This window comes from Hibiscus syriacus, unplaced genomic scaffold (genome assembly GCF_006381635.1).
Source record: "Hibiscus syriacus cultivar Baekdansim isolate YM2019G1 unplaced genomic scaffold, ASM638163v2 tig00111298_pilon, whole genome shotgun sequence".
Classification (NCBI taxonomy): Eukaryota; Viridiplantae; Streptophyta; class Magnoliopsida; order Malvales; family Malvaceae; genus Hibiscus; species Hibiscus syriacus.
The window spans coordinates 385,574-529,752 of NW_024063047.1; the positions used below are offsets into that span (position 1 = coordinate 385,574).

Sequence of the window (144,179 nt, forward strand, 5' to 3'; positions counted from 1 at the left end):
GAAAGAGCCTCACGTTATTTCTTATACGTCTCGTACCTTAGATTCCGCACAATGGAATTATTCAACAAAAAAAAAAGAATTATTCGCTATTATTTTTGCATTAGATAAATATAGATTATATCTTCTTGGTACTAAAGTTGTTGTTTTATCTGATCATGCAGCCTTGAAGTACTTGCTCAGCAAAAAAGAAGCAAAACCACGACTAATCCGTTGGATCTTACTCATCCAATAGTTTAATTTGGAAATCAAGGATAAAAAGGATGTGAGAACTTAGTAGCTGATCACTTAAGTCGACTTCCAATCACTATAGTTAATCCTCCCATTCGTGAAGAATTCCCGGAGGAAAGCTTGATGATGTCGTAGAAGTCAATACTTTGGTTCGCAGATATAGTTAATTACTTAGCTACGGGTAAATTACCATGTGATTTGACGAGAGCCGAAATAAACCACATTAAGAGAGAATCTCGTTTCTTCATTTGGGATGATCTGTATCTTTGGAAGCATTGTTCATACCAGGTAATTCAATGATGTGTTCCTGAAAGCGAGGTCAGCTCAATTTTAAATTTTTGTCATTCTTATTCGTGTGGTGTATACTTTGGACCGAAGCGAACTGCTCATAAAATTTTGGAATGCGGATTCTTTTGGCCTCATATTTTCCGTGATGCTTACTTATTTTGCAAGTCTTGTGATAATTATCAACGTGTAGGTAATTTGAGTTGAAGAATGAAATGCCCCTTAATCCTATATATATATGCGAAATATTTGATGTTTGGGGACTTGACTATATGGGTCATTTTGTTTCTTCTTTTGGCAATTATTATATAATTCTTGCGGTTGATTATGTTTCGAAGTGGGTAGAAGCTAAGGCCACTCAAAACAACGATGCTAAAACTACTGTTTAATTTCTAAAGAATTGTATTTTTTCCATGTTTGGTACACCAAGAGCGATAATAAGTGATCGCGGCACATACTTCATCAATCGAGTAATTGATGTACTTATGAAAAAGCATGGAGTGAATCACAGGATTACCACGACTTATCATCCGCAAACGAGCAGACAAACAAAAATTTCAGACCGTGAAGTAAAGACGATTCTTGAGAAAATAGTCAAGCCAAATCGCAAGGATTGGAGCTTGAAGTTAATTGACGCTTTGTGGGCTTATCGAACTGCATATAAAGGACCTATCGGTATGTCGCCATATCGCCTTGTGTTCAGCAAGCCATGCCATTTACATGTCGAGCTGGAACACAAGGCATATTGGGCCCTAAAAAGATGCAATATGGAGTAAGAACCGGTTGGCAAAACACGGAAGTTACATATACAGGAACTTGAGGAAATTCGGAGAGATGCTTACGACAACGTCAAAATATATAAGGACAAAACAAAAGAATTATAGATCGAAAAATTGTTTTTAAATCTTTTTCTATCGGATAAAAAGTTATTCTTTTTAATTCAAAATTAAAACTTTTTTGCAGATAAACTACGATCAAAGTGGAGCGGACCTTATACGATAACTGAAATATTTTCTCACGGCGCAGTCAAACTTGAAGATGATTCGAGTACTCGATTTAAAGTCAGTGGACACATGATTAAACCGTATTATACGAATAGCCAAGCTTGCTTAATTGAAGATCTCGACTTAGAAGAACCTGTAGTCTGAATCAGGTCGTCGAGCTAAGGACATTAAACAAAAGCGCTTCATGGGAGGCAACCCATTGTTTTAAATTCCGTTATATTTTTGTTTTTGTTTTATTTTTTTTCAATCAAACAAGTTTAATTTAATTTTTATTTTTATTTTGCAGGAACTGAATATTTTTATTCAAACTTAAACGAAGAAGAATTGCAAAATTATGAATAGAACAGTACCAATTTTGAGAAATGAACAGTCGAACAAAGCAGAAAAAAAGGAGAGGCCCAGCTGTGCGCACCGTTTCATTAATGGTGCACGTTAACAAAACCCAAGGGAGGCTCGGCGTACGTTAGCCAAGCCCAAAAATATTTCCCCCCTTTTTTTGATTCATATGCATCCCCATCTCTCAATACCTTCTTCCCTTTCCCTTTTTACTATGTCGTGGACTCTATCTTATCCCCATCAAACCACTCTTTTTTTCAATTTTCAACACCCATTATTCTAAAAAAAATAACACCCACTTTGACACAAATTCAAACACCCCACCCCACCCCTCCCACGCACAGCACTACCAAACTAAACCAATTAAACCAAACTTCTCTCTTCATCTCTCCATACCCAATCGCTCTTCCCCAAAGCACGAATCGTCGCCCCTCATCCTTCTCACCGCCAACAGCTTCAACAAAGAACTCTTCTCGTTTTATCGTCTTCACGCCACTCGTTCCTCCCTAATCTGTTATGATGCGTACGCGAAACCGACCTAAAAATACCAACGCTCCTCCACCCATCGCCTAGGAGGACGTCGCCGCTCCAATGCGTCAGCGTTTGTCGAGTTTTCAAGTGACTCCAACTCCATTCCACTGCCACCCCCGATTCAACCGATGCAAGGTCGTGGCCAAACTTCAACATCATCGTACCATTCGATGTTTGCACCGATCGCTTCTTTTACCCCGGGCCGAGCACATCTCGTCGTCCGTCACCACGATGCTCTCTATCTCCGTCGTTTCACTCAATGCCGACCGAAGCAATAACATCGTCCCGTTCATGACCAACGATATTCCCATCATATTCGATGTATTCGGTGACATCGGATAACGCTCCCGAGGTAAACTCTAGTCTTGTTTCGATTCAAACATTGCTAATGGATCATCCTATCTATGGTTTTACAGAGGACTTTACCATCGATTTTCTACCCCCGGATCCATCGCCAGCAACGTTGAGCTCTCGGTAGCAACCCGGGCATGATTCTTTGTCGATTCATTCACCTAGCCCGGGTGATGCTCCTGACAGCCCACCGCCCGTCCACAAAAATCTGGAGCGTAACCGAAGGGGTCAGTCATATGATATCCCTCTCGAAGAGACGATGCACAGGTATTTGCAATTTTCCAATGACGAATTGGTACGTTTTGAGTCGGTAAGACATCATCCTTTCCGTGTAGCTAAGTACATCCCGACTCGAACTTTACAAACATTACATTTACGTGAGTCTGTTCACACATATTTCACTGCCATTAGTTGGAATTTATATCCGATGATTAACTGTGGAACATTTTATGAACTTGTGTTTGAATTCTATGCCACTTTTAATTTTTTGCCTCAACATCTTCTAAATGTTAATTCACCTGATGTCATTACATTCTAACTATGTGGAAGTTATTTTTCAATGTCTGAACTTAATCTTACTATAGTCGTGACGGATGTCACGAATCATGTGTATTTAACTATTTTACTTGAGATTCCGCACACTTTCGATGCCGACATGGCCTATGAGGCGTTTACCGGATTAGTCGGCCACACATTCAACGCTCGCTCAAATCGAGCCCATCTTATCCACGACCCGGCCTCGCGCTTCATCCATCGCTTCCTCGCTTACAATTATTCCGGCCGCAACAACTCATCCTCCTCCTTAAGCTGAGTTAAGCTATTTTTTTTATGGTGCATGTCCGTCGGCGAGCATGTGAACTTGGGATTTTGGTTTGCTCGGGCCTTTGAGATCATTATTCGATCCAATTTCCCACTTATCATTGGCCCTTACATTACTCATTTAGCTTCTCTAATCTCTAATTTTGACATTACATGATTTACTTATGCTTTTTCTACAGATACTTTGGATGAGAGATGCTTGGATTCGATGGGCCTACTTGCTAGAACCCCGAGCGCACCATACTTCGTTCCACCGGGTGTCCTTACTCCTCGCAGCGAGCGAGTCTTCATTAGCCGTAATACGTCGGTGCTGCCACCTGCAACACCCCGCCCGGATATGCAATCTTATATGGATGACATACACAATCGCCTTCACTCTATAAAGACGAACATCATTGAAATTCTCTCCTATCTACGTCCCAGCACCTCCCACCGCGACCGAGGTCGTGGTCAACATTAAATCCGGGGAGTACTCTATTCCTTCTACTGCACTTTAATTTTACGTTTTGAGGCAAAAACTTTAAGTGAGAGGGAGTAGAGTGTAGATTGAATTTCCCTTTTGCTTATCTTTATGTTTCGATTTTAGTATGTGTTAGTTAAATTTGTGGAAATTTCATTGAATTTCTTTGTCATGTTGAATATTTTTTGGATGCTATGCTTGTTTGGGAACACATGATTATTTAGGTTAGTATGTTCTTGATAATGGATAGCATGAATTGTAATCAAGTTGGTATCTTTTGTGATATTCCATGACTTTGTTGGTTGAAATGTGATTAGCTCAATGCATCAAAACAATTTGGTGAGATTTGAGCCTTTACGAGCATATCATTTTCGCTCTGATTTTGTTGGATTGAGTGTGTCAAATTTGGCATTGATATTCTAGAACCTTCTTGTTAAATACTTTTGAGATTACACATGAACATGATGCTTAAAAATGATTTGGGCACCTTAGGATTAACCATTTCGTTTCCCCACTAAATAACCTACACATACATTTTCCCCTAGTTAACCACTTTTGAGTTTATTCTCCTTTTTTTGTTTTCACCACATTTATAAACCCGGGCCTTTTTATTTTATCCCTCTTTTCTACCCTTTTCAGGGCAAGTGAACAATTATCCGATGTATGCTCCATGAAAAAAAAGAGAAGAACCTGTAGTAATTCAAAAAAAAAGGAAAAAATAAAAAAAGATGTTGTTCGAAAAGAGAGAGAAAAAAAAGACATGAAAAAATGGAAAACAAAACAACAAAAGTGTGAAAAAAAGAAAAAAATCAAATGCATTTTGTTGTTTGACAATTTGTCTTTTATTCTTGTTGTGCTTAATGTTTTGATGGAGATGAACTTGTTAGTTGTTAGTTCCTTGCCTTGAATATTTAGCCATATATTTAGCCTTTTCCCCACATTTACCTAAGCCCTGTTACAACCAATAAAAGACCATTTGATTTATGCATTTTGTTCTTATTAGTAGTGGAGATTTGATTTACTTGCAGGCCTATGATAATATCGTGTCAATTCTGACGTTAGGCATTTCTTTACCCCAAACATATTGAGTGGTTTTAGTGAATCCCAGTAAGGTTTTGAGTTATAAGCATTAAGATTAATGAATGAATGGATATTACAATTGCACTTGACTTGTTCCAACTGGTGATATTCAATTGATTGATGTATTGACTTGGATATTTCTTGTGGTCTCTACTTTACTTTCCTTGAATGTGAAACTTGACAAAGAACGATAAATTGTGTTTTTGACAAATTTGATTATATCATACTTGAGGACAAGCATGGGATAAGTGAGGGGGAATTTGATTGTCAACACACCTTTTCGTCCTACTAGGATTCAAACTCCTAAAAAGTAGGAATACTAAGCATGTTCGGGTAGATATCATGTGGGGTAGGATTTTTCATTTTATTATTTTGATTTACCTCACTAATTTTTTTTATTTTGTCCTCTTTTATTTTGTTTTCATCATTTGCATCATAACAAGAGGCCATTGATCCCTAAAAATGTGTTTGTTACACAAAATAATCTAAATTAATGGATAAAGGTGTTGTAATACAAGAGATTAAAAACCCCGAGGTACGATTATGGTCCGAGAAGACTCAGAAGGAAAATGGAGACAGTCTTCAAGGAAGCTATGTGTCAGAACTGGTTAGCTACGCCTCTATTAGCCTAAAGCAGAACGACATGCAAGAGCTTCGGGACATCTGGGGCAGTTAAAGAATGATTGGAAACAGAAGTTCAGTCAGCGATATGGTGACATTGCACTTTTTCTTCATGTTAAGACCGATAAGCCCTTAATCAGAGCCTTGGTTCGATTATGGAACCCGGGATACAGTTACTTCACTTTTAACCAGGAGGGAATGGTACCTACCATCGAGGAGTATACTACACTATTGCACTGTGAAAGCATTAAACTGGAGCGAGCCTACATCAAACACATCAAGAGTCAGTCTTTCAAGAACAGACTGCTAAGATTACAGGAGTTGATGAAAAGTGGGTGACTGACCGACTCCGAAACAAAGGTAACGGACAGGGAATTGAGTGGATCCACATAAGGAAACTAATGAATGACCACCCTGATGAATGGAAGATTATAAACCTTTTTTTCACTAGGTATGTATAGCTTGATCATCTTTCTAAAGATTTTGGGATGTATTGACGTAGCCGTGGTGGAACTGTTTGAGCAACTTCCGAAACGGGTCAACCCAGCACCAACCATCTTAGCCGAGACCTTTCGATCTCTCAACCATTGCCGAAGAGCTGGCGGAGGTAGATTCATTGAATGTGTTCAGCTCCTTTAAGTCTGGATTCACAGCCACTTCTGGAAGAATAATGGGGTTGCCTACCGCCGATTTAGCACTACGTATTCACCTTTGAGAAAGTTCATCACCATGAAATGGCACGAAGACGCTTCAAAAGAGAAGTGGATGAAAGTATTCACTCATCTCCAAGATCAGGATATTACCTGGAGAGCCCCCTGGTTGTTCCTTAGTGACGTTCTTTTTCGATGTGGGGACTCCGACACTATGACCTTACTTGGACTTTGGGGTGCAGTTGGGTATGCTCCATTGTTAGCACTTAGACATTATGGGGCACGTCAGTTTGTTCCAGCAATATGCGGACTAGCTAAATCAGAGTTTGAGTATCACGGTGACAGTTATAAGAAGAGGATCAAAGAGATTGTCGATTCATGGAAGAAAGTGTTACGGATGGATATTGTGGCTGCAAAAGACAAGCTTACCCCAGACTATTTAGAGTGGCAAAAATTGCGAAAAAAGACAACACCCCGGTGCCAAACTGTGAGGAAACACGGACCATGGAGGAGCATCTTAGGCATGTCCCTTTTGGACTTGAGATAGCCAAAACAGAATTTGAAACTATGAACAATGAGTTGGGAAAGAGGATAAAGGAACTTGAGGCTGAGCGCTATTAGTGGAATCTAGATGCCGACTCTCAGAAAGATCGAGCAGACAAACTAGAAAGAGAACAAAAAAGAGTCCGTTTAGAGCTCGAAGACTTGAGAAAGGGGTATCAAGATAAAGTCAATGATAACTCCAAGTTGAAAGTGGCTTCTAAATACTGGAATGAGAGAGAGCTTGGAAGGAACAGATGAAGACTGCCCAGAGGCGCTTAGCAGGCAGTCAACATTAAAACCAATGCTTGAGAATACGGATGGCTGATCTGGAGAAACAACATGAGAGAGATGGCAAAACAATAGCTGAGTTAGAAGCTATTGTAGATGGGTTCAAGAAGCAAGCAAGCAAGCTTCAGATAGTGCCCTTCGACGGATGTTTACAGTGGCGTTTCCGTTGGGAGTAAGCACAACAAAGGGTGAAGGCCAGAGATACAGTCATCCGAGACTTCCTGGATCAAGTACAGAAGGTAGCTCGTCATCTACACGGCCTGGCAAGGGAAGCTGGAATGGTCCAACAAGGCATACAACCAGTGATAGATGAAGACAGAAGACTTGTCAACCTACTAGAAGCTGTTCGGGTCTAGAAGATTTAGTCCAAATTTACCTTTGATCGTTTTTATGTCTCTTACAAGATAAAACATTTTTGTCTAAGTAAAGATTATTTATAATAATGGACACTTTTCTGGATCAATGCCTCGAACATTTCATGCATTCTTGCATTTTTGCCTTTTTGCATATTCATCTACATTTTTAAGCATTTTCAAAAACATGAAATTAAGTCATGAAGGACTCGATGAAGAGGATTTAACCACATGGAAGCAAGATTGTAACATTAAAGAGCTTGATCAGCTGATGGTAGGACAAAGCCTGTCAGGATGATCTAAGAAAAGAATCCTCATATTCTAAGGGCTACGATATTGAAGTTGTTAGCTGTTACCACATAAGAAGCCCCAAACATTCCTCTGAAAACTGTAAGGTGCTTGCCGAAGAAGGGGGCATGGCATATACCATTTGCACTTAGAGGATTGTTTTGTTTGAACACGTCTTTGATCTTTCATGTTTGCTTAATCTTTTAAAGGATTGAATTTATGCTACTTTCTAAAGTGGAGCAATTGAACAAATTTTAATCTTTAGTTCTTCGAATATTAAATGAATTAAGGATTCTTTTAATTCTTCAAGAATTACAGATTTTTGACATATGACAAGATTAGACCTTTCTTATCCTGTCTCAAACCCCAAAATAAAATACCTCGATTCTTTACCCAAAATAACTCATGTTCATTACCAAAAAGACCAAATTCTTGAACATTGCCTTTATCTTTTCGATACACCCATACCTTTCTTTGAGTCAATAAAATCACACCACTGTCTTTTTAGACTCAAAATTGACATTTTAATATCATTAAAATCCAAGGCATTGAGTTGTTCATCTGAACATGAGCATTATTATAAAGACACAACTTGGGGCATCTCGCGGGGAGCTTGAACATTGAGACATCTGGGGAAAAAGAAGAAGAATTCATCCGAAATAATTCTATCATGCATTAACTACATTGTTTTCATGTGAATAGAACTAATCCTGAAAATCTATCCCCCTGGGGATAACTCTTCTGTGAAGACTTACATGTATGAAATGATAAATGGTTTTCTTTCTTTATCCCTTCACAACAGGAGAAAATATATATCCATTGTGTCCCATTTTGAGCCTATAGTATTTTTTCTTCTGATTCAACCCTAACCAAGGATCACCATCCACACTGGGGGGTAAGGTGGAAGAAATATGGTCACATGAGTGAAGACATCGATCCAAAGGTAGACCAAATGGCAAGTGCGAAGATCTAATCAAGAACAAAAAAGAAAAGAAGCAAAAAAACAAAGAAAAAAGAGAAACAAAAGAAAAAAGAAAGAACAAAAATCAAAAAGAAAAAAGAACAAAAAGCACATGCAAAGATTCCTAAAGACAAATGGCACATCAAGCTTCAAACTATGAGATTGATCAAGCACAATCATTCCCGAATCACTGAATCACTTCACTCGAAGATCATAGAGCATCAAAGAAAGAGACATTTTGAGCAAGACAAGATTGAAGGCATCAAAATGAATTGATCCTTGGTTCAAAACCCTGTAACACTTGTTTGGGCCTATTTATCCTTTTTTTCATAACCATGAGCCCTGACCTACATTGCGTGCCTTAAAAGTCCCTTCTAATCATACATGGATTTCTAAACAGAAGAGACTATCTTCAGATTTCATCACGCCCATCAGGATTAATCTTTGTTTGCAAAAAAACAATGTAATTAATGCATGGTATAGAAAAATAACAAAAGGGGGTTCAAGACGTAAATCATGAATAACGTCTTGAAACCAAAGGAGGGTTCGAGTTGAAAACCTGAAAAGGTGGCTCGAATATAAAAATTGTGCAATTGAGGCGATCACACAAGTTCCTTGATACGACATCGCACAATCCAAGTGTGACCACTAAGGTTGGGAGTCAGAGAAAACTTCTAGTAGAGGAGCATGTAAGATACCCCATCAAACCTTTGAGCATCAAATGCCAAACCTTTGACCAAACACAATAACCTGAGACTTTTTTATCATTTCCTTACTTAACCACTTCCCAAAAATAGCTTTGATCTTGGCACTTGTCAAATAGCTATAATTCATTGAAGGATTAACAGTATAATTAATTCTTTGATATCCGAAGAACTCTAGTTTATGATTCGTCTCAATTATAAAACCGTGAAAGTGACAATATTTTCAAAACTTTGGATCAAACATTTTTCAAAACTCTTTTAATTGATATTTTCATAACTTTGAAAATAAAATAGAAAGAAAAACATTTTTTTCAAACAAGACAGTCTCTCTAGAGTGGATCTTGGTAAATGACATGTGACTTTTAGACACAAAACTCATGCTCAGAATCAATGTTGAAGCAAGACATGAGGAACATTTGGGGCATCTTTGAAGATTCAACATCAAATATTAGGGCATTTTTGGATATTGGGGCATCATTTGGGGATTCAACATCCTAATGCAAATTATCAGACCTTTTTCAGGAGATAAAATATAACAATTCATGTTACATGCATCTTATGCATACATTTTAGAGCATCATATTTATCATTTTCCACATACATAATTTTTTGCAGCTTTTAGAGTCAAGTTTCAACTTTAAGACGAAGGATACTCGATTCAAAAGAACCTTTAAAGATTCATGTTGGTTGCTTAACTCAGCAGCAAGAAGCTACACTTTGACCAACTCGATAGATTGAAAGTTTCTCTCGAAACAACACAATTTGCTCGAGAGTAGATTTCAACTTCACGACGAAGGATATCTAGCTCGAAGCCAAACTTTACAATAAAGGGGTCTCCACGGTTTCAACTTCACGACGAAGGGAATTGTGTCCACCCGCAACATACAATACTTGGATTTTAACTTCACGATGAAGGATATTCAAGTCAAGGCTCAACTTCACAACGAATGGGCCATCCATGATTTCAACTCCACGACGGAGGATATCTTGCCACTCGAGACAACACAAGTTCAACTTCACAACGAAGGGACGGCTGGTTGTCAACAAACAACTTCCTAATTTCAGAGCCAATTTCAACTTCACAACGAAGGATATTGGACTCCAGACAACGCAAGTTCAACTTCACGACGAAGGGACCGCTGGTTGTCAATAAACAACTTCTCAATTTTAGAGCCAATTTCAACTTCACAGTGAAGGATATTGGACTCCAGACAACGCAAGTTCAACTTCACGACGAAGGGACCGCTGGTTGTCAATAAACAACTTCCCAATTTCAGAGCCAATTTCAACTTCACAGCGAAGGATTTTGGACTCCAGACAATGCAAGTTCAACTTCACGACGAAGGGACCGCTGGTTGTCAACAAACAACTTCTCAATTTCAGAGCCAATTTCAACTTCACAACGAAGGATGTTGGACTCCAGACAATGCAAGTTCAACTTCACGATGAAGGGACCGCTGGTTGTCAATAAACAATTTCCCAATTTCAGAGTCAATTTCAACTTCACAACGAAGGATATTGGACTCAAGACAACAAAAGTTCAACTTCACGACGAAGGGACTACTGGTTGTCAATAAAAAACTTCCCAATTTCAGAGTCAATTTTGACTTCACAGCGAAGGATATTGGACTCAAGACAACGCAAGTTCAACTTCACGACGAAGGGACCGCTGGTTGTCAATAAACAACTTCCCAATTCCAGAGCCAATTTCAACTTCACGACGGAGGATATTGGACTCGGAACAATGCTACTTACTTGGATTTCAACTTCACGACGAAGGATATCCAATTCTAGGCTCAACTTCACGACGAAGGGGCCACCCACGGTTTCAACTTCACGACGAAGGGAATCGTGCACACAAGCATCATCCATCTTTAGATTGAATTTCAACTTCACGACGAAGGATATCCAACTCAAAGAAGGAGTATATGTCAATAAAGACCTTCGAGTTCGACTACGCTTAGCTCCAAGCACATCATTTACATCATAACTCAAGGCTAGAAGGGTTATCTGCCATCAAAATTGTCGAGTTAGATTCCATTCAGCTCGATGACACATCAATCGCACTACTTTTCAGTTGCAGTTGAGGTTTTCAAGTCGAGAAGAGGACCTGGGTTAGTTGTGCTTTAGTGACAAGCAACCATTTTCAAGCAAAAGCTATCTGTCAATGAAGATTTCTGAGTTCGATTCCGATCCAAGGTCTTTAAACCGAGAAGAAGACCGAAGGGCAACGAGAAGCCACGTGCTGATTCAAATTCTGAACTACGGCTTCAATTTCATATCATTTCAAGATGAACTCGGCTTCACGACGGAGGAGTCATCCGTAACTCAATTCGACAGGGAGTTATTGAAACATCAGAGTCAATTTTCAACTCCACCGAACGAAAAGTGTGTCTTTTAATCTTTGCCCTATCCCCGTTACACGACTATGGGCAAAGAGGGGCAGCTGTCAACACACCTTTTCGTCCTACTAGGATTCAAACTCCTAAAAATAGGATAGAATTTTGCTATGATTCAAACTCCTAAAAATAGGATAGAGTTCTACTATGATTTAAACTCCTAAAGATAGGATCCACAAGCACTATAAATAGCCATTGTAACTCACTATTGTAACACACGATTTACAGACAAAATACAGAGGAAAACACGGAAAATACAAAGGCAAAGCTATTGTAAACGATTCGAAAAGGAAATAAAAAGTAGCTTTTTTTTATTCATTCATTTCTCGCATGTGCACGTTATTTTTTGAGATTTGGTTCGAATAACCCAAAACGTGGGTTGCGCCGATGACCAAAAATGGGTGGGGTTTCGAAGTTTCGAACCTAGATCTACCCTGAGGCGTGTTCATTTTTTATCCCCCTAATGCGTAATATCAACGTTAATTGTCTTTCAAATTTGGTCTTAATCTTTATTTTTCTTTATATTAGTCCTTTTATTTATTGTATAGATATTTTTATTTATTTATTATTTACATTATTGTCATTATATATATATACTTATGTTTTTTTAAATGATTTTCAATTGATTTTTTTACACTATATATTATTATTATATATACATATATTTTTTATTTATTTATATTCATTTGGTTATTTTTTAATACTATATTTATTATTTATATATATATATATATACTTTTTTAAAATATTTTACTTATAAGCGTATTATTACTATATATATATATATATTGTAATTATCTTTATTTATTTTTTTTACTTTATCATTATACGTATATATGTATGTTTTTAATAGTTTATTTATAAGCCAATTATCATTATATGTATACTTTTATATTTGGTTTATATATTTATTTATTTATTTGGGTTTTTTTATATTATATTATATTTTCATATTACTATTATTATTGTTATGATTATTATTTTTCTATTTTACTCATTTATATATATATATATATATTAATATTTCATTCATTCATTTATTTATTTATTTATTTTTTATTCTTTTTTTTTTTTTTACTTATTTTTATTCTTCATTTTTTTCATTTATTCATTTTTCCCTCTAACACATCTTATGACTTTTTAAGGGTATTTTCGTCAATTAATTAGAGGTAAGTAATTCATGATCAAATTTTACCTTTTAATTTAAAATTACAATTTTCTTAATTAAGACAACTGGAAATTACGTAGTACCGAAAGGGCGGTTCAAGGGTGCTAATCCTTCCTTGAGCGTAACCGACTCCCGAGCCCGACTTATTTCTGGTAAGACGCAGATCAGGTAAGAAATAGGGTATCCAATCAACCCATTTATTTTTAAATAAATGATCGGTGGCGACTCCAATCCACATTTTTCAAGTCGAAGCTCAATCCTGGGGCACAACCGAAAGACGGTTGCGACATTGATGAGTGTTCAGAATCGTTTATCTTTGCTCGTTATTTCTTCGATTTTGTGGAAATATTACTGTTGATTTGGTCATGTTATGCTTGTTTTCATGCAGATCCTTACTTTTCAGAATTAGTGACAAAACGGGCGCATTCTGTATTTTTTTATTATTTGGTCACGGCTGGAGACATGTGCACGACTCTGGGCATGAAGCGGTCTGACGTGGCAGTTTCTAGAAGGTCCGGTCATCGACGGTTTCTAGAAGACTTCCTCCGCACGCCTTCTGTAAGATGGACGAGAAGAGTTGTATTAGGAGACTAATTTAAAGTTTGAATTTAGAAAAAAAACTATTATCTTTAGAATTATTTTATTTTATTTTCTTGTTTATCCTTAGACTTTGAGAGGCTATAAATACCTATTGGGGTAAGCCTAAACTCATCACTCAAATTACAATCTTCTTTTCTCTTTGGTTTTATTAAAGCTTTCTTTTTTTACTTTTCAAGTTTTTTTATTTTTCTTTTATTTTTAAGTTTTGTTTTTAATATGCTAAGTATGACTTTTGTCATGCTTAGCTAAATTTTTCATAAGCCGAGAGCTGAAGCGATGACTCAATTCCAACGGGAGAATTGAAACAGACCCTTAATATCTTCATAATATCTTTCTCAATCTTTGCGCTTATTTTTCAAAATCAAAACAGTTTTCAAAATCATAGATTGACTTTGGTCAAGAGGTTGTTGCGATTAAATGAGTGGGAGGCAGATTCGGCTTATAGAAAGCACATTCGACTTCCTGGGAACACACTTGGCGAGATGGCTTCGCCAAGAGGGAATTGAGATCGAAATTGACAGTTATTGAAGCAACAATCCGAGTCGGTCGCCACGAACTTAAACTGTAATTGATCTACGACAATTGATGTTGATTAGATCAATTTCGAAGATGGAATCAAAGATTGCCTTGGGTATTCAGTATACAAGATAGAGTAAAGGGAATTGCCCTTGTAGACAAAGTAACCGACGTGAATCCCGAAGAGAAAATCTAATTCGATGATCAAAAGGAAATTGAGTCAAAGCAAGGCTTGATGCTATTTTTACCATATTTATTCACAATCTTTATTCTCTTATTTTTACTTAAATTATTTTTATTTATTTAATTACTTTTATTATTTAAATATCTTTTTACCAAACCCCCATTTACTACTTTCACGCCTGGTGTAAACTAATCAGACATAAATTAAGAATTTTCTAAGTCCTTGTGGATTCAACCCTTACTTTTCTATAATACGAATTTTCTTATTTATTATCCGAGAAGAAAGAATTTATTTGACATAAAAAACGACAGTCGTCAATTTCCCACTACTATTTCCCTTACATTGACCAACATGATTCTAAAACTTGGGATTGTAAAATATGTTACGAAAAAGTGAACATTGAGTATGGGAGTTATTACTGTTCTTAGCCAGGCTGCGATTTTGTTATTCATGTCGAGTGTTCCATTGAGGATAAGAGGTTGTATGGTGTGGTTGAGGTTGAAAATCCGGACGAATTGGAGGAATATGATTCGTTTCATAAACCTATGAGTTCATCATTCGTATTATCAAGGAAATCAAAATTGTCGATGATATAGTAGCTACAGAGATACTACATGTTAGTCATGGCCATAATTTGATACTATCAGATAAGATTAAGGGTAATAAACTTTGCAATGGGTGTGTGCTACCTCTCCTATCCTCATTTTATTATTGTTCACACTGTGATTTCTTTCTTCACAAAACCTGTGCTGAATTGCCTAGAAGATTCCGACCTTGGTTTGTTCCAAATTTCAGTGATCTCTACACAGATGGTATTTTCAAATGTGATTTTTGTGAGTATAATTATAGTGGTTTCTCTCTCCTGCCGTGGTCACTTGAAATTCTGTCTCATATTTGCTTCATTGCCTCATAGTTTTACATATGATGCGGATGGGACACATTTCCTCTTTATAAAAAAATATGAGGGGAATTGTAATGCTTGAGGTAAAATAACTCCTGAACTAGCATACAAATGCAAATATTGCACGTTTGCTTTGGATCGGACATGTGATACATTACCACGGACTATATGGCATAAGTTTGATCAGCATTCTGACACTTGCTTTTCAAGAATGTGATGATTATCCGCTACGATACTACTGTGACATTTGTGAGGAAAGAAGAGATTCACAGAAATGGTTTTATCGCGGTGAAATTTGTGATAATGATATGCATATGGAATGTGTTATGAGAGAATATCCATTTATTAAGGTCGGAACCAAATACACATGCGAAAATCATCCACACCCTCTCATTTTTATCAGGAAGATTTATCAATACCCGAAATGCAGTGACTGTGGGGAGCCCTGGAGTGTGAAGAGAAAGGATGCAAATATATTGTTCATTGGAGTTGCATACAACGTCGTTATCTTATATACCGGTAGTGTTAGTAAAATAGTTTGGTGTTTTCTGTCTTTGTAGTACATTTGGTGGTATATTTGGTTTACAGTATATTTGTTGCTAATAATATCTTTTTTCTGCATCCACCTTTAATTCTAGTGTCGGTGGCAGTTCTGGACTGCACCACCACCATCATCAACAGAAGATGGCGCTGGCAGTGGCGGTGGGTGCAGCCGTAGGGCACCCGCATTTGGTGACTCAGTATCACAGACAAATGGGGCAATTTGGGTCATCACCAAATGGCCAATTGAGCATCCCTAGTTAGGGAAGCAGGCATCGATACCCAGTAGTTGAATAATCATTCAATCATCGTTGATGCTTTGCATTCATGGGAAGTAGCTGAATGCATGTGAAATGGCTGAAAGTTGCAAGATTTGCATCGTCGTATGTGTGGGGATCGGATTTTATAAGTTTTCTTGGTCATATTTTGTTATCAATCCCTATACTATACGTAACTTGTAGCTTCATCCCCTACATTCAAATTTGGTTAATTTTGATTCGTACTTTTCAAAGTCTGAAATATCAATTAGGGGGACAATTCGTAAAGATTAAAAATAATTAAATTAACGAACATGAATCAAATTTTACTTCAATTTCAACAAGTATTATTTGTTTAGGACTGAAATTTTAAAATTTTAAAAAGTGCAAAAAATTATAAGACTAAATATGCAATATATATATATACACGTGTGAATTATGACCCATTTATACAATGTAAACTTTTTTAATTTTACACATATTTAGCACCGCTGGATGAGTGAAAATAAATGGCTGAGATTGACTTCTTTGAATATTTTCTTATTTCCTAATGTTAATCTCAACAATTTACTGTCACTCATCTAACGGTCCTAAATTTGTATATATATAATATACATGAATTAATAACAAATTTTTTAGACTAAATCCGTACTCTACGCTTATAAAATTCATATAATTAGGCAATTATAATGACTTTGAAACCTTTTATATTAATTTTGAGGTAAACTACACTGATAGTCCCTGAACTTGTAAGAAACTTACAATTTGATAACCAAACTTTTAAAACTTGTATTAGTGTCACATCAGTGACCAAAATAAAAAACAAATTAAAAATTCAATGACTACAATACATTTTTAAAAGTTTAGTAATCAAATTGCAAGAACCTTAAAAGTTTAGGTACTACAGTTTTTTGTTTGCCCTTGATTTTTAAATGAATAGGTCATACTAAATTACGCGTAATTACATATTTTACCAGCCAAAATTGAGTATCTATAGAAACATCCCTAATTAACTTGAACCGAAAGTAGATGAGAAAAAGAAGAGGAAAGTATTTGCATATAGATCTGTTTTTCCCTCTGATTTCAGCAAAAGAGAATACACAAAAGCAGTGGTCACATAATCTATAGGCCCTGCCACCAGTGTGGCTTTTGACCTGAAAATGGTGCCACTTGATCGTTACTCGGATATTTCCAGCACGGAAAAACAGCATATATCCAACTGAACACGAGGGCACGCCCTTTGCGTTGCTCTCGTTCCCGAAACTCTAGTTTCGGAATTATACAGTTTGAAAGCGATTGCAACTAGAAAACAGGTTGATACTCTGTTGTTATAAATACAAAATGGTAATAACTAATAGGGGAGAAACCAGCCATTGCATAGTTGGAAGACCTGCAGATGCAGCAAAAGTAACATATTAGCATGCAAGCATGAGTCGATGTGACTGCACGATAATGGCCAAGTAAATTCTCTTCTGATCTGAGAAGAATATATAGAGCTCGGATCTGAATATGAATTACATCGACCGATATAACAATAATCAAGCGTTTAGAGATACTGAGATGAGGCATGGTCTAAAACATGAATTAAACTAACCACTGTAATGATTCTTATATTTCTAAATATGACTAAAATTACCGCATAAGAAAAATATGTTCAGACATCAGTTGCATGTAAGAAATGATCAGATAATTTATGATCGTAACTTTCGGTTTGGCATGCAAGAATAGGCTAAAATGTCAAAATATAATCTTTAGCTATTTAGAAAACATCATTTACTTACGTAAAGTTGCCAATGCTGATGGCGGAACTGAAGGTGTCCTGTCAGGAACCTCTTTATTTGGTTCACTCTTTGATGAAGGTTTGACATGACCAAACGCTACATTTGGCAGTGGACTGGATGTGGGAGTCAAATAGGAAACGGGTCTGAGTTTAAGTTTGGGTGCCGGTGCTGATGGGTGTCCATTTGGTGGGACAGGAGAATGATGAGGAGAAATTTTGGGTGTGGCAACGGGGGCTACATTAGACTCCTCTCGAGTCTTCCCCTTGCTCCTTTTATTCCTATGATGGAAACCTGGCGGGTTTGCCTTGTTACTCAGTTGAGATGCGGGTGAAATTGTTTCGGGGGCAGGTGAATAAACTTCTGGTGCAGAGGCAGCACCTTTCTTGGCTGATGTAGCAGGTGGAACTGCAGGAGCTAGATCATCACCGTGGTGGTGGTGGTGGTGGTGGTGGTGACGGTGATGATGGTGGTTATTGCGGAGGGGATGAGGCGAAGGAGCAGGAGAAGGGGACGATGAGTTTGAGCTGCCATCACCTCCATGAACAGAATGTTTTGGAATGGAAGAAAGGCGAACTTCCTTAACTCTACCAAATACAGTGTTGTTCAGGCCGAGGTTTCTAGAATGAGAACCTGTGATGGTTTGAGCTAGTTGCTTCAATCTCGGAATCGATGGATTATTCCCTACGGCCAGCAGAACAGATGACTGAACAGTAGTGGGGGGAGCAGCTGTTGAGCCTTTGGAATTTGATAAGATAATATACAAGTTCTGAAACTCGTAAAATAAAACCAATCAGATTCAGCATAAGAGATGCTAATAGAACTCTCTAATAGTACATAACAAGCTTTAATCTTACTCCACAAATTCTAAGCACTAAAATGCAACAAAGAAAAAACAAACAAAGCAACAGCAATCGAAAGAGACAGATTGCATAACCTCATATGTGGATAGATGCAGTCCAGCCTTTAGCTGGCTCCTCAAATCATCAAAATTTAACTGTATTTGATAGATAGAAAAGTTCAAGGTAAAGTTGAAGCGGATTTGCACTTTCTGCAGAAGAAACGCGCTTTGCGGGGGAATTACAGTGATTCCTCCCGGGAATTTTAGCACGTCCAAGAAATATGAATCCCCGAACAAGGATTTTGTCAAGCGCAAAGATGATCGGTGTGTAACCAAATATTCAAACGATGACCGAGTCAAGCTTTCAGCTGTCGGAGATATCTTTGAGTATCTTGCATTAGGATCAACCCCAAACACAACCTTTGTTACATTTGGTACATTTAAAGGTTTGAGAGATAAGATAACCACCTGAATCAGAGAAGTAATCGGATTTAGGCAAAAATAATACGAACTACATACGTTGTAACACAAAAAGGATCAAATTATATACTTTGCTTGTGGGAAAGCCTATCTCATCAAAAATGTCATTTTCAAGCTGCACAATATTGTCTCCCAGAAAAGAAACCGGCTTCCCAACTTTAAAACTCGCTACTATATCATGATCTGGACAATAAATATTAGTCAGTAAAATTTTTCAAGCAAATCATGTTAAATCACTTTCATGATCATATATTCAACTGGTCCAACCCTTAGGAAACATGGAATTGTCAATACCATGGGCCAGCCTCAGTCACAAAAACATATAAGCAACTACTGCAATTATTATTCGAATGCAGGGACTTGTAACAAAGTTGATGCATCGACTATAACTCTCAAACCTTAAAAAGAAACTGGAATTTCTTGGCAGTAGGAATTTACGACTAAAACCAATATCAATCACAAGTATTCATATGCAACGTACATGAAGTAGAAACCGATACTAATGATCTATTCTATGTTGTTTAAATTTGATTCTAAACACAAATGTATACATTTAGCAGCTAGCTCGAATTATGAAATTAAAAAAATTGCAGTAAATAACCAAAAGAGATCCAAAATATTGAGTCATGTAATCACACGTGTTAAGAAACTAAATGAAGGAGTAAACTCCATCTTAGTTCTGGAAAATATTCTTCTATTTCCATCTCCAAATTTCCTCTAAATTTTAGGGAAAGAAATGTGAATACTAAATCATACGGAATCATTTTCGATCATATACACCGTCAATAAATTAAATAACGACGTATGTCATCAAAACTTTTTAAGAATAAACTTAAATAACTTCAATTTTTTATAACTTATTATCATTAGAACCACTAACAATATATAATTCTATATATATACGTATTATCGAAATGATTTATCTTATTTTGTTAATTGATGATATAATCATATAACTGATAATTAACACTCTTAAACCCAGTTTCCTCTAATGGAATTTTAATTATTTTTTAATATATATATATATATATAAATCTAAAGAAAATCAAATTGATATGATTCTTTTTTCCTCTACATATCTTCTCTTCAGTTCATACATTCCCAGAAACAATCAGAAATATGAAGCTAAAGAAAGCAAAAACAAAATCCCAGATCCATGCATACACATATATATATTTGATTATATGAAAATAGAGAGAGGGAGGTGGGAAAGTACCTTTGAACCTGGAATCGAGATCCAGATCAGAGCGATCTGAAGAATGAAGAAAAGGGGTCAACCAAAATAAAGCAGAAAGAAAGAGAGCAAGAGCAAACATCACGACGACGAAGCATCGAAGGCCAATGCGAGTGTTTCTGGATCCACAAGCAACGAATCTAAAGCTCAAGCTCGAAATCGAAGCGTTCGATTCCTCGACTGATACTTCATTGCTCACATTCGAACTCAGTCTCTGTTGTTCTTCAGTTTTTCCCATAGCTCATCATCATTTTCCCTCAAGCTCCATTCCCTTGTTGATTACCCTTTGCTTTTGCTTTCACCATTGTTGCTCTCGTTTTTCACCTGTAAAAAAACTCAGCACCGAATGTTTACATATTGATTTGTAGGAGACTGACAAAGCTTGTCTTTGTGCAAGTTTGTTTTTTGTTCTAAATTTTTTTACAGGTAAAGACAAGAAGAAATGTAGGGTTTGAAGATGAAGAAAATAGAATCAAATCTCTATCTTCTTCAAGTGTCTGCTTTTTTTTTAAGATAAAAGCATGGACATCAATTTTGGTGGAATTTCTCTATAAAAAATTATTATTATTTATTGTATAAATTACTTTATTACCATTAAATTTCAGGATTTGTGTGGATTTTACCACTAAACTTTTAAATTGAATGATTTGTACCATTGAACTTAGATTTTTAACTTCAATTTTAGGCATTGGATAATTTTAAATTTTAACTTCCTTCGATTTTTTAACCTTTAGACATATAAATTTGATTTTCTATACATAAATATATTATTATTTATAAAGATTCGATACATGTAATTGTACCACAAAATTTTTGATATTTTCATTTTGCTCTTTGTAATTTTAATTTCTTTTCAATTTGGTTTATGTCATGTGAAAAAATTACAATCAAACTAAAGGTCTCAACAATTATCACTTAGTCTAAAAATATTAATGACAGTTGATGAATAGATTAACATCCACTTATACGATTTAAACTCTTTAGTTTTACACAAATTTATGATTGTTGGATGAGTGAAAATAGATGACTAAGATTGATTCCTCGGTTTTTTCAACGAATATCTTCTCATTTTCTACTGTTAATCTCAGTTATCTATTTTCACTCATCCAATGATCTTAAATATGTGTAAAATTAAAAGAGTTTTACATTATGTAACATGATACTATTCCGTTGACGAATACTTTAGCACAAAATTTCACCCCACAAACATATTATTTTTCTCCCAATTACAGTAGATTTCACATCTAAGACCTTGAATAATTCTCAATAAAGTCACGATATATAAACAAAGTCATTTTTTAAAAACTCTTAAAATATGTGATTAACAAAACATGTATTTCACTTCAAATGATGAAAATTTTTACATTTGATAGGTGTTATTTTCATAAATAATTGTTCAATCTGTTATATTTATAAATAATTATTTAAATAATAAAATCGATATTCTTTATTCAATTAGACATTGTTGTCTTTATTCAAGTCGTTCTTAAGACATATAATGAGTTCTTTACTCGTGTAAGAATAAAGAATTATTTTTCTCTTGATCTTTAAATTTATATATTTTTAATAATTTTTTTGAAGTTTTGTTAAAATATTTAAAGAGTGATATTAGTACCGATAAATAAAGACAGATTATAAATTAGTCGAGCATCGAAACAATGACAAAGTGCAGGAAAGACGCACAAGAAACAAGATCATAGACCAGAAAAGAAAGACAATACAGCTTGCAGGAAAACTACTAATACCACAAAAAGCAACACAAAGACGAAGGAAAACTGACACTAAACTAAGCAGAACCACACACCAAGTTTGCTTCATAGTTCATACATCATTGCCACTATCAGTTTCAATAGACGACGATCGTCTGCTATGCAGCTCCAATGAACAATATATTTGCATCCATGCTCTTCACATTCAAGGGCTAGATCTTGGCGGGGCTCACCACATCTAATGCATCCGGGGTAGTAATAGATCTTCTTGACGAAAGTGAGAGGATGTCGATGACCATCGTATGTGTATTTTCAGCCGGCCTTGATAAATTGGTATTTCCCAAGAGAACATTGAATGTGTAGTATTGTCACAAGTTTCACGGCGATAAAACCATCGTTGTGGATCCCTTTCTTCTTCGCATATGTCGCAATAATGTCGCAACGGATAATCATCGGGATCATGATAAGTATCAAAGAATGTTTGTCACGCATATGCCAAACAGTGCGTGGTATTGTAATGCATCTGTCATCCAAAGCAAATGTGCAATCCTCGCATCTCTGTATAAAAATATCACTTGAATATTTGCCACAAGCACTGCACTTCCCTATATACTTGTGATCAAAGAAGAGGAAACGTGGCTTATCTGCTTGATATGTAAAACTGTGAGGTACTGAAGCACATCTAAGACAAAAGCGCCACGAATTATCTGCTCTGTAGGAGAAACCATTACCCTTATAATGACACTGAACACATGAAAATACCTTCTGTGAGAAGACTGAACGGCTTTGCATAAACCCATAACCAACACATCCTCCGCAATTCTGCACAAGCCTTGTGCAAAAGGAAATCACACTGTGAACAATGGTAAAATGCGGAAAGAATAGGTAGAACACAATCATTGCAATATTTATTTTCCTTAAATCTCATTTGAAAATATCAAATTGTGTTCATGACTAATATGTTCTATCTCTATAGGTACTACATCTCCGACTTTGGTTTCCTTGATGATACAAATGATAGAACTCAGATTCATCAAAAAAATAAATCATATTCCTAAAATTCGTCTGGATTTTCTACCTCAACCACATTATGCAAACCCTTGTTCTCAATGGTACACTTGACATGGATAATAAAATCGCAGTCAGGCCGAGAACAATAATAACTCCCATGCTCGATGTTCACTTTTTCAAAAAAGATTTTTGCAATCCCAGTCTCTAGAATCACGGTGCTCAGTGCAGATGGAAAAGCAATGAGAAATGGGATGGGGATGGAGTGAGTTTGATATGACGTGGCAATGAAATGCAATCTTCATGAACTTGAATGTTACAGATAGAACAGATATAGGAAACATAATTTCCCTGATTGTCACATGCATCACAAAAGAATGGGTTATTTGGTCTTAATAACAAAGTGAAAGGATGATCGTGATGAGATTTGTCTTAAATAATGGGTGGTGGCCAAGCACATCCCAGGTGTACATAAAACTTGCAAGGGATACGACCATAAAATAATCCCAACAGAATACTGCTTTGGCACAGGTTGCATTCAGGGTATTCATCAAAACCATTGGAAACGATAAAAAGATGGTGTGTACAGTGGCAAAGGTGATTAATTGTTGAGGGTAGTTCAAGACAACTTTTATGGAAGAACTCTCTACATTCAAAACATGCGTAAGGAGCATCATCGATTTTTATCGGATCGAGGCAACCATAGCACTCAAAAGATCCAATTACATTAATGGAAAACAAAGGATGAGGGTGACAAGCATGGACGGTTTCAATGAATTTTCCAGTAGAGTCGCATGGAAACAAAGCACAGTTAATATGAAGGTAAAATTCACAAGAAGAACAATGATAAACAAAGCCCTTAAACAAGTAGTTGCTGCAAAAGCTGCAACGAACTTCTCTTTCGATTGGACCTTGAAATGTCCATAAGATTAACATGAAATGATTTTATACAGAGCAATTCTGTTCCTATGAACAACAATTTTATCTCCTTGAGAAGGTTATAAAATCACATTATCTATAAAGCATATGGTAATTAGTTGAGCTTATTTATTGGTTTAATACATAACTAGCAGTTTTAGTTCAGACTAAAGCAGTTTCATGCATCCTGTCATGTCCACTATAATTAGCAACGTCCTGTCATGAACAACAATTCTTCCTTGAGAAGGTTATAAAAATCACATTATCTATAAATCACAATATATTTGCATCCTTGCTCTATACACTCAAGGGCTAGATCTTCGCACGGCTCACGACATCGAACGCATTCGGTATAGTAATAGATTTTCTTGACAAAAGTGAGAGAATGTGGATGACCTTTATATGCATATTTGCTTCCGGCATTGATAAACGGATACTTTCCAAAAACACATTCAATATGCATAGCATTGTCACAAGTTTCACAATGATAAAACCATTTCTGTGGATCTCTTTCTTCTTCACAGATATCACAGTTTCGTCGCAGTGGATAGTCATCGAGATCTTGATAAGCAAGTGTCAAAGTATGTTGATCACTCTTATGCCAAGCAATGCGTCGAAACATAACACATCTCGAATCCAAAGCAAACGTGCAATCCTTGCACCTGTATTTGAAGGTAGACATCACATATTCACAAGAATTGCACTTCATTTCGTACTTGTGATCAAAGAAGAGGAAATGTGGCTCATCTGCTTGATATGTAAAACTGTGAGACACTACAGCACATCTAAGACAGAAACACCAGAAAGCATTCACTCTATAGGAGAAACCACTACCCATATAATGACAGTGAAAACATCTAAAAACACCATCTGTGAAGAGATTGAATGGCTTTGCATTAAACCATAGCTGACACATCCTACGCAATTCAGCACATTCCTTGTGCAAAAAGAAATCACAAAATGAACAATAGAAAATGATGATAGGATAGGTAGCACACAACCATTGCAATATTTCTTATCCTTAATCTCATCTGAGAATATCAAGTTGTGTTCATGACTAACATGTTCTATCTCTGCAGCTATTACATCATCTCCGACTTTAATTTCCTTGATAATACGAATGATGGAACTCATAATTCTTCAGACAATGAATCGGATTCCTCAAATGCGTCCGGATTTTCAACCTCAACCACACAATACAATCTCTTGTTCTTAATAGAGCACTCGGCATGGATAACAAAATCACAACCTGACCGAGAACAATAATAACTCCCATGCTCGATGTCTACTTTTTTGTAACAGATTTTGCAATCCCAAGTTCTAGAATCATTGTGGTCAACACAAAAGAAAAAACAGTGGGAAATGGGATGGGAATGAAGATTGAGTCGAAAGTGGCGTGGCAATGAAATGCAGTCCTTATGAACTAGAATGTTACATGTAGAACAAATATAAGATACATAATTTCCTTGGTTGCCACATGCATTGCAATCGAATGGGTCATTTGGTTTTAACAACAAAGTAAAAGGGTGATCATGATGAGCTTTATCTTCAATGATGGTTGGTGGCCAAGCATGTGCTGCATTTAGAGAATTCTTCAGCGAAATCATTGAAAACCGGAAAAAGTTTGTGTTTACGGTGGCAAGGGTGATACAAGACATTTCTTGAGGAAGAACTTTCTACAGTCAAAACAAGCATACGAAGCATCATCTATTTCTATTGGATCTCTACAACCGTCGCAGTTAAAAGATCCAATTGGGTTAATGGAGATCAAAGGATGAGGGTGGGCAACATGAATGGCCTCAATCAAGTTTCCAGCAGTGTCCCGTGGAAGCAAAGCGCAATTAAAGTCAAGGTGAAATCCACAAGAAGAACAATAATAATTAAACCCCTTAACCTTTTTACGGCAAACGTCACAAGAAACTCCTCTTTTTGGATGATGGTATGTTGGAAGAAGAAGACAGTGGCGGTGAGCAGGGTGATGAATCTCCAAGGGCAATCTCTGCACATTTTTTGTGGAGGTAAAACCCGCACTTCCCGCAGCTATAGCTCGGACCCAACAACTTTTCCGCACAGCCAGCGAAGTCGTGAGTGGCGTCGCTTGGACTGCTGGTGTCTTCGTTGAATACTAACGGATAGGGATGACACCTGTGATGAAGCTCCGTCATGTTTCTTTTTCTTTTTTTTCGGCGTCGTTCCTCTGTTCCAAATTTTTATCACTTACAGTAGCAGCTCTATGCTTGGCTCCATCTCTTGTAATGTCCAGTCGTTTCTAATCAAATCATTATTGTCAGCTGTCCCTTATTTTTTTATTTAATCACCTCTATCCGATGAAACTATAAATTAATTTAAATCAAATTTTATAAAAATTTATGATAGAAGCCACCATTTTAATCTAATTTATTCAATAAGATACTTGAGTTAAAAAAATTGAATTAGTGAAATTGATGAGTCATATTTTATTATTTAAATTTAATTAAAAAATTTTAAATTTAATCGAATTTATAAAATTTGGCAAATTATTTTCGTTTATCTTCAAATTTAATTATAATTAGTTATAATATAATGATATGTATTGATTTCATTTGAATGACTTTCTCTAATCATACAAGATATACATATATATATTTTTCATATCATTTTTTACACTTGTAAATAAAATTATAATTTTATTTAATAAATTAAATATTATCTAAAACCATACAACATATTTATAATCTTTTAATTAAAGAATAAGTTTTGAAAACAACATATTGATAATTGATGTCAGTATAAATAAGACTATGAATTGATTAAAAAAAGAATTTACAAAAAAAATTGTAGTTGAATGATCAAATTAAATAAAGTGCTAATAGATCACGTTATTCAAATTTAATAATAAAATGGCTTAAAACAAAAAAAATGAAAAAGATCATATAAAGTTAAAGGATTAAATCTTTTTTTTTAAAAAGAAAAAAATAAATTTGCTATAGAAAATAGATAATGTAGAAACGTATGTATTATACTGTTGAAATTAAAGGATATTAAATTGTACTCGTGATTAGTATGTTTTGTCTCTGTATTTATTATGAGATTTTGATATTTTTAAAAGAGGATGACTATCTCGTCAAATCCCTCATTCTATCCTTCAACTCCTTGCTTTACACACTCCGAGGTTAGATTTTGACAAAATATATCACATCAAACGCATTGAAGGTAGTAATAGATCTTTATCACAAAAGTGAGAGGATGTGAATGACAGTTATATTCATATTTGCTTCCGGCGTTGATAAGAGGATACCTTTATAAAACACATTCTATATATATAGTATTATCATAAGTTTTACGATGGTAAAGCTATTTTAATCTCTCTCTTCTTTACTTCATATATATCATAATAGCGTTGTAACAGATAATTATCGAGATTTTAATAAGTGTCAAAATATGTTGATCACTATTATGTCAAATATTGCATAGAAATGTGTAAGAAAAGAGACATGACGTTGAATGATGGTCAGGTGAAGAATGACTGAGGAAAGGATGAAAAGTGAGAGACCGCAGTAAATGTTTTTAAAATAAATAAAAGGAAGATCTAAACATTTTATTAAAAATGTAAAGTGTAGTTGACTTTAATCCCTTACAATAGTGGGTTTTTATACCCAAAGATACTTCAATTGTGACTAACAAACTAACAACCAACTAATTAATAAATCATAGTTAATCACAACTAACAAAATGTCACACATCTCTTATGCAAAGCAAATGTACAAAAGCTCATCTGAGGCATAAGTGTTAGAAATGATTTACTTCATGGGATAAACCGCAAGTGAGAAGATTGAGTGACTTTGCACCAAATCATAGCCAGCGTGTACTCTACAATTCAACACATGTCGTGTGAAAAATAATAGAATGAGGATAGGATAGGATACATAACACACAAACATTGTAATATTTATTATCCTAATTAATTTCATATGCACGTTTTATCTCTGCAGCTATTACATCATTTTCGACTTTAATTTTCCTAATAATACGAAGATGAAACTCGAAGATTCGTCAAACAATAAATCATATTCTTCAAAGTTTGCTTGGATTTTCAACCTCAGCAATACCATATTTTCTTAAATAAGTTTAAGAATGCAGTTGACACATGAATAATCCACATTCCACGCAAGCATGAAGCAACCATTAGAAAAACAAAACAATACGATTTACGAGATCACTTCTAATACCACAACAAGCAATACAAAGACAACTGAAACAGAAACTAAACTAAACTAAGCAAAACTTTCCTGTTCTTCGGACCAAGTTTGCTAGACAAAGGGGTTTAGTACATAACCAACATGTCATTATCAGATTTTATGCATCTCCAATGAACAATATACTTGTTGCATCCATGACCTACGCACTCAAGGGCAAGATCTTGACAGGGCTCACCACAGAGAATGCATTCAGGGTAGTAATAGATGTTCTTGACGAATGTGAGGGGATGTTCATGACCTTTATATGTGTATTTGCTTCTGGCCTTGAAAAATGGATACTCTCCAAAAACACATTCAATATGCATAGCCTTGTCACAAGTTTCACAATGATAAAACCATTTATGTGGATCTCCTCCTTCTTCACAAATGTTACAGTAATGTCATAGAGGATAATCATCACGATCTTGATGAGAAAGTGTCAGAGAATGCTAATCACACTTATGCCATGCAGTGCGTGGTAGTATAATACATCTTCAATTCAAAGCAAACGTGCAATCCTTGCATCTGTAGACATTTTCAAAACATGGCTCTTTACCACAAGCATTGCACTTCCCTTTATAGTTGCTGTCCAAGAAGATGAAATGCGGCTCATCCGCATAATATGTAAAACTATGAGATATTGAAGCGCACCTAAGGCGTAGGTATATGTGAAAAGAAGGTTCCTCAACTGTTTTGTACCAGAAACCACTACCCGTATAGCGACACATACTACATTTGAAAATACCATCTGTGACAAAACTGAACGGTTTTGTATTTTGCCATTGCCAACACATTCTTCGGAGTTCAGCACAGGCCTTGTGCAAAAAGAAATCACAATGTGAACAATAGTAAAATGAAGAAAGGATAGGTAGCACACAACCATTGCAATACTTATTATCCTTAATCTCCTCTGAGAATATCGAATTATGCTCGTGACTAATATGTTCTATCTCTGCAGCTATTATATCATCCCCGACTTTGATTTCCTTGATGATACGAATGATAAAGCTCATAGTTTCATCAGACAAAAAGTCAGATTCCTCAAATTCGTCTGGATTGTCTACTTCAACCACACCATACAATCCCTTCTTTTTCTTATCTATGGCACATTTGACATGGATAACGAAATCACATCCTGGCCGAGAACAGTAATAACTTCCATACTCGATGTTCACTTTTTCAAAACAGATTTTGCAATCCCAATCTCAAGAATCATTTGGTCGTGCAGATGAAAAAGCAATGGGAAATGGGATGGGGATGTTGAGTGAGTTTGATGTGTCGTGGCAATGAAGTGCAATCTTTGTGAACTTGAATGTTGCAGGTAGAACAGATATAGGAAACATTATCTCCATGGTTGCCACAAGCATTACAAATGAAGGTTGTATTTGATCTTAATAACAAAGTGAAAGGGTGATCACCATGAAGTTTATCTTCAATAATGGATGTGTGAAAGATAACGTTGCAACGGACACAACGATAAAAAAAATCCAAACCGCTGCCATCTAGACCGTTCATCGGATTGGCACAGGTTGCGTTCAGGGAAGTCTTCATCGGAATAATTGAAAACAAACAAAAGCTGGTGTACGGTGGCAAGGATGATTAATTGTTGAGGGTAGTTCAACACATTTTTTATGGAAGAACTCCATACATTCAAAATAACCATATGAAGCATCATCTCTTTGAAACGATTTCTTACAGCCCTCGCAATTCAAAAATCCGATTGGATTAGAGAAACACAAAGGATGTGGGTGGGCAGCATGGCGGGTCTCAATCAAGTTTCCAGCACTAGAGTAGTGTGGAATCAAAGCGAAATTAAAGTGAAGATAAAATTCACAAGAAGAAGAAGAACAATGATTAAAAAAAATCCATAAGCCTTTCGTTGGCAAAGGCCGCAAAAAAAAACTCTCTTTCCGGATGTTTCGAAGCTGGAAGCGGAAGAAGAAGAAGAGTGTAGTCGCGGTGATTGGGGTAATGAATCTCCGAGGGCATCTCCGCACATCTTTTATGGAGGTAAAACCCGCACTCTCCGCAGCTGTAGCTCGGACCCTGCACCTCTTTTTCACAGCAAGCGCAGCCGTAAGGGGCGTTGCCTTGACTGCCAGTTTCTTCGTTGAATAGCAATGTATGCTCATGACTCTTGTGGTGAAGCTCAGCCATGTTCTTTTCTCTCTGCGTCTCTTCACTAGTCCAGATTTTTCTCACTTACAGGCACCAAGTAAATGCTTGTAGGGCTGTTCATTAGTTTAATTCGGTGGCCGAACAGATCGAATTATCATTAATCGATTTTTTTTTCTTTAATCGTTAACCGAACTAAAAAAATTTTTAAAAATATTAACCGAACTGAATAAATTTCGGTTAATTCGATTAATTTTCGAATTAACCAAAAAATTTTAAATTTTTCTAATTTATATAAAAATTAAATATTTTATAATTCAAAAAAACAGTTTATAATTCATTTAAATAATATAATTATAAAATAAAATTTTATATAAATTTTTTAATTAATTAATATTGATTTAGGTTTAAAAATTATTGGATCTTAAATTATTAATTGGGTTTTAAATGATTTGGGCTGAGCCCATATGTTATATATAATATTTTTAATTCAGAAAAACAGTTTACAATTAATTTAAATAATATATAATTATAAAATAAAAATTTTATATAAAATTTTTAATTAATTAATATTGATTTAAGTTTAAAAGTTATTGGATCTTAAATTATTAATTGGGTTTTAAATAATTTGGGCTGAGCCGATATGTTATATATAATATATTTAAAATTTAAAATTTTATTTCGGTTAATTAACCGATTTCGAACCAAATTAACCGTTAACCAAATATCCAAAAAAATCTTAACCGTACTCTGATCAAACTAATTCGATGACCGACCAAATTAACCAAATTAATTCAGTTCAATAGATTAATTCGGTTAAAACCAAATTTTAAACACTTAGACTCCATCTTTTGTAATCCTACAAGCTCCAGCCGGCCTCCAAATATTATAAAATTGGTTAAAATATTAAACAGTACACTTGGGAGTTGGGAATGAGCTTTCACAGAGGCAAATTGAGCATATTTGTGATTTTTTTTTTATCTCAAGTGGACTGATGTTGAAGAATATTTAATGTCGCATTCGTTTCCAATCAAATTTGGCCATTCAACAAATTTTGATTTTTTTTTCTCTTTTGACACCCAATTTGGTTAAAAGTTAAAATGGCAATTAGGACTTTAAGAAAATGAGATTGATATCAGTAACAAACAGAAGAGTTAAGCAGACGAGGATTTAAATATTCTTCACCACAGTCTATGCCATGTTCAACGTTCAGTTGGCTGCCCAATAAAGATATGCTTCTTCTGGTTGGAGTTGGAATACAGAAGTTGGAGCATGCATTGAGTTGATGCTATATGTCTTCTTGTTGCCGATACCATTACTATTAGGGTAAATTACAAATTTCATCCCTAGACTTTCTTCTCGTTCTTATTTTGATCATTAAAGTTCATTGAATTTTTTATTTGCTGTTGTTTTACTTACTACTTCGTTAAATATTTAATGGTGTTATGATTGAACATTTTCTTTGAAAAATTATAAAATGACCCTAAAACTTTCTTTATCTTTTGTGAGAAAAATCTATTTTCGATTTCCCTTTGATTTTCGATGATAAAATATCTTCTTCCAAATATCAATAGTTGAGAGGTGTAGAAAGGGGAAGCGAACTATATATCTTGATTACACAGTGATTGGATGGCAGATATTATACATCAGAATGGTTTGAGATTTCATGAGTTTTTGGTCTAGGGTTTAGTTTTATGAGCCATAAAGTGATTTAGGTAAAATCTAAATTGATAGAGTAATAGGAGACAATGAGAGGACTTCGTCTATATCTTGAGTGGTTGGAGAAGACGTTGGAGAATGGTAATTACAACGCCGAAGTAACACATAGATGAAATTATGAAATTTCATATTTGGAGGAAGAACATATAATTAAAAAGAAGAAGAAATGGCGTGAATGACATAGATTCCATGTCAATAAAAAGCAATACACATTAACAAACGTGATTGTCATGTCACCCTTTTATTTTATGATTTAATGCTCGAGTAACCAAAATAAGAGTAAACCAAAAGTTTAATAAGTAAATTGATTTTTTTAAACTTGAATTACCAAAGTAGGAGTGAGAAGAAAATTAAGTGATTACATTTCTAACTTACCCTTACTATTATACAATTATTATTGATATTGATATTGATATATAAATATTATTCACATCAGTCTAATTAAAATATTAATCACCTTGACCCATTGGGTTTTCAATTTGATGTTAATGTGAATGATATTCCAACTTGATTATTCCTTCATTCCTAGTGAGTTAGATAACTCTCCCTTCATTCCTTCTACAAAATTAATTATTGCTTTAGAAATTAGAAATATTTTCTTAAACAAATAAAAAAAGAAAAGTGCCTCATTCTCATATAGTTCTCTATTAACCTTTAATAAACTAAAAGTTAAAGAGTAAAAATAATAATTGAAAAATTAAAAAAAAATCAATGACTAACAAGAACTAAGTTTACTTATTTAGTGGTTTAATACAACACAAACAGTTTTAATTCAGATTAAAGTTGCTTCAAACACGTTAGGGATGGCTCATATACCGGTTGAAGGGCAAATGCTACAGCGGAGTTGAGCGGAATAAGCGATGATCATTTGCAAATAATAAGAAAACAGCCACTCAATGCTCCCGAGGACGAATGCCAACACATGAAACAATAAGTACATTGATAATCAAACCAAGGGTTTTTTTTCCTCGGCAAATATGATTTTATTAATAATCACAAACCATGATCAAATTGAATGCCTCGTTAAAAACTTCCTAGACCTAAACTTTAACGGAGGAAAAGAGTACATTCAATCCAGAAAAACAAGAACAAAACTGAAGCTAAAGAACCCTTAACCGAAACAAAACCAAGGGGGTTTTGTTCATAACACAGTTTTAGTTTAGACTAAAGCGGCTTCATTTCACACATCATTCACTATCACTACCACTATCAGATTTTATATAAGATTTCATTCATTTCCAATGAACAATACACCTGCATTCATCGTCTACACACTCAAGGGCCAGATCTTGACAGGGTTCCTCACAGAGAACGCATTCAGAGTAGTAATAGGTGGATGACCTTCGTATGTGTATTTGCTTCCCACCTTGATAAATGGATACTTTCCAAGAACACATTCGATATGCATAGCATTGTCACAAGTTCCGCAATGATAAAACCATTTCTGTGGATCTCTTCCTTCTTCACAGATGTCACAGTAATGTCGTAGAGGATAATCATCACGATCTTGATGAGCAAGTGTCAGAGAATGCTGATCACACTTGTGCCATGCATTGCGTGGTAGAGTAACACATCTCCAATTCAAAGCAAACGTGCAATCCTTACATCTGTATACTTTTTCATAACTTAACGCTTTACCACAAGCATTGCATTTCCCTTTATAGATGTTGTCAAAAAAGAGAAAATGCGACTCATCCGCATGATATGTAAAACTATGAGATATTGAAGTACACCTAAAGCATATGTATATTCGAAAAAAACCATCATCAAATTTGTAGTAGAAACCGTTACCCGTATAACGACACAAACTACAATTGAAAATACCATTGTGATGAGATTGAACGGCTCTGTAAGATGCCATTGTCGACACATTTTCCGTAATTCAGCACAAGCCTTGTGCAAAAAGAAATCACAATGTGGACAATAGTAAAATGAGGAAAGGATGGGTAGCACACAACCATTGCAACATGTATTATCCATGGTCTCATCTGAGAATATCAAGTTGTGCTCATGACTAATATGTTCTATCTCTGCAGCTATTGCTTCATCTCCAACTTCGATTTCCTTGATGATACGAATGATGGAACTCGTAGATTCATCTAACAGCAAATCAGATTCCTCAAATTCATCTGGATTTTCTACCTCAACCACACCATATAAGTCCTTCTTTTCCACATCTGAGGCACAATTGACATGGATAACAAAATCGCAACCTAGCCGAGAACAATAGTAACTCCCATACTCAATGTTCACTTTTTCAAAACAGATTTTGCAATCCCAATCTCCAGAATCATGATCGTCAGTGCAGATGAAAAAGCAATGGGAAATGGGATGGGGATGGAGAGTGAGTCTGATGTGGCGTGGCAATGAAATGCAGTCTCTGTGGACTTGAATGTTGCATGTAGAACAAATATAAGAAACATGATTTCCTTGGTTGCCACATGCATCACAAAAGGAGTTGTTTGGTCTTAATAACAAAGTGAAAGGGTGGTCATGATGAGATTTGTCTTCAATAACGAGTGGTGGCCAAGCACATCTGGTGTGAATGTTAACGTTGCAAGGGACACAACGATAATAAAATCCCAACAGAATAGTGCTTTGGCAGAGGTTGCATGAGGGGAGTATTCAACTTTTTCTTTGTAAGCAAGCAAAAGCTGGTGTGTACGGTGGCAAGGGTGATTAATTGTTGAGGGTAGTTCAAGGCATTTTTTGTGGAAGTACTTGCATAATTCATAACAATAGTATGAAGCATCATCTATTTTTATTGTTCCGTTACAGCCGGAGCAGTGAAAATCGTCAATTGGATTAATGGAAACCAAAGGATGTGGGTGGGCAGTATGGAGAGTCTCAATGAAATTTCCAGCACTAGTGTAGCGTGGAAGCAAAGCGCAAAAGAAGTCGAGGTAAAATTTACAAGAAGAACAATGATAAATGAATCCCCAAACCTTATCTTCGCAAAAGCTGCAACGAACTTCTCTTTCCTCATACTCCGAAGCCGGAAGGAAAAGAAGAGGATGGTCGCGGTGAGCAGGGTGATGAATCTTCAAGGGCGCCTCTGCACATTTTTTATGGAGGTAAAACTCGCACTCCCCGCAGCTATAGCTAGGACCCTTCACCCCTTCCGTACAGCCAGCACAGAGGTAAGTGGTGTGTCTTGGACATCCGGAGTCTTCGTTGAATAGCAATGGATGGTTATGATTCATGTGATGAAGCTCAGCCATGTTCCCTTTTCTCCGCGTCTCTTCACTGTCCCAGATTTTTCTCACTTACAGGCACCGAGTCAATGCTTGGCTCCAACTTTTGTAATCCTACAAACTCCAGCCGGGCTCAAAATATTAATATTAATCGGTGCACTTGGAAATGGAGTCTCACACACGTAACTTGAACATATTTATGCATTATTTTATCTTAATTGGACTGATGTTCTAGAATATTTAATTAAATAATAAGTCTTTACAGCTCTCCTCTGCCTTTCTTTTTAATTAAGTACTTTATTTTATTTAGGCTGTCCTGCCTTTAGCCATACAACAAATTTTGTATTTTTTTTATCTCTTTTGGCTTAATATATGTTTTGGTCTAAATGAAAGTATGAGGATCAAAGTAACAAAAAGTAACGGAAGGGCCAAAATGACAACTTCACTAAAGTGAAATAGAAAATTCAATGAGTAAATTTACTACCAAAGTGACCAAAATAAGAGTAAATTGTAAATTGAAATTTGAATGATTTTAGTGATCAAAATAAGAGTGAGAAGAGAGTTAAGTGATAAAATTTGGAATTTACCCATAATTAAGTAGTCATTTAAGTAGTTTGGTTCGGTTCAATAGGATATTTTGAATCATCTATTTTGAGGCTGGTTAGAGTAGAGATACAGAAGTTGGAGCCATGCATTGAGTTGATGCTATATGCCTTCTTGTTGCACTTTGACCATTAAACTTTATTAAATTTTCTATTTATTTTTATTTTGGTCATTCTTCCGTTAAATACTTAACAACATTATGACCGGATATTTTCTTTTAAAAAACAAATATGAAATGATCCTAAAACTCTCTTATTTTTGTGAAAAAACTCTATTTTCAAATTCCATTTGTTTTTTTTTTCTATGATGAAGTATTTTCTTCCAAATCTCAACAGTAGGGAGGTGGAGAAAAGGAAAATGAATTGAATATTGATTTCATGTTATCGGATGGTGGATATTATAGATTATAGTGGTTTGAGGTTTCATGTGTTTTGGGTTTAGGGTTGATTTTATGAGTTTTAAAGTGATATAGGTCAAATTTAAATTGATAGAATGGTGGGAGACAATAAGGTGAGTTCGTCATTATCTTTAGTGGTTGGAGAAGACGACAGACAATGATAATTGCAGCTTCAGTGTAACACGAGGATTAAATTATAAAATTCTCATCTTTGGAGGAAGAAAATAAAAGAAAAGAAAGAAGAAGAAAAGGGAAATGACGTGAATGACACACATATTCCATGCCAATAAAAAGTAGTCCACATCAACAAATGTAGTTACAATGTCACTCTTCCATTTATTATTTATATTAAAATGACTAAAATATGAGTAAATCGAAAGTTTAATGAGTAAATTAATTTTTTTTAAATTTTAATGACTAAAGTAGGAGCGAGAAGAAAGTTAAGTGATGATATTTATTATTTATCCTAACTGTTATACAATTATTATTGATAACCCTAAATAAATATTATTTACACCGGTCTAATCAAAGTATTATTCACCTTACCAATAACAAATTGGTCTAGTGGGATAAAACGCTATACCCTTTAAGTAAGGTTAGGAGTTTGAATCATGACGTTTGCGAATGAAGCAAACTGGGTTGGAAGGATCGCCCTTGCCTTTGTAATACCCGATCCGGATTAATTGATTAATAAATCGGAAACCGGTGATTATACCAAAAATTCACCTTGACCCATTGAGTTTTACAATTGAGGGTAATGTGAATGATATCACTTCAACTAACAAAATTTTGCGAATGAAGCAAACTGGGTTGGAAGGATCGCCCTTGCCTTTGTAATACCCGATCCGGATTAATTGATTAATAAATCGGAAACCGGTGATTATACCAAAATATTATTCACCTTGACCCATTGAGTTTTACAATGAGGGTAATGTGAATGATATCCACTTCAACTAACAAAATCCTACATTTAAGATGTATTACAAGTTAAAATATGACCATGTAAACATACTTAATTATAGGGTTTAGGGTTTAATATTTAGGATAAACAATTCTCAAATTAAAATTAAAATATATTACACATATGAATAATCCACAATGCACGCAAGCAGGAAGCAACCGCCGGAAAAACAAAACAAGACAACTTCTAATACCACAAAAAGTAATGCAAAGACAAAGGAAACAGAAACTATTTTTTTTTTTTTGAAAATAGGAAACAGAAACTAAACTAAGCAAAACCAACCTGTTCTCCAGACCAAGTTTGCCAGACAAAGGGGTTTAGTACATAACAAACAGTTCTAGTTTAGACTATAAAACGACGTCATGCATCATTTACTGCCATTACCAGATTTAATGCATCTCCAATGAACAATATACTTGCATCCGTGCCCTACACATTCAAGGGCCAGATCTTGACAGGGTTTACCACAGAGAATGCATTCAGGGTAATAATAGATGTTCTTGACAAATGTGAGGGGATGTGCATGACCTTCGTATGTGTATTTGCCTCGGGCCTTGATAAATGGATACTCTCCAAGAACACATTCAATATGCATAGCCTTGTCACAAGTTTCACAACGATAAAACCATTCTGTAGATCTCTTCTTTCTTCACAAATGTCAAAATAATGTCGTAGAGAATAATCATCAAGATCTTGATAAGCAAGTGTCAGAGAATGGTGATCACACTTGTGCCAAGCAGTGCGTGGTAAGTTGACACAAAACATATGAAAAGCAAATGTACAGTCCTTGCATCTGTATGGATTAATTACTTGCACTTATATCTTTACGACAAGCACTGCAATCTCCTTCGTTACTTAGGGTCAAAGAAGAGACAATGTGACTCATCTGCTTGATATGTAAAACTGTGAGGTACTAAAGCACATCTAAGACATGCGCACGATAAACCATCCGTTGCGTAGGAGAAACCATTATCATGTAGTAATAGATACGACATACGAAAATACCATTTGTGACAAGATGCACAGACCTCCTTTAAACCATAACTTACACATCCTCCGTAATTCAGCACAAGCCTTATGCAAAAAGAAATTACAATGAGAACAATAGTAAAATGAGGAAAGGATATGGAGCACACAATCATTGCGATATTTATTATCTCAAAGCCTTAAAGCTTGCCTGGTCTCATGGCTTTGAGAAAGTCTCGTTTCCAATAGATAGCGTCGATGCTCACAAGCTCTTATCTTCTCTGTCTTTCGATAGTCCCTACTCCTTAATTCGGGCCATCACTGCTCTAATAAAAAAGGCATGGGTCGTTGATATTAACCTCGTCCGACATGAAACCAACAAAGCAGCTAACATATTTGCCAATGACTCCTTTTTTTTCAGCTGATACTTTATCGATTTAAAACACAGCCTCTGCATATCTAAAAAGTATTTTCGATAGAGATCACCATAGCCCCCTTCATGGCCGTGTAATTTACTCATGATGTAATGGCTCTTGCCTCCTCCATATTCAGAAAAAATAATGATATGGAACAATAAATTTATTAAATGAAAAAAAACAAAATTTATATTTCTCAATTTTTTATAATTATATTTTTATAAGTTTTTAGAATTAGGATCAAATTAATAGAGTTTGTAAAATTGAAAGAGTAAATTTATAAATATAAAGGATTCAACATTTAAACTAATAAAATTTTGATTTTTATAAAAACTAAAAGTAAAAATTCTTTGATTCGTCATTATTAACCATTGAATTAACTTTAAAGCAAATTATATTAATTTTTTTATCAAATTGAATAATAGGACTTAACATGCTATGTTAGTATTTTATACCAGAAGTGAATGTAATCAAAGCAAATTAAAAGATCAGTGATTATAATGAAATTTTTTCAATTTTAGTAACCAAAGTGAGAGCATTTTAAAATATTCAGTGAATACGAGTATAATTTAATTGTGATCAGGAGTTAAATCTTCACTTTCGCTCTCTCGTCTTCCTTCCTTTAGAATTTTTCTCTAGACGCCTACCAAAGGAAATGGAGTTGGTTAACAAACTGGCGGCGCTAGCAACAAGAGCAGCCAACAACATCGTGGTGATAGACGTATGTTTAGTCACCTCGTTCGCGGTTTTAGGCATTCGATCCCTGAACCAGCAGAATGTGATCGAATCCCTGGAAGCCGAGAGAGATTCATTGACGAAAACCAACAAAGCCATGAAGAAGACGATGTGGGATTGGAAGCAGCAGCTCTTCGACGAAGCCTCGTCATCTGCTTCCCCTCTTGTCCCTCTCGCTAACCTCAAAGCTATCTATGGCGAATCCACCGCTCCTTCAACAGGTAAAACCTTTTGTTAATAATGATGGGTCCGTTTCGATTGAAAAATAAAACCCTTTTGTTTTTTTTTTTGTTTTTTTTTTTGGCAGGAGATGGTGTAAAAGAAGGGGTGAAATCTCCACCAACCAAATTTGTTGTTTGAACTTCGAATTGGGTTATAGCAAGCAAGGACCTTTTGGTGTTGAGAGGTGAAATTGTTCTTCTTTGTGATCAAATTCTTCATCAGAATTCTGTAATAATTTTGTTAGGTCTTAGTTTTTGTTATTTTAGAGGAGAAGAAGATAGGAAGAATGAATGCACGGAAACTGTTTGTGAAAATTCCTCAAGGACTAACAAGTATGATGTTTCATGATGGCATATGCTCGATGATGGTAGCTTATGACATGTTACTTTGTCAAACTTAGTTCAATGATACCATGACTATGCTTGATTTTTTTAACTCCACAATGGCAATGCTTTGCAAATTAATATTTTGATTTTTCTCAAATTTCATTCAAAATCGATAAAAATCGAATTAAAGCTTTAACCTTCTAATGTTTTGATCGAGAACCATTCCGATATTTAAATTAACTAAATATGCATGAAAGATGTCCATTTTAGTTCATAATAACAATTTGATTAGAACCCTGAACCAAATGGTGACCAAAGAGATGCAAGAAAACTTGAATGATTTTTTAGAAAGATGAAACTGAAAATTATAACTAATGTGATTAATTTAGTGCCAGCATACATGAAACTTTGGTTTTGATTCGGTTCCAATAAATTACTAACATCCTTAACAATATAATACTATTTTACATTATTTAATACATGTACTAATAATCATATTTATCCAAAATGAAAATAACTTGCTTAGAGAGATGATTGGATTATTGGCCGCCCACTACAGCAGCAAGCTGCTTCTTAAGATTGAGTACCTCGATCGCCTTTGATGCTAACCGTTCCTTCAAGTTTGCTGAAGCTTCTTCGAAGTTCCTGTTCATGATATCTGACTCATCCACGGCTTTTTTGTATCGATAACGAAAGGCATCCAACTGCGCTTGCGTTCCTCGAAGCCTCATTCTCTGTTTTGCCATTTCCTTGCCATTGTTGACATGATCCTGTAATAAAAGCAAAATGCATATCATCATTTCCATGGAAATATGAAAGCAATATACCTACATACTTTAGGTAGCTAACATTCAGAAAGCATAGAGGAATGGGAATGGTTCAAATGTTGGCATTTAAGAGGCAATTTGGTGAAGGCAAATGCAGAATTGTGATGTAAACATGGAAATGATAAAATGCCAGTCTAAACTTGATTCCTCAGAAATTTTAAGAAAATCATTTTCTTAGAGGAAAGCTGGACACGGACCACCCCAGATTCCGGATTTCCACAGTTTTACCGTTTCTCCATAGCGGTCTATTAAAATCGGCTCATAATTCATATCCGCTTATAATTATCGGATGAATGAAAACTCGTGTCCAGTATACGACAGTGTGCAATTGGCTAGTGGCTTACATTGTGCATCTTGACTTCCATGCAGGATAATCTGCTACTCAGTTCCTCAACTTGAACTTTAGCCTCCATTAACTGCCAAATGAATCTCATATGATATCAGATAATTCTCGTTAAGTGAGATGCCAACTAAAAAAAAGGTGTTTTTTTAGCAACCGACCACATCATTAGAGTCTTTTCTGAGATTTTCCACTTCAAGCAGACACCTTTGAAGCTCTTCAATTTGTGTCTTTAGTTTATTCCTTTCTGTTAACATGTCGTGAAGTTGATTTTTAAGATTCTGCCAAGGATAAAATAAACTTCTCAGTCTCCAGAAAATAAACATTAGTGATAATTTTCTTATGTTTTCTCTTTTTTTTAGATGAAAACCTGGAGCTCGTCTGAGAGGTGAGTTTCAGAGACCAACTGTTGAATTTCAGCCGATAAATCATCTCGTTCTCTTTTGACAATTGCCAGCTCCTCCTGTGCATGTTGAAGCTCCAAAGAAAGATTTTCCACATTCGAATTAAGTGTCTGCAATTAAAAATAGGGTTAAGTGTGCATCCCTTAATGATATCATCTTTTTTTATAATAAGATAAAGGAAATTACTTGCTGAATTTGTTTGCTCTCGGCATAAGCATTCTCTATGTCACTTTTAAGCTGGTCAATATCCAAAGACTTCTGAATACTGCAATAGTAGAAAGCTCGAACAACTTGATACTCATAAATATAGCAACAAGGATAACATGAAAAGATATGATGTTACATCCAGAGATGGAATATTTCATATTTGTTAAGCTGATTAGGATTTTCTAAATCCCAAATTACTTTCAACATAAAAATTATTTGAATAGGAATGGAAGGAGCTTTCCAAGTTGCTATTAAAAGCATATGGAGACGAACCTGCATTTTTTCTCCAATTCAGCACTTCGGTCGCATTGTGTCAATCTTTCCCTAAGGACATCGTATTCTTTTCTGCACAACTCCAACTCCTTCGTCACCTTATATATACCAAAATCCTGATCAGATTAACAAATGTACATTCTGGATTTTGAAATCCAATACCATGATCTTTTTGCAAAGAACATCCACAAAACAAATAGGAACTCAAGGCAGTTATTTGGGCCGAAGGGCACAAAAATATACCTTTAAAATGGTAGAGATAGAAAATAAGAAATTGGTGCAAAAAGAAACTATGGCATACTTGGCTATAAAATAAATAAGCAGTCAAAATATATTTGGACTGCACAGCCTTGTTTGGAGGACTAGAAAAATATTATGAAATTAGAAAGGGAGTAGATGTGCATGATTGTAAATGATCATTTAAACCTCTCAAACGTCTGCAATAAGGTGAGACTGGTACGGAGCCAACTCAGGCTGAAAGCTCTTCACTGGCTTTACTATACTTTGCCCCAAACTAATAGACAAAGATAAATAATTAAACTAGTAGAGTTACTCTATGCATAATGAATGTAATGCAGGTCTAAATGCTGAAGGACACAATTTTCACTAAGACATATCATCAGCAGAAAAAGTACTAAGAATTTTTTTTTTTTGATAGGAATGTGAGGCCTCATTAAAAAACCCCTCATGATTAACGGACCACCAAATCGGTGTTCCTTAATCAGCGGAAGGAAAAAAGAGTACCTCGATTTATTAATAAAACATACTCATACAAATTTCTTAAACAAATACACCTTAAACACCAGCATAAAAAACAGACTCCACGCACAATCTACTAAGAACCAGAACACAGACCAAACTCATCCAATCCCTTGTTTAGCCAAAGAATCTGCCTCCCAATTGCAACTCCTAGGAATGTGCCTAACAATAATCTCCCTAGCCGAAATTAGAGATACAATTTTCCCAACCAAGGAACTAAAGAAAGGAGGGGCTGAAGTCGGCACCATAATCCACTCCACAGCAACTTTACAGTCACTCTCAATGATCAGTCTTCCCTCCTTAGCCCAAGCTGATGCGAGAAAAAAATCAATGCCTCTTTCTATTGCTTTCAATTCTGCCAAAGGGGGAAGACAAGGGCCAACACTATTCGAGAAAGACCCTAAGATATTACAGCTAGAGTCCTTTAAAATGCCTCCAATTCCACCCACTAGCCCATCACCTCTGACCGCCCCATCAACATTAAACTTAAAGAAATGTGATGGAGGAAGCCATCTCTGAACGATTTTCCTTTTCACAGTAGGACACGGAAGCTTATCTGCAATAGTGGGATCCCCAATGAGAGAGTCGACTTGAATATTAGCATTCGGAAACTTATCTAGATACCATTTAGCCAATCTGAATCTTGAAATGAAGAAAAGAGATGATCTGTCCAGCTTCATCTTATCAAACACTACTGAATTCCTAGTCTTCCAAATTGACCAGAAAACAGCACCTGGAATAAATTTCCAGATTAAGGAATTCACCCTTAAATCAGACCAAGAACTCAACAGAGACGGCGGATCATTAGGCAGAACTGAAGAGATATCCCATAGTCTGAAAAAACTATTCCATAAATTCCTTGCGACCGAGCTGTAAATAAATAAATGTTGGACAGTTTCTTCCTGTTTCAAACACAACGGACATAAAACTACTTCCAGAGCAACACCCCTTCTCTTCAACTCTGATCTGACTGCCAATTTTTGGTGTGAAACCTGCCATAGAAAAGTTTCAACTCTGGGAGGAGCAAGACCAGACCAAACCTCCTTACTCCAATTAAACGTTCCTCCAGACTTAAGGGAAAGAGTCGACCTGCAGGATTTGGCCGAGAACAAACCATCACCCTTCCCCGACCACATAAGGAAGTCATCCACTGAGTCAGACAGAATGATGTTATCCAGTATAGACATAAGTTGAATCCACTGTTCTAACTCCTAATCACATAAGTTACGCCTAGATTGAATGTTCCATACCCAACCATTATTCACAAAACAGCCGAACTCCGACACCTTACCCCACTTGTTAGTTGAAAGTGCAAAAATCCTTGGAAATTTATTCTTAAGAGTGTCATCGTTTACCCAAATATCATTCCAGAAAGATACATACTTACCATTACCAACATGAACCTTGGCATGAGCTCTCAACCCATTTCCCACTTCATCTTTTTTCATAAAATTGTTAATTATACCTTTCCAAATCCACGAGTCCATAGGAGAAACTACTCTGTCAATAAAGATGGACAGATTACTTACATTATGCTTACTACAGATCAATTTTTTCCATTGAGTATCTTTTTCATTCCCAAACTTCCAAACCCATTTACCAAGTAGCGCTCTGTTTAAAATATTCAGATCCACAACTCCCAATCCTCCCTCTTCCTGTGGTTGACACACATTTTTCCAGCTCAACCAGTGAATACGATTATGTGTAGTACTCTCCCCCCAGAGAAATCTGGCCATTAAAGTCTAAATCTTCTTATTCACCTTATACGGCATTTTGAACAAAGATAGGAAAAAAATCGGGAGCGAGGACAGAACTAACTTTAGCAGCACCACTCTCCCCGCCATTGACAGTGCAGCAGCTTTCCAATGATAATTTCGAATGAAATTTCTTAATGATCGGATCCCAAATAGCCTCAGAATTACTCTTAGCACCTAACGGAAGGCCTAGGTACACCGTGGGAAAAGAACCTACAGCACAACCAGCCATAGCAGCCCAATTGTTTAAGATGGCATTTTCCAGATTAATGCCATACAGATGGCATTTTGAAAGATTTAGATAAAGCACCGTCATAATACTGAAGATCCTCAGAACTCTCCTAATATTTAATATTTGAGTAGAAGAGTCACGACAGAAAAGGATAAGGTCGTCGACAAACTAGAGGTGTGTTAATAGGAATGGATCAGAACTCCCAATCGAAAACCCTTGAAAGAGACCCAAATTAGAAGCTTTACTCAACATAAGGTTCAGGAGTTCTCCAACTATATTAAACAAAAGAGGGGATAAACTGCATCCTTGTCGAAGTTTTTTAGCCATAGAAAATTCCTCTGTTGGTGAGCCATTCAACATAACCGAGATTGATGCCGAAGAAAGACACTGCTCAATCCAAGACACCCAACGCTTGCCAAATCCCATGACTCTCAATAATCTTAGAAGAATCGGCCATTCTATAGAATCGTAGGCTCTCTTGAAATTGACTTTGAAAACGACCCCTCTCAACCTTGTTTTCTCCAGAAGTGAATACCTTCATTCGCAAGGAAGGCACAGTCTAGCAGCTGTCTCCCCGGTATAAAAGCAAATTGGGAAGGGCTGACAATATCCTTAATGACTGAAACAAGTCTCTTTGATAAAACTTTAGAGATTATTTTATATAAACTACCCACAAGACTTATAGGTCTGAAATCTTCTATGCAAGCCGGATTACTCTTCTTTGGGATCAGAGTGATAAATGAATGGTTAACCCCATGATCCCATCTCCTTCCACCATAGAAGTCATCCACAAACTTCATAATTTTCACCTTTAAAAAGGCCAGAATTTCTTGAAGAATCCCATCGTAAAACCATCCGGCCCAGGTGCTTTGGCACTAACCAAGGAAAAAATGGCCTCCCTAACCTCCTGCTCAGAAAACTTAACCTCCAGGTTGTTCCTTTGATCCACACTGAGTTTCGCAAAAGAAAAATGCAAGTCTTCTACTTCCATAGAATCCTTAGAATTATAAATTTTCTTGAAGAAATATGAAACATAGGACTTAATTTGGTCGGCATCAATCAGTTCCTCACCCTCCACCTTCAATGCAGAAATGTTATTGATTATGTTCCTGTTCAAAGCACACAAATGAAAAAACCGAGTATTTCTTTCACCATCTTTGAACCATTTCACCCTCGACTTTTGGAACCAAATACTCTCTTCAATCCTGTGCAATCTCCACAGCTCCTTTCTGAAAAGCAAAAGTTGATCCCGATCATGCGACAAAATCCCTGAGCCTTGGGCTTTCAGCTCCAAATCATTAATTTTGCTTTCTAATTCTGTAATGGCTTCTGAAATACCCACATGACTTCTGTTGGGCATCTTTCTAATCATATGTTTCGTACCTTGTAAGATACTATAAATTCCCCTTCTCCCTCTGACCATTTCACAATCTGCAATGGCATTTTGAACAGCATCTACAAAACCGTCTTCCTCTAACATGTAGTTAAAAACCTAAAAGGCTTAGGGCCCCAATTTTTGCAATCTTCTTCCAACAACACCGGGTTATGATTAGAGAGGGACTTTGGAAGCATTCTTTGTACCAAATTAGGAAAACCACGTAAAAAACAACCACTGACTAAGAACCGATCAAGTCTAACCCAAGTCGAAGCCTCCCTATTACTACACCAAGTAAAGCTGCCTCCTAAAAGTGGAAGATCTATTAGATTAGATTGTTGCACAAAAAACCTGAACAACTCCATTGAATGCCAATTCTGAGAAACTCCACATTTCTCTTCCTGAACAAGATATGCATTAAAATCTCCCCCGATGCATATTGGCAAATTAATGCTTTGTACAAAACTCAGCAGTTCTGTAAAATACTCCTCTTTTTCAGCCTCTACTGTCGGTCCATATATGTTTATAATTACACACTCAAAACTTGGCACCTTAAATTTTCCTATTAACGCCACAAATCTGATCTGTTTGAAAATTCTAGTTACTTCAAAAACATTCTCATTCCACAAACTCAGCAAACCTCCTGCAGACCCCTCTGCTGGTTGAAAAGAGCCTCCCTTCAACAGAAATCCCCCTAAATTCCTAATTAACCCATTCAAAAATTTACTTAGTTTCGTCTCCTGTAAGAGCAAAATGGTCGGTTTAATTTGTTTAACCAATCTGTGCACTGCTCTCTTTTTCTCCCTTTTCCCTAAACCCCTTATGTTCCAAGAAATAATTTTAAGATTTGACATTAAGTAGATAAAACATAACACCCCTCAAAGAGAATGGAAAATTAATCCCTATCCCTCGCATACCCTTCCTCTCCCTCTTAAAAATCTCATCTTCTAATAACTGTTGACCCCCTTAAAAAGTAATTCCCAACAGATCACACACTTCTCTTGTGGCAGCAGCTTCGACCCTAGCATTCAAAGAGGGACGAGAAGACTTTGTAGACAAGCTAGCATCTACCAAAAATCCCCAGCCCAACTAGAATTAACCCTCCTATACACTCTATCGTGAAAACTGATCGACACTTCGCCCTCCGAGCTACCTGAGCAAAGTGGGGCAATTCTAAACTTCCTCCGATTGATAGTACTTCTATCCCGAGGAATTAACTGAAACCGAGGTCTATCATTCAAAAACTCTACAGACTGCAAAACCTCGTTATTAGATAATGGGCTGCCTTGAAATCTAGACCCACTAACTTGGTCAACATTTTCAAGCCCCAAGGTGGCCTTCCCCGTGCTCAAACCTCTTTATCTATCTTCAACAAAATACCCCCCAACTTCCTGCTGACTTGGAATCCCACCAATTATTGTCTCCTCAGAGCATACATTCGCAACCCCAATATCATTAAAAACAACCTTCCCATGCTCATTCCCCTTGAAAAGTGAACCACTCCCACGTGAATTATCCCGGACCCATGCTTCCACCCTATTCAAAGAATCTGACAAAGCCTGGATCCCCAGCTGCCCACCCTGACCTCGAACGTCATCCCCTTGACTCCCGTCAGAGGAGTTACCCTCCCAAGGATCCACTGATCCAACCTCTTCCACCACATCTTCAAGCACTAAAAAAATCATCAGTTCCTTCCACCTTAATCATGATCTTAAACGAACTTGCCAATGTATTAACAGAGACATGGGGAGGAATATCAAATGGGCTTTCCATCCTCAACAGCAGCTGAGCCACTCTACAATCCGCTCTTCTAGCTGTTTGCTCCTGAATCTTCACCAGCTGACCTCATCTCGAAGCCAGACTAGTGAAAAATGGGACAAACCAGCAATTTAATGGAACCCCGATCAAAGAAACTGCACAATACTGTAATGGCACACACTTATCATCCATAACAGGCTCCAGCCTATCAAACCATAAAGATAATGCCTCCCACTTGTCCTCCATCAAAGCAGTTTTCTCCTCCACTGATCGAAAAACAACTAAACAGGCATTTCTTGTGTATCCCCACCTAACCACCTTGACATTGAAACCTTCATTCCTTAGAGCCCTCTGCACAAAGTCTACTTCATAGCTCTCCTTACAAATACCAGTTAAGGACGATCTTAGCCATGTCCTATCCTTCGTAGAGATGAAAATTTCCAAAGGTTTCTTCACCTCCTTCTTAACTCCATATCTGCGCATTTTTTGGGCCTCTACTATCTGTGTGAAACCCTTCTGATTAATCCCTGACCCTTGTTCTCTAATAGTTGCGGCATCAGACTGCACAACCTCCTTATACGATCTACTATCCCTTAAGTTATTTATCGACTGACCCTTCCTCCTAATACTTGAAGTATCCTGAATCCCCTGCTTAACCAACAACAACCTCTTCCCACGAACAGGCTCCCTCCTCTTTGCATTCTGGTACTTAGCAGCCCCTACATAGAGTATTCTCCCATCGAACCACCTCCCATTGACAGACTGGATTGCTTTCTTCCTACTTCCCTCCTTAGCGAATTGAACAAATGCAAAAGTAGAAGACTTATAATTTGATTCTCTAAAAATCGGGGAATGAAAATTCTTAAAATCTGACCAAAAGGGCTAAAAAATCCCTTAACACACGCCTAGAAAATCTCTTACTAAGGTTATCAATGAACACAGTCCATTCTTCCTCAGAGAAAGTGGAATCTAACGCTCTCTTTCCTAAAGGCATTCTTCCTCTAAACTGTGATATTTGTTAAAAAGTTGCCTTCTAGGTTTTTCCTATTTTGTTTACTAGAATGAAAAGAAACCAAAACTCGTGTTTTTGGAATGTGAGAGGGCTTTCAGTGGATATGTTTTCAACATAGGTACTCCATGGAAACTGAAGAGTTGCCTATTCTACTTATGATAAAAGTACTAAGAATTAAACATTACCATAAAATGAAATAGGACCGGCAAAGAAGAGCTCTTGATCAATAAGATAATGAATGAAAGAGACTGAGACCTTTGGTGTCAACCTAACTAATTCCACACAAGGTATGGAGTATTATAATAATTCCAGTTATGAAGATGCAAAAAGATATCCAAACAGATATGGCAAATCACTAATTCCACAAGATGGTATGATGAAAGATCAAATAATATAGAAAACTAACACGCATTCCAAAAATAAATGAAGTGCACATCAATAAGAAATTGCTAAAGAAAAAAACCAAAGTCTAACCTCAGACAATTTTTCTGATAAAGACTTTATCTCAGAATTGTATAACTTTGTTTTCTCTTCTATGGCTTCAATTGAAGCCTTTTCTTTAGCACACTGTATTGCCCTTTCTTCCTCCATTTCCAATAGTGAATTAGTGAGTTGCTGCAAGATCAAAGGCACAATGCAATGAACATAACTAGACTACCAAAGACACAGTTAGCAGGAAAACACTAAGGTTTCTTGTAACCAACAGTATATTAGCCTACCATTGCCAACTCCTCCTTTTCTGCAAGCAAACTCTTAATCGAGGTTTCCATTCCTTGCTGGTTAGAATTAGATTGTTCCAAACTAAGCTTCTGTGCAGTGAGAGAGAATGCCACATTTAATATTTAAATGATAATATCAAGCTACCATTTAACCTTAAAGGGGTAAAAAATATTAAGAAACGAAAGGGATATACTGAGGAAAGCACAGGAAGCTCACAAGGCCAGAGAGTTCTTCTCGCAGAGCATTTATTTCTGAGCCTGATATATCCATTTTTTTAGTTAGGGCCTCAAATTCTATAGCCAAATCTTCACTTCTGGATATAGCCTCTTCCCTGTCCCTGTGCGCAGCTGCTAATTCCTCTTCCAAGGAAGCTATAGTTGTCTCCATTTCAAAAGCAAGAACCTCCAGCTTTTTATACTCCTCCTAAGAGCAAAAAAATAAAAATAGGATTTACATTTTAAGTATTCTTCACAATTTGAATGTTTTAGCATCGAACTAGACAATAAGAAACAAACTGCAACTGCAAACTATAGAAAGGTGTGCCTTCTTCATAGTTGAGAAAAATTATCATGATGACTGTGTAACACAACCAAGCACGTTCAATAATTACAAAATTTTTGTCATCATTCCAAATTATACTAGAAATTTATGACACTGCCCTGCATGTTAGTGTCATGAAGAGATTGATATATTGAAAGATCACATAGAAGTACATAAGGACTAGACAAAAAGGAACTGTCAGGTTTCAATGAGATCTTGCAAATTGGACTCACGAGAAAAATAAGTTCATTACCATAACAATTTAAAGAAAATAAAAAGGTTGGATGTTTAATTTCCATTCAGAATTACCACATTTAATTACTTGGGTTTTTCAGTTAGACATTCATTACAGAACTATAAAAAAAATGCATCCCATCATCATCACCTGCATTGTCTGCTCAAGAGCTTTTGTCTTTTTTGGATCAAACACCTTTGCATTCCTATCAAAAACCGAATCACGTCTTCTACCAGCTAGTGAATCGCGTTTGTTGATATCACGCTCAAGAAGACTCTTTTGACCAAGCAATCGCTTGATCTCTCGTTCAGCAACTGCTTTCTCCCCCTAGAAATGTGAAAGCAGGTTAATATAAAATGTAAATTAATTAAGTCAAAATTTAAAATTCAAAGCAGTTTGCATTGAACCTCAAGTTTTGTCTTCTCCTGGATGGTATTCTTAAGCTTAGATTCAGTGTCTTTCAACTTCATTTTTGTTTTGTCAAGATCTTTACTCAAACTCTGATTTTCTCTTGCCATGGAACCTGATGAAAAATATGATATTTCCTTTTCGAGACTCTGAATATGAGAAAGATACTCCAATTTTTCCATGTCATGCCCTTCAGAGATTGCCTGAAACAATATTGCCCGTGTCAGAAAACAGTAGTTTCACTCATAGATGCTATGCATATTGTAACAAGTTAAATGACATAAAAATCTCACTGTTAAGGATGCTTCTTGATTTTTAGCATTTTCACACAGTTCCTGCACTTGCTTCTGCAGGTCAATAGATTGGTTGTGCAAGAGAAGCTGCAAACCAGGCATTAGCTCACATATTTTATCTTGGAATGCTAATAGCGACAATGATTTCATATAGGTACTAGTCAATTCAGAGAAAACACAGTTTCCAAATGTGAAATCGATGTCTCACCTTATCATTTTCAAGCTTCAAAGTCCTTTGTCTCATAGAACTGTGTAATCCCTCGGTTTCTGCAATAATTATTTTTTGTTGTGCAGAACTCTGACACATCATATCCTTGAAATCCTGGATATGATGCATAAAACTAAACAGTGAGATGGAGATAGGATGCATGCACAAATAGTAGAAATATTGACTTCAACAATTTTCTTTCAAATTTAGAATTATCATTAAAAATAACACGAACAGTTGATAGGAAGGTTGGTTTTCCCAAGATGTTTCAGGATTACTCACAACAAATTCCTTAATTATAGCAGAAAAACTCTGAAAAGCCTCATCCACAAGGGATGACAGCTTTTGAGCTACTTCTTTTGATTCTTGAGCTTCAGAAATCAAATCTTCTACTTCCTTCGAAAGCTCAATTGCAAAATCACAACCCCCCTACAAAATCAAGATCCACAGAGCCTTTGACAAGAGAATACTTACACATGATAAAGAAACTATGTATATTGGATGTTATTAACAATAGAGAGAAAATGCATGCTGAAATGAAGACACTCATGAACACACTAAAGGTCGTAGAATCTTATATAAACACAAATGCACAATTTCCAGAATACTTACATTCTTTCTTTCCCCGGATTCACTATAAGCAAGTTTTTCACAAGCCACTCTAGCCTCCTCCCGTGCGCTAAGAAGCTCTTCACAAAGCTATAAAAGATCATACCAAATAAAAACTATATTGAAGCTAGATTGAAGAAAACAAAACCCGAACATAGATCTTCATAAAAGTCAAAATGGTTAACATTAAAATGATAAAGTTGATACTAGCATACACATTTATAATATGTGCACATAGAAAAAGTCATCAATATCTAACAATCCACCCAGTTAACTACAATCAATGAAAAACTACCACTTGATATCCTTGATTTAACGACTACTGAGCAAAAGATGCTAAAGAAGTATACAAATAGACATGTGAAGAACCTCTTCTTTTTCTTCTTCTTCTTTTTTTATTTTTAGAAATGTGAAGAACCTATTTTATCTAAAAAGATGATAAAGATGATCTTTGTCATCATTGGGAGTTTCATGAAGATACAAAAGTCATTAAGCTTCAATGCCTTACTTTTGATCCTGAAAAAACTCCAATTAGAAAATGAATTATTAAAATGCTCACATCAGCTCCATAGAAAAGCAGTCCACAAATTATACAGAGTTTCAAACACGTCAAATCGGCTAATCCTTCAAATCATTACTACAATGACTAATGAGAGCACTTTACAGCAGCATCTCATGTTGCTTTTAGAATCTCAAAGCAAGACCACGGCAACCATAAATTTGCATTAAATAACCTACAGCCATGCAGAAAAGATGCCCAAGGTTTAAAAGTATATTTCAATATTTTTCTTAATGGGTTTCTTTATTCCTCTTACTCATGAATTCAGGAGCTGCAAAGCAGGGGGGCAAGGCAGCATAAATAGACTTGAAGCTTCACAATCAATTTGCAATTAACACATGAAAAAGTTCCAGATTTCCTTAAGACAAGTCCAGCAGATTATGAATCACAAAAATGAAAGAAACCGATAATTTCTTGTTCGCTACCTCAGGATAAGAAGCATGGGATGTGTCAGAATGAGCCGTGTAGAAGTCTTGCATATTTAGGAGTCTTTTATGATAAGAAAGTATAAGTCTTAGGAGTCTTTGTAATATCTATTTCTAGATAGAATTTTATCTTTAGCAGGAAAAGTCCTATTAGAAATCAGCAACTCAGTTTATTTAAACTGTTGTAATCTACTAAATTCAATAATCAGATTTCTCTTGCACTACCACTTTTATTCTTTTCCTCTCCTTCAGTTTATTTACTTAGATTAAAATGGGATGATCATGAATAAATGGTTAAATTATTACCTCGTCAAACTTCTCATTCGCACATATATTTTGTTCCGTGGCAAGTTCGACAAGAGAATTCAGATTTTCTTGGCTTGAAGATTTTTCTGTTTCTAGTATCCTAATCTGCACGGTATAAAATAGACATAAACATAAAAACTACAATCGAAAAATTCTAGATGATTACAATGAAAGACTATATTTTTTTCTGAAGGAGAGGGGGAGACAATCATGAAAAATAATAAAATAAACCTTCTCTTGAAGTTGCTTGATCACAAGGATTGCTTCAAAATCCCTCAAACCAATATTCTTGTCAGCATAATTTGTTTTGTTCGCATGAAATGAAGAATGGTCATTAGACCCGCTATGTTTCATATTGTCAAGGGAATCAGCCTCAACCAGCTTTCTCATTAAGCAATCAATTTGTATATCACTCATGGTTCTCTGCGTATAAAAAGGAATCAGAATATAGATGACAAACTTTTTGCGCTAATTAAATATAAATTAACAAGAATGTTGAGCAACCTGAGTTTCAAATTTCAAAAGCAAATCCTCGTATTCTGCTTGCAGTTCCAGTAGTTCACTGTCCTCCTGAATCAATAATACATATGAGGGTGCAAAATTCAATTCAAGGATATCTATACAGAAGTGCGTCATACAAACCACAAAGGATTGTTTCTTTCTTGGTGGTACTTTTCTTCTGTTCGTTACATGCAGTAAAGCACATGGCTCAGGAAAAGTACAATCTTCCAGGACAGCAGCCTTACAATCTTCATCTTGCTTGCATGGGTAGTCATCTTCAGTTCCATTTTCATTCACCAACTCCTCAAAAGCAAGCAGTGGCCCCGTATAACGCTTAGATTGAGTCGGTTTAATTGAAGCTGAGTTTGGTTGAACACTTGGGTTGGCCTAAAGCACAGAAAATTAATGTTAGGATGCACCCAATGGAAAAAGAACATCGAGAATATTTTTTCAGCATTTGGTCACAAGGTAGAAATAATATTATTTTTATGCTTCTTAAGCAGGAACGGGAACAGAACAGGGCAGGCACTGCAAGTCACTACTTGACAGAGGTCCCAATTACTCTTCCCATCCCTGCCTTTGGGGATTGAAACTTCCCTGATCCTACACACATGAAATTCCACATCAAATAAGCCCATTTTACCATTAAAATGCTCATTTCTGTTACTATTCTTAACAGAACAAGTTATCAAAACATCAATCCTTCTGATTCCAGGAAAACAATTTAGATACATATTGAGGATTTCAACTAAAGAAACAATTCATTAAATAATAATAACATATAAAAGATAACCAACGTGCATACTCTACAGCATGGTAGGAATCAAAGGCATCAGTTTGACACTGGTCAACACTTTGAACTAGTTGCCCCCTTCTATGTCACTAGGTTAATCATCTCACGAACTCAGATAACATCCATCATTATACACATTGAATTTAGAAATAGTATACATGCAAAACCTTCATCAGTAATAATCAAGAGTCCCTGCCTAAACCTCTGTGTATATATAGGTTTTTTGAATATGTGTCATAGTGCAAAGGTTAATTTAGCCGAACTTTATCAACACAAGATAAACAAGAAGGTGGCAGCTCCATAAAAGCAAATTTACCTTTCGTTGAAACCCCCTTTCAAAATTCTGTTAAGTAACCTGGACTATCTAAAGGTTTAGAACATTCAACATACTATATTCAATTAGAATGTAGAATGACACGTCTTCTTGTAATATTGTCTACCAGTATCCTATACAGATTACAGTCGGTGTTGCTCCAGCTCTTCTTTTCCTTGAAGACCATGTTCATAGCATAGTTTAGAAAGACAAGGATATGATGGAGATCTATCCCTCCAAATGTAATGAGAAAATTTAAAAATAAAAATTTGAGCATATTCATGTCAAACTTGTAGTTGGACCTAACACTCAACCTTGACTGCAATGACCCTATTTAGTTCTTTCAAACACTCCGTAGGTTTAAGAGAAGGATCAGAATAGAAATACAAGTACCATGTCATCCTAACTAAGGAATTCCTACATCAGCACACTTTTCCAAAATACAACATTCTGGTTCTCCCATACGGTAGATATATCCAACAACAACAAGAAGAAATAAAGAAAATCTTGCAATCAATGTCCTCCGCATGCTTACAATCATCACAAGCTATTTCACTCTATTACCTATCAAAGGAATCATACATCCTAACCTTTTGCTAATAAACACATTATAATGCTCAATCAAACTAGCAAATACCCTACATCAATGATCATGCATGTGGGGTACAATAAATCTCACATTGATCAGCTCACTCCAAAGGGTGAAAGAGGATCTGTTGGTTCACGTGGAGAGGGAGAAAGAAGCTGCCTACAGGAAAAGTAGTGAGCCTGCATGTACTTTTGTGGGCTCGAAGGATTATTATAATGATTTCCCCATGTTGGATGGTCGGGTTGAGTCAAGGGTGGTGGAGGATGCGATTCACGATGGCCTTTCTTACAACTGGGCATACATAAATCCAAAGGGTAACGCAAGGCAGTTCATGAGACCTAAGGAGGGTTTTGGCTACAAATATAGATCTGACCAATTTTTTCAAGAGAATTTTACAGCTCTCAAAAGAAAGTATAGGGGTTACCGAAGCAAGAGACACCAGAGTAAGGTGCAATGGGAGGAAGAGGTGTCTGTTTTTTATGGCAGATTTATATATGATTCTGGCTTTCCAGCATTGGGGCAGTCTCAACATAAGGATGTGTTTGATTCCTTGCATTTTGGGAAAGAATTGGGTTGTGAGTCTAATGGCTCAGTAGTGTATCTGATTTCGGAAGACTATGGCAGGGGAAGGAGTAGTTTAGGTGATCTGCATCATGCTTATTGTTTGGAGCTGGAAGTTCGGATGGTTTTAGCCGACAAGACGAGTTAATGTGGTGGAAAGGCGGCTATGTGCGTGTTTTTTTTTGTATTCTTATCATGAGAAAGCTAAGTGGCTTTTGATTTAGAAGTTGGCTTCTATGGTTTTAGTCAGCTGTTACCCTTGGCTTTTATTATGGTTGTTTTGTTTTGTTTGGGCGTCTATCGGGCCACTTTAGGCTTTGAGTTTGACCAGTCTGTTTTTTAGGTTGTTGTTGTGCTTGTTGGATTAGGTTGGTTCTGGTAGGATTGTTTGAGGTTGTTTTGGTGTTTGTTTATATTTGGGGTGGCTCCCTGGTTGTATCGTGTATTTTCTATGGTTAATGAAATCTTAAGGCACTCTTTTCCTCCTCCCGTTGATTAAGGAGCTTCTCTATAAGCTCCTTTTGTAATAACCCGGAAATTTGAAAAAAAATATATAATTGTAATTTGAGGTTTTAATTAAGTAATTTGGTGAAATTTGGGGACTAAATTAAAAGAATTTAAAAAATTTGTAGCTTGTTTTAGAGTTAAAGAAAATTCAGGGACCAAGCCCTGAATTTACCCCAGAAAAGTTGGTGAAGTTCGGTATTATATACGGCAATTGGTTTCTGAAAAATCAAAAACCAATTGCTCCTAAATTGAGCCTAAACTTCCTTCCCCAACGTCAACTTCCGATTTCCGACGCCGTCCGAATTCTGATCGTCGTTTTGAAACCACCATCGTGTTCATCATCGAGCGAGGAACAAACCCCTTAAATTAATTGAAGCAAAACGCTGCCAAACGCCGGGAATTTCCAGTCAAAGTCTCGACTTTTTTTTAGCTCAATCGCCGAGAAAATCTTAAATTCATCGCCGATCGTTGCTCCGTTTACGACACCTCCCGCACCATCGTGTTCCTTGTGCCGTTTCGAGTCCGCCGGTGTGATCCTAGGTCTCCGTCGACGGCGGCGCGTGGGGAGGTGAAGCGGTCAAAGTTTCCAATTTGATGAAATTGAGCTCTCCGCCGTCAAAAAATTTGAACCGAGCTTTGTAAGTATCTCGAAATCGCTCAAAATAATTTTTAAGAATTTTCCGTAAATTTTACGCTGCCAGAAGAGCCCCCACGCGCCGCCACTGCGCGTGGGGAAGGCAAAAACGACCGGTTTTGACCCGACCCGTTGACCACCCGACCGTTGACCGGGTGCTATTTTGGGAATTAATTCGAAATGGGTGCTATTTTGGGAATTAATTCGAAATGGTGCTATTTTGGGAATTAATTCGAAAAAGGTTATATTTTGGTAATTATTTAAAAAAAATGTGTTATTTCTGTAAAATGGTTGACAGGTTGTTGACCTCATTTGACCAGAACTTTGACCGGCTTTGACCGGCTATTAAACGACCGTTAATCTTTTTCGAGTATACCTATCCTGACAGTCGACGTTCCGAATTCGTTGTTGGGGTTCGTTTCGCTAAATTCGAACCTCAAAAGTCTCCAAATCGTCAGTCAAACCCGTTGACTTTGATTTTGACCAAGAATTCAGAATTTCGGAAGGTCATACTTTATGTTTTTCGAAGTCCTGAATCTGATTCTGAAGTCTGTTTTGTCAAATTTTGACCCGAAATTCTCGAATCAAGCATGTAAACCCAAAAAGATTTAGTATTTGATTATTTATTTGAGTTTTGGTTAAGGAATTGATTCAATAAAAATATTTTATGAAGGTACTCGTGTTTCACCTGAGCAATGATCAATTAGGTTTGGTGTTGTCCGTTCGTTAGATCGGCCTGAACCGCGTACTACGAGAATTACCCGTAGGTTTCCGTATATTATTTAAATAATATTTAGATTATTTATATTAGGTTTCCAATATGGATTTTTTTCCAATTTGTAGGATCTAGCGCTGCAGCAGAGCGTGATCGACAAAACCAGTAATAAGCTTCCTTATTTGATTTCTCATACTGTTACAGGTGTGTTTCCTGACAGTGTTATCTTACAGTTTTAAACTATATATCTGAACTGGTTTATATGAGAATATATATATTTATGAGGAATATCAGTATTTTGAATAATGTTTATTAAATGTCTGATTTACCGTATAATTTTTATATGGTTTATAGTTATAGTATTTTTGTACATGATTTCTAAATATGGAACCTTTCCATATTTAATGGATTAATTACCGTTTTTACTCCAATGCATACATGTTTATTTTTGTCATTGGGGTACGATTGAAGGAAGTATTATCAGGTCCCTTCGCTGTGTGCGAAGGTAAGCCTTACAGTTTCCCAGGTCCCTTTGCTGTGTGCGAAGGTAAGCCTTACAGTTTACCAGGTCCCTTTGCTGTGTGCAAGGGTAAGCCTTACAGTTTCTCAGGTCCCTTTGCTGTGTGCAAGGATAAACCTTACAGTTTTCCTAGGCTCCTCTGCTTTGTGCACAGGTTAAGCCTTACTAGTGTATAGGTGGTGTACGGTTCAGGTGAACCTACACATTTTGGTGATTGGATGGGGGTAGTGTGCATATTATTAAAATATATTTGATAAATTATTTTATCTATCTGAATTATTTTGTTATGTATGTATTATACACTGTATGGGGCACACTGGGCTTTTTAGCTCATTCTATAGTTTTTACCTTTTTCAGATAACAGCAGACTGTAAGCTAGTAGATATGGCATCAGGGGAGATCAACTACTTATTTTGTACGAACTTATATCTCTATATGTTTTTCAGTTATGTTTGGTGACATGTATTTGCTATCGTTTTGGATATATTTGTATTAATACATTTTGTTCTCTATTATATCTAATGTATTGTAAGATATTTTAAAGAAATAAAAAAAAATCTCTGACTGGGATATGTGACCACTTAGGTTTGGGTCTAAATTACAGACCGGGTCTGGGGGTTACACCTTTAATCGTGAAGGAGGTTTTTAACGAGGCCTTCAATTCTTATAAAAAATCAGCTCACTCCGATAAGGAAGTGAGAAAATTAAAATGCAATTATATTATGATATATGATGCCCAAATAGTAGCAAGAAACATAAAAGTTACCTCTTTAAGAGCCTCCCTCAGAAGATTCCCAGGGCACCATGTATCTCGCCTCTTTCCCTATAGCACAGGCAGATGACTCAATCAAGAACTAAGATGACTAGGCAAGATAGGCATGTATTTATATGAGAGCAGACTAACTATTCTAATCACATTATACATCCAACAACTACCCAACAATGCTAAGGTACTAAACTTTGATTCAAGTAAAATATTTGGCAGTTCCAAGATTTACTGCAAACCCTTACTTTATGTACTCAAAGTAGAACTCCATGAAAATTGATATAGCAGATGCATAATCCCAAAATTCTCTAGACTGTGCTGAGGAATTTAAATTTATATTTGGATTATATTTTTTACTAATAAATTTGAATTTTAAATCCTTCTTTTGGACTATGGATAAATCTAGAAATCGAAATTCATGCTTTTAAATAATCTTAAGAATAAATGAGAGAACCATAATTTTAGCTGAATTTGTAATATAACTTCAGAAACTGAATTGAAATCTTTGAGTTATGACCTTTAAAAATTCAGATTATAATCGTATCCATTTAAAATTAATCAACTTTAAACAACAAATTAGAACTTCAAAAATCCAAACTAACACATCAGATATTAGATGGTCCAAGATAAACCACTACACAACTCTCATTATAGAAGAACACACGCAATCTAATTGATTCATATTAAAAATGTATTATCCTTCAACTAAACAACATATAGATTCTTGCTCATATCACTCATCATATAATAATTGAATCAAGGATAATGTCAAACAAACTTAATCTAGACATGTTTCTTTTTATAAGATGTGGAGGCATCGTTAAAAACCCCCTTCATGATTATTAAAACACCCTAAGGTGTTCCATAATCAGCGGAAGGAGGAAAAGAGTGCCTCAAATTTTATTAATAAAAGATTAGTACATAGAATGTGAATACAAAGCTTAGTCTAGATATGTTAGCAAGGCATAAACAAAAATCTACATATTTATCTGCTTACTGAACCATTAATGCAAACGAAAAGACAAAATAGAACAGAAAACAAAGCTTGGTTTCTGAACTAATTTTAAAAATGATACACTTAAATCAACTATGCACATTTGTGTTGACCTTATAATAAGAGGCGGTGGAATTTAAAATAGGATTAACTTGTTACGAAAGCTGGATAACAAGCACTACAGGTCGTGGGAACCACCTTCAGCAATTTAAACTTCATTCAATTAAAATTCTAGCCAATCATGTTGAAATATACAAACCAATTTTTTTTTTTTTTTGATAAAATACAAACCAATTTAACAAAAACCTTAAAAGATGATATTTCATATCCGTGTCTATTATTTGTTTATCTGATTCCCTTTTTGTGGAGTAGCATGCTTGTCATACAAAACTAATGATCCTTCAACTCAGGTTTTCATTATAGGAGATCAAATCCTTTACATTCCTCATTTTATATATATTAAAAATATTCAGCTCATCTAGTTGGAAAGGTCGTAGTATGATTGTTACAACTTATGATCGCAGTACTAGATAAAGGAGCAAAAGTAGAGAACTAGTAGAGCTGATATAAAAAGCAAATAACATGCAAAATGAAAGAGAGGGAATTACTTATCCATGAAAGAAAAAATGTAGAGTTATTTAAACAAACCTTTTTAACCTGATCTCGACTCTCATCTCTACTTGAGTACAAGACCATTGAACTCAAGTTTTTTATTTTCTTAGCTTGCTCCTGCAACACCCTTTCACGTTCTACTTGCGCTTTCTTTTCCTCCTCTAATTCCAAAGCTATTCGCTCTCTCTCAAGTTCAGACTGTCAAATGAGCTTAGCAACTCCATAACATATTCTTTGAAACAGTAAACATCAGATGAAAATGAAATACCTGCAATAAAGTGTTTCGCAAATTGAGAATCTCTTCTTCCAAATGTTCTGAACGAGAACCCTAGAACAAACAAAACATTCTGAGTCACTATTCCAGAAAGCATCTTTTCAAGACATCAAGGAAAGCACAGATACAGTTGTGAACCTGCAATTTGGCTCGAAGCTCCTCTATCTCTTTCTTTTGACGCTTTAGCAGAGCAGCATCAGTCAAAATCTAACACACAGAAAAGGTTTCATGCAAACATACATATTAACCTTGAATTAAGAACATGGCCTAACAACACAAAGGAACCGGTAATTCGACATGCCACTGAATTCTAGGAAATACCATCAAGGCCAGCTACAAGAATAAATGTGAAAAAGGAAAATTAAAATAAACCTCATTCACACGAGCACAATTTGTAACACGCAATGCCCTGCTTGCAAACTGAAGACTGCTCTTAGTCTCGTCTGCATGAATCTGCCATTATAACATATTGATTATATGGTGGGATTGCAGGTAAACAAAAACTAATAATCATACCGTACGAAGCAAAAACAATGTCAAAATGCTCAAATTCATAAAAAATAGAATGGTGACAACAAGGTGGTTTTTGCCTCTGACCCGACTTTTACGTATATGTACCCAAATCTACCCAGCCCAAATTTTATATAAAACTTTTAACCCTCAACCCCGACCCTGAAAGGATTTTCCGATTCCAAACTGACACATCCCAAATTACATATTGTTTTATAATTAATAAAACTAAACTAAATATATGTTACGAAATCTATTATATTAAGAAATTATAATTAAAATATAAAAAAAAAATCTAAAAGTAAATATATGTTACAAATTCTTATTGAATCAAGAAATATAATCTATGAAATAAAGACCCGACTTTTACGTATATGTACCCAAATCTACCCAGCCCAAATTTTATATAAAACTTTTAACCCTCAACCCCGACCCTGAAAGGATTTTCCGATTCCAAACTGACACGTCCCAAAATTTACATATTGTTTTATAAATTAATAAAACTAAACTAAATATATGTTACGAAATCTTATTATATTAAGAAATTATAATTAAAATATATGAAAAAAAAATCTAAAAGTAAAATATATGTTACAAATTCTTATTGAATCAAGAAATTATAATCTATGAAATAAAATATAAAACTAATATAGAAGCATTTTAGTAAATATACTGAGACACGGCGGACGAGCTTTATCTAAACCCACCACTAAACTTGGTTTTAAAAAAAAAAAACACCCATAGAGGTCAGCGATTCAAGCCCGATGGGTTCAGCATTTTTTGCCATCCCTTAGAATGGATCACTTTATATGATGCATGCATGAAACTGACCTAATTTTACAAGTAATTAAATCTCTCTTTCAGCTTAAACTAAAATATTTGTCAAATTTGAAAAAGAAGAAACCCATGACCATATCTACAGGTTCATTACATCAATATTATAAGAAGGTTACCCATTGTGCAAAAAGCAACAAACTTTGCATGTATTAAACTAAAAACAGCTCCCTTGCCGAGCAATCTCAAATCTCAACGAGTAAAAGGTTCATCCTCATGTCTTAAAACTAATTCAAACCCAAAAAAAAGCTTAATCGGCATGCTTTGTTCGGATTCTTGGAGGGTCGTATACTCATGTCAAATATACATCGGACACAGGAACTTCATGAAAAAATTTAACACCATCACATTACAACTACACTCATGTTGTTACTTTGAGCTTTTTCAAAGTCATTCAAATATTTTCTTGAAAAGTCAATAAATTTTAAAGTAAAAAAACTGTAGTGTTTAAACCTACGAAAAGTCAGCAAGTGATAGCATCCTAGAGACAGGGAGTGCCTAAATTAGTCTTCGGCTCTTCATATTGCATATAAAGAGGAATGTATGTAGCACTCGTGAAATATACAGGTAAAGATTATATCAACTACAAACGGTTTTAAAGATTACTACCTGTGCAAGCGTTATATTACATATTATAGCTGTATTTGCATTGCCTCCTAAAGCAGGTTGTAATATGCGTGTAAGTTTGCTATCTCGATATGGAACATGCCCCCTACAAAATGTTTTAACGTCATCAATACTTGAAAAATAATAGCACTTCAAATAAGTTTGCAAAAATGAGAAGAGCATACCCTTGACTTTCAGCACCTTCACTCAATTTTTTAATAACAGTTCCTAATGTCATCAAACTTTTGTTAATATGGGAACCTTCCTTTAGTCGAACACCTTCTGCACCAGTTTTGGCAGCGCGTTCTGATCCAGCAAGATCTACTAAATTCTACAAGCGAAATAACAAAAACAAATTGAAAGAAATTTATTATAAATATGATTAGACGAAAATTGACTAGAGGCAACACGTTTTATCAATCTATTTAACATAAAAGAAGAAATGTGTTAGTCGTTTCAATAACATACCAAAACTGATACCCGAACAGCATCACAAGAACTAACTGTATCTCCATCTCCATCTTCAGTTCTATCCCGACTCTCAATGATCTATATGGCTATAGTCTAGTAAGGTAAATGGCAATTTGTAATCATAATACAATTAAGATTAAGGAAACTGATAACTTACCATACGAAAAATAGTATGTGATCGACTACTGTGTAAATTCATATTTGTCTCACCAATATGCCTGTGAGCTGAATTTTGAATCATAAAAAGGAGAAATTCAAATAAATACAATGTAATCCAAGAACAGGAATAAATATTTATAAGATAACTCTTCTTTCTTACTGTTTCACAATTTTCCCCTTTTTTATCTTAAGGACAATCATCATAAGTTATTTTATTTTAACACCAATGACAATTCAACTCAAAAATACAAAATAAAAAAAATGAAAATTTTATTAAAAAGGTCAAAGAAATACATTCTCCAAACTCCATCAAGTCAAGTACTTGTTGAGGAGAGGCGACAATCTCTTCTCGTAAGCCAGCAACATATATTCCCCTCTACATTTATGAAAAGAATAGTTCATTAGTAAGAAATAGAAAATTAAGTAGAAAATATTAATTGTGGATGAGAATACCTCTATACTTTCATGAATTTGTAATTTTCGATGTTCAGGGGATAACAAATCATTTATTTCTTCATTATATATTTCCATATAAGACATTCGAAGAAGAAACTCTCGATCCACGTCCTGAAACAAAAGTAGAATGACCCCACTTTTCTAATTATATATTTCTATATGTTTAGAATTTACTTGTTTTATAATTATATTCCCAAAACACATAAATAACAATCTTGAAAGCTGGCCAGTATGCGTACCTGTTGTAATATGTTAAACAAAGCATGCACGGCAAGAGGAATGACCCCTGGTTCAGCAGCCGAACCCCGCATTGTATGGGTCTTACCACTGTTAGTTTGTCCGTATGCAAAAACTGTACCTGCAACACCAGGAATTAAATTGAGAAACTATAAGAGGCACATATCATTATAAAAACCAGATGAGCATGCACTGTTTAACAGACACGCTAACTTAAAAGAATTAGACTTATTAAATTACAGGACGAGGCATGAGACAGTTTTCCCCACCTTTCACCTGCAATTGAAGAAAAGGCCTTTCAAGAAAGAAAGAAAAAAAGCCAACTAACTGAAAACTCTGGGGTAGATGACTCCAATTACTGTACTGGAGGAAGTCCCCTTATTATTGGGTGGCTCATGCTAAAAAGCTCTTAATACTTAGAATGTGTACCTTTAAGCACGCAACCTAACCCAACTAAACACACAAGGTCTTGGCAAATTATAAACTCAACATAGTGAGGCAAAATCACTTAGGGGTAACAAATAGTTACAATCACAGAAAAAGTTACTGTGACTGTGTTACCATGTTAAGCATATCCAAGAACCAATTGGCAATAAGTGACTGTAATTCTGTAACCTTAGCCGACATGGGATAACACCACAACTACAAGCAATCTCTCTCCGCTACCAAACTAAGAGACCATAGTAGCTCAAAGAGAATGCAATAGATACTTCAGTAAAAAAAAAAAAAAAAACCCTTTCCCACTCAAGAAGTGAAACAACCTAGCAATTGCTGTATACAATACCTCCATTCCCATAATAGACTTTCATCACACTTGTTAGAGAGTAATTTTTAAACAAAAACGGAAGCAATATAATCAAATTAATTGAATGGTACCATTGAATCCACGAACTGCAGCCGCCACAATCTCTTTGGTACGAGCTTCATAAACCTCTCCAGTCTTACAATCCTCCCCAAATATCCTATCTAAATTTAAAAAAAAATGTTAAAAAACAAGAAAAATATGAACTTAAAACGAGAATGGAACAATTAATTATTTAGAAAGAACTACCGAATTCAAACTTGGTAGATTGATTGGGGAGGAAAATGGAATTCGCTGAGATTCTCCAAGGGCTTGTCTTTGCATCCTCTGAAGATAACGGTCTCGATCGCACGGCCACATGAATTCTCTCCATATTTCCAATTTCCACTGTTTTCAGTTCACAGTGCGTCGATGAGAACTCGATGCTAAAATGATTGAAAATTACCCAGTTTAGGACTTTGATTTTATTTTTCCCGCCTGTGGATTTTTGCCCCGAACATCGGAGTGTCAAAATTACAATAATGGTCCTAGGCTTTTTATATTTTCATTTGAGCTAATAATGAATTCCATCCCTCTATTTTAGAAACACTTATAAGTTCATCCATCTATTTTACTTTATTATAATTCATCCTTGTACCTTACAAAATTTGAAAAGTTAAAAATCGTGAACTTGAACCTAATTTGTAGCATGTGAATTGTTGATTTGTTGGTTTTTACTAATTATATATATATATATATATATATTTTTAGATATAGATTTAACAATAATATTTGATTGTGTTACTTGATATAAATATTTTTTTTAATTTTCGAAAAATAGGAGGATTAAAATTTCACATCATAATATGTATTTTTATTAAGCTAAAGATGATTAAAAAGTAATATATGTTCTAAGTAATCTTAGTTATTTGACAATGAACGCTTGATCTCTATTGCAGTCGCTAGTGCTCGAACCCATGACATCTAAAAATTACAATAATTCTTTTAATTATTGAAGTAAATTGGTTCGAGTTAATATATAAATTTGGAGATTGGATACATTATTTCGTTTGTGAATAGTTTTCTCATGTCGCTCTACTCTAATATGTGATTTGTTGATGGTCTTCAATTGTTTGATCCCTTTTGAAGTTCATTTGCAGACAATTAGGTTTACTCGTATCTATATTTTTGAGCTTTTGATTGACTTTTTAACATTTTCATTATATGATTATGTTTGATCTCAAGCGTTAGTTTATTGTATCAATGGTTATGAAAATATCATAATTATGTATTTGGTTTACTATTATGGTTATAAATATTTATATATCTATATATTTTAAATAATTTATTATTAAAAGTAAAAATATAATTATATTATTTTTTAATAACACTATTTTATGGTTTTTTTGTTTTTATGACGTGTTTTTTTTTTTTACTTTTTAAAATATTTTTATCATTGTTTGGTTTTTTTTTCTTTTATTATTGATGGATTTAATTACGCTTCGACTAATAAGATGGTGTTTATTTGTTATCCTGCTGATTTTTCTTGTTTTAGATCCTCTAATTGGATTTGGATACATTATTTCGTTTGTGAATAGTTTTCTCATGTCGCTCTACTCTAATATGTGATTTGTTGATGGTCTTTCAATTGTTTTGATCCCTTTTGAAGTTCATTTGCAGATACAATTAGGTTTACTCGTATCTATATTTATTTGAGCTTTTGATTGACTTTTTAACATTTTCATTATATGATTATTGTTTATCTCAAGCAGTTAGTTTATTGTATCAATGGTTATGAAAAATATCATAATTATGTATTTGGTTTACTATTATGGTTATAAATATTTATTATAATTCTATATATATTTTAAATAAAACTGACGACTTCTATTGGAAAATGTATAGTAATTTTTTTAAAATATTGAATTTATATTATAATTTTTTTAAATGTATAAATTATTTTTTACTAAAAAGTGTAATAAAAATATAAGAATAACACTAAAATGAAACTTTAAACATAGGAAAACTAAACACCTTAATATTTTTTTCAACATAGCAGCCTAATTAGCTCATACACAAGGTATGTATAGCCTTAAAATCTATCCCCCCTTTTTTCTCACACTGAGTTCCAAGCATTGATGGTGATTCTCTCTACACCTGTACTCCTATCCTTTGAGCAACCTGGCATAAAATTTAGAGGTTGGATTAAAACTATAAATCAATAACAACGTGAGAAAATAAATTTACTTAAATATCAGGTAACTCGTTCAATTTAATAAAACTTAAATCGGACTTAACAAGAAAATTTATTTTAATTAATGTGATTTGAAGAGATTTCATTTAACTTGATTCGATTCATGAACATAATTAATGGATTAAATTAAGTTAAAAAGGAATGAATTAGAGAGTTGGAGAGAAACCTCTTTAAAAGAGTGAACATCGGAACCCCAGAGCCAAGCATCACAACCGGCATCTCTGGCACCCCACACATCATTCCTACGGTCATCCCCTACATGAACCGCTTCCTCTGGTTTTATCCCCAACAGCTCACATGCTTTTACAAATATTGTTGGGTTTGGCTTCTCTGCTTCTACCTGCCATTTTTGTAACATCTTACAAATTCTAGCCATTAAAAAAATATAAGTTTATAAATTTTTATTCGACAGATTATTACAATAAAAAATTTATATACAAATCTCATAATATATCGAGACTAAAGTATTATTATAATCGGATCTAAAAATTAGAAAATGGAGTTCAAGAATTTTAATACTATTTTTTTTCAATAAAACGAGTATACAATTTTTTTTATTTTTTCTTCTTCCCTTTATATATTGAATTATATTTAATAACTTATTCAAAATAATAGGTATACACTCCTTAGAATTATAACTATATTTAGAATTAAATAATAAAATGTTTTTCAATATTTTTTACAAATTGAAAACGAGTAATATGTTATTACCATTTATCAAGGATTTAAATAATAACTAGATTTTCTTTTGGAGAACGAAAATATGTACTGCATAAGATTTATTAAAAAATATTATCAGCAAATGACTATATGTGGATACAAAAGGATTTATATGCAATTTCAGTGTTTAATAAGTGATTTTTAGTTGTTTTATTTAAATACACAGACTTTTATACGAGTATGAATAATATTATTTATTATCTTTTACAATAAAGTGTTTCATTACTTTCCTTATTGAGTTAGTACCTTACCAATCTCTAATATCAATTCAATCAAATTTGATTTTGAGTTAATTGCATCACATATTCTTAAACTTTTATTTTTTATTTTAAACTATCAATATATGTTAATCACGTCCATTATTAATAAAAACATTGCACTAAGCTGTATTATTTTATGTTTAAAAAAAAGGTTAAAGTATGATTGAAACTAATTACATATTTGGAAGAGTTTGGGAATGAAATTAAAATATTCAAAAGTTTGAGGATCGGTTTTGAATAAAGGTCATAGTTTTGGGATGAAATAAGGTTTTTCAAAAAATGAAAAACTATTTTTGAATGATAAGTAGTTTAGGGATGAAACTAGAACATTCAAAAGTTTAAAGGTCAAATTAAATGAAGACCATATTTTGAGGATGTGTGATACAATTAACTCTTTTCTTTCCAATAAATAAATATATCAAATCGTTTAGAAATATATAGTTGACCAATTACACACATTAACCCATGCTAAGACGATGAACCCAATAAAGAAGTTAACTCATGGAACTGGTTTTAGATAGTGATTCCAAGTAATCACATAATTAAAAAAGACCAACCTTCTATTGGTTTAATCACTAATTAATGACTTAGTCATAAACACTTCGATAAACTCACTTTGATACAAATTATGTGTCGTATTAAAAGGCAAGAATAATAAAGAAATAATACCTGAGACGAGATTTACCCCAAGGTTGAGCATATGCCCTTCGATATCTGTTCAATATCTCAGCTTCAGAGTACTGCACCCCATATTTCTCCCCTATCTCTCTATAAATCTACACCCAAAAAATAGAAAAATTGATAATTAGACCATTCTATACTGGGCTAGATTGAGGGTGACGGGACGCAATAAGAGTTATCTTCTAAAAAATTAAAATTATCATATATTTTAGCTATTGTATTTATACTTTCTATTGATAATTTATTTTTGTCTTTTAATTTTATAAGTTTATCTCTTAAAATTTTAGAAGTTCGCCTCCAAAGCACAAAATCTTGCGTCGGTTGTATATAAATTTCAATGAAAATCCAAGTTGAAAACTAAAAAACGAAACAGAAAGTAACTAAATTTAACTATTATATTAGTTTATAATTTTATAATTTTTATGGATTAAAATATGATTTTATAATTTTATGGGGGCTTGCATTCAATTTTACCATGTATAAACTTACACTTATTTAATTTCCGAATAAAATTATATACAATTTCATCATTTTAGGGATTGCTTTGGTAGTATGCATAGATAATTAGATATGCTCTGTCATGAATTAAATAAATGATTTTTTTTGTTTTTGTCCCTTTATTGTGCTTAGAATCGAAATCCAGACACTGTACTTTCATTTTGCATAATTTAATCCTCTACTTTTATATTATCATTAGTTAACTATTCCAATTAAAATACTGATGTGAAATTTTTCTTAGAAACTTCTTTTATAATTTATCATGTTACAGATTTTATACTACAAACTAAAACGAACAAAATTATATCAAATTAAACTATAGGATAGAAATTTAAATTAGAGCATAGTAGAAGGATTAAAATCACAATTTAACCAATTAAACATAGTCGATACAAAAAGAATACCTGAGCCATGGGCTGAGAGGGAGCCAAGAGGGTACCGGCAGCGTCAACAAGAACAGCCTTGTGAGTGATCTCTCCGTAAAGTGACCGCCTATAATCCAAATATTCCTTCATTCCCACCGATTCAAATCCCATTGGATCCCTTCGAGGCGCCACCTCTGCGGCGGAGGAAGACGACGAGAAATCGCGGCTAAAGGTTGGCGTTGGCGGCCGTGTGTGGCCATTGAAGTCGGAGCCGATGAAACCCGGTCTCGGAGCCCGGTTCAAGAACTTACGCAACTCGGATCGTGCTGTTGCCGTTAACGCCATTGTAAGAGCTTCTTCTTCTAACTTTCATCCGGTTTGTTTTTTGTCGGAAGCGGAGAGCTCTAACAGAATAAGAGCCTAATGAAGGCTTGAATGAAACGATATTGAAAGTGTTTCGTGGTCCAATTATTTAAATGCATCTCTTATTCGGTTATATTTACTACTCTACCCTCCTTTCACATTTCATCCTGTTATTTTGTACAAAAGGTATAATTTTTACTTCCATTCTTTTACTTTACAAAAACTGATATCTTAGTCCCCAGTCTTTATTTTTTTTAAAAGGTAAGAAATTATATTGCATTTGACGAAAATAATGCCATGGAATACGGTAGTAGTTATGCATTCAGAACCTTCATAACTAAAATATAACAATGAATGATTAGAAGAAGTTTAATGTACAAGGGTGTCAACGACAACATTGGCATAGCACTAAATACTATGGACTTAGATACATATGTTTTGATGCAATAACCTTTGAGTTTCAGCTATATGAAAGCTTGCCACGAACAACTCAAGTCACCGATGAACTCATTGGCGGATGATATTAATAACATCACTCTCGATAATATTATTAAGTCGTTTCAATTCAATCACTAACCAATTCTCTTATGTCTTAGTATGTGCCTCAATAACGCTCGCATCGTACAAATCATTAATAAGGAGTGGATGACCAAAAATAATCATCCCCTATAGTCCCTATACTTTAATACTGTCTGAATTTGATTCTCGTACTTTATAAAGATCGAGAGATTTGTTCGATTATTAAAAACACGTAAAATTAAACAGTTGATTCTTCCTAATTTTTGTATATTAATTATTAAATTGTTAATTTTCAAATTAATTATTTAACGATAAAATTTAACATTGTTATTTAGTCCTACTAACTTTTCAATTTTCATAAATTATGAGAATTAAATTCTATTAATAGTAAAATAGAAAATTTATTTTTTCCAATTTTTGTAAATAAAAAACAAATATTTTAAATTAATGGAAAATAAAATGAATATAAAAAAATCTAAATCTTATCCAAAAGATTTTTAATCCATATTTTAATGGAATGATTGAAAACAATGAACACAAGCAACTCACATGTATCCATGTGGAAGCAACATATTTTTTTTACAAATAAAATTAAAGAAATAAAGGTCTTCAATGTAAATAATTACTATAATTATTTTAAGTAGAGAAATATTTATTTAGTTAAGAAAATGTTGTCGGTTCACGATTTTATTTTATATGCAATCTTTTTTTGTAGTAAATGTTAATGACGTATACGTACATGCATCACGTTGATTCCTTATCAGAACAATATCTAATAAACATTGTTTGGTTGGATATTTGGGGTAATAAGAAAAAGAAAAATTATTAAATATAAATTGATTTAATGAGATGAGATACTAATATATTTTGGTTTTCACCGCTACCTTAATTCTATTTACAATTACTTCACTAGAGCTTGAAAGACCTCGGTCCAAGCAAGCTTAAGGATCCAACTGCGAAGGTTTTTGCCCTTCAAGTTCTCGATCAACCAATTAAGGCGCTAATCCCAACTGAAATCCACACAGCGAATCCCACACAGCCGTAGAACAACACTCCAAACATCTTAGCATAAGGGCAGTCAGCAAATAGGTGATCACGTGATTCCCTGCCAGAACCACATACCATACATACATCATCAATATCCAAACCAAAACGAACAAGCATGTCTTTAGTTGGCAGCCTATCGAGGGTAACCATCCACGCGATAAGGGAAAATTTTGGAATATGAGAAGGGAACCAAATAATCTTGTGCCAGCTCACCTTCTCTTTACTAATTCGAATACTATCCCGTATCCATTTACCATTAATTTGGCTCAAATCAGTACCAGGAACAAAAAATCTCCTTACATCATCTCGAAGTCTCAGTAGTTTGCTTAAAATCCAGCTGTAATGAGGCTTACTAACAACCTCTCAGTAACTTTCTGATTTAAGACAGTAAGCCTTTATCCAAGCTATCCACAATGAACCAGCATTAGCTAGGATATTCCTAATTAGCATCAGGCAGCACGATTTACTCCAAAGAGCAAGGTCCCTGAGTCCCAGCCCGCCCTCAGACTTCAAGGAGCAGATCTGACTCCAGCCTACTCGGGCTCCTCTAGCCAGAGTGTCACACCCTTTCCATAAAAACGCATGCAAAGTCTCTCCACTTCCTTAATAATCCCTTTAGGAATGATAAGCTGCCTACACCAAAAATTAAAGATGCTGAATAGAACAGATTTGACTAACTGCAATCTTCCTCCAAAACTAAGTTTTTTGTTGGACCATTGTCTCAATTTGTCCTTAATTCTTTCCAGCAGAGCAATACAGTCTTTACCAGTGAGCTTGCGGGAAACTAGGGGAACCCCTAGATACCTAACAAGGAGCTGAGCCATTCTAAACCCAATGGCTAGCCGGATCTGATCGAGGGTAGTTTGATTCAAGCCACTAGCAAAGAACTCAGTTTTCGAGGCATTCAACTTAAGTCCTGAAAGCTCATAAAACTTTTCTAAAGTACTTTGAACACCAAGCACAGACTCAAGGGACCCATGACAGAAAACTAGAAGGTCATTCGCAAAGCAAAGATGGGTTAATTGAATTCTTTTACATTTTGGGTGAAAACGAAAGATTCCCTTCATGGCTGCAACATTCAGAAAAGATGGCAAAACATTTATCACCATGACAAATAAGTAGGGTGATAAGGGATCACCCTGCCTAACCCCCTTTACACCCTTAAAAAACTCCACCAGGCTGCCATTCAGTGAAACAAAATACATGGGTGTAGTAACGCATGCTCTAATCCAATTGCAGAATTTATCAGGAAGTCCCAAGGCTCCAAGAACAGACAGCAAAAATTCCCAATTGACATAATCAAATGCCTTCTGGAGATCTATTTTGATAGCACATCTAGGAGATAAACTCTTCCTAGAGTAACCTTTAACCACTTCTTGTGCTAATAGAGTGTTATCCACTATATTCCTACCCTTGACAAAAAGTTTTATGATTGAGGGAAATCAACCAGGGAAGTATGGAATAAGTCTGTTTACAAGAATCCTGGTTATAGTTTTGTATACCACTGAACATCAAGATATGGGTCTAAAATCTTTTGCCAAGCAAGCATTTAAAGACTTAGGAATCAACACCAAAGCTGTAGAATTAAAAGCAGGCAGCAAGCAAGAAGTATGAAAAAAATGCCTCACAGTAGAAAAAAAGTCATTACCAACAATTTCCCAAGCAACCTTAAAGAAACCAGATGTAGAACCATCTGGACCAGGGCTTTTATCCTTTCCCTGTCTGAATAATGTCTCCTTAATCTCCAGATCACTCACCTTCTTGGTAAGAACAAAATCTGCTCCCTCAGGCAGAGAATACCCCAATAAATCCTTCAAAATCTCAGTAGAGCAACCCTTGACCATAGGATCGCTGGAGCCAATAAGATTCGTGAAAAAATTCAATAACTCAGCAGCCATTCCTTCAAAGGAATCGTGTCTTAGCCCATCCTCACCTACGACGATCCTGATAGTATTTCTTTTCTTATTGGCCTGAGTCCTTTGATGAAAAGACCTGGTATTTAAATCACCCTCTCTCAGCCAATGTGCTTTTCGCCTTTTGTTTGTAAAAAACAGATTCTGCCAGTTCTAAATCCATTAATTCAACATGAATCCTCTTCTCATCACCAATCCTCCTCTAATCATGGTTAGCCATATTAAAAATCTGGATCTGTTCTACTTCAGCCCTTTTGTTGGTAACCCTGCCCGAGATATCAGAAAAATACTCCTTATTGAAATTCTTTATGATATGTTTGAGCCTCCTCAACTTTAGGAACAGACCATCCATGACATTATCACCACAAGAACCCTGCCAAGAATATCTAACAGTATCCAAGAATAGCTCATGGCCAGCCCAACAATTAAAAAATTTAAAAGGTCGAGGCCTCTTGGTTAAACCTCCTTTATGAGTCCACAATAACCCGAGACAATGGTCTGAAACGCCCTGAGCAGCAAATTCAGCAAAAGATTATGGATGATCAAACAACCACTGATTGTTAACTAAGATCCTATCCAATTTACGCGCTAAATAGTAATCTTCTTGTTTATTGGACCATGTGAATAAAGGACCAAGAAACGGATGATCCATGAGGTCAAGACTCTCCAAGCAGTCTTGAAAATCTTTCATGTCTGGGGTGCAATGAATACCATGACATCAAAGTCAGAGCTCTCCTCTGCTTTGGCTATGATGTTGAAATCCCCTCCAAGGATCCAAGAGGAGGAACCAATATCATTTCCAACAGAATTTAAGTGGTCCCAAAGTCCTCTTCTAACAGTTCCACTATTGTTACTATTATAATAATTGTAATCTAATTAGTTTATTGAATTATACAATGCTAATTCCTATTCGTTTTAATACGTGACAAAAGTTAATTATATATATATATATATGTACGTTTGTGCATCACTATGATTCCTCATTTAAATACTATTGTTGGGTGATTAACCAATTAAAATATATAAAAAAATTAAAAGTGAAATATTATAAATATATCAACTCATTAAAAATATTATAAAACAATTCATAAACATATTAAATTTATAGGAATATATAACAAATTAAACAAGATGATAATGTAGAAATGAAACAAAATATCATATTTGATATATTAATAGTGTATAATTTTACGCACTATCAATCAATTAGAGGACAATATTTTATCAAAATTTAAAAATAATTTATTTTTAAATAGGTTTTCAATGAGTTGATACAACTTAATTTACGAACACTCGTTTAAATAAACAAAAAATATTATGAAATTGTTTGTTTTCGCTTGTGTTCATGGTGATATATGAGCTGTGAATGGTTGGAAGTGAGGTGTTTTCCATATGCCTAACCGTTTCTTGTTTCTATATTTTGTAACATTTTTCCTCTTTATTTTTACATAATTTTAGTGAATATAAAGATGATTGTCATTTTTAGAGATCTTGAGTTCAAGCACGACGTTTGTATGAAAGTTTGAGCATTCAATATCAAATGATTGAGAATATTTAGAATAAATATTATTTTATAATCACTTCATACCAATAAAAAAATAAATTAAAATAATTATAAAAATCGTTTACTTTTAAATTTATTTGACACGGTCATCAAATTAAATTGTAATTATATCATAATTAAATATCAAGACTAAGAGAAAATATATAGGATATCCCTAAACTATAAAAAATATTCTAAATTAATCTTTAAATTTTAGAATATTTTATATCAATTTTCAAATTATGATGAGTTTTACAATATCGTCAGGAGATGACGACTCCAACCTCCATCACAGCAATAACTTTATTTCCCTCTTTGATTTCAGACCATCTCCATTTTTTCTATTCAAAAGGATTTTCCCCCTAATTTTGTCACCAAACATCAAAAGATATAAAAGAAAAATATAACAATAATAATTTTGGTTTTTCTGAGAATATAATTTTTAATTTTTTTTACATAAATTATAATATATAAACTTCTAAACCATCAAATCATAATAATCATATTTAAATATATTTAAATTTACACACTCTTAATACTGTAACAATAAAAATATCAACTAAATTAATTACAAGATCCTTAATTTTTTTTGGATAGTTCTAATAGTGAATGAGTAGCTTAATCATTCAACATAGTCGTATTAATCAATGATTAAAGTACAAGGTCCATTGATCTTATCTTATCTTAAACATCGGATTTCGTATCATATTACATCAAATTTTCAATCAAGAAATTTAGAAAAATAAGCTTGTCTGCCACGTTTTGTAAATAAGTAGAGTAAAGGAGGCCATTTTGGTCATTTGGTTGCGAACGATTTCATCTCAATCTCATGCGGAAGTGATGGTGTGGCGCGCAAGCGGTGCATACATAATTAAGATCCACGTCCTATTATTATTAGGATAAAATACAGAATGATCATTAAACTAAGTAAAAAAAAATTAGTCATTAAAATTTTAAATATTATAAAATGATCGTTATTTTTTTTACCAAACTATTATAAAACGATCATTAAAATTTATTAAATTGTTACAAAATGATCTTTAAACTTATTATAGTGTATGATGACCATTTCATATTAATTAATAAGTTTAAGGATCATTTTATAAATTTCAAAACTTCAATTGTTAAAGAGATTATTTTTACATATTTTTGTTAATAAGTTTAATGATGATAGTGGCAAAAGGGAATGTTGTCATGACTCATGAGTTCGAATAATTACATCTGTAAGGTATGTATACGTTGTTAATATATTAAAAATATTATAAACAAATACTATTTTATAATCATTACAAACTATTAAAATAACCACTTACCCTAAACTAACACTAGCAAATAATTGATAAAAATGAAATAATGGAAGAGAAAGTAAAGAGGAGTTATTGACCCTAAATTAACACTAACAATATTAGATTAAGGAAATGTACTATCGGAAATGTTAATTTTTTTAACATTTTCGATAGAGCACAACTTAAAATATTTTTTTCTACCATAAATATTAAAATTTAACGCGACCTAAAATGTTATTTTTTCTATCGGAAATATTCATTTTAAGTAGCGAAATTAACATTTTCGGTATAAAAATAATATTTTAAGTAGCGTTCTAAAAAAATATTAAAAAAATATTAATATTTTTAATATTACTTTTATTTAGCTTTATATTCAGGGTGTGGTACAACAAAACTACCCTGAAACGAAAGGCATAGGTGTGAGGATGCCAATGGAGCTAAAACGGTAACCACAAATTGCATTGATTTGCTTCTTTTTATTAGTTTTGATTTTGAAAGATTCAAGTAGTCATTGACGTCCACAAACCCCTTTGGTCCCCCCAACTCTTGGATTATCTATGAATTTTAGGCACTCAATTTACTTTTTCAAATAAATAATAAGATATCCTCAAACTATGATTTTTATTTTAAATTGATCCTTAAATTTTGAAATGTTTTTTTTACCAATTCTTAAGTTATTATTTTATTCTAAATTTTAAAGCATTCTACATCAATCCTTAAACTATCAATATCGTTCTATCTTCATCCTTTTATTAGCTGATGTTAACTATATTAATTTTTGAAAGTCTTGAGAATTTAACTTATAACCTTTAAAATAAATTTAATTTGTTTTTTTAAGGTTATGTGAAGTTTTTTAGAAAGTCGTGGGTTCAATTTTCAGGACCTCAAAAACTGTATTATATTTTCAGGCATAATGCTAAAAATAGCCCCCAACGTTTATCAAAATGGTCATTTTGACTCATATTATTTTATGGAGCATTTTAGTTTCCGACGTTTCACTTTGGGACAAAAAGCTCCCTATATAGATGAAAACAATTAGTAAACACACAATAAATGCTTCAAAATAGGTGTCTTTTTAGCCTAAAATGAAATGTTGAGGGCTAAAATACCTTTTCAAAAAGAATAAGAGACAAAGTGATTATTATGTCAAATGTTAGGGGTCTTTTTGCCTTAAAATAAAATATTTAGGGTCAAAATACTCCAGAAAGTAGAATATGGGGCAAAATGACCAATTTGGTAAATTTTGGAGGCTAATTTTGGCATTATGCCTATTTTCAGGATTGATGATGTTTGGAATGCCGATTGTAAGTCTCATTTTAGCTGGATCATAGTAAAGCTGTTCAAAATGAGGAGTGAGGCTGCGAGATTATTCTGTTCCAGTAGTAACTGGGATCAAATTCGAGCCAGCTGGTTGTGGGATAAGATTCGAAGTAGGAGTGACAAGGTTCCCTGGCATCGCCTTGTGTGGTTTCCTGGCCACATTCCAAAGTTTTCACTGATCTCTTGGATGGCAATCTTGGATAGATTGCCTACTAAGGACAGGTTAGCCAGGTTTGGTATTGTTACAGACAGTGATTGTAGACTATGTGGCTCTGGCCTTGAGTCTCGAAGTCACCTCTTCTCTGAATGCCCTTATGCAAGTGAAGTTTGGTGTGCTATCCTGCTGCTATGTGGACTTAACCAAGTTCCCACTGGTTGGAATGATCTTCTGCACTGGTTATTGCAGAACCTGAAAGGTAAATCGTTGTTGGTGCATATTCTCAAGTTGGCTTGGACTGGCTTTGTTTATTGCATTTGGGAGGAACGGAATCGTAGACACTTTAGAGGGGCGCATTGCTCGGTTGACATAGTTGTTGGTAGCGTTAAAGAATCAGTAAGAATTAAAATGTATAGGAGTTATATGAATAGGCTGGATACTGTAAATAGACAATTGTGTATAGATTGGGGACTGATATAATGCCTTGATTTATGTTGTAGCAGCTTGGCTGCATTCTTTTGGATGAATGGAATTCTACTTATCCAAAAAAAAAGTTGACGTCACGTTGAAACAATGATCAAAATGGATTAATATTAAAGTTTGAAGATTGAAATAAAACATGTTGAAGTTTAAGAATCAAATTAGAATGAGATCATAGTATAGGGACCAATGTAAAATATTTAAATGTTGAAGGATCAATATAAAATAATTCATAGTTTTGGGATATCATGTGTCAAGGGGAGAAGACATTGATTGAGTTTTCGGTCCAATGTTAATTGTATACTTGAAATCGATCCATTTTTTTATTATTACATTAATGGTTTAATTGGTGTCGTAGTTTTTTTAATAATATATGGTGATTACAAGAAAATATTTGTACATATTCTTTTTTAATTATTAATTATACATACATCTTATAAATGTAATTATTCGATTTTATGATATTTAAAGAAAATAACATTTTCTTTAATTATTAAGGTTGTTAGATGAATTTTACGGCGATACTTTTAAGATACAATAATTTAACTTTCATTTGAATATGCGGTTTGGTTGGTTTAATTGTGTGTTTGGAAAATAAAATTACAAACATGTCTTACGAAATAGTGTTATTTTTTTGACTCGACTTTTGTGGTGATTGCGATTTTTTAATGTTTTTATGGCGAAGCCTGCAAAATAATTCACTTAACCTGAAGTTGACATTTCGAATGTAGTGGAGTGAAGTTATTAGAGATTTTCATCTCTTTAGGGTCATATAATGTTATTAGAGATTTGTATTATAAATCTATATTGATTAAATATTAATTTTTTCAAATGCTTAAAAATATTTATCATTAAGTGATTGAAGATAAGACCCTCACATATATGTTACCACCGCAGACTTGTATTAATATGTGTCTTTAACATGTATTATGGCATTTTTTATGGATTACTTTTTTTTAAAATGCTAAAAGGAAAAGTCCAAATAAGAATAGAAACCAACCTAGGTGAGCCTAGTAATAGTTCTTGATAGTCCATCTAAAGAAAACTCCCAAGAAAATCTCTTTTTGCTATATTGGGCTTTCTTCTCAAAACCCAAATTGCAGAATCTATGAAGCCCATATGAGTAATAAAAAGTTATTTTTTCTTCTTCTTTAACTCACGGGAAGTAGTTTGAGTTCCCCTTTGTTCTGCAGCAGCAGCAGCAACGAAGGCTTGAATTCCCCCTTTCTTCTACAGGTGTATAATGGTGATGGCATCATTTTCTTTTATAATGTACAGAATGTATGAAGTTAAAGATAAGCGACATGCAGAAGCATTTTGGAATAATATTTCGCTTGTGAGTTGCCAAGGAAGATTAACTTCCTCTAGGAGAAACAGTGAAGGCGCTCCGAGATCGGTTTTCGAGCTTACCAAGTGACGTAAAGTCGGGGCCGGAGGGTCATGGAAGATGTCCTTCATTACTAAATGATCAGTCAAATACCAGACGACGACAACAACGACGATGATAAAATGACTTGTTTAGGAAATGAGAGGAGTTCAGGCTGTTCAGCTATTAGCTGCATGTATCACTTTAATGGATAAAATGAGACTTTGCGTACCGATATAAAATTTTCAAACTATGTATACACATTGAAATATTGCAATACTTCAAGGGCCATTGTGATATTATCCCTTTTATAATATCGAGCTGCTTTAAACTTTATTTTCGAAACGAATGATGTGCGGCTTTTTAAAAGATTTTATTTGGAAATAGTTAGTGTCTATAAAAACAAAAAATTCTCCCATCACTCTGCACTGGATTTTTATTTTTAATTATAAAAATAGTGAATTAAAATAACAAATAATCCATCACCTTTTCTGATCTTTATTGTTTTTTTCTATTCTTTTTTCCTCTGCTTTCTCAGGTTACCATTTACCAAGTTGGTACGAATCGGCTCGCAGCTTTAGGTCAGTTAAAAAGCCGCTGTATTTGTTATTTTTTTTTTACCAATTTTTCTGGGTAAATTACTTTACAATTTTACGAACTTGATTCTCTTTGCATGCCGCCTTGAATCGAAGCGGAGTTAATTCCTTAATTTTTGTGAGTTTCTCATGTGATTTTACCGTTTGTTAGGCGTTTTTAATCGTCTTTTCTTCGAATTCTTTAAAAAAACGTAAAGGATGAATAGCTGTTGAATTTCTTCTTCTTTTTTTGTAATTATGCTGTTTCATGTTGATCGATGCTTTAAGCTTAGTGCTAGGTGAAATTAGATATATTTGAGCGCGATTTAATCTCTTGTTTTAATCGAATCTTGTGTTTGTTTGCATGATCAGGTACTCAAGTTTTTGTTTATCGCTGCTTTAAATTGGAAGCTTTAGATGAAATTAGATAACTTTGAGGCAATTTAGTCTCTTGTTTTAAATCGAATCTTATGTTTGCATGATCAAGTGATCAAGTTTATCCAGTTGTTTAAAATTCTTTAACTATATTGTTTCATGCTGATCAATGATCACTGCTGCAAACTTGTAGCTTTAGATGAAGTCAGATAACTTTGCGGCAGTTTAATCTCTTGCTTTACTTTAAGGAAATTTAATGCTCGTGCTTTTGTCTGTGAAGTTTTTTTCTCCTTAAATTTTATAAATTGCTGTTAAATTATTGATGAAAAATTGAGCAAGAGCGAATAGTATAGGGGTATTAAATTTTTTATTCTTGAATATTTGCATTTTTGGTTGGGTGTAAAATTGTGTACATTTTCAGGTATATAGCTTCATGCAAGGCTGCCCGACTCTCTGTTTTGGTTATCTTGTGAATATAATTTATAATTACTGGTTTATTTGTGTTAGGTTAATATCTTACTTCGTTTGGAACTTTGAATAAAAGATGTCTACTGGACCAGGTAGAAGGGTTTTGCGGCAAGATATACAACTGGTAAGATGTTGACCTTGATCCTTACAGTTTTTTTAATATTATTATTACATTGGGTACTGAACCCAGGATATGGGGGATGGGAAGGTGAACCCCTGGCCACTAGGTCACTAGTGGGGGTTCATCCTTACAGTTAATGAGCAGTCATGTACAAAAAACTGTATACATATGCATTAATTTTATCTTGCCGTGTATAAATTTAAGTATTATTTATGTCGTTATCCTGTTTCCTTTAAACTTAAACGTCTTGCTAAAGTTATTAATTTATGTTGAGCAGATGCAGTGAGGTTATTATGTGGGTTTTGTGCTATATTGTAGATGTTTTTGTTTTGTTGGTAATTCACATTTTTGCAAAAGTTCTAATGTTTCTATGAATTTGAAATTTTGAAGCCGTATATAGGAATGAACTATTTGCTGGAAATAATGTGAAGGAGAAAAATATGTTTGGTAAGTTAATAAAGTGTATTTAATAGCAAAATCCTTTTATACCATAAAGCGGTGAGATATAAAAGATAAAGGAAAGAAGAGCGGATAAAGGAGAAACAGCACGAACTGCATAAATTCCTATTTGTTCCTGTAGCAAAATTAAGATGTATATCTAATGTGCCATTAGTTCTACCGGCAAGCTGCTGTTCATATGTTTTTGTGTGTGTTCCATAAGGGGCTTCTACCGTCTTAGATTTGTTTGGCATGTAGGCTCTGAAAAGGTAGTATGATGTCCACAATGGCTAAAGGTGTTTTTGCTCTTATATGTGTGATTTCAGGTGCAAAACCTTATAGAACGATGTCTTCAACTCTACATGACACAGAAGGAAGTTATGGACACTCTGCTGGCTCAGGCCAAAATTGAACCTGGTTTTACTGAACTAGGTAACTGTCAGTTCAAATATTTTATTTTCATAACATCCATACTCTTTCCTGATTGCCTCTCTTTATGAAACACCCCTAATCTGATTTCTGATAGTGCTATGTATTATAAATCACATATTTTAGAAAATTCATAGGAAAAGATACACTAAAATGATGCTCAGGCTTTGTGTTCCATCTGCTGACTCTTACAAAAAAGAAAGAACGTAGGTACCACTACATAGGAACAGGGATGTCAATATGGTACCCATTTCTCACATGGTTTGGCAAAAATCTGTTTTAAGGGAAGCTGATATAGACTGGACAGTTGAACACCCCCCCCCCAAAAAAAAGTACCCCTAGCTTTAACTTATTGTTGGGTATGGATTGCTGTGTTGGTCAACATGTATATTGTTTCAGATCATGACTTCATGAGGTTTTCCAATAGTTTATGGTCATTACAGAACATTAGCCTTTTTATTTCCTTTCACGATATCTCATGCTTGTCAGTTTGGCAAAAGCTTGAAGAGGAGAATAGAGAATTCTTCCAGGCTTATTATCTGAGACTGATGGTTAAGCAACAAATAATGGAATTCAACAAGCTACTTGAGCAACAAGTGCGATTGATGGATCAGATTCATTCAACTGGAATATCATCAATCTCCAATTCTAATGGACCTCAAATGCCACCGAGTAAGATTGATTTTTGCCCCATTGGATATGTTTTTGACATTTTTGTTTAATTGTTGTATGATTTTTATTCTATTGAGATTTTATTTGTTAATCAATCATTTACATTTTTCCTCGAAGCAAAGATTGATGGTAGTTTTCTGTTGCACTTTTTATGTTAGTATAACTATGAAGACAAATAAAGAGAGAAGAAATAAGGGCCATTCTTCTTTAACTATGACTTGAGTGTTGACAATATGCATGAAGAATTTGATTTAGCTTCATTTGTATCAGTAACTATCTGCAATTTGGATATAGGCAGGAGTAGACATCAGGACGATTACATCTTATGCATTTATTTGTCCATATCCAATTTTGATAAAAGAGCTGGAAAACTTCTTATTTTGCACACCTTTGGTACTCAATCAGTTACATTTTTGCACACCTAACCATTGAGGGCAAGAGGAGAACCAGTTGTTTTTACACACCTTGCTTTTTCCTATTAACTTCCCCAATCTTCTTTTATCTTTCTTGCATTTTTTTTCATTGATTTTTGAGCATGCATCAATCCGTTGTAGATAGATTACCAGAGGTGGTTGTTGGTACAATAGTTATTACTATTATTAATTGTTGCATTTTTCTAGGTTTAGTTGCTGTCAATTTGAAAACCAAGCCTTTGTTTTGTCCAATTTTCATTTTTTTTTGCAACTGATTTAGCTTTCTCTTATAGTGCCCCAGAACTCGTCCTTCTATGCCCTAGAGAACACCGGGCCAGCTTTGAAGCAGGAGGATATGCACCATCCCATGGGATCTAGTTTGCCTAATGTATTCACTAATGGTAGTTCGTCATTACATGCTGGGATTCGCACCCTATTGATGCCTACCCATGCCAGCAGGATTGATGCCCCGCCAGGCATGCTTTCAACTCAGAATTCAAACATGGGTATGATGCAAGGAATAAATGGGAAAATGATAAAACCAGAAGCTGGTTATTCGGCCAGTTCTTCTTACATGTTTGGTGCCAAGAGCAATGTTCTGGAGGCACGCCCAACAGTTGGGGATACTTCTTTCAGTACTGTAGAATCAAGCACTCAACCTCTGAACGAACCAGTTCTGGATGCTGACATTTCTTCATTTGGGTTTTTAGGCCAGATCCCTCGCAATTTCAGTCTTTCAGATCTCACGGATGATTTTTCTCAGAGTTCAGGTCTCTTGCTCTTTGTCAGTTTTTGCCGGCATATGCATGTTCCCCGTGCTGAATATATTTGTCTGTATGCAAGCATGTGTTTGTGCATCCATATCTTGGTTTCTCGTCTATTTTAAAATCAGCTATTTAAAATATATCTCCTCTGCATAGTCATGTGTTTGGCCTAGTTAACACCAGTTAATTTCATATACGAGAATCTTAACATTCTAAGAGTAACCTCTTAATGATATCAGATATACTTTATTTTAGACTAACCTCATTATAATTTCAGATATACTCGAGAGCTACCCCCGGTCACCTTTTTTAGCAACTGATAATGAAACTTTCCTGGATTCTCGTGAAAGAGAACATCAAGGTGAACCTCGTTCCTCCTGTCTCCCCATCGAAAGATTTATATTTCGAGTTTTGTAGGTTCTGATTTCTGAAGAGCATGACACTTTTGTCTTTGGCTTGTAGGAGACAACAAAAGGTTGGACACCATATCGGAGGGATTGAGTTATGAAGGATTTAGAAATGAGTAGCCCTACAGCATTAATGGTATTGCTTTACAAATATAATTACTTCATGTTTTTATTTTTCTGCTGTGCTAGCAACTGTTTCAGAATTTACTCGCCCATTCTTTTGGGATAAGTTTTTGCAACCGTTACGATTAAGAACTGCCACTATTATGTGTTTTCTTGGTTCCATTTCCTTTGTCGATAGATCTTTGGTTCAAGCCATGAATATTTTCAGTTAAATATTTCTTCCAACTATTTCATTTTTTTTATCCGGTTGAAAACAATCACTTATGGGGCCATATCGTGCAATATTTTACTGCAGGTACAACTGGCTCTCCTATGTAATAAAAGGGATTTTGTATATATAGCATTTTAGAAGTCAACAACTCGACTGCGTTAATTGATGGATAGAAAGAAGTTAACTGACGTCATCGGTATTAGCATGGTTCGGAGAGGGGAAACGAGTTCAAAAATGAATTCGAATGAAACATACAGTTTTTCTTTCGGTGCCAACAGGAGTCCATGGAAGCGACTGCTTTGCCCGGGAATCTGTTGGCACTCTAGTTGTGTGTCATTTGCCTTGAGATGGTTTTATCGAACAGGTAATCTGGGAATTTACATTTTGTTTACCATATATATATGTTTGTGTTCTTGGGAATCTTCCAAAATGGTTTGTATGGTGTTTACTGTAAGTTTGTGAACCAATGTGCAGAAATATGGAGATAATACGCTTTTATGGTATGTATGGCTTTAAATATGTGGTCAAAATATAATACTAGTCCATGTACTTTGATTGAGTTTCGGATTCAGTCCCTATAAAAAGTAAAAAATTAAATCCTTCCATCGGGTTAAAAGTTCTATTCCATTCGTCGACACAGTATTCTTTTTTGTCAAAATTTGCTTGCTATTAGGTATATTGAATTCATAATGTTATACTTTGGCTGTTGGTATGGTTGCTTGGGGGTATTGATAGCAAATTTTAATGGAAAATACAAACGATGCCAACGATTGAACTGAGATTTTTAAATCGAAAAAGAAAGAGGATTTAATTTTTAACTTTTTAAATACAAAGATTGGCAGTATATTATTATTCGGATGCAGACTTGAAGGCGTCAGATATTATCATGTGTTCGCTTTAATTGTATTCATTTTTATTTTTTATACTAAATGATAAAATAGAAGGTTATTTTTTCTAGAGATTGTCGAAACGATTTTTTCTTAAAGGTGAGATTTTGAAAATCACATTAATTTTTAATTTATCTCTTTCAATTGATTTAATTTAAAAACAAATGCGATTTAAAAACCTTTTGTTTCGAAAAAAATTTGGATTTCCTTTACGATCGAAAAAATACGGTTCAAAGAGTCGCCACCAATCTTTGATTAGGGTGTGATTGGGCACACAAAATATTTGTTATTTTAAATAAAAATTAATTTTAATTAAAACAACAAATTAAGGTCTGCGTTACCAAAATTAGAGTTCGGGAGTCGGTTACGTGCAGGGAAGGATTAGCACCCCCACAACGCCCTAAAACGGTACCTAGTCGATTAATTAATGTCTTTGCAATGAACTTTACAAATTCGAACTTAATTTTATTTTTGATCCCATAAAACAAAGATGTAAATTTAATAATATTGAAAAGCACTCAAATAAATTAAAATTACCAAGTCGTTTTAGAAAGATAAAGAGTGTTCGATTATTTACAAATATCGATACCAGATCTTAAAAGCTATAACAACTTTTTCTCGATAAATTTAAATAAACGAACACTTTCTTTTCTTTCGTTCCCAAATTTTAGGTGAAGAATCGATTTTTAGGTTTCACTTTCAGGATACACTTTTATTTTAAAATAATTAAAAGCGGACCTCAAATGCGTATGACAACCCACTTAAAACAATTTTAAATTAAAAATGTATTACCCTTAATCCAATTATGTAGTATGTCGAGTTATGCAAATGAGGTTACCATGCGAATAGTGCAAAAAAGGATGTCATACCAAAATTAATTAAACAAAATTAAAAACATCATACAACGTGACATACAAAAAATTGTATACGTATTAGACTAATGACTAAGTTATATTAAACAAAATTTACTATCTAAAATGCAAACAAAATGACAATTAAGGCATAAATACGAATATTACCATACTGAGTACTAAAAATTGTTACAAAGGATTAAAACTAGAATAAACCCAGTATATACAGGACTAAAAAGTAACAGGCAAAAATCAAATGGTCAAATGTCTAAAACAATAGAAAAATAAGGAAATTAACATTAGGACTACAATTAAATGCACATAAAATAAATAGACAAAAGCAAACCCTGATTTATAGACCAAAACAAATTACAAAGAAGATACAATGACCTGAACCTAAATAACTCAAAATATTATAACTAAAAGCAGAACTTGGAAAATAATTAAATCGAGGCAAACACAAAAGGATAAGTTAAAAAGCAGCCTTTTCCGGTGACTAGAATAAAAATATACACGGCTAAAGTATAGGGATACGAGGGAAATTTACCCTAAATATAACATATAAAGTCTTAACTATAACCTAATCCTAAGCTCATCTTAACCTCCCAGCCGTTTTCAACACCCCTCTCTACTCTCTTCACACTCTTCTCGACAGCGCCTCTCCTCTCCCCTAACTCTCTATTTCACTTCTTCATTTAATCCCTACAATCGGGATGAGAATCAGCTCCCCTAATCTCCGCCTATGTCCAACAACCATAGACCACCGATGGTCACTCTAACCGTATCCTAAACCTCATCAAGAACCCAAGCCTACCCTTTCTAACCGAGAGTTCTAAAAATCTCCATTCCAGCCAATAAGCTTCGGTGGTTGCCTCCATCCCCGATCATTAAGCCAACTATTTCACAAATGTGTTATCCTCACCTATTAACCGGAACCTACCCTAAAATCCAAGCTTCAAGTAAAACCCTAAAAGTTCACTGCCCCAACCCCAGTCGAAGACCAGTATTGATAACAAGCTAAGGACTAGGTAGGTTCTCTCGAGCCATCACTCTTTTTATTTTTAAAAACCCCAACATAAAAACTAACCCTAGCTCATGTACAAGGTTTCTCGAGCAACTCTCAACACTCCGGTTTTGATTCAGGTGACTCAAATAGGTAATCTTCTAACCTTTATTTTCTTCCTAAATAAATACCACATATACAAATAGTTACTAAAAATAAACAAAATAAGATGAAATACCTCCTTATTAATGCTTGTTGTTTTTTTGTTGTTTTTGCTTGAGAGAATGCTACTGCCCTTTTGTGAATGATTGATATCCTTGCGATTGTGAGAGTGAAAATCAGGAGAAAAAAATTGTTTCCTTTTTATTACTTTCAAAATGGTGAACCAACAATTTTACAAATTGTTCTTCTTTTTCCCCGTTCTTTATTTCTAATTTTTGTGAATGTCTAGTAGCTTTTCTAGTCCCCTTTCCCTCGTTTCTGTGTAACTATCTAAAAAATCCCATTTACAGTTTTTCTTAACTGCTAAAAGAAACCCCCATTTCGTGCTTCCTTCCCTCCATCGTAATGGTATTGAAATGCTAATAAAAACCGATCCTTTATGGTTTTCTTGATTGCTCAAATATCTCTCCTTATTGCTAACGGTTTCCCCCGTGTTTTGGTGCTGCCTTGGTTATTATATTTGTTTGCAGGGACTCCTTTCATTCGGTTAGCAAACTGCTCATGCAGAGGCTGGGAACCATTGTTGCTGGAAGCTGAGCTCGGTTCCTTATCGCTGGGCTGCTAGTATGGCTTTGATCTCCCACCAATTGAGCACTTTGAATTGGGCCTATAAAAATAAAATATTTAGTTAGTATTTCATAAAGCCCAATCAATACATGTATATATTCAACATTAATTTATCTCTACTATATATAATTATAATACGTATAACATATAAATACCCTAACAATTTATTTAACTAAACAATATTAATTAATTAATCTAACTAATATAAATATAATTACTAAAATATAAAAAACCAAATAAAACCCAAATGACACCCTGGACAAATCAAGCATCTACAACTGCCCCTCTTTGTTCATTGTCGTGTAACGAGAATAGAGCAAAGATCAATAGATGATTGAGTTTTTCCAGTTATTAGAACTTCAAAAGATTAATCCGTTTCTCTGCTTCTTCAGGATAAGCGTGACTTGAAAAATCTTCAAATGACAGGTCTGCTCCTTATTCTTTCAAGGAGTATAAGACTCTAACAATCTTCGGCCAACGTGTCTGCTCCCTATTCATTCAGGGAGTATAATATTCTAACAATTTTCAATAAACGGGCCCCCTCTCTATTCTATCAAAGAGTATAGAACTCTAACAATCTTCATAAAATGGGTCCTCTCTATATTCCTTCAGAGAGTATAGATATTCAACAAACGGGTCCACTCCCTATTCCATGAGAGAGTATAGGACTCGAATAGTTTTCAACAAACGGATCCGCTCTCTATTCCTTTAGAGAGTATAGAACTCGAACAATCTTTAACAAACGTGTCTGCTCTCTATTCCTTCAGAGAGTATAGAACTCGAACGATCTTCAACAAACGTGTCCGCTCCCTATTCCTTCAGAGAGTATAGGACTCGACCTTCATAAAATATGTTTGCTTCACTACTCTTCCGTGAAGGCTTAAGATTGACTTGCTTCACTACTCTTCCATGAAGACTTAAGATTGAACTATTTCGAAGGTCAAACCTGAAAATCAAACATTACCAATCATTAATATATGTTTGAAAAATATTATACTCAAAAATTTAGAATTTGAGAAAATTTCTAAAAATCCATCTCCATCGCGAAAACTTGTCTGGAAACCATTAGATACGTGAATCTGCTTTGGCTCAGTTTTCGTATAAACATCATTCTTTTCAAAATCTCAAAACCAGTTATGTTCATCTCGATGCTTCAATATCTTCAATCTTCAACTATCCATGTGAAACATGTAAATATTTAAGTCATCATGCAATTATGAATGCCATGATCCTATTTATGCCTAAAATGTATGCAATTATGCAATTTAATGTGTTTTCTTCTTCGAATAAACTCCATTTCCTTTTGATCTCGATGGAACTCGGTTTCATCTTGGGCACAGAACATTTGACCAGTTCACCCCATCTAACAATCTCAATACCATATCCTTCGGTTTAACAGGACCTTGACTTATTTCTTTCGTTAAAACCCACCGGTACCCATAACCAACCTCTTGATCAATGACAATCTCTTTGGGTCTTCTTATCATGGCTGAGATTTTTTATGAATTCCAAGATTTTAGTTTCCCGTAGCCACATAAGCTTACATGTTTAAACCATTGTCAGCTTCAAAATACCTACATTTTCCAAAACCTTTTGCACAATAATACAAAATGATCTCATGTACTTCAAGTTAAGCTATATGTTTTAACTTTTCAAAATAAGATGCTTGCAAAAGGGAAATTAACAAGAAAAAACATCTCTTTATTTATATAAATGCAGAGAATTTTTAGGTAACTAAATGACAAACTTTTAACTAAAAAAAAGTAAAAGAATAAAAGAGTAGGCATCTTCAAACATCAATAATGCAAATGCTTTTGAACTGGCACGCCGTTAGAATGACTCGAGAGTAGCTTCTGTCGAAAGGATCTCCAAAATTGTGATGATTCTTAAGAGTGTGAAGCTACTTTTAAACTCTAAAATCTCCCATCATTGGGTGCCCTAAACCAGTATTAAATCTCATGTGCATTCAATTTCTCTATTGGTTGTTTCAATCGAGACTCATTAATCTTTAGTCTCAATCCTGGTCGCCAACTGTCATTGTTACTACCCATATCAGAAGCTCTTTCCACATCCAAAATCAATTCAGAACCTTCACCATGCACGAATTCTGAATTTAAAACTCAAGCCGCCCTTTACGGGTTTTCAACTTGAGACATCTTTTGGTTTCAAGACGCCCTCTGCGGATTTTCATCTTGAACCCTCCTTTTATTTCTTTTTTTTTTCATCATTTTTTATTTTCTTTTTTCTTTCTCATTTTTTCTTCCATTTTCCATTTTTTCTGTTCTTTTTTTCTTTTCATTTTTTCCATCATTTTTCATTTTTTCCATTTTTCTTTCTTCTTTAAGCGAAATATTTTTTAACAGCATCGGAATTCACTGGATAAGGTAATTCCGATCCGTCCATTTCGGTTAAGACTAGAGCTCCCCCAGAAAAGGCTTTCTTGATAACATACGGTCATTCTCAGTTGGGCATCCACTTTCCTCGAAAATCCTTTTGAACAGGTAAAATCCTTTTAAGCACCAAATCTCCCTCATGGAATTCTCGAAGGCAAACTTTCTTACCATGTGCCCGTATCATACGTTTTTGGTACATCTGACCATGACAAATAGCTTTCAATCTCTTTTCCTCAATCAGATTCAATTGGTCATACCTAGCATGTACCCATTCTGCCTCATTGAGCTTCACTTCTGACAAAATCCGAAGTGAGGGAATTTCTACCTCAATAGGTAAGACAGCTTCTATCCCATAAACCAAAGAAAATGGAGTTGCCCCAGTTGAAGTCCGTACTGAAGTTCGATAAGCAAACAGAGCAAATGACAACTTTTCATGCCAATCCTTATAGGTCTCAGTCATCTTCTCTATGAGCCTTTTGATGTTCTTATTAGCCGCCTCTACTGCCCCATTCATCTTTGGGCGATAAGTGGTGGAATTATGATGCTTTATTTTGTACTGCTTACAGACCGAATCCATTATCTTATTGTTTAAATTCAACGCATTATCGGAGATAATCCTCTCTGGCAAACCATATCTACAAATAATCTCTTTCTTTAAGAATTTGCATATTGTCAACTGGTAGCATTTCCATAAGAAGCCGCTTCTACCCACTTGGTGAAGTAATCTATGGCTACCAGAATGAAGCGATGACCATTTGAAGCTTTGGGGGAAATTTGTCCAATAATATCTATGCCCCACATTGAGAATGGCTACAGAGCCGTCATTATATGCAACGGGTGAGGAGGAGTATGTATCTTATCTCCATAAATCTGACATTTGTGACATTTTTTGGCATAATTGATACAGTTTGTTTCCATAGTTGACCAATAATACCCAAATCTCATAATATGCCTAGCCATAGTATGCCCATTAGCATGGGTACCATATATTCCCTCATGCACTTCTTCAAGAATCAATTTGGCTTCTTTCGTGTCCACACACCTTAACAGGACTTGATCTAGACTTTTCTTATACAGGGTCTCACCATCAAGTACATACCCTGATGCCATTCTTCTAATGGTTCTCTTATCATTCTCAGTGGCCTGTTCTGGATAACTCTAATACCTTATATATTGCAAGATATCATAATACCAGGGGTTTCCATCTTCTTCCTCTTCAATATTAAAACAATGGGCTGGATACTCATAAGCTTTCATTTCAATAGGCATCATATTTAAATGCTCGTTCATCTTAAATGCCGCTGCCAGTGTGGCCAATGCATCTGCCATTTGATTCTCTTCTCTGGGGAGATAATTGAAAGTTACTCCTTCAAATTCTTCAACAAGTTCCATAACCAACTTACGGTATTCTATAAGCTTAGGATCTTTTGTCTCCCATTCTCCCCTTAGTTGGTAGATTACCAAAGTTGAATCTCCATACACCTTGAGTATTTTTACTTTGCGTTCAATAGCAGCTCTAAGACCCAGAACACAAGCTTCATACTCGAGCATATTGTTTGTATACTCAAAATTAATCCAACTGGTGAAAGGATAATGTTCTCCCTCTGGTGAGACCAAAATTGCCCCGATTCCATTTCCCATGGAATTTGAAGCACCATCGAAGTTCAACTTCCAATATTTACTAATGGATGCCACTGCTTCTTCTACCGAAATAGACATTAAATCCTCATCTGGGAAATCAAATATCAACGGCTCATATTTTTCCGAAGCCCTGCTTGCAATGAATTCCGCTATAGCACTTCCTTTAATTGCTGTCTGGTTTACATATTGGATGTCAAATTCGGACAATAGGATCTGCCAACGAGCTAATCTTCCAGATAATACAGGCATACCCATTAGGTATTTCAAGGGATCAAGCTTCGATATAAGCCAAGTAGTATGATACAACATATATTGCCTAAGCCTTCGGGTAGCCCATACTAAAGCGCAACACAACTTTTCAATGGGTGAGTATCTAGTCTCAAAGTCAGTGAACTTCTTGCTAAGATAATATATAGCCCTTTATTTATTCTCAGTTTGGTCACGTTGCCCCAGCATACACCCCATTGAATTTTTATAAACCGACAAATACAAAATCAATGGTTTTCCTGAGATAGGTGGCGCCAAGATTAGAGTGCTCGACAAATATCTTTTCACTACTTCAAAAGATCTTTGAAAATCCTCACTCCATTCCCTTGAGTTATTCTTGCGAAGAAGACGAAATATAGGATCACACTTTTCAGTCAGTTGTGAAATAAACCGACCTATATAATTCAATCTCCCCAAAAATCCTCTGACTTCTTTTTGTGTTTGTGGGGGTGGCAAGTCTTGAATAACCTTTACTTTATCTGGGTCTATTTCAATTCCTTTTCGGCTTACTATAAATCCCAACAGCTTCCCAGATGTCACCCCAAAAGTACATTTATTTGGGTTGAGTTTTAGCTGACATCTTCTTAGTCTTTTAAAGAGCTTTCTCAAATTCCCAATATGTTCTTCCTCTTTCTTAGCTTTGATAATCATATCATTGACATAAACTTCTATTTCATTATGCATCATGTCGTGAAATAAAGTCACCATAGCCCTTTGATATGTTGCCCCTGCGTTCTTCAATCCAAATGGCATTACTTTATAACAAAACGTTCCCCACATTGTAACGAACGTCATTTTTTCCATATCTTCAGGGTTCATCTTAATTTGATTGTAGCCAGAGAAACCATCCATAAAATAGAATAAAGAATTTCCAGCAGTATTATCCACTAGAGTATCTGTATGTGGCAAAGGAAAATTATCTTTTGGACTAGCTCGGTTGAGATCTCTGTAGTCGACACACATTCGAACTTTCCCATCCTTCTTCAGTACTGGGACGATATTCGCCACCCACTCTGGATATTTTGCCACTTTAAGAAACCCGGCATCAAATTGTTTCTTCATTTCCTCTTTAATCTTGAGCAACATCTCGGGTCTCATTTTTCTCAGTTTTTGTTGTACCGGCCTACACTCAGGCTTTATTGGTAGTTTGTGGACAACCAACTCTGTATCTAAACCTGGCATATCTTCGTATGACCAAGCAAACATATCCTTGTTTTCTCGAAGCAATTCTATCAAATCTTGTCGACCTCTAACTGACAGAGTGGTACCAATCTTTACTTCTCTCTTTTTCTCATATGTCCCTAAATTTAAAATCTCAGTAGACTCCTTATGAGGCAGAATCTGCTTATCTTCATTCTCCACCATTTTCAGCAATTCAGAAGGTAGTTCACATCCCTCATCATCATCACAATCTTCGATTTCCCCTTGACATATAGGCTTCTCGAAATCAATATCCGGGTCAGAGTCATTAGCATTCATATTATTGATATCTGAGTTCCTGAAAGAAAAATGAAAGAAGATATATACACATATATACATATGAGAGGATATTTTCCCATATAAATAAATAGAAAGAAAGAAATACATACATATATATAACAAAGAATGAATGAATGAAATGCATGGGAGAATGTTTGCCATTTGGAACTAACATAATGCATCTTTTATTGAAAGTAAGAAAAAACAAACAGCTTAACCCTTTACATAAAATCACCTACTGCCCCAGGGTATGAACAACAGGGAGAAAGCTCCAGTGCATTACTCTGTAACAGATTTGTAAACTACAGGCAGTTCTTCCGCGGTCCAATTGTTCAACATGAAGCCCGGCGGTGCAGGATAAATGCCCATAGCTCTCATTTCCTCAAACTCACCATCAGTTATAACATTAATGCCTAAATCTCCTAAGGCATTCTCAACCATCGTCTCATTACTCCTTGAATTCCCCTTGAAACATATACCCTCCAGATATGAAAATGCTGCTCAACGGCGGGAAGGTCATGGGTTCACAGCTAAGGTTTTCACCAGCCAATCTGGCCTTTCTCATTTCCTGACCCTTCTTAATTCCCCTCAGCTTATCCCTCAGAGTTGGCTGATACCCCAAACCAAACTGATCTCTTTTAGTAATAGGGAATATTGGATTCACCAGTCCTTGTAACTGACTTCCTAACCCTTTCCCAACTTTTGCTCCTCTTCCAAGTGTCAGCTTGAGTCCCATTTTGATACAATTTGACAATCTAGGCTTTGGCATCTTCATGCCTTCAGCCACAAACGTAGCATTGACAAACTCCAACGATCTGAAAGAACACTCGACCGTTTGCTCATCCACTTCAATATACAGAGCAGTAGTATAAACAGAAGCAATAATGTCCTCTTTAGCATGAATACATACCAACCCTCCATCAATCACAAATTTCAGTCTCTGGTGCAATGTGGACGGAACTGCACCGGCCTGATGAATCCAAGGCCTTCCCAACAAACAATTATACGTAGGCATAATGTCCTTTTCGAGAAATTCAACTTCATAAATTGCTGGAACAATAGTTAGAGGAACATCAATCTTGCCCAACACTTCTCTTTTAGTCCTATCGAAAGCTCGAACCACATTTTGGCAGGTTCTCATAAGCGTACTATCTAATGGAAGCTTTTTCAGAGTCACTAAGGGTATCACACTCAAAGTCGAACCATTATCAATCAAAACCCGAGACAACATATGCCCTTTACACTTAACTGTGATATGCAAAGCCTTTTGACTACCAATCATCCCAGAAGGGATCTCATCCTTAGAAAAAGATGAAAAATTATCAGCTTGTATATTGGAAAGTAACCTGTCCAACTTTTCAATGGGCAACTCTTTCGGAACAAAAGTCTGGTTCAAAACCTTTAACAGAGCATTTCTATAGGCCTCTGAAATCAAAAGTAATGATAAAACATAAATACGGGTAGACAATTTGTGTAACTGTTCAACAACACTGTACTCACTGTTCTTCAGAAACTTCAAAAATTCTACCGCTTCACTCTCGGTTACTGGTTCATTGATAACAGGCTCATTGATAACAGGCTCATCTTCTTTTATATGAATATCAACCTTTTTCCCCTTATCAACCGTAACCTTATTCTCAGACTCTTTAGGTGGATTAATAGAATAACACCTACCACTTCTGGTAAAGTGTCCCACCTCATCTACTTCCTCAATTTCTTTTGTTACATCTCTCATCTGGCAATCATATCTCCAAGGCACTTGTTTATTATCCCGATATGAGAATGGAGATGGAGGTGTAATAACCACTTTCGGAGCTACCTTTTCAACCAATCAATTTTTGGGAGTAATGATTAGGGGACAACTAGAATTGTATAGCCCTTTAGACGATCCTTCTGAAGCGCAAACTTCCGCTTCCTCGTCTTCAACAATCTCTTTAAAGAACTCAATTTCTTTACTGTCCATCATGTCTTGTACCAAAGATAGGAAGGCAGGACATTGCTGAATACTGTGTCATTCACTGTTATGATATTGGCATACCTCTCTATTGTTAAACTGTTCACCCATCAAACTGGGTTTCAACAATCTTACCTTAACCATCTGACACCACACCTAACTCATGGGTGATACCACCTCACTAACATTCCTTACAATTCTCTTTCTTTTCTCTTCAGTAATTGCGTTAACTCCTACCCTTGCATGGCTTGACAACAGATTCTGAGCTATATTCGGTTGTTTACTGTCACCAAAGTTGATGACATTCCTCGTTCTCAAAGCTTGGACAACCTTCTTAAACGCAGTACAATTCTCAATGGAATGCCCGGGATTCCCCGCATGGTACTCACACTGAGCACTAACATCATACCATTTGGGAAAAGGAGGTTGTATTAGTGTCACGAGATACGGCGAAACCACATGCCGATCATACAAAATCTAAAACAATTCCTTATAAGTCATCGGGATGGGATCAAATTGAGGCCTCTCTCTCCTCTGGTCCCTTACCCCTTGTCTATTGTCATTTTGTGTTGATGACCCTACTCTTTGAGGATGGGAAACAGTGATGTTATTAGAATCATATTGTCTCACGTTACTGACTTCGTTTTACTTTTTCCTCGTTGGTGGCCTCTTACTAGACTCTCCTCCCTCGAGCTTTCCACTCTTAACTGCCATTTCAATCATTTCTCCCGCCGTAAGTATATCAGCAAAACTTAGATATGGATTACCGATAAGATGCGAGAAAAAAGGAGCCCTTAAGGTATTGACAAAAAGCATATTTGTTTCCTCCTCTTCCAATGGTGGATGGACTTACACCGCTACATCTCTCCATCTTTGAGCATATTGTCTAAAACTCTCGTTAGACTTCTTTTCCATTCCTTGCAACATCATCCTATTGGGCCTAACATATTTCACATGTTTGTATTGCTCAAGAAAGGACTTGGCCAAGTCTTTCCATGATTTAATATTTGCTCTACTCAGCTGGTTATACCACCGGATTGCCGAGCCAGTTAAGCTTTCCTGAAAGCAGTGTATCAACAATTGATCATCCCCTATGTATTCGGTCATCTTTCTAAAGAACATTGTGATATGCGCAGAGGGACACCTGGTACCATCAAACTTCTCAAAGTTAGGAACCTTGAACTTTGGAGGCAAAACCAAATCAGGAACTAGACTTAATTCCTTTGCGTCGAATCCATAAACACTGGTATCTTCTTTTATGACTCTGACTTCTCTTTCTAACTGTTTCATTTTCTCTTCCAGCGGATCGTTTTGGTCCTTCTTGGCTTCTTCATCAAGGTCCGGAACTTGATGATATTGATGTTCTTCCTGATACGAACTAGATCCAGGCTGTATGTTAACAGAAGCACTGACTGGATTAATGTGCACCTTCCCGACATGAACATGGGTCACTTGAACATTATGGGATTGTTCTGGGTGAACCCTGGAGGATAAAGTGAGTTCTCGGTTACAGCTCCCGGTATAGGGCCTTTCCCATGTTCTGGATTTCTTTCTTCCAACATACTCGCAAACTTGGCAAACATCTCCTTTTGGGCATTCATCATATCTTCTTGCATTTTCTTGATATTATCTTGTAACTCCAACTGAGCCTTCTCAATTTGGGCAAGTTTGTCCTCCATAACTTTCTTCCTGGTTCTGTAGGTATGCTTGGGATTTTCCAGTATTCCTCTGTCACAGAGTCCTTTTGTTAATGTTGATATTTATTAATGAATATTGAAATATATGATTATGAATGAATAAAATACGATGCAAAAATTTAAATGTATTAAAAAATACATATGCAAAATACAGGGTGTTGATCCTGGAATGACTCCTTAAAACAACTCTTTATATTAGAACGACGTTCAATTACAAAGTTGAAACATATCACAAATAAATCTGCATCATCTCTCCTATTTGTTGTACATGTGCTAGCAACTCTACGATCTTCTGGTTTTCTTCAGCCTCGGGATCCAGTTCTTCAGTCACATCAGCAGCTTCCTCAGATAAAATGACCAAATATTGAGCTATTCTCCGCGCGTGTCCTAGGTAACAAGCAATAAGGTCCTATTTTTGCTTAACTCTCGCCTGAGCTCGCTCCCATCGAAAACGCCACTGTATATCCCCCTCATAAGGAACTATCGATAGCTCACTTGCTTGCCTCTGAAAATCTTGAACCATGACTTCAAGCTCACTCACTTGTTTTTTCAGACTTTCAACTTCCCCCTGGCTCGAGCTACCTTCCATGCTTCGGTATCGTCGTAATATAGTCTCTAAACTTGAAATATTCCCCTTCAACTTCTCATTCTGAGCTTGACTCTCTTATAATTGTTGCTCTAAAGAATCATTTTCTTTCGATAAAATCTTCACTTGGTGCCTGCTTTGTTTGAGCTCTTCTTGACTCTCTCCGGCTACTCTTTTGAGGTTGGCCACCTCTTGCCTCAATTCGACAAACTTACTCGAGCTAGAACCAGCCTGAGCTTTTACCATTCGTTGATAAGTTGACCGAAGATCGTCAAAGTCTAGCCGAAGTTGCTTCTCTACTTTTTCAATTCGATCTGCTCTACTCTTCTGAATGTAAATCTCCAATCCCTCTTGATGCACTTCATCTTCTAGCTTCTGTAAAGTCATTTTCCATTGCCTCCGTTCTGCTTCGAAATCGCGCTTAGCTAACTCTAATGGAGATGGCACTATTTAACTGTTCCTCCACCGACTGAATATTTTCAGGATTCACCATCAGGATTATTTACTCGACCACTTCTCCACTGCTCGTACTCTTAAGATAACTCGAGATCATAAGTGAACAGATTCACACGACGAGTTTGCTTCCAGGCCTCAGCAACCCCTTTAACTTTACCCTTATACTGATCTCATTTGAATGCAAAATCCGACCCTACCAAGTCCCATGTGGCTGGAATGAACTGCCTTGATCCATATTATTTGGAAACTAGTAGCGGTGCATACCCAACAGAACCCCATATACCTGACAAAGGAACCCAATCTCGCTCTCCACATCGGTAAAGTATATCTGAAGAGACATTCCACGAAGCTCGCAACAAAATATCACCATCTCTGATATCCTTGAAGATGACCATCCATTTTTCTTCGGTGAAGCCCCCAGGCCATTCTTTAGAAAGAAAATCCTTCAAAGGCGAAAACCCATCTATAAATATTCGTCCTGGTACCCTTTCAACATGTTTGAAATGACTTAGAATCCACACTAGCAACAAAGGCACACACCTTATAAAGCGTCATTCTCCTTCGCACCTACAAGAACTCAAATACCGGAACGTCTCAGCTAGAATAGCTGGAACAGGATCCACGCGCTTGTCTAATCTTTCAAACAAGTCAACGACTGATACGTCTACATATCCTAACACCTTTGGAAAAATAACGAGCCTATAAATCCCTAAAGCAAATAAGTCAAGCTTCTTTCTCTTATAAGGGTGATAAACAATTACTTTTTTCAAAGCAGCCCAAGAGATGCACTCACTGTCTCCCTTCTTCTTAATGTTTCTGACTACCCAATCTTCACTAATTCCGGTCATCAATAGTAATTTCTTCTTAAACGAAGGAGTGACTGGCAGCTTGGTATATATTCTATCTATCTGGGACCTCGGACAACGGACCGAATCTTGATACTCCTCTATTGTTGGTGTCAGATCCACTCTACCAAATGTGAAACAGCTATAAGCCGGATTCCAGAACTGCGCCAACGCTCTAAATAGATTTCGGTCAATAGGAACATCCAAAAGATAAGAAATATCGCCATACAACTGATAAAACATCTCCTTGTCGGTTGCTTCCCATCTTCCCCATACCTCTTTTAGTTCACTCATATCATTCTGACGTACGTTGATGTGAGTGTATCCAAATAACTCCAACACATATCCAGGCATTACACTGTCCCCGTTGGTCAGTTGGGACTGTTCCGACCACCTCCGAACATCCGTATTATCTTCAACCTCTTTCTGAACCGTTCGTTCCACATTACTGGCCTTCTATATGGATATCGATCCCAAATCAACACCATGTAATTGATAGTGCAATGCAAAACAGAAAAGAAACAAGGCAAAGACAATAATAGATCGGTTAGTAAACATAAAGCAATTAAGTCGGGATAATAATTTGTTAAAGAATCCTACCCACATGTTGGCTACCCACATGTTGGCTACCCAATCATGCTTTGTTATTCACAAAAAGAAATCCTAACCGCATGATATCTAATTCGCAAGCATTTATTCAAAAAACGAAAATAAATGACTCAAAAAAAGCTTTTCATTGTGTACTCTCCTCACATAATTCTTAAGGTTCGGATTTGGCTCAACCTAAGTTCAGGCTCTATGTTCACTATATGCCGGGTTCGGTTATAAAGTAATAGGTTCTCGAATTTTCCTTGCTGGTGCCCCCTTGGGCTATCGAACCCTCATTCCTGGCCCATCACAGGCTTTAGGGGATCGAGTTCAATTTCAAGGGAACACACCTTATGTCCATGCGGAGGTGATTACCATCACGAGGATCATAATGTGAGCTCCAGGAGCGATCCACTATCCCATGCGGAGGTGAAAACCACACGAGGGCATAGTCTCCCACTCCTACTTAAATAGGACGGAGCTGGATTTTAGCTCATGTTATGATAATGCAGATGTGCAGTGTGTGAGGAAAAGCGAAAAAACAAATAATAAAAACACTCAAAATTTCCTAAATTCACACAATTAATCTGAAACCATTAGCAAACAAATCAGTACAACTATTTATTAGTTAATCGAATTAAATTAAAAAAATCAAAATACAAACAAAACTTATTAAAAACCAAATTAAAACGAATTTATAATTTTCAATTGCAAAGACAATTAATTAATTGACTATCGGCCTGACTCTCTAAAAAAATCCCAATGGAGTTGCCAAGCTGTCGAAACGATTTTTCCTTAAAAGTGAGATTTTGAAAACCACATTAATTTTTAATTTACCTATTTCAATTGATTTAATTTAAAAACAAATACGATTTAAAAACCTTTCGTTTCGAAATTTTTTGGATTTCCTTTACGATCGAAAAACTACGGTTCAAAGAGTCGCCACCAATCTTTGATTAGGGTGTGATTGAGCACCCAAAAATGTTTGTTATTTTAAATAAAATTTAATTTTAATTAAAACAACAAATTAAGGTATGCATTACCAAAATCCGAGTTCGAGAGTCGGTTACGTGCAGGGAAGGATTAGCACCCCCACAACGCCCTAAAACGGTACCTAGTCGATTAATTAATATTTTTGCAATGAATTTTACAAATTCGAACTTAATTTGATTTTTGATCCCATAAAACAAAGATGTAAATTTAATAATATTGAAAAGCACTCAAATAAATTAAATTAAAATTACCAAGTCGTTTTAGAAAGATAAAGAGTGTTCGATTATTTACAAATATCGAGACCAGATCTTAAAAGCTATAACAACATTTTCTCGATAAATTTAAATAAACGAACACTTCATTTTCTTTCGTTCGCAAATTTTAGGTGAAGAATCGATTTTTAGGTTTCACTTTCAAGATACACTTTTATTTTAAAATCATTAAAAGCGGACCTCAAATGCGTATGACAACACACTTAAAACAATTTTAAATTAAAAGTATATTACCCTTAATCCAATTATGTATTATGTCGAGTTATGCAAATGAGGTTACCATGCGAATAGTGCAAAAAAGGATGTCATGCCAAAATTAATTAAACAAAATTAAAAACATCATACAATGTTACATACAAAAAATTATATACGTATTAGACTAATGACTAAGTTATATTAAACAGAATTTACTATCTAAAATGCAAACAAAATGACAATTAAGGCATAAATACGAATATTACCATACTGAGTACTAAAAATTGTTACAAAGGATTAAAACTAGAATAAACCCAGTATATACAGGACTAAAAAGTAACACGCAAAAATCAAATGGTCAAATGTCTAAAACAATAGAAAAATAAGGAAATTAACTCTAGGACTACAATTAAATGCACATAAAATAAATAGACAAAAGCAAACCCTGATTTATGGACCAAACAAATTACAAAGAAGATACAATGACCTGAACCTAAATAACTCAAAATATTATAACTAAAAGCAGAACTTGGAAAATAATTAAATCGAGGCAAACACAAAAGGATAAGTTAAAAAGCAGTCTTTTCCGGTGACTAGAATAAAAATATACGGCTAAAGTATAGGGATACGAGGGAAATTTACCCTAAATATAACATATAAAGTCTTAACTATAACCTAAACCTAAGCTCATCTTAACCTCCCAGCCGTTTTCAACACCCCTCTCTACTCTCTCTTCTTCACACTCTCCTCGAGAACGCCTCTCATCTCCCCTAACTCTCTATTTTACTTCTTCATTTAATCCCTACAATCAGGATGAGAATCAGCTCCCCTAATCTCCACCTATGTTCAACAACCACAGACCATCGGTGGTCACTCTAATCGTATCCTAAACCTCATCAAGAACCCAAGCCTACCCTTTCTAGTCGAGAGTTCTAAAACTCTCCATTCCGGCCACTAAGCTTCGATGGTTGCCTCCATCCCCGATCATTAAGCCAATTATTTCACAAATGCGTTGTCCTCACCTATTAACCGAAACCTCCCCCAAAATCCAAGCTTCAAGCAGAACCCTAAAAGTTCACCGCAACTGCCCCGGCCGAAGACCAGTATTGATAACAAGCTAAGGACTAGGTAGGTTCTCTCGGGCCATCACTCTTTTTATTTTAAAAAACCCCAACATAAAAACTAACCCTAGCTCACGTATAAGGTTTCTCGAGCAACTCTCAACACTCCGGTTTTGATTCAGGTGACTCAAATAGGTAATCTTCTAACCTTTATTTTCTTCCTAAATAAATACCACATATACGAATAGTTACTAAAAATAAACAAAATAAGATAAAATACCTCCTTATTAATGCTTGTTGTTTTTTGTTGTTTTTGCTTGAGAGAATGCTACTGCCCTTTTGTGAATGATTGATATCTTTGCGATTGTGAGAGTGAAAATCAGGAGAAAAAAAATTGTTTCCTTTTTATTACTTTCAAAATGGTGAACCAACAATTTTACAAATTGTTCTTCTTTTTCCCCGTTCTTTCTTTCTAATTTTTGTGAATGTCTAGTAGTTTTTCTAGTCCCCCCATTCCCTCGTTTCTGTGTAACTATCTAAAAAAAATCCCATTTACAGTTTTTCTTAACTGCTAAAAGAAACCCCCATTTCGTACTTTCTTCCCTCCATCGTAATGGTATTGAAATGCTAATAAAAACCGATCCTTTACGGTTTTCTTGATTGCTCAAATATCTCTCCTTATTGCTAACGGTTTCCCCCGCGTTTTGGTGCTGCCTTGGTTATTATATTTGTTTGCAGGGACTCCTTTCATTCGGTTGGCAAACCGCTCATGCAGAGGCTGGGAACCATTGTTGCTGGAAGCTGAGCTCGGTTCCTTATCGTTGGGCTGCTAGTATGGCTTTGATCTCCCACCATTTGAGCACTTTGAATTGGGCATATAAAAATAAAATATTTAGTTAGTATTTCATAAAGCCCAATCAATACATGTATATATTCAACATTAATTTATCTCTACTATATATAATTATAATACGTATAACATATAAATACCCTAACAATTTATTTAACTAAACAATATTAATTAATAAATCTAACTAATATAAATATAATTACTAAAATATAAAAAACCAAATAAAACCCAAATGACACCCCAGACAAATCAAGCATCTACAGAGATCTTAAATAACAAACAAATATTATCTTGTAATCACTATAAACTACTAAGAAAATGATATTATACTTATGATTAGATATGTGTCGGATATTGGGTTTTAAATACAAATATTTTAAGGAAAACAAATTAAAATTCCGAGTAACATACTCTTGAATTATGCAGCGATTCCGCCTTATGCGCAGAGTTGTAAGTGTTTGCCCGGTTCAGCCACTAGGTCCTTCACATCATTGATTCCGATCGATACCTGGATCCGACTCCGATCGATATCTGAATAAAATCTTTGGTCAGACCTTGATTCTGATCAGTACTCGGACAAAATATTCGGCCAGACCTTGAGTCGTATGGATGCAATGAAGTCATTTGCATCCTCGATTTCAACTAATATACGGATGGTATCTTTGGTTACACCCCGAGCTTTGTCGACTACACCCGAAATGCTTGCATGAGACATGAAGCCGAGGATGGTTAGGAGAGATTTATATATTTTTTTTATCAATTTAATCATAATTATAATTACAATTATGTACTGAATTTTGATCATCGCCAAAAGTACTCGACAAGCCTAACCTATAAAACATTGGTCAGCAAATAGATCTAGCTATGCTAATTCAATGAGTTTAGTCATTGCACCACAAGGATAAGATATTACTTCAAAATTCATCAATAATGTTCCAATGTATAAAAAAAACAATTTAAGGGGACATTTCCTTTTATAAAATGAATGAGAAAAAAAATTAATAACAACTTAATAATATGAGACGTTTTCAATCTCATTAATCCTGTCGCCATTCCAATCACAAAGTTCACGACTCTCCTTTTATCTATAAGTTCCAAGGTTAGGAGCAATATTCAAGAAGATTCAATTGTGTAGGAATCATTTCAAAAGTATATTATAATTCAAGGACCTTTTCTGAATTAACCTAATTATTTTTAACCTAAGCTTTTTTTTTTTCTAAAAAACCAGGCAACAGCATACTGTTAACATATTCCAAAACGCGAGCCGACTGTTTCCCTTTGTATCAGATTATCTTCTGGTTCAGCATTTCTTTTGTTCTCTGATTCTAGGTAAATCAAAGAAAATAACACCATCTCATGATATAGGGGTTCTTTGGGGAAAAAAGAGAACCTTTTAAAGTAAATATACTTCTAAACAAATTTCTTTGAATTCTTTCGTTGTTTTCGCAGCAATCATGGCAGACGACGAAGTGAAGGATGAGATCCCGGAAGTAAGTCCCTTTTGTTAAGCTTTCCCACTTTCTGTAATTAATTCACGTAGAAGATTATACTGGTTCGATTTTAGATGTTTTCACATAAATTGATTGATTTATTTTTTATTTTAATTGACGTATTTGCTTCAGCTTACATCATTCGATCCTACTAAAAAGAAGAAGAAGAAGAAGGTTGTGATTCAGGACGGTGCTGATGATTCTGTCGATAAGTTAGCCGAGAAAACTGAATCCTTGTCGGGTATTTTCTCCAACTATTCATACAAATAAATTTTGCATATATATATATATATATGTGTGTGTGTGTGTGTGTGTGTGTGTGTGTGTGGGTGGGTGGGTAATAGATAGATGTAAAAATATAATATAATAGGAACAAGAGACAAAGGGTAAAAAGCAAATAGTGGAAGTATGAACTTGTTGGAGTTAGTAAATTGCTATATGTTTTGTTAGGAGACTTATCATTTAATTTTTCTTTGCTTACAGTTTCTGAAGGGCTTGACTTCAGCACCTTGAAAAAGAAGAAGAAGAAACAGGTGAGTTTATGGCTTTAAATTAATAGATATGTTTTTTTTTCCGATTAACTAATCTGATCTTGTGCACTGTGATATTGCAGGTAGAGACCAGCACATTTGACGAGGAAGTTGGGGATGCTGGGGATGATTTGGATGGTAAGATTTTCTTTCATTAAATGGATGCCATTCTTGTGGTGAAATCTGTAATTAATATGTTGATATGTCTTTTTACTACTTAACTAGGTCATATTGATGGGGATGAAGAAGGTGATAGTATTCCCTCGCGACCACGCTATCCCTGGGAAGAAAGTGACCATGATTACATATATGAGGAGGTATAGTGTGTATGTGTATCCCTCTGTGTTGTTGATATTGCATGATTTATCTTGTAATTATTGATTGGATATTCGTGGATGTATTTTGATAATGTACCTATGAACTGTACTTGGTGGAATGTTAAATGTCAAAGAAGGTTTTTGGAATTTCACCATTCCCAGTGATCCATTTTGGAGGATGGTTTTATGTTTCTCTAAGGCTGCTGATTGAATGGCTGTCTTTGTATCTTCACAAATCTGGAGAGATTGCTCTTGATTTTATGGGGTTTGAAGTTGTAATTAGTGACTAGTAGAGCTCCAAGGGGATTGACTTTTCACTTTTAACAGCATACCTGAAAATTATTGAGTCTATATACTATTTCTTCTGCTGTACCATTGATTTAATCTTCATTTGATGGGATGAATGCAGCTTCTTGGTCGTGTGTTCAACATTCTCAAGGAGAATAACCCTGAGCTTGCTGGAGATAGGCGTAGAACTGTTATGAGGCCTCCACAAGTTCTTCGTGAAGGAACCAAGAAAACTGTTTTTGTGAATTTCATGGATCTATGCAAGACGTACGTTACTGCCCTTTTTCCTGTTTTCTGTACTCTTATTCATATATGTATACACACAGAATGTGTTGCTGTATGGGATGGCTGAGGATGGCATATATCCTTTAAGGGCCACTTTTAGATTTTGGATTTTTATCCTTATTCTATAAAAATATATTGCATGCATGTTGGTCATGCTCGGAGTTTGTTGACCAATATATTGTCTTTTGGTGTTGTCATTACAACAGTATCTGACTTAGGAGTTGATAAGATTTGGGGTTTATGGTCAAGTTTATTATTCAATGTTCTATTTGCATATGGGTTTCATACAGACGCATCTTTCTAACAAATTCTTACATGTGAAATCATTTAGAATGCATCGACAACCAGATCATGTCATGGCCTTCTTGCTTGCGGAGTTGGGGACAAGTGGATCACTTGATGGGCAGCAAAGGTTGGTTGTGAAGGGCAGGTTTGCACCCAAAAATTTTGAAGGGATCCTAAGGCGTTACATCAGTAAGAGCCCATTTTGGTCTTTGTAACTTGTATTGGGATGCTAAGGAATCTAAACTTGAAGCAGGAAATATTTTGATGGACTGACTGGGAAATTGGTTTCCTCTTTACAGATGAGTATGTTATTTGCCTTGGATGCAAAAGTCCAGATACAATTCTCTCAAAGGAGAATCGTCTTTTCTTTCTCAGATGTGAAAAGGTAACATTGTTACATTCTTCTCCAGCCCCTTCCTTCTTAGATGAGCATGCTATTACTGCCTTGGGTGCTTATTATATATCTAGAGTTGTTTTCTTCCATTATAAATTTTTTATTCATTTTGTGATCATACGAATTGGGTGTGGTGGAGCAACCAACTTCGTCTTCTCACTATGTGAATAGTGTAACTAGAAGTTTATATTTGCTTTTAGAGGCTTATGATGATTAAAATTGCCTACATTGTCAGACCTTCCCTCTGATGATATGAAAATAACAAATCTGAGGCCGGAATTGCTTGTGATCACTTAAAAACTTATTTGTGACGGTAGATGTCATTGTGTCTTATGATAAGTTTGGTTTCAAGTTTAATGGAGTTGATAGCCATTCCTATTCTAGCAGTTGCATTATTGCAATTCTTTCCACTATGAAATCTGACCATGTTCAATAAACTACCTGCACTATCTGACTTGTGAGCTATAAATGACACTGTTATTGAAGTCTCCTCGAAAACCATCGTGCATGTTGATTTGGAGTGAAGTTTTCTGGTGGGATTATTGTCATCAAGTAAATTTGTTTTGAAGAAATTTTCTAATGAGTTGTCAAATATAGTTGCCCTCTTTGTCCAAAGAGGGCTTCTGATGTTCGAAAACTGCCTACATTGTCATATTGTTTCGTGAATGAGAAAATGCTTGTTCCGGAGCTCCCTTGTCAACTTTCTAATGTTGCTTAGATTTTGAGTTGTTTATTCTAATGAAGGTCTTGTTTTACCTGCTCACTGCCTACTGTTAACTCGATCTTTGTAGTGTGGGTCTGGACGATCAGTTGCTCCAATTAAAGCTGGTTTCGTTGCTCGTGTTGGCCGTAGAAATGCTGGCACTTAGGCTTCTTGATTCGGCCAAAAATGATAATCGGAGGCGAGAATTTAGGAACACCGGGTTTTAGTACTTTAGTTTTGAGATTTTAAGCGGTACCAAAAGATTGTGTGTTTTGAGACTTGCGATTTCCTTATTTGATCAACTTGGCTCATACTGGAATATATCAGCGGAGAACGACTTGAGTCTTATTATGACAAGTATTTAACGAGGACCACACTCTCTCGTCCGATTAAATTATTTATTTTTGATTAACTTTTTTCAAATTTGATCCATTTATTTTAAATAAATATATGTATTTATAACTATTTTATTTATTCTAACTTTCTTAAAAAAATATTTTTTGTCAAGATTTCTGTGTTTAGTAATCACAAGTTTTAACTATTTGCAATCGGGTCAAATCAGATATTATTTTGGGGCAGATTTTAGTGTTGATATTTTTCCATTTGCAAGATTCTAATTCAAAATTTTACTTAACAAACACCAATCACTTAATTCAATGAACGTTAACACATTCAAATGGTTACGATAACGTTATACGGAATTAACAGTTGCCAACAAAGGCAAAAACAATGGATTTTTTTGTCAAACAATGAAATTGAATATTTTAGTTGATTTATTCAAAATCTATTAACAGCATTTATTAATAAAAGAACCAAAGATAATTAATAAAAATTATGAATAATATAAAATTAATTTACTGTTACAACTAGACTTTATTGTATCGCATTGAATACTAAATAATACAGCTCTGTTCACGAACCATACATATATTGTCTAACCAAATCCAATTCTCTGTTTACAGACTATACGAACACTTTCGCCGATTAACAAAGTGAAGAGACGAGAATTCATATGAAGTATTATACAAAAGGCTGTAGAACCTTACGAAAAAGCATAAAAAATAAATTCAACTCCTGGATTTCTCCTATTCAGTGACTCAAATAGGTGGAGCTAAATAATTTTCATTGTTCTACCTGCAAATTGTGGAATATTTCATTATATTTATGTAAGCATGCATGTATGTATGTAAAAGAAACTAAAGTAAACTATTCCTAGGAATGGATACAAGAGTCGAATCCGACAGATTTTGACCCAACCTTATTAGGTCACTTTTTTTAAATTATTAGGTTTAGGATTGAGTTTAAATTTAGGGTGAAAATATCTTATTTGAAAAAATAATATAGTTATACCTTATTTATTTAGGGATAATTGCAATAATGCCCCCTTTATATTATTATTTTATATTATTATTTTCAATTAAATCCATATTTTATCAAATAAAATTAAGAATTTTTTATATATACCCATGACCATCCTAATTAAACACAGAATGCATGAAGCTACCTTCTTTCTTGATCTTGTAATTCTTTGGGCGGATGTGGGCAAGGGCATCTTCTGATCTTTCACATGGCTTATTGTAGCTCGGGATCGTGACGCCCCTATAACAGCACCGTAGTATTGTTACTAAACACATTTAATAAACAGGAAGGAGCAGAGTTATGAAGCTAAAATTACCTTTCCTTTCGACTCTCGTTGATTGAACTTCAGTCTCCTCTTCTTGTTCAGTCACCTCACTCGAAGCTCCGGAAGGTTCGTCTGGCTCAACAAGTTTACATCTCGGTTCGTCATTCGAAGTTTCGGTTTCCTCTTCCGCGGACGTATTGGCAACCTCGGCATCGCTAGCACCTACAAGATAATAGCGTGAATAGCAAGAAATTAGAGAGTCACAGGTACATGGTTAAACTCATGAACCAACCTTCAGCAACTTCAGATTCTGCACTTTCTTCTCCATCATTTGCGTTCGTGACAAACGCTTCTACGTTGCCGAGCTTTTGTCGATGTATTTCTGCATTTTTGGCAGTAACCTCTTGCTCCTTCCTTTCGTTGTGGAACTTGTTGAGTTTCTCCTCGAACTCCTCAATGCACACTTTCAGTTCTGGTTTAGCAAACTTTTTACTCTGCAACCGATGCGTAGATAAAATGAATCATCTGATCCGAGTTCACGATAACAGACAGGAAAGACTAGGAAAGAAAAGAGTACCTTGTTAATTATGTTTCTAAAATGGTCTATCACAGAATCCTCAGATAGGGCATGTTCATAAGTCTTGAATGACTCTATAAGCCTTTTCACTCCCTTTTCGGTGAATGATAACTGAGAAAGACAATAAGAAATATTCTCCCATTGCACAACATCTGCAACAAAGACGAACCATTCTGTAAGCAAAATCGAACTTCTACATTCATAATATGGATGCATCCATAGTTATAGTTTATTTGCAATATGAAACAAGGTCAGAACCTATAAACCATAATTTAAACCAAAAACAATGTTTGCTAATTGCTTCCAAGATCCTGCCAACCCTACTAAAAGGAGCAAACTGTGCCAGAAAATTTACAGCTTAATCTGCAGCAGCACTTATGGCCACGGAATTGAAACCTTTTAACCTTTTATAACCGAATATCAGGAACACAGAAACAATAATATTCGGAAAAGGACATTATCATCTTCAATGAATAAATGCAACGAGAATTTAAACAATCAAAGATTGCATGCCTGTGACTCCACTAAACCTATTGCAGAGCTTTTCAACAAGTGATTCCATTTGTTTGTCCTGAAAAATATTATAGATATCATGTTAACGAGATTATAAAGAACAGTAGTGTCATTTTTATCTAAAAATATATATTTACCTTCTTGATGGAACCGATTAAGAACTGCATTATGTTGCAGAAAGAGTCTTTCTGCAGATCTTGTGTGGATAATTTACCGAGGATATCTGGGAGTAAATTATATATTGGATTGCTTCCTGCCAAAAGAATTGGAAATATAATTGTTAAATACTTATTTAAGTCGAAGAAACATATTTTACTCGTTTCTGCAGTTGGAATATCACAATTCACCTTTCTTTGACAACTCCAGAAAAAAGAGTTTAGCCAAACTAGAGATCCTCTCATCATTGTCTTCTACTCGTATAGCCATCTCGTTTATGTAACCTTTTACCTGATCCAAACATGCCAAGAATTAGAACCCTAAAGCTTTCTAATATATATAAAGTTAAAAAGAAAGAGTATGCAGACGATAGTCAGCCTGTCAGACCTTCATCATGTCATTTAATATGAGATGTGAAAGAACCAGAACAGCATTCTTCCTAACTGAAACCGAAGGATCCTTTAACCGAGCATACATGTTCTCCGTCCATGGTTCTAAGAGATTAGGAAAGCGAACTGCCAGATCTCCAAGAGCAATAGTGCAATTAGAACGAACAATTTCTGATGGCGCATTCTCCACAACAGTGAAGAGAAGTTGGAGATTTTCATCACTGGAAAACAATTCAATAAAATAATCAGGCATGAAATCTCCTTTGGACTCATAATAGCAGATAACAATCTACAGGATGAGAGATTTACCAAAATTTGGCATCTATAATCATGAATCGACATAAAGCAAGCATTGCAGAGGCTTGTAGTACTGGATACTGAAACAAAAATGTAAAGTCAATTTATTGAACAAGGTTTTGTAAAACAGAGAAAATAACAAGCATACATGCAATCTAGTATAGATAAAGAGAAGTAACTTCATTTTGTTTCCATGAGAAGTTAAAATGACTTCATTTTTATCAGTCAATTATTGTACAATTTATATTTTATAAATTATACAAATAAATGAGATTATTCTCAAGAACTTAGCAAATGTCATGATGAGAGATGATCAGACATAAATTCAAATGGTAAAGAAAATAGTCATAATCACAATGTTACACGCAGTAATCTTTATTGAGAAAGTAGATAATGGAGTCCAAAGTTAGGAAAATGAAAGGAATCAAATAGAGAAGGAAATCTGCAGCACGCACCTTCTGCATCAAAACAAAATTTCGGCACAGTCTACTGAGAAAAGGTGCGCACTCTCCAATCAAATTCTTTTCACTGAAACTACCACAAACAATTTCTTTCTCTGCTCTCTCAGCGAGTGTGTCTAGCATTGCATCTTCAGAAGCAGCAAGACCGAGTTCAGCATTGATATTATTATCCTGGAAGACATCAGATATATAAATTCATAATAAGTTTTCTTAATCTAATTATAAATTCATAATTGAGAATAAATTATTAGTTGAACTGTGTTCTTTACCTTCTGCGTTTCAGCATTTTCTTTGCCTTCAGAATCCACTTTTTCTTTATTACCTTTCTGTTTCTGGATCTTTCGAACACAAGATTCAATGTATACCAATTGGTTCATGGCAGCATGACTTGTGACAAATAAATATCTGCTAAGCTTTGCTACTTGGACTGTGGAAAGTGCAGTGGAGTTACCACTGACCATGTCATTGTGTAATGCATCTCCTCTGCTACCACAAAAAACTGAACTAAGAGATTTTTTTACAAGATCGGCAGCTAAAATCTCTGGAGTTGGATGGATGGTATATACTGCATCTATTGCTTTATCAGCAGCAGCATACCATATGTTATCTGGAAGTCCAAGGCCTGTAATCAAGCTTTCCAGAATACTGAATATTCGGCTGCCATTACTAAGTACCAACTTTTTCTTGTCCTCATTAGACAACCTCTGGATAGCAATGCATGCTGTCCTAGCTAATACAGGTTCCACTTTGGCCCAACGGCCAAACCCAATGTCAATAATGTCCTGTAAGTGGGAGCCAAGGACTGCACTGGATGATTTTGCTGCCATGCATAGTATAGCTAAGGCCCCACGACATTGTTCAGCAGTGGTTCCGTTAACGTTAAAGCAAAAGAAATCCCATAGTGCTGATATCTGTAAGAAATGGGACAATGAAGAAAAATAATCATTCATGTTATTAGAACAGACTTTTTTATCATAACATAATTGCAGCCAAAACACTTGAAAGGGAGGATGCGCCACAGTTAATCAACAAAATGATTCAGACTCGATTGCATCAAATTGTCTTTAGTAGTACTTAAACAACTCAACCTAAATGACCTAAATCCCTCCCTCAATGAGTAACCCCGAAGATACTTTACTGTAAAAAATAAATCTAAAGCCATTTGTGCAATCCAATTACATTTGTGGATCCACAGAATACAACAATGTCTTAAAGTCTATCAGAAAATGATTCCATGTTTCAAACACACTTGGATTCATTCATTATAACCATACAAACATCTTAATTGTCGTCACGTTTTATGCTTTTAGCAATTATAATACTTGTGCATATTTTTTTCATGACAACTAGCAACCAGAAAAGGAAATTCCTACAGAAGAAGGCTTGACTTTTCTAGGTTTCCATTGCTAACCGTGGAAAAATTTTAATGCAAAATCAACAAAGATATTATGAAAACATGAAAGTGAACATACCACTCCACTGGAAATATCACCTTTAGACACCAAGGCACCAACAATGAACTCGAGGGCTGCTTGGTCCCCTACATTTGAATCTATGGCTAGATTCAAAAGATTTTTAGAAGTCTCTACTAGACTTTTCGTGATATAAATTGTTACGAAAGCATTCTCTACAGCTTCATATATGGATTTGTCTTGAGAAAATACCTGAAAAATCCAGTAATAGATACTATTTGTGTCAAATGTTAATAAAATAATGTTCACAGGTTAGTCAACCTAAAAAGCACAAAAAGAGGAAAAAGAAGGTGAAATAGAAGATAACATAGACATGAAGGCATTAGAACAAATAATAACCTACCAGTGGCAACATCTTGCGTAGACAGGCTTCTGCACCATCAATTTGGAATTGTCTACATCTCATCAGCAAGAGAATGGTGGTCTCAACATCTGTGGCAGAAGATGAAGCCATCAATTGAAGGAGTGTTGGCATTGTGGCAGATATACACTCGGAAAATTTCAAACCAGCCTCAAGGGAGGCAACCAAGGCCTTAGTTTGCTCCAAGTTCCCAACATCTGGAACAGGACTATCCTTACTAGCAATCTCTTGTTCAGTATCATCTAAAATATCAGTTAAATTCTCAGGCTGGTACATGGTCACCTCTTCAGCATTTCCGTTATCAACTTCACCATTTGACGAGTAATTATCAGAGGGAACACCATCACTCATGCCTTTGTCCGTTTTAACTGGTTCAAGTTCATTCAACTTCTTCTTGTATTGCTCCAGAGTTGCTTGAAATGAAGCTATTCGGAGTTGTGGACCAAAAGGATTATGCTGCATCATCATAATTAATAAATTCAATGCAGATTTTCTAACAAAGGCACTCTTATCTTCCAATCTCCCAGCAGCTACAGCAGCAACCTCATTCCATAAACCAATTGAAACAGAATGCTCCTCACATAGCTCAGCCCAAACTTGAAGAGCTCGACTCCTTGTATAAGCTGAAATGTCTCTACAACGCTCAAGCAAAATTTCCAACATGGCTTGCTTGGTCTGAAGACGAATGGATTTAGAACTCACTTCACCTTCAACATTCTTAAATGCTTTTGCAATTAATTTACCCAAAACACCTACGAGGGCATTCCTTATCTTATAAGATTCTCCCCCAAAGTGTGGAATCAAAAGTCCAATGTTAGTTGACACTAACTTTGGTAGTCGATCTGCAAGCTCCACCAGGAAGCGCCCAATATTTTCAGCTCCAGCCGTATCCTTCACATAGGATTTGGGGTTGGTCCTCCCAATCTCTCTGATAAGGGAACATGCAAGTGTTCCATCAGCATATTTCTTCTCAGCAAAAGCAACGGTATCAGCCATGTGGGTAACAACAAAGTCATGTTTGTAAATAAGGTGCATAATTGAAGCGGATGATTGCTCAATGTAGTGGTACTTTGTAGCACAAGACCCAATGATATGACATAAAGCATCTTTTGTTTCTGAATCCTTTAGAAGCGTGGCCTTCTCAAACATAGAAAACGCATTTCTGCAAATCCAAAATCAGAAGTAAAGTTCACTTCAACTGAAACGACAGTTTATGATAGTTAGTAGGACTAGTTGGACGAGGTCACTTACTCCACGATAAAAGATAGATAATTTTCGTCTGGGTCAGCTGATCCAAAGAGCAAAGAGAGGTTGATCTCTAGTGAGTTTGCAATCAGGTTAAGCATCCGGCCCCTCTGCAACTCCCAATTCCATGAGTTTACTGGCTGCTTCTTACGGGTACTTGCTGTCACCTGACAAATGACCATCCACAAACCATCAAACGTAACACCAAAAACAGCAAGCAGCAAGGAAGGAAGTATAGCAGGGGCCTATATGGATCCTACTCTTCATTTTTCCTAAAGTATGTGCAGCACCCAGGTTCAACAGATATTCATGAATCATACGTGGTATATAGATATCACCCTCCAAATTCATGAAACAACTTGGAAAATTTCGAATATTCCTCTTTCGGACACACTATCCTTTCTGACACTAACACACAAGTCTATGTAACATAGGCAGGGGATATAGTACCTTTGCATTGTTGCTAGAACCAGTGTTTGACTCCTCGGTCAAAATAATATGGAAGAGAAAGAACGAGTAAATTTTAAACGCGTTTCGATATGAAGTGACACGATCAAGCATTGGGGTTTCATCATCATCCTGAGCTTGGGAAACTCGCACGAGGGAATCCACATTCGGGAGCAAAACACTCAAATTAGACCGAAGACTTTCTGCAAGAATAGACTTACACGATGGTGTAAGGCTGGAAAAGCCTCGAACCGATGAGAAAACACGATCAAACACATCTTGCTCTTCGATACAGTAGAGCTCTTTATCAGAGAGATCAAAGGATACCCCTGTATTGAAAGGAGAAACAAAGTTCAATTAAATTTCTTTGAAATCATGTATAATTGATAAAATTAGCGTTACAAAAATGCTTGGAACGTGAAACATAAATATTCTACTCTTTAATGCTAGAGAAGAATGAGAAACTCAAATCATTTTTTCCAAATAATTTATGGAAACCAAACCAGCTTATTTCGTTGACTAATTTTCTCAACCGCGGGGGAAAATATTTTTTAAAACAAAAAAGTATCAGAGAAAATTTAAAGATTTAAACAAATTCATCTTCATTTTCCAGAATTTCCTTTTAGCTGAAGCAGTCTAGACCAATTAAAATGCATCCATTTTAGCAAAAAATAAACCGAATTTACACAAACTTTAAAAGACAAAAATAATCATATATTAGATTACGAGTTCGAAAATTTTAGAATAAGCGAAGATCTCATCGCAATTTTCCATAGTTTTCTTAAAGCTGCTAAAACTAATCTAACTTAACAAAAGGTAAACATAATTGACACAATTCTAAAAAAGAAGAATCATGAAATAGATAAGAAGAAATTGGAACCTTTGACAAATTCTTCGAGTTCTGAAGGACGAAGCTTAGAGACATCGATAGCGTTTTGAACGAAGAGACGGCTGTCTTGGTAATCTTCTAGTTCTTCTTCAACCTTCTCTAGGGCTTGTAGATTTGCTGGGAAAACGAAGTGAGGAGCCATTTTTGTTTTAGCAGATCTTCAAAGAGAGAGAGCTTCTCTACTTTCGTCTCGTCTTTTGTTTGTTTAATTTGGATTTTCCTTTTTCCCTCTAATTATTCAAATCAAAATGAGCAACCGGAGCGGGAAACTTCATTTTTTTCTCCTTTTGGGTCTCTGGTCGGGTCGGGTCACCTAAATGGCGCAAATGAATGGTTAATTAGACGTGTCACTTGTTTATTGGTCAAACAGTCATGTCACTCATCCATAACAAAAATTGATTTTATGTTAGAGGATTGAATAATTAAAATAACCAGTCTAAAATAATGTATTAATGATATTTAAGACCTTCAGTTTTTTCTTAAAAAACACAGAGTAAATTATCTACTTTGACAACTCATTTATTATTTAATTTTTATTTTACTAAAATATTATTTTTTAAAAATCATAACTAACATTAAGTTTTAATTTTATTTTGATTACATGTTAAAAATTAATTGTGGTGTTTATGTTGCATTTTTTTAAATAATTTTCAATGCTAACTTAGCATTATTTTATGCTAATGTCATATTAGGATCATTGATAATTTCATAACGACAGATGACCAAAACATAATCAAAACGTAACATTAAGTATGATTTTGAAGAAAAAATAATACTTAGGTGATTAAAACTTAAACTAAGTAATAAACGTGTGACCAAATAAGTAATTTACCCAAAAATAGTGTGGCTTTATTACTCAATATGATCCTTAAATTGAGAGAAAAAATCAATATAATTTATTGACCAATAAAATCAAACGTTAATCATTACAATATCAATATGACATTTCATAATACTGACATGATAAAATAATTTAATTATATTTTTATTGATTTTGAGAGCTTAATATTTAAAAATAAAAATTGTATTTTTTAATGATTTGAATAATTAGAGGGAAAATGATTTTAAATTTGTATTAATATAATTTTATCGTTAAAACTTTAAATTTTATCATTTTATTCCAATTTAAACATACCTCAAATTTTATTTTAAAGGGCCATCAAAACTTAAATAACCTTAAATTAAAAATCTAATGATATTTAGATTTTATTTTGAAAAACGGTAAAGATGAGGAATTTCTTTTAATATTAAAATATCAAATGAAGGCCTAACCAAAGCATCCATAAGGACCATAACCAGTATCAATGATTAAATCTCTTGGTCGGTGGGTGATCACCGAAGAGGTAAACGACTGAACAATAAAAGGTGCTTCACATTCATAGGTGAAAATCCGGGTGATCACCAAAGAGGTAAACGACTGAACATGAAAGGTACTTCATGTTCATAGGTGTGAAAATCCGGGTGATCAGCAAAGAGGTAAACAACTGAACATGAAAGGTGCTTTCTGTTCATAGGTGAAAATTCTGGTGGTCGCCGAAGAGATAAACGACTGAACATGAAAGGTATTTCATGTTCATAAGTGAAAATCCGGGTGATGTCCGAAGAGGTAAACGGCTGAACATGAAAGGTGCTTCATGTTCAAAGGTGAAAACCCGAGTGATCGCTGAAGAGATAAACGGCTGAACATGAAAAGTGTTTCGTGTTCATAGGTGGAAATCCAGATGTTTGCTGAAGAGGTAAAATGACTGAACATGAAAGGTGCTTCATGTTCATGGGTGAAAATCAAACCCCCATCATATCATTTTAATAATATAAAAGAAGGTGCATCAATCAAACCAAACTATCATCACACATTTTGTTCATCAAATACAAAGTCTATGTTAGGCCTGAAATCACGTTCACAAAATTACTTCTCCCATTGATCATCATACATCCAATTGAAATTGATAGCATGATGGTAGCATTAATAAATACCAACACTTGGAACCACTTATTATACGTAAAAGAAATTCTAAAATTACACACCAATGTCCACATATCCTTCCAATGTAGTGTACAAACTGTTAAAGATGTTTCATTGGCCAAAAGAACAGCCAGCATGAAATTTTGATTCTTAAGGTTTTAAATGAATAAAGAACTGACCAACAATAGGGTATGCTTTTCAGACGGAGTCGGACAACGGGAACAACTTTTCGAGCACGTTATTGGAGAGAATTCTGTTGGGATCCAATTCTTTCCGTGCTTTGTTATAAGCATCAACTGGGAAACGGTTTTTGAGTCTCGCTTGCAGAGTTCCGAGTTCTTCCTTGTCCTTTGGAACCTGCATATTGCATAGTTATCTTCTGTTGGGATATTGACACCATAAATGATCTAAAATTCAGTGTCAAAAATGCATGTCCAAGTGCATGCACAAAGAATCATACACCAGAAAGGTTTAAACTCATTTCTGCATAACATTACTGGATTTACATATAAATATGCACACATATATGACCCACGGAACAATACAAACATATTTTTTTATTGTATTTTTGGATAAAGAACATTGGAGCCAGTAGTTTTTCTTTTATTTTCTTTAAAAAAAAGCCTTAACCATCAGACATTGAACCACTATTACATAATCCAGAGCCCAGACACTAGTAGACAAAGAACTTTATAATTCAGACACGATAATATAATATATATTCATTACCTCAATCTTGGCCCAATGTTCATAGGCAGAATATTTGTCCCACAACTGTGATTGTGTAAGATGCCTGTAGTGGAAGAATTCTTCGGTTATGTCCTTTCTCTGACGAGCATCCATTGTAGGAAGGTACATGATTATACCAACCTGATACCCAGAACAAAGAAAGAGAAGCAGATTTAGATATGGGAAGTACAAGCAATTTTCACACTAAAACGTGATCTAATCAACATACATACCGGACTCTTGCATTAACGAAGAGAAAGGTTAAAGGTCATTGGTAACTAGTACTCTAAGACTCTAATTGCGATTTTGAGTTCCAGGCATCAGTAACAGTGTCCAATTACCTTTTATTTTATTTTTTGACACATTCCATTATGTTGACAGTGTCTGTTTCAGACACCGGTACCACACCGATACATCCGGACATAAGATGTGGCATCAGTGCTTCATAGATTTTCTACCAATTGTTCATTGTTGCTAATTAATCCCATAGGTGTATGCATGCATGCGCTTGTAAATTTGACATGTCTCTTATAGTAGATTTTCCTGCTGAGGCAGAAGCTAGTTTCATCTACATGGAAAGTAAGAGAGCTCTGGATTTGAAAATCACTGAAGAGAAAGAAATTACCCATGAGAATATGTCATCTTCTGCCGAGCTCGAAGCAGGACTCATTGGGCTCAGGCTGTGAGCTGTCCATCGCTGCTCTATAGGAGCAGGCGCGGGTATCTCATTTGTCTCAATGAGTTTCTTTAGCTCTTCAATGTACTCGAGGTCCTTCATGCTAGGCTTGGACAGAGTTCCTGCAGGAAAACAGGTTTCCGACACCCACTGTTGTCCTCCACAATCAAAACCCAATATTTCATCACTCCATCCAACTCGATATCCCTCGGACTTCCTCCAGAATTCAGCTTCAGCATGATTAACCTTCATGACATGATCTTTGTTGAGAGGATCAAGACTAAGCAGTTTATCTCTTAACTCCGTGAATGAGAACTCATTTATGTCTGGTTCATTGCTGTCAGGTGGTGTAATTTCTCTGGCCCTGCAGAAAACTAAGTCATTCAGGTAATTGACCGAAAATTTTAAATTTACACATAACCATAAAAAAACCTGCACAAAGGTTGATATCAATCCATTACAAAATAAAAAGTGCATAACCAAAACGATTACCTATTCCCCTTGTGAAAATTACAAAACAGAAATATGGTTCCCGGCTGTTTGAATACCAAACCAGAATAAAAATTCAGCATTTAGAATCAAAATCAGAACCACATGAAATATGGCCAAGGCACAACCAAATTGGTATCCATTATCTCTCCTTCAAAAGGATATCCCTGTTGAATTTCCCTCACCCTGGAGTTAATTATATATGAAAGAAAAAGAAGGAATTTGTTGATCCTAGTCTTATAAGTTTGTTTCCATTCAAATTGATCAATAACTTTTCCACATAATTGCTTGTTTCTTCTTCCATGGGAAAATGTAAATGCTCATTCTCTGCAGCTATTCATGAACATATCGCCAAAAACTAAAAAGGAAAAAAAGAAGAAGACGATTTTATGCAAGTTTTGACATGGATAAGGAACAGCTAAAACCAGTACCCTAAACCATAAAAAATAAGAAATAGTAGAAATCCCACTTTTCAGCTTATTTACCAATCCAAATGAGTCCCTGATTAAGACCCATTACCCGTACTGTACTGTTAGTGCACTAGAAATTCAATTGTAAGAGTTGACAGATAAAGAAACCAAACTCAAAACAGTTACACAAATAATTTATCAGTTTATTCTTTCTTCGCCTTTTCTGTGTTACTCCAACAAGGTTACTAAAATCAACATAGAACTAATAAATATAATGACTTAAAAAGAATATTATAGGATGGAAAAAAAGAGTTATTCCCAGCTAGGCTATTACAGGGCACAAGAGGACCATCATTTCCATTGGCTTCGTAGCTTTTCCAACAAATTGGACAAATACCTAAAGAGAATAGCAGTACCTGTATTTATTTATAGATTCTTTGTAAAGCTCACGGATATCTTGCATAGCCTCATCCTCAGAATATTTGGGTTTGAATTTGGGTGGACCTCTCAGTCTTGAAACAGGGTTGCATGTCACAACTACAACGGTGTCGGTATATGGAATGTACAAGTACTTGATATGCTTATTCTCAGATAACATCTTCCTACAAGCAAAGAGGTAAAATGCTTTCAATGTTTGAGAATACAGTATATGGAATGTACAAGTACTTCACGAGCTTACATTTGGACAACATCTTCCTACAAGCAAAGAGATATAAAGCTTACAATGTTTGAGAATCAAATTCTTCATTATTCATTCTTTGGTTTAAGAACAGGAATCTACAAGTACTTTTCCGACTTAGACTCCCAACAAAATTTGATAGTCAAACAGCATCACCATAAGATAATATCATAAATCAAATAAATTACTTGTGGTTTTTCTTGAGGTCTTTCAAGTTTGAGACAGTTGTGTGCTCCACAAGCTCTTGTCTTTCAACACATTGAATGATCACTTCAGCAACCACCCCAAGCCCCCCAAGACCACAGCGAGCTAAATAAAATAACTCCGGGTCTTTCTCTTTCGAAAGCTCTATTGTTCCCTTGGCAGGAGTAACAAGTTTCATGCTAACGATCTGTTCGTCAATGGGAGGCAATTTTGCGCCAGTACCATGAGCACCTACCTGAAGACGAGAAGAAGAAAAGGACGAATGTCAGATCAAAGGAGTTAACTTAAAAACGACTCATCTTCATGCAATTCACTTCATCAATAATGAAACAAGCTTGACTCCATAACTTTACACTTCATCCAAAATTCACACGTATATTGTAAGTTGTCACTGAACAGCACTATACAATATAAAATATAGCAAAAATTATGGCAAACTGAAGACTTGGGCGCTGATCAAACACCAATTTAATGTGATCCAAGCTACAAAATCTGTAAAAACTTTATATATATTTTTCGTTGTGCTTCGTATATATACTATTACCCATACTACAGATGAATGAACAATAAAGCAAGGGGGGAAAACCTGAAGAATGCCACCAATCTGCTGCTCTCTAATGGAAGCAAAGTTCTGAAGAGTTAGTCCATAATCCTTAATCTCATCTACCAATTGCTGCACTCTTATCCCCGCTTGAACCCTCACCCTCTTATTCTCCTTATCCACCTCCAACACCTTATCCATCAACGCCAAATTCACCATCCCTCCACGGGCCAACCCAATCCCATTCGGGGACAACCCAGACCCGACGGGCCGGAGCTTAGCCGGCTTCTCGTTCGACTCCTTAACCAGCTCCTCCAGCTGCTTCAGATTCTCGGGCTGGTGGAAATGCCTGGTTTGCACCTCGTGTGTCCCACTCCAGTTGGACACCGTATGGAGGTCCTCGGGCAGCGGCGCGTAACGGAAGAGCTGGGCCTTCTTGTGCTTGGCGTTCCCCGGGAACGGGAAGGAGTAGTAAGTGGCGGCGCCGCAGAAGACGAGGAGGGCAGTGTAGCCAAGGTACTTGCGCAGCTCGGATTCGGAGGAGGATGAAGGGGTGGTTGAGAGAGTGCGGATCGGGGAGAAAGGGGGCGAAAACGGCGGCGGCGGTCGTTGGGGACAATGGGCGAGAGTTTTGAGGTGCGTTTGGAGAGAGCGTTTGAGGGAAAAAGATCGAAACATGGTGGGGAAAAAAAGGTTTCCGAGGATGAATCAGTGAAGGGGAAACTCTGGGTTTTGTTGTTCTTAGATCATTTCATTGGGTTATGAAATGAAGCAGCCGGGAAGGAGCTTAATGTTGTTTTCTGATTTGGATAAATCGATAACGATTGTGAAGCTCTACACAGCGCAGTGAAGAAGTCCTCCTTTTACTGTGCCTGTGATCGACCAATTTTTGTTTCCTATTTCCCCTTTCTCTTGTCATCCAAAATCTTCTAAAAATTTGAATAAATATACAAAATTATTTTTTTAAATTAAAAATCGAAATTTAATTCAATTAATTAATTATTAGATATTATTTTTTTAAAAAATTAATTTTAATTAATTCTATTCAATAAATGATTCAATTTGATAAGTGATAATAACGTAAACAGCCTTAATCTCATGAATAAGACTTATTGCATTAAAAGTCTTTTCACTAACATTTCACGAAATAAACTTTTTGCTTCTAAAAAGACATCAAGGTTAGATCAAGGAAGGTAACTCGAGTAGTTTTTCTTAATTTTTTTTTAATTATTATATATTTTAAATATTTATTATTATTAATTTATTTTAGTTCTTTTTAAAATTTTATAAATTTATTTTGTCTTAAAATTTTAAAAGTTTACACCTTATATAAAATTTTACGTCTATCTTAAATTCACTCCCCTTTCTTCAATGATCTTTATTAAAACTCGAACAATAATTTTCTCATTCATACATCAATAATATATCAATTGTTAAATTCATTATTTATGATATATTTGCATATGAATTTAAACACTATTCATTCATCAAATACTAATTCAAATGTTAAACACGACTAAATACATATCGAAATCACACAAACAAGACCTGTGAATAGTTAAATAAGGATGAGTGGCCTCCCGATTCAAAAGCCTTTGAATCCTCGTGATTTTTCAAGCAGACTCCATTATTGGGCTTAGACAATTCTTTGCTGCCACAAATAGAAGAAGAAAAAACATATAATGATATAATTAAAGGTGGGAAACACTTGTAAGTTGAGTATTCATGAAACATTCCAGCATAAATACAGAGCAATCTGATAGAATTAGGGATGACCATAGATCTAGATTTGATGAGTATCGATTAAATCCGATATGATAAGATCGTTTGAAATTTAAGTTTGTGTTAAATTTGGATTGAAAATTATATCGGTTTTTTTAACCAATATTTAAGCTTTTATGGTTTAAAATCTAGTATAAATGACAATGGTTTGCGAGACAAGTAAACGAAGACTTAATTGGCTGAAATAATGGTGTAATAAGTCTGAAGAGAAGTGAGGAGAAGTGCAGTAATGGCGCCCACAAATGCTATAAAGGTCCAAGGGCTGCTAAAATACGTGAGATACGCTTGAGCTGCATGCCTGATCCACTTTCTCCCACAACGATCCTCGATTTGCAGTTTCACGTCGAGGTAAATTTCTGGATTGGAAACAAGGACAGGGTTCATCTTGTTGAAAAGTTTAGCCACTTCTTCATCACTTCCAAGCGCATTGTAGAGTACCTCATCATCTCTCAATACTTGAACATCTACGGCATCGTTGATGAGCGAATCGAGGAGGCAAATGTACGATGTGACTGTGGAATCGTTTTCGAAATCCGGGCACACTTCGTAAGCTATCAAGTTCATGAACATTGGCCTCGTCGACTCGTCCACCCTGATCGGTGGTAGCCGTAGTTTTCCCAGAAAGCCTGTGCGGCTGAAACTTACGTCCGTGGGGAGACTGGTTTCACTTTGTTCAAACCAAATCCCAGAATTTCTAAGCTCTTTCGCTGGACGAAACCCACGAGGAAAAAAACCAATCTCGTATCCGCAAGTGGAAAACAGATCCTGGCACATGAACCCTAATTTCTCCAAAAGGCTTATCTTCTTTTCTTTCTTGAGAATGATCCAAGAGATGAACTGGCTCTCCTTCCTGCTTCAGTTGTTCTTCCATCTCTTCTGGAATAAAAACAGAATTTGCTTCAATGAACCTTTCGATCAATCTCATGAACAAGCCCCCCTTGCTGCTGCTCGAGCTCGTGATTAACAACTCGAGAACACGGTAAGGCAACTGGTTTTCCAACAAGAACAGATCCAAGTACTCGAATGTCTGCAAATCAGTTTTAACGATTGTTTTACTCCACGATTTACTTCCATCACATTCATAATAATGAAGGTATTGTAAAATGGCTTGTAAGATTGCACATCCGTCAACGAACAGCATCCAGGCCAGCTTCTCATCATCATACGGCTCCAACACCTTCGGATCGTAGCATTTCTTCAAGCTACCGATCTCCGTCTTGATCATGTTGTATAACACCCCCTTTTCGACTCCAATGTTCTTCACGAAATGTGCTGCTAATAGAAGCTTGAGTTGCTCGGAGCCATGGAGAGTAGGATCACCGTGGTGGATGGGTCCGATTGATGTGAACCTCGGCTTGAAATACTTGATGAAACTTTTGGGGATGCCGAGGGTTGATGGAACCCTTTGGATCAATGGTTTGGTGGTGGGTTTGAGTTGATGATGACCTTCAAAAGCTTTGTCTAATGACTCGAGTCTCTCTATATCGACATTGCTGAGATTGAAGTACCTGTGTGGTACTGAAATGACTATCTCTGGGATATTGTTATTTGTTTCGTTGGTGGAAACAGCTCCGCCCGGGACACTGGCTGCGCCACTTCCTTCCTCGTGGGACGACATTTTCAGCTGACCTTTACAAAAGAGATTAACAAGGTGATTTTACAACTAGTTTTGGCAACTTAATTTGAGTTTTAATTTAAAGTGGGCTTTATTTACTTTTAATGTAAACTACACCATTATTCACTTAGCTTTAAGTTATGTGTTAATTTGATCACTAAACTTCAAAATGCTTATTTTTAGCATTAAACTTAGTTTTCTTATCGATTTGGTCGTGGGTGTTAAATCTTTAACAAATTGATGATGTGACAGTTTGGTGTTGATGCGAATTTTTTTATTATTTCATTTCATCACATTCTTCATCAAAATTATTTTTTTTACATTATATTTTCAGTTTGTGTCGAAAACTATCATTCGCATGAATCTTTTGCGGTCACCCTAGACACCGATAAACTTGACTCATCTTCTTCTACCACTTTATTAATTTATATTTTCCTAAAATCTCTCTTAAACCCACACAATTAAACACATATAAATCTTCATTTTTTGGGGTTAAGAGGCTTTCTCGAATTTAAGGGGTTTAGAGTGTTTGTTCGGAAATATGTATTGTGAGTAATATTCTTTTGAGAAATGAGCAATGAATCTCAAAACTAGCATCATCAGACAATCATCGAAGGATATTGAAGCATTAGAATATCGAGTCTTTAGATGAATTTTCATCGATTTTGAGTCGGTTTCGTTGAAAAAACAATCCAAAGAAAAGAAAGATTAGTGAAATATGAATGTTTTAGTATCCATCTTGCAGCGAAGAACGACCGGTGACGTTTGATGATTGGTTGACAAAGACAGTAAGAGTAATTGACAGTTTTTTGTAAAAAAAAAAATGGGGAAGAAACTGCCACACATCACGTCGTTAGTGATTTAACGACCTGGTGACCAAATTGATACAAAAACTAAAGTTCAGTGTTAATATTGAAGTTTTAAATTTAATGACAAAATCAATACATAACCTAAAGTTCAATGACTAATGTTATAGTTTACCCTTACTTTTACGATACTTTATGAGTAGGAAGTGAGTATAAAATTTTACATCGGATAGCATTTTCATCATTCTCAAATTATCATAATAGACTAATCATTGAACAAATTTTCTTATTAAATTGATTTTTATAACATCATTTGATTAACGAGCATCCATTCTATTGAATCTTAAAGTCACGTTGTTTAAGCCTGCAAAAGTTAAAGCAAGAGAAGGATTTAACTTTAAGAACGTGCTCAAAGAATTTCTATTTAATTTTAGTTTTTTTTTATTAATTTGGTCATTAGATTTTTAAACCGTTAGCAATAAGATGATTTGGCATTTGATGTTAATGTCAAATCCAACTTCTTTTATTTATTTTATTATATTTTTTTTGTTAAAATTAGAGTTTTTCGCTTTAAAATTATCATTCTTTGAAGTCTTTTGTAGATATTTTAAACATTGATTAACTCAAGTCATAGTCTTACATCACTTTATCAATTTAGATTTTTCTAAATCTCTTTAAAATTCATTAAATTAAACACAACAATTTCTTGATTTTTAGAGGTTTGGGACTTTCTCATATTTATGGGGTTGAGTGTTTGTTTGAATATCTAAAAAGTTAAAAATATTTTATTAAGAAGACGAACAGTAAATCTCGAAACTAATTTCATCAGATGGTCGTTAGAGGTGATCTAAGCATTAGAACATCGTACCTTTAGATGGAGTTTCATCGATATACATGGGCTTTGTGAGAAAACAATTAGAGGAGAAAAAAATAACAAAATGAAATATGAATTTTTAGTACCGATCATTCCATAAATAACAATCAGTGATGGATGACGATTAACTGCTAACAACGGTTAGAAGAGTTGGCAATTTTCTACAAAAAAGGGTAGGAAAGAAACTATCTCATCATCATATCGTTAACGATTGACTGATCTGTGATCGAATCGATAAAGAAACTAAGGTTTAATACTGAAATTGATGTGTTATAAAGTTTAATGATTAGTAATGTATTTTACCCTTATTTATATAATGCTTTATGAAAGGGAGGTCGATATAAAATTTTCTTTTGGGCTCAAAATTATCAAAATGAACTAATCATCGAATATTTTTTTTATTTTACTAAAGTGGTTTTCATAATATCATTTAATTAACGAGCATCCATTCTATTGAATTTTAAAATCACATTGTTTAAGACAGCAAAAGAAAAAGCAAGAGAATGATTTAACTTTAAGAACGTGCTCAAAAGTTGAATTTCTAGTATTAATGGATAAACATTGTAAATTATGAATAAATAAAGATATAAATCTAGAAACTATTTATAATTTCTTTTATAATAATTCGTAATTATTTTATTGATATATTAGTTTAGATTAATATTATAAAAATTTATTATAAGAGCAATCTTTCTAATATAATTTATTTTAAATTTTAATGTATAATATGATAGAAAAACTTGGGTTTTAAAATTATACATTTGATATTTAGAGTTTGATTGAATTGCACACCTCAAATGATATAAATAAGTAACGAGGATCACATTGCTCGATTGATATCATTTTAATAGTTAACCTAATTAGTGATTATATTAGAATCTTTTATAATTAAGTGATCACAGATATAATTTATCCTTAATATTATCAAACATAAATTCAATTATTGAACACTTTATTTATAATGTATTTTTATATAAATGTTTGAAAATATATAAATCTAAACACTATCTATACATCATATACAAACCTAAATACTAAACAGGATTAGAAAATATATCGAAAAACACACAAACAAGACATGAAAAGTTAAATAAGGATGAGTGGCCTCCAGATCCAAATGCCATTGAATCCTTGAGATTTTTCAAGCAGTCTTAACCATTGCTCTTAGATAATTCTTGGCTGCCACAATAGAAGAAAAAAACATATAAATAAAGGTAGGAATGGATATATTTCACGAAATATATATGAAAAAAATATTTGATATATAGGTTGATTTATGAATGGACCGGGGGACAATCATTCCCTAAAAAAATTATGTTTTTATATAATTAAAATATTTTATTTGTATATTTTTATTGATAATATGTTTCTCCTCTTATAATTTTATAAGTTCTCATCGTAACATCAAGTCATGCTTTCATTCTAGGATTGTGTAAAATTTAGACTACACAATTTTATCTATTTCAATCTATGCTATAAATTCTAAAACCTAAACCCTAAATAACACATATGACATCGAAATGGATAAGGTTGTGTGGTCTAAATTTCACAGAATCTACACAACTTCATTTATTTTAATCTTAAACCCTAAATCTTAAATAGGACATACGAGATTTGAAATGGATAAGATTTTATAGTCTAAATTTTAAACAACTTAGCATTTCTTATTTCAATCCATATAACATAAATTTTCAAACCCTAAATATGATATATAACATCGAAATAAATAATGTTATATAGTCTAAATTTTATATCGCTGGTGTATTAAATAAATTTCTTTTAAATATTAGACACAAATACACAATCGAGAGACATTTATCAAACTTTTAATCAACCAATTGAACTAAAAATTAAAGATACAAAATAGGACATATGACATTAATCCTATACGGTAAACCTGAATAGTACATATGACATAAAAATAAATAAGACTGTGTTTACAAGGTTTATAAAATTTTGTAGTCTAAATTTTATACCGTCATAATCTTTAAATCCTACGTTTTAATACTATGAACCCGAAATAGGGCATAATGGCATATAGCATTAAAATAAATAAAAATGTGTAATCTAATCCAGTTTTTTTAACACTGCTAAGAGAATGGTATATTTCTTTAAGGTAAAAGTTTCAAAATCTAATGACAAATAACAATGGTTTGCAAGACACCTACGCGAGACTTACTTTGCTGAAATAATGGCGTAATAAGTCTGAAGAGCACTCATGAGAAGGGCAGCATTGGCGCCCAGAAATGCTAAAATTGTCCAAGGGCTGCTAAAATATGCGAGATAAGCTTGAGCTGCATGCCTGATCCACTTTTTCCGGCAATGATCCTCGATCTGCAGCTTCAAGTCAAGGTAAATTTCTGGACTGGGAACCAACACAGTGCTCATGGTGTTGAAAAGTTTAGCCACTTCTTCATCACTGCCAAGCACATCGTGGAACAACCCATGGTCTCTCAATAGTTTAACGTCACCGGCGTCGTCAATGAGCTCGTCTAGGAAGCAGATGTAGGAGGTGACGGTGAAATCGTTTTCGAAATCCGGTCACATTTGTAAGTTATCAAGTTCATGAACCTAGTCCCCGTCGAGTCGTCCACCATGATCCGTGGTAGCCATAGTTTTCCCATGAAGAATGTCCGGCTGAAACTGACGTCCGTAAGCCGACGGGTTTCGCTTTCTTGGAACCAAATCCCAGCTTTTCTAAGCTCCTGTGCTTTACGAAACCATGGATAATGATAATCCATCTTTGTTCTGTGTTTGGAGATGCAAAACAGATGGCACATGAACCCTAATTTTTCCAAAAGGGTTCTCTTCTTTTCTTTCTTGAGAATCAATCTCTTTCGCAGTTGATTCAAGAGATGAACTGGCTCTCCTTCCTGTTGTTTCTGCTTCAGTGGTTGTTCTTGTTCCATCTCTGCTGGGAAAATAACATTTTCTTCAACGAACCATTCGATCCTTTTCAGGGACAAACCCCCTTGCTGCTTGAGCTCGTGATTAACAACTCAAGAACACGATAAGGCAACTGGTTTTCCAACAAGAACAGATCAAGTACACGAATGTAAGTGTAGACACACTTTATACGACTAATATATATTTATATATTATATATATAATTATATATATACAGTATAAATATTATTATTATTATTATTTTAAAAAACTAACACATTTTTACATTTTGTTTCATTTCTGTAACAGACCCAAAATTGCATTTGGCCCAGCAGAAATCAGTGACCCAAATGGCCCAAATCCCACGTAACCCATATTAGTTTAGGGTTTCCAGAAACCCTCATCCAACGCCGTTTCCAGGAACCCCCAACGCCGTATCCCGTGAGAACTCTTTCTCACTCATGACTCCGGTCCTCACGACCACGCACTCCAACAGCCCGAGTTCTCCGGCGCAAGGACCTCAGCATCAACACCAACAACCCACAAGCAATTGAGTTAGAATAGGAATCGAATACTTAGCAAATCATAGGCTATAAATACATGTAATCCATCTGTTTTGTACTACGGATTAGATACGAAATAAAAACGACAAATTTCCAGCAAACCACAGAGAAATCACCACACACAACTTCACAATAGCGAACACAAGGAGTGTCCAAGCACTTGTGGAACATTTCGAAAAGGAAATAAAAGAGGTAGTCTTTACCTTGTTCTTTTCTTCTACTCTCTTGCATGTTGTATTTCCTTTGTCATTTGGTGCGAATCGAACCCGAAAAATCGCTTTTGGCCGATGAACAGGGAGGGCCAACGAGATCTACCTATTTAGATCTAGCCCTCCCGAGGCCGTTTTTTGAAAAAATATTCGGATATTTAAAATGGGGAGGGGAAAAGCTTTTAAAAGAGTCAAAAAAAAATTGGGTTTGTCGCCGATGAACGGCAACGGCGAGGCGGCACGGGGCGGTTATCGGCCGGTTTCTGGAAATTGTTGCATGTGTTCTTTATTTTTGAAGAACAAGGTAGAGAGAAAGAACAAGAGGGGAGAGCTCGGTTTGGGAAAACATAACAAATGAAATTTTAAAACATATTTTTAGGTTATATAGTAGACCCGCAGAGCCATCCGACCTGAACCGTTGCATATCAGATCCGCGTGTTTCCAATCAAAATTGGCAAAATCCCATTTTGATCCATTTGGTTTTTTTAAATGCCTATTTTGGTCCCAATATTGCATTTAAACCCTAAATCCGTTCTAATTTGGCCACTTTATTTTCCTTTCTTTTCAGTTTGGCACCGGCCAACTTCAATTTGGATCATTAAATTTTAATACTTTTTAATTATTTGTTTTTTTCCGTATTATTTTGTTATATATATATATATATATATTTATATATATATTTACGTTTTATTATTATTAGTTTTGTATCATTAGTATTATTATATATATATACATATATTTATATTTATATTTCCCATTTTTTTCTTTATATGTATATATATATATATATTTTTTACTTTCGGTTTTTCTATTTCATATTATTTTTTATTTTATTATTATTATTTTACTTGTATATATGTTTATTTACTTTTTTATTCATTTTCTTTTTTTTTTCTTTTTTCCTTCTTTTATTTGTTTTATTTATTTATATTTGCATTATCATTTTTTTAATTTAGTTGTTTGCTATGAATACGTTAGTGTTACTATTTTTCTTCATTCTATTTATTTCTTTTTATTCTATTCATTTTTATATTCACTTTTTTTATCTTCTTTATTTTTTATTATTTTCCTTATTTCATTAGTTCTACATTCTTTATTATTCATTTATCTCTTCTAACACATATTTTGACTTTTAAATGGTACGCTTTCAAATCAATCAATTGTAAGTAGCTGATATCGCTATTTTACCTTTTAATTTAAAGTTAAATTTTTCTTAATTTAAGACAACTGGAAATTATGTAGTACCGAAAGGGCAATTCAAGGGTGCTAACCCTTCCTTGACTGTAACCGACTCCCGAATCCGACATATCACTGGTAAGACGCAGATCAGGTAAGAAATAAGGTATCGATCAACCCATTTTTAATAAAATAAATGATTGGTGGCGACTCCAACCCAATTATTCAAGTCGAAGCCCGATTTCGGGGCCCAACCGAAAGACGGTTGCGACAGCTTGGTGACTCCACTGGGAACAGGTAAATGAGTCAGGCTAAGATAATTTCCAGTTGTCTTTTTAACGAAAAGAGTAAGTTTAAATTTTAAGGTAACATTTCGATCCTTTTTACTTACTTTTGATTATATTTTCGAGTAAATAGTTGTACTAATCGTTTTCTCATGATTTCAGCCTTCAAATCTTTTTTCACTTAAGCTCTATACTCGAGCTCCAAACCCTATTTAAGTGGGGGTGAAAGCGACACATTCGTGTGAATTTATTCACCGCATATGCCTAGCAAGTAGTCTTCGGGATTCATATACCTTATGTCTTCGTGTGAATTTATTCTCTGCATAGACATAAGGGAATGTGTCCCCTCGAGTTTAACTTAGTCCACACAAGCCTGTGATGGGTTTAGGACTAAGGGTCTGGTAAGCCCAAGGGGGCATCGGCGAGGAGAACTAGGGTACCGTTTTTTAGAGCCTAAACCGGGAGACTATGGAGAATTAAAGCCTACCCTGAAACCACATTCCAAAACCTAGGATATTTTTACCCTAACCATGTTTCTTTTTGTTTCTTTCCCTTTTGTCATTTTATATTTATTTATTTATTTTTACTGTACTAACTTTTTGCATGTGTTTGTTTTTTAGCATTTGCATCATAACACGGGGTCGTTGATCCTTAAAAAGCATTTATTACACACAAAATAATCTGAACAAATGGACAAGGGTGTTGTAATACAAGAGATTAAAAACCCTGAGGTACGACTATGGTCTGAGAAGACTCAGAAGGAAAAGGGAGACAGTCTTCAAAGTAGCTATGTGTCAGAGCTGGTCAGCTATACCTCTATCAGCCTAAAACAGAATGACGTACAAGAGCTTCGAGACATATGGGACAGTTAGAAGAATGATCAGAAACAGAAGTTCAGCCAACGGTACGGAGACATTGCACTTTTGCTTCATATCAAGACCGATGAGCCCTTAATCAGAGTCTTGGTTCAATTCTGGAACCCGGGATACAATTTCTTTACTTTTAATCAGAAGGACATGGTGCACACTATTGAAGAATACACTACACTATTACACTGTGAAAGTATCAGACTAGAGAGGTCCTACCTTAAACACATTAAAAGCCAGCCTTTCAAGAATGCACTAGCCAAAGTTGTCGGGGTTGACGAAAAATGGGTAACTGACCGGGCTCGATGTAAAGGCAATGGGGAAAGAATTGCTTGGCTTCATATCAAGCAACTGATGAAGAACCATCCCGATGAGTGGAAGGCAATAGACCTTTTTGCACTGGGTCTGCATGGTCTGATTATATTCCCGAAGACTTTGGGTTACATTGATGCTGATGTGGTAGAGCTGTTCGAACAACTCCCGAAGCGAGTCAACCCAGCACCAGCCATCTTAGCCGAAACTTTTCGATCTCTCAACCATTGCAGAAGAGCTGGCGGAGGAAGGTCGTTGGGTGTACTCAGCTCCTTCAAGTCTGGATCCACAACCACTTTTGGAAGACTAATGGGGTGGCCTATCGCCGGTTCAGCACTACTTATTCACCTTTGGGAGAATTCATTACTAGGAAGTGGCATGAAGGTGCTTCAAAAGAAAAGTGGATGGAAGTCTTTACACATCTTCAAGATCGAGATATTACTTGGAGAGCCCCTTGGTTGTTCCTCGGTGACGTTATTTTCGGTATGGGGATTTGATACTATGACCTTACTCGGACTTTGGGGTGCAGTTGGTATGCTCGTTGTTAGCACTTAGATAATATGATGCACGCCAGTTTGTCCCTGCAACATACAGACTAATTAAATTAAGTTTGTGCATAGCGGTGACAGTTATAAGAAGATGATCAAGGAAGCACCTGAGTCATGGAAGAAAGTATTTCTAATGGATGTCGTTGCTGCCAGAGACATGCTTACTCCGGATTATGTGGAGTGGCGAAGATTGAGAAAGAATGATAACGTTCCGGTGCCAGATTGTGAAGACACTTGGACTATGGAAGAACATCTCAGGCCTGTCCCTTCCAGACTTGAGATAGCCAAGGCAGAGTTTGAAGCTGTGAATAACGAGCTGAAGCAGAGGATTAAGGAACTTGAAGTTGAACGTTATCAATGAAGCGTGATGCCGACTCACAGAAAGATAAAGTAAACAAACTAGAAAGGGAACAGAAAAGAGTCCGTTTTGAGCCGAAGACTTAAGAAAAGGCTATCAGGATAAAGTCAATGATAACTTTAAGTTAAAAGTAACCTCTGAATACTGGAAAGATGAAGCTCACAGTCTGAAAAGAAAATTCGAGGGGACTGATGAAAGAGCTTGGAAGGAACAACTGAAGACTGCTCAAAGGCGCTTGGCAGACAGTCAACATCAGAACCAACGCTTGAGAATTCGGGTGGCGGACTTAGAGAAACAACATGAAAAGGATGGAAAGACAATAGCTGAGTTAGAATCTATTGTAGATGGGTTCAGGAGGCAAGTGAACGAGCTTCAGATAGTACCTTTGATGGAGGTTTACAGTGGTGTTTTCGTTGGGAGGAAGCACAACGAAGGGTAAGGGCCAGAGATGTAACCATCCGAGATTTCCTGGAACAAGTACAGAAGGTGACTCGTCATCTTCACAGCCTGGCAAGGGAAGCAGGAGTGGTTCGACAAGGCATTCAACCAGTGACAGATGAAGGCAGAAGACTTGTCAACCTGCTAGAAGCTGTTAGGGGTCTAGAGGATTTAGTCCGAATGTAACTTTAATTTGTTTTTATGTCTCTTAAAAGATAAATATTTTTGTCTGAATAAGGATTATTTATAATAATGGACACTTTTCTGGATCAATGCCTCCAAATTGCATACATCATGCATTGCATTTATTGCATTTTATATTTCATGTTTATTTTTATTTTATATTTTCCATGTTTTTACATTCGTATTAACTAATAGAACATGTCTCAGACACCAAGCGTACCACCGCAAGCATTAGATACGCATCACCCTCACAACACTCGTGCAAAAAAAAAAAAAAATGGATGCCAGAATCGAGAAGATTGAGGAGAACATGACAAGACTGCAGAAAGAATTGGAGGATAAAATAGCTCAGAATAGTCAACGTACAATAGAGTCCATTAAGAAAAGCATGGAGTCCTTAGTCGACCAGATCGTGGCTAAGTTATCTGGTTTACAACAACAGACAAGTACATCCGGAGAAGGTGCATCTGAGGGGATAACCATACCACCGACCCCACAAGTGGTTGTCTCATCCAGGACCTTACCCGGACTGCAAGGTGACTCATCTGCCGCCAAAGGGAAAGCTGCATCAGTGGCATATTTACAGACTTCTGCGGCAAAACCTGACAGTTATCCGGACGACTGCCCTATCCCAAATTTTGACGAGGAGGATAAGGCAAGGAAGATGGAAAAAAGATCAGGATGTTAGAAGACCAAATAAAGATGGTCCAAGGAGACCATTATTATTATGGTGTGGATGCAATGGAACTAAGTTTGGTTCCCGATTTGGTGCTTCCACCAAAATTTAAGGTTCCTGAGCTTGAGAAGTTTGACGGGAATAGCTGCCCTTCAGCCCATATCACTATGTTCTCTCGGAAGATGATAGGGTACGGGGGAAATGACCAACTTTTAATCCATTGCTTTCAGGAGAGCCTGTCCGGTTCAGCTATTGGTGGTACAACCAGCTCAACCGAACTCATATCAAGACGTGGAAAGACTTAGCCAAGTCTTTCTTAGAGCAGTACAAACATATCAATGATATGAGACCAGACCGATTTATGCTGCAGAGCTTGGAAAAGAAGCATAACGAAAGTTTCCGACAGTACGCACAGAGATGGAGGGATTTATCTGTGCAAGTTCATCCACCCTTGGATGAAAAGGAAACTATAAAGTTGTTTGTACAAACCCTGAAGGCACCTTACTTCGGGCATTTGGTAGCAATCACATCGGGAAGTTTCTCATATTTAGTCATAGCTGGTGAGATGGTTGAACTGGCCATAAAAAAAGAAAGATTGAAGGAGGTGACTCTAGTAGAAAACCTCTAGTGAAGAACAAGAACCGCGAGATCAACAATGTCAACACCTACAACGCTAGTAAAGGTGTTACGGTCTCAAGTTCAAAAATAACTACAGCTGTACCATCCGGTACTTCTAACCAAACTAAGAGAGAACCAGGAGAGAAAGGGAAAATGAGCAGTTCGATCCCATTCCCATGACCTATAAAGAGTTATATCAACAACTCTTCGACACTCACGCAGTATCACCCTACCCAATGGATCCGATAAAACCCCATATCCGAAGTGGTATGACAAAAACGCCCATTGTGAATATCATGGAGGTGTGCAGGGGCATTCAATTGAAAATTGTCTCGCATTCAAGAGGCTTGTACAACGAATGCAGAACAAGAATTGGATCCATTTCAACTCCGGATCACCGAACGTTGCCCATAACCCCTTGCCTAATCATCCGGAGGCAGGAATCAATGCAATCACCGCCGAGAATGGTAGGAGAATTAAAACTTGTGTTTCGGAAGTTAATGCTCTTTTGGCTTGGGTATGGAGCCAAATGGTAAAGGTGGGGCATCTTACACCCATTCACGTGAAACAAGGATTCAAGTTGGTAACCATTGTTGTTACCACAACGAAGAGGGGCATAATGTACAAGAATGCCCATAATTCAGATCGATAGTCCAGCTCATGATGGACCGGAAAGAGCTGGAGTTTTATGAGAAAATTCAAGATTCTTTGGTAGTAGAGGTTTGTGCTACTGGAGTATCATTAGACAAAAGGTTTGGTAGGGGTAGTCCTTTAATAAGTACCTCTAAGGCAAATATGTCAGTAACAACACCAGCCAATGTGGTGATCACAGCACCTCAGCCTTTTCAATACAAGGACAATTGACAAGTGCCATGGAAGTACGAATGCCAAGTGAGTACTTCTAAAGGATGTGATGGCAAAGTGGGACAAAGACCACTTGAGCCATTCAAAGAAGATGTGTTAGCTGTCAACGAACCCATAAAGGAGGATGAAGCTAAAGAGTTCTTCAAGATCTTGAAGCACAGCGAGTATAACATTGTAGAATAGCTCCACAACTTACCTACGCGTACTTCAATGCTAGCACTATTTTTAAACTCGGAGGCACACCGAGAAGCATTGTTGAAAGTCCTTAATCAAACGTTCGTGCCACTAGACATACCAGTCAGCAAGATGGACCGACTGGTGAACAATATTCAAGCTGATAATCTCATCTCATTTTCAGATGATGAGATTTCATCCGGAGGAAGAGGCCGAACTAAGGCATTACACATCACTACCTATTGTAAAGGGCATGCCTTACCGAGTGTGTTGATCGATAACGGTTCAGCCTTGAACGTGATGCCTTTGGTGACATTGAAAAGGCTGCCAATAGATACCTCATATATGAGAGCCTGCCAGAATGTGGTATGAGCATTTGATGGGACTAAAAGAGAGGTTATTAGCAAGATCAATGTACCGTTGACCATCGAACCAGCCACCTATGATGTTGCATTCCTTGTGATGGATATTATGCCCCCTATACTATCTTTTAAGAAGGCCATGGATTCATCAAGCAGGTGCAGCACGCTGCATCAAAAAGTTAAATTTGTTATCTATGGGGCCTTGGTAATTATCAACGCTGAAGAAGATATCATGGCAAGTGTGACCACGGAGGCCCCATACATCGAAGTAGATGAGGAAGCGGTGGAGTGCTCATTCCGCTCATTGGAATTTGTGAATGCCACATTCGTGGCAGAGGGAAAAAAGATTCCTAAACCCCGACTCTCATAATGCACAAAGATAAAGATCAAGCAAACCTTAGGTCGATGTGCTAAAATCAGAAGAGGGTTTAGGAAGTATTTACAAGGAATGATTAATCCAGTTCTTCCTATTTCAAAATTAGACCAGTTTGTCTCCGTTTTCAGCCCAATTATCATGAAAAGAGGAAGGAAGTCCAGAAGAACCAGGATAGAAGGATAGCCAGGTTGATTGGAAATGAAATTCAATGGAAGCCTATGACATTCCCGCCTCTTTACCATACATTCAAGTCAGGTGGTTATGTGTTCGAGACCACCTCATCCGATTTTGAAGCGGCTCTGGAAGATCTGAGCATTAATGTCGTGACCGCAGAAGATGTTGACAACAAAGACAGATCCGAGTTATGCCCCCTGCCACCTGGGTTCGTGCCTAGCAGTTGGTCGGTGGAAGAACTACTTGTGGTTTACAAGAACCTTGCAGAGTAATATTCGAACTATCCCTATTTGCCTATACCTGGGGCAATAGGTGATCTTTTGTAAGGGTGGATAAACATTTTGTCTAAATTCAATAAAAGATGCACTTTTCTCTTATGTCCATGGCAAACAAATTTTCTTTCATTTCTTTCTGAATTCACTGTCTATTTTCTTCATTTCAACACTTCATTTCCATTTTTCTTTCGAATTTGATTCTTGATTGTTTCGTGTGGGATATTTCCTTTCACACACACATATCTTCTTTGCTCCTTCAGGACCCCAGATAACTATAATGTGGGCATTGATGATCTTGATCCGAAAGTGGATTTTGAATCGGCCATTTATCTCGGGGAATTTGATGAATGCGATACTGAAGAGGAGTGTAACTTGCCTATCGAATTATTGAGAATGGTAGAAAGAGAAGAGAAGCAAATACTACCACATGAGGAGGTGATCGAAATTTTGAATCTGGGCATTGAAGATGACAGAAAGGAGGTTAAAATCGGCACAACTCTCTCGGCTGAAGCAAGACAAAACCTTATAGTCTTACTTCAAAGTATAGAGATGCATTCGCCTGGTCATATCAAGATATGCCGGAGCTAGACACAGATATGGTAGTTCATAAACTACCAATTAAACCAGAATGCAAACCCGTGCAACAGAATCTGAGAAGGATGCAACCTGAGATACTCCTTAAAATTAAAGAAGAAGTCAAAAAGCAATTCGATGCCGGTTTCCTTCAAGTGGCCAAGTATCCAGAATGGGTGGCCAACATAGTGCCAGTTCGAAGAAAGATGAGAAGGTTCGTATGTGCGTCGATTACCGGGACCTTAACAAGGCAAGCCCTAAAGACAACTTTCCTCTACCTCACATTGACACGTTGGTAGACAATACAGCCGGAACGTTGTCTTTTCATTCATGGATGGATTCTCGGGATATAACCAGATCAAGATGTATCTTGAAGATATGGAGAAAACCACGTTCGTCACAATATGGGAAACCTTCTGCTACAAGGTGATACCTTTCGGATTGAAGAATGCTGGGGCAACATATCAGAGAGCTATGGTGACCCTGTTCCACGACATGATGTACAAAGAAATCAAAGTTTATGTCGATGACATGATTGTCAAGGCGTAAACCGAGAATGAACATGTCGAGAATCTGATGAAGCTCTTCCAGAGGTTGAGGAAGTTCAGCTACGACTGAACCCTAGCAAGTGTACTTTTGGGGTGACATCCGGGAAACTGTTAGGCTTCATGGTCAGCAGAAAAGGCATTGAGGTTGATCTCCACAAAGTTAAGGCTATCCAGAACCTACCTCCACCTCGAACACAAAAAGAGGTCTGAGGTTTTCTAGGTAGACTGAATTACATAGCTCGGTTCATATCTCAGTTATCAGATAAGTGTGACCCAATCTTCCGTCTTCTCCGAAAGAACAATCCAGGAGCATGGGATGAAAAATGTCATATTACATTCGAGAAAGTAAAAGAGTATTTGTCTCACTCTCCTATCCTGATGTCCCCTATTCCGGGCAAACATCTATTCTTGTATATCTCCATATTCAAGAACTCCATGGGGTGTGTCCTAGGACAACATGATGAATCCGAGAAGAAGAAAAGAACCATCTACTATTTAAGCAAGAAGTTCACCGATTGCGAGGTCAGATATCCTCCTATCGAGAAGGTCTGTTGTTCTTTAGTCTGGGCTATAAAAAGACTCCGACAATACATGTTGTACCATATTACTTGGCTGATTTCCAAGTTAGATCCCCTGAAATACATGATGGGTGTACCTGCTTTATCTGGAAGGTTAGCCCGATAACAGATGCTCTTGTCGAAATTTGACATTGAGTACGTGAGCCAGAAAGCAATCAAAGGAAGTGCCATATCGGAGTTCTTGGCCAGCAGAACCGATGAGAATTACAAGCCTTTGGACTTTGACTTCCCAAACGAAGACTTGATGGCTATCTCCTTAGAAGAAGTAGAGACTTCAACGGACAGTTCCTGGAGAATGCATTTCGATGGTGCGTCAAATGCATTAGGACATGGCATCGGGGCTATCCTAATTTCTCCAGAAGGGAGTCACTACCCATTTACTAGCAGACTCAACTTCGATTGTACCAATAACATGGCAGAGTATGAAGCATGTGTCTTGGGAATCCGAGCTACACTGGGGCAAAGCATAAAGACCTTGCAGATATATGAAGATTCAGTATTAGTAATCTATCAGCTCCGCGGAGAGTGGGAAACCAATGATGTAAAGCTGTTAGAGTACCAAAAACTAGTACTGAATCTGCTCGAAGCGTTCAACGAAGTCACCTTCCACTATGTGCCAAGAGAAGAAAATCAAATGGCTGATGCTTTAGCTACCTTGGCAGCCGCATTCAAGGCTGACGGGGAGGCTGAAATAATGCCAATCGACATGCAGTCGTATGAGTACCCGGCTCATTGTTACCAAATTGAAGAAGTGAAAGACACTAAGCCTTGGTACTACGATATTTTATAGTATATCAAGCATCAGAGTTATCAAGAAGAAGCCACCAAAATCGATAAGAGAACCCTTAGAAGGATACCAGCTGGATACGTCCATGACGGAGAGGTTTTATACAAGAAAATCCATAATCAAGTCCTATTAAGGTGCGTCGATGCTGAAGAGGCAAAGATGATAGTAGAAGAAGTACATGAGGGAGTTTGTGGAGCACATGCAAATGGACACATGATGTCAAGATAAATAATGAGATGCGGGTACCTTTGGTCCGCACTCGAAAGTGATTGCATCAACTATGCTAGAAGATGTCATAAATGTCAGATTTACGGAGATAAAATCAATGTTCCACCTCATCCACTTCATGTAATGACATCACCATGGCTTTTCTCTGTATGGGGTATGGACGTCATCGGGCAAATTCATCCGAAGGCTTCGAATGGTCACTGTTTCATTCTCCTGGCAATTGATTACTTCACGAAATGAGTAGAGGCTGCATCATATGCCAGTGTCACTCAATCCACTATTTGCAAGTTTCTGAAGAAAGAAATCATTTATCGGTATGGTCTACCTGAAAGGATCATCACCGATAACTCTAAAACTTGAACAACAAAATGATGAATGCTGCTTGTGAACAATTCAACATAAAGCATCACAATTCTACAGCTTACAGACCAAAGATGAACGGAGCAGTAGAAGCAACAAACAAAAACATTAAGAAGATAGTAGAGAAAACGACTAAAACTTACAAAGACTGGCATGAGAAGTTGCCTTTTGCTTTGTTCGCCTATCGAACCTCAGTATGAACCTCGGTTGGGCAACTCCATTTTCACTAGCTTATGGAATGGAAGCAGTGCTACCCATTGAAGTAGAGATTCCTTCACTTCGGTCTTGACAGAAGTCAAACTGGATGATGCAGAATGGGTACAATCCAGATATGACCAGCTTAATCTGATAGATGAAAAGAGACTGAAAGCCATTCGTCATGGTCAAATCTATCAGAAACGAATGATCCGAGCACATGACAAAAAGGTGCGCCCAAGAATATTCCGCGAAGGAGATCTGGTGCTAAAAAGAATTTGGCCAGTCCAGAAAGATTTTAGAGGAAAATGGATGCCAAATTGGGAAGGACCTTATGTCGAGAAAAAGTCCTTCTCTGGAGGAGCCCTTGTCCTAGCTGAAATGGACGGACCTGAACTGCCACATCCCATCAACTCAGATACGGTCAAGAAATACTTCGCTTAGGATGAAAACCCAAGAGGGCGTCTAAGTCGGAAAAAAAACACAAAAAAGAAAAAATAAGAAAAAAATGTTTAGGGTGAAAACCCGAAAGGGCACCCTAAATTGAGGAAAAAAGAAAAAAGAAAATAAGGTGGGTTCAAGATGAAAACCAGTAAAGGGCATCTTGCAACCAAGGATGGGTCCAAGTTGAAAACCCGAAAGGCGATTTGGACATCAGTTCAAGAAATACAGATAGTGGAAGCATCCCGGCATCTGAATCTTCTACAGACTCAATAAGTTGGAGAAACGTTGCACTCTCAGAATATTGTTGTATTTTTAAAGATCCCATGGCAAAGGCTACGTTCAAAGTCACTTAATGGATTTCGAGCTCAGAAGTGCCCACATTATCGTGATCTAAGACATTCATTTACACCTCATCATGTATTCATTTTCCAGAATGTTTGTCATGTATTATTTGTTCTCTTTTCCTCATGAATAAAAGACAATCTCTTCTCTAAATCAATTCCTTCTGAGCATCTTGAATTGAACTTAAACTCAATGATTTATCTACTCATGCAAAAGATAATCGCATATTATTGTACAAAGATTCATTGAAAATTACATGTATCTGAAAGCCGATCAAGGCTCATGCACATACTTGGGATGGTCGAGACGCATCTCCCAAATCAAGAAACGAATAGAATGTGCACATCAGAAGAAGTCAAGATCAGGGATCAAGACTTCCAAATTCCAGAATCAAGATTCAACACGACAGGTAATCGGAGATTGATATTTCTCTCCAGAGCCCCAAGATAACATGTGTTGTACATGCATTTTAGGCACACCTAAGAGCATCGCATTCATAGCATCATATATATGCATAACCTTTTCAGGGTTTAGCTAGAGTCAATTTTAACTTCGCAACGAAGGATATTAAACTCGAAGCGACACAATTTGTTCGAGAGTAGATTTCAACTTCACGACGAATGATATCTAGCTCGAAGCCAAACTTCACAATAAAGGGTGCATCCACGGTTTCAACTTCACGGCGAAGGGAATCGTGTCCACCTGCAACATATAATACTTGGATTTCAACTTCACGACGGAGGATATTCAAGTCAAGGCTCAACTTCACGACGAAAGGGCCATCCGCGATTTCAACTCCATGACAGAGGATATCGCACCCACATCTACGATTTCAAATCCACGACGGAGGATATCATGCCATCCGGGGCTCAACTTCACGACGAAGGGGATTCCCAATTTCAGAACCAATTTCAACTTCACAGTGAAGGATATTGGTCCCAAGACAACACAAGCTCAACTTCACGACGAAGGGGCGGCTGATTGTCAACAAACAACTTTCAGAGTCAATTTCAACTCAGGATATTAGACTAAAGACAGCACAAGCTCAACTTCACGGCGAAGGGGCGGCTGACTGTCAATAAACGATTCCCCAATTTCAGATCCAATTTCAACTTCACAGCGAAGGACATTGGACTCAAGACACCACAAATTTAACTTCACGGCGAAGGGGCGGCTGACTGTCAACAAATAATTTCCCAGTTCCAGAACCAATTTCAACTTCATGACGAAGGATATTGGACTCGGAGCAACGCAACCTACATTGGATTTCAACTTCATAACGAAGATATCCAATTCTCAGGCTCAACTTCATGACGAAGGGGCCATGTACAATTCCAGATTGACCCAACTTCACGACGAAGGAGTCATCTGTAACACAACCATACCAAAGTCTTCAGATCAAGTTTCACCTTCACGACGAAGGAGCTACTGGTCAAAGCTTTGAGTTCGATTTCAACTTCATGAAAAGGATTTCGTACTCAGAATTTTCCAGTTTCGACTCAACCTCACGGCGAGGGAGTTATTTTGTGATTTAAATTGACAAACCAGTCTTAGGATTTCAACTCTACAACAGAAGATATTCGATGGGGGTTGACCCTTATATGGATGATGTTGAATGGAAAGTGTGTCTTTTGATCTTTGCCCTATCCCCGTTGCACGACTATGGGCAAAGAGGGGCAGATGTAGACACACTTTATACGACTAATATATATTTATATATTATATATAATTAT

General features: G+C 35.6%; 11 protein-coding genes, 1 non-coding gene and 1 pseudogene across 14 annotated transcripts; 4 read left to right on the forward strand and 9 right to left on the reverse strand.

Moving 5' to 3' along the window:
- Nucleotides 1–17,097: 17,097 nt before the first annotated feature.
- On the reverse strand, nucleotides 17,098–20,882 carry LOC120158020. Its single transcript, XM_039168959.1, has 5 exons — nucleotides 20,383–20,882; nucleotides 19,237–19,349; nucleotides 18,783–19,154; nucleotides 17,849–18,614; nucleotides 17,098–17,457 (listed from the first exon to the last, which is right to left on the reverse strand). Exons 1-5 carry the CDS (start codon nucleotides 20,636–20,638, stop codon nucleotides 17,396–17,398), a joined length of 1,569 nt encoding a protein of 522 aa, XP_039024890.1. The 5' UTR covers nucleotides 20,639–20,882; the 3' UTR covers nucleotides 17,098–17,395.
- A 3,359-nt stretch (nucleotides 20,883–24,241) lies between these two features.
- Nucleotides 24,242–30,409, reverse strand: LOC120158010. The gene is made up of 4 exons (XM_039168952.1): nucleotides 30,156–30,409; nucleotides 29,901–30,037; nucleotides 29,068–29,456; nucleotides 24,242–24,972 (listed from the first exon to the last, which is right to left on the reverse strand). The coding sequence occupies exons 1-4, from the start codon at nucleotides 30,407–30,409 to the stop codon at nucleotides 24,298–24,300; spliced, it is 1,455 nt and encodes a 484-aa protein (XP_039024883.1). The 3' UTR covers nucleotides 24,242–24,297.
- Nucleotides 30,410–33,589: 3,180 nt separating this feature from the next.
- On the reverse strand, nucleotides 33,590–35,342 carry LOC120158001 (annotated as a pseudogene).
- A 3,865-nt stretch (nucleotides 35,343–39,207) lies between these two features.
- On the forward strand, nucleotides 39,208–41,203 carry LOC120158024. The gene is made up of 3 exons (XM_039168964.1): nucleotides 39,208–39,579; nucleotides 39,666–39,764; nucleotides 41,103–41,203. The coding sequence occupies exons 1-2, from the start codon at nucleotides 39,279–39,281 to the stop codon at nucleotides 39,716–39,718; spliced, it is 354 nt and encodes a 117-aa protein (XP_039024895.1). The 5' UTR covers nucleotides 39,208–39,278; the 3' UTR covers nucleotides 39,719–39,764; nucleotides 41,103–41,203.
- LOC120158023 (kinesin-like protein KIN-7O) lies at nucleotides 40,446–65,416 on the reverse strand. Its single transcript, XM_039168963.1, has 33 exons — nucleotides 65,254–65,416; nucleotides 65,079–65,168; nucleotides 64,205–64,323; nucleotides 63,963–64,076; nucleotides 63,804–63,885; nucleotides 63,508–63,575; nucleotides 63,348–63,428; nucleotides 63,065–63,210; nucleotides 62,883–62,985; nucleotides 61,302–61,382; nucleotides 61,068–61,136; nucleotides 60,924–60,983; nucleotides 60,692–60,853; nucleotides 59,050–59,106; nucleotides 53,793–54,038; nucleotides 53,655–53,720; nucleotides 53,382–53,573; nucleotides 53,151–53,255; nucleotides 51,864–51,950; nucleotides 51,534–51,680; nucleotides 51,252–51,365; nucleotides 51,044–51,130; nucleotides 50,750–50,953; nucleotides 50,493–50,669; nucleotides 49,784–49,990; nucleotides 49,567–49,656; nucleotides 49,322–49,462; nucleotides 41,958–42,055; nucleotides 41,664–41,742; nucleotides 41,444–41,587; nucleotides 41,235–41,354; nucleotides 41,078–41,149; nucleotides 40,446–40,676 (listed from the first exon to the last, which is right to left on the reverse strand). Exons 1-33 carry the CDS (start codon nucleotides 65,375–65,377, stop codon nucleotides 40,446–40,448), a joined length of 3,963 nt encoding a protein of 1,320 aa, XP_039024894.1. The 5' UTR covers nucleotides 65,378–65,416.
- A 1,682-nt stretch (nucleotides 65,417–67,098) lies between these two features.
- LOC120158011 lies at nucleotides 67,099–70,162 on the reverse strand. Its single transcript, XM_039168953.1, has 4 exons — nucleotides 69,801–70,162; nucleotides 68,859–68,993; nucleotides 67,404–67,616; nucleotides 67,099–67,164 (listed from the first exon to the last, which is right to left on the reverse strand). Exons 1-4 carry the CDS (start codon nucleotides 70,104–70,106, stop codon nucleotides 67,135–67,137), a joined length of 684 nt encoding a protein of 227 aa, XP_039024884.1. The 5' UTR covers nucleotides 70,107–70,162; the 3' UTR covers nucleotides 67,099–67,134.
- Nucleotides 70,163–80,247: 10,085 nt separating this feature from the next.
- LOC120158021 lies at nucleotides 80,248–85,257 on the forward strand. 2 transcript variants are annotated; one of them, XM_039168960.1, is made up of 8 exons: nucleotides 80,248–80,336; nucleotides 81,213–81,297; nucleotides 82,059–82,164; nucleotides 82,651–82,833; nucleotides 83,540–84,016; nucleotides 84,288–84,371; nucleotides 84,473–84,553; nucleotides 84,836–85,256. In XM_039168960.1, exons 2-7 carry the CDS (start codon nucleotides 81,250–81,252, stop codon nucleotides 84,535–84,537), a joined length of 963 nt encoding a protein of 320 aa, XP_039024891.1. In that variant the 5' UTR covers nucleotides 80,248–80,336; nucleotides 81,213–81,249; the 3' UTR covers nucleotides 84,538–84,553; nucleotides 84,836–85,256. The 2 variants fall into 2 exon arrangements, with proteins under 2 accessions (XP_039024891.1, XP_039024892.1); XM_039168961.1 differs by having other exon boundaries at nucleotides 80,257–80,334; nucleotides 81,209–81,297; nucleotides 84,836–85,257.
- A 19,559-nt stretch (nucleotides 85,258–104,816) lies between these two features.
- On the forward strand, nucleotides 104,817–108,224 carry LOC120157994 (eukaryotic translation initiation factor 2 subunit beta-like). 2 transcript variants are annotated; one of them, XM_039168941.1, is made up of 10 exons: nucleotides 104,817–104,887; nucleotides 105,008–105,048; nucleotides 105,181–105,289; nucleotides 105,532–105,581; nucleotides 105,662–105,716; nucleotides 105,804–105,895; nucleotides 106,305–106,450; nucleotides 106,800–106,942; nucleotides 107,053–107,185; nucleotides 107,339–107,372. In XM_039168941.1, the coding sequence occupies exons 2-10, from the start codon at nucleotides 105,013–105,015 to the stop codon at nucleotides 107,355–107,357; spliced, it is 783 nt and encodes a 260-aa protein (XP_039024872.1). In that variant the 5' UTR covers nucleotides 104,817–104,887; nucleotides 105,008–105,012; the 3' UTR covers nucleotides 107,358–107,372. The 2 variants fall into 2 exon arrangements, with proteins under 2 accessions (XP_039024872.1, XP_039024871.1); XM_039168940.1 differs by lacking the exon at nucleotides 107,339–107,372 and adding an exon at nucleotides 107,939–108,224 and having other exon boundaries at nucleotides 104,819–104,887; nucleotides 107,053–107,138.
- On the forward strand, nucleotides 107,346–107,425 carry LOC120158028. Its single transcript, XR_005519190.1, has one exon. It is a non-coding gene; the product is annotated as a small nucleolar RNA SNORD34 (small nucleolar RNA).
- Nucleotides 108,225–108,972: 748 nt separating the features above from the next.
- Nucleotides 108,973–116,423, reverse strand: LOC120158013 (condensin complex subunit 1-like). Its single transcript, XM_039168954.1, has 17 exons — nucleotides 116,273–116,423; nucleotides 115,396–115,721; nucleotides 114,952–115,112; nucleotides 113,683–114,862; nucleotides 113,340–113,531; nucleotides 112,137–112,778; nucleotides 111,862–112,038; nucleotides 111,419–111,486; nucleotides 111,108–111,330; nucleotides 110,912–111,011; nucleotides 110,702–110,817; nucleotides 110,565–110,622; nucleotides 110,052–110,203; nucleotides 109,767–109,968; nucleotides 109,526–109,696; nucleotides 109,355–109,449; nucleotides 108,973–108,984 (listed from the first exon to the last, which is right to left on the reverse strand). The coding sequence occupies exons 1-17, from the start codon at nucleotides 116,421–116,423 to the stop codon at nucleotides 108,973–108,975; spliced, it is 4,026 nt and encodes a 1,341-aa protein (XP_039024885.1).
- A 1,825-nt stretch (nucleotides 116,424–118,248) lies between these two features.
- LOC120157993 (L-galactono-1,4-lactone dehydrogenase, mitochondrial-like) lies at nucleotides 118,249–122,650 on the reverse strand. The gene is made up of 6 exons (XM_039168939.1): nucleotides 122,018–122,650; nucleotides 121,416–121,666; nucleotides 120,965–121,150; nucleotides 119,599–120,013; nucleotides 118,974–119,114; nucleotides 118,249–118,601 (listed from the first exon to the last, which is right to left on the reverse strand). The coding sequence occupies exons 1-6, from the start codon at nucleotides 122,648–122,650 to the stop codon at nucleotides 118,443–118,445; spliced, it is 1,785 nt and encodes a 594-aa protein (XP_039024870.1). The 3' UTR covers nucleotides 118,249–118,442.
- A 1,245-nt stretch (nucleotides 122,651–123,895) lies between these two features.
- Nucleotides 123,896–125,372, reverse strand: LOC120158014 (UPF0481 protein At3g47200-like). The gene is made up of 2 exons (XM_039168955.1): nucleotides 124,593–125,372; nucleotides 123,896–124,519 (listed from the first exon to the last, which is right to left on the reverse strand). Exons 1-2 carry the CDS (start codon nucleotides 125,370–125,372, stop codon nucleotides 123,926–123,928), a joined length of 1,374 nt encoding a protein of 457 aa, XP_039024886.1. The 3' UTR covers nucleotides 123,896–123,925.
- Nucleotides 125,373–129,224: 3,852 nt separating this feature from the next.
- LOC120158015 (putative UPF0481 protein At3g02645) lies at nucleotides 129,225–129,958 on the reverse strand. The gene is made up of 2 exons (XM_039168956.1): nucleotides 129,595–129,958; nucleotides 129,225–129,541 (listed from the first exon to the last, which is right to left on the reverse strand). Exons 1-2 carry the CDS (start codon nucleotides 129,956–129,958, stop codon nucleotides 129,225–129,227), a joined length of 681 nt encoding a protein of 226 aa, XP_039024887.1.
- Between the last annotated feature and the right edge of the window lie 14,221 nt (nucleotides 129,959–144,179).

Bases quoted from the DNA above. Each gene is read 5' to 3' on its own strand.
- LOC120158020 (XM_039168959.1), bottom strand. From the start codon at position 20,638: ATGGGAAAAACTGAAGAACAACAGAGACTGAGTTCGAATGTGAGCAAT. The intron at 19,350-20,382 runs GTACTTTCCCAC...TTTATTGTCCAG, and splicing joins TCTCGATTCCAGGTTCAAAG to ATCATGATATAGTAGCGAGT. The intron at 18,615-18,782 runs GTTATGCAATCT...TACGAGTTTCAG, and splicing joins TGCATCTATCCACATATGAG to AACTTGTATATTATCTTATC.
- LOC120158010 (XM_039168952.1), bottom strand. From the start codon at position 30,409: ATGGCTGAGCTTCACCACAAGAGTCATGAGCATACATTGCTATTCAAC. The intron at 29,457-29,900 runs GTATGGAGTTCT...ATGATTCTTGAG, and splicing joins TTCATATGGTTATTTTGAAT to ATTGGGATTGCAAAATCTGT. The intron at 24,973-29,067 runs GCCTGTGCTGAA...TTTTTGCACAAG, and splicing joins GTGATTTCTTTTTGCACAAG to GAATGTGCTGAATTGCGTAG.
- LOC120158024 (XM_039168964.1), top strand. From the start codon at position 39,279: ATGGAGTTGGTTAACAAACTGGCGGCGCTAGCAACAAGAGCAGCCAAC. The intron at 39,580-39,665 runs GTAAAACCTTTT...TTTTTTTGGCAG, and splicing joins ATCCACCGCTCCTTCAACAG to GAGATGGTGTAAAAGAAGGG.
- LOC120158023 (XM_039168963.1), bottom strand. From the start codon at position 65,377: ATGGAGAGAATTCATGTGGCCGTGCGATCGAGACCGTTATCTTCAGAG. The intron at 62,986-63,064 runs GTATGCTCTTCT...AACATTTTGTAG, and splicing joins GAAGGTGCTGAAAGTCAAGG to GGGGCATGTTCCATATCGAG. The intron at 41,743-41,957 runs GTTCGTCTCCAT...CTACTATTGCAG, and splicing joins GAATTGGAGAAAAAATGCAG to TATTCAGAAGTCTTTGGATA.
- LOC120158011 (XM_039168953.1), bottom strand. From the start codon at position 70,106: ATGGCGTTAACGGCAACAGCACGATCCGAGTTGCGTAAGTTCTTGAAC. The intron at 68,994-69,800 runs GTATTCTTTTTG...TTTTGGGTGTAG, and splicing joins CCTCTCAGCCCATGGCTCAG to ATTTATAGAGAGATAGGGGA. The intron at 67,617-68,858 runs TAATACGACACA...ACTTATATTTTT, and splicing joins TCTTTATTATTCTTGCCTTT to TTAATGGCTAGAATTTGTAA.
- LOC120158021 (XM_039168960.1), top strand. From the start codon at position 81,250: ATGTCTACTGGACCAGGTAGAAGGGTTTTGCGGCAAGATATACAACTG. The intron at 82,834-83,539 runs GTAAGATTGATT...TTTCTCTTATAG, and splicing joins TGGACCTCAAATGCCACCGA to TGCCCCAGAACTCGTCCTTC. The intron at 84,372-84,472 runs GTGAACCTCGTT...TTTGGCTTGTAG, and splicing joins TCGTGAAAGAGAACATCAAG to GAGACAACAAAAGGTTGGAC.
- LOC120157994 (XM_039168940.1), top strand. From the start codon at position 105,013: ATGGCAGACGACGAAGTGAAGGATGAGATCCCGGAA. The intron at 105,896-106,304 runs GTATAGTGTGTA...GGATGAATGCAG, and splicing joins ATGATTACATATATGAGGAG to CTTCTTGGTCGTGTGTTCAA. The intron at 106,943-107,052 runs GTAAGAGCCCAT...TCCTCTTTACAG, and splicing joins GATCCTAAGGCGTTACATCA to ATGAGTATGTTATTTGCCTT.
- LOC120158013 (XM_039168954.1), bottom strand. From the start codon at position 116,423: ATGGCTCCTCACTTCGTTTTCCCAGCAAATCTACAAGCCCTAGAGAAG. The intron at 112,779-113,339 runs GTATGTTCACTT...CATTTCTTACAG, and splicing joins GTGATATTTCCAGTGGAGTG to ATATCAGCACTATGGGATTT. The intron at 111,331-111,418 runs GTAAATCTCTCA...ATTGTTTTCCAG, and splicing joins ATTATAGATGCCAAATTTTG to TGATGAAAATCTCCAACTTC.
- LOC120157993 (XM_039168939.1), bottom strand. From the start codon at position 122,650: ATGTTTCGATCTTTTTCCCTCAAACGCTCTCTCCAAACGCACCTCAAA. The intron at 121,667-122,017 runs GTTTTCCCCCCT...TCTCGTCTTCAG, and splicing joins AGATTGGTGGCATTCTTCAG to GTAGGTGCTCATGGTACTGG. The intron at 118,602-118,973 runs GTAATGAATATA...TGCAATATGCAG, and splicing joins AACATTGGGCCAAGATTGAG to GTTCCAAAGGACAAGGAAGA.
- LOC120158014 (XM_039168955.1), bottom strand. From the start codon at position 125,372: ATGTCGTCCCACGAGGAAGGAAGTGGCGCAGCCAGTGTCCCGGGCGGA. The intron at 124,520-124,592 runs GTTCATCTCTTG...TTCATGTGCCAG, and splicing joins TGAAGCAGGAAGGAGAGCCA to GATCTGTTTTCCACTTGCGG.
- LOC120158015 (XM_039168956.1), bottom strand. From the start codon at position 129,958: ATGGAACAAGAACAACCACTGAAGCAGAAACAACAGGAAGGAGAGCCA. The intron at 129,542-129,594 runs GTGACCGGATTT...TCTGCTTCCTAG, and splicing joins GAACTTGATAACTTACAAAT to ACGAGCTCATTGACGACGCC.